The sequence below is a fragment of the Bactrocera dorsalis genome, chromosome 2, assembly GCF_023373825.1.
Source record: "Bactrocera dorsalis isolate Fly_Bdor chromosome 2, ASM2337382v1, whole genome shotgun sequence".
Taxonomy (NCBI): Eukaryota; Metazoa; Arthropoda; class Insecta; order Diptera; family Tephritidae; genus Bactrocera; species Bactrocera dorsalis.
The window spans coordinates 87388452-87504690 of NC_064304.1; the positions used below are offsets into that span (position 1 = coordinate 87388452).

Consider the following 116239-nt stretch of genomic DNA (forward strand, 5'->3'; position numbering starts at 1 on the left):
TTTGAGGCGAAGCACACAAATGCATGCAAATAATTTGTTAGTGATAAGCGTGAAATAGCGCCGGCGTCTGAGGGAATTAAAACCGAAATGCCACAAAACTCGCACTGCCATAAGGCCGCGATGGCGGACGGGCCGACCTTTTTGTGATTATTTCATCTGTTGGCAGCACGGGGTGGATGGAGCATGGGCGGGCGGATATTTGCGGCAAAAGGTCGTTCTATTGTGGCCACAACTGTTCATAAATTCAAATGCAAATCGTTGCCACACATGCAGCTCATGTACATGTGACATATATGGCATGTGGTTGTATTTGTGAGCACAAGTGGTTTTATTTAATTGTTGAGGCGTTGTTTGGAAGTCGGAAATTAAAATTCATATGCAAATCATTTGGAAATTTGTGACGTTCCCACTCCTATGTCACACACACGATCCGGCTATTAACTTTGAAATGCTTGCAATCAACCCTTTCCCATATGGTCCTTAAGATAATACTCGTGCGTTGGTATGTGTACCTGTAAAGGATTCTTTTATAGTCCAAGGAAACATTTACAGCATTCCAAATTGAAAATAAACCATTTTGTTACATTTAAATTCACATACATATGTGTGTGTAAAAATTAATTTATTTGTGTGTATATCTGTAATATTTCAGCATTAGGCATTGCAAACGCCTATTTAGCAAGCTGATGGGGGTTCGAATATGAGTTTGCGCCCGGGTCGCCTGAGATAAGAATAATGCCGAATGGTAATTAATTTCCTTTAACACTGTATGAATCTAAATGCTCCTGGAAATTGCGGAGATTCACCAATCGTCATTACGTGAAAGCTTAGAATACTGTTTAAAGGAATACAATTTTTCCCAAATTGGCCAGACTTACAACTAAAAAAATGCGGCGTTCAATCTGCTTCAGCTACAAAGATATAACATTGCATGAGTTACTTCATGAAGCCCACACACACTGAAAACGACTGAAACTTAAAAGTGAGGTTTAAGACCTGTTAGCCAACAATATTAAGCATGAAGCACCAATATTAATATTGAAGGTACCACATTTGTACAAAATTTATTAGTTTTAAGTTATAATTAACAAAATTAGTCCTTATTTCTTAAATGCAGTTGCCTACTTTCGTTGACAGACAATCAAATTAAATAGTATTTATTTATTTGTTTAAAATAAATTATTTCCTTAAAATTGCACGATTTCATACCACCAACCTTACCTTTAAATTATTAAGCGAACACATACCGGCTTATGTCGGGAACCCACAATCAACGTGGCATGCAATCCAGCTCTATGTTTTTATGGTTCACATGCATTTTAGCTAACAGTCACTTTAACTAATTGGGTCGCCCATCACGCAAAACAGCAGCGCAACAGCTAAATAAACGCTCAACCCACTATTGTGTTAACTAGGAGTTCCACCGCATTCCACGATGCAGCGGCACTAACAATTGCATCATCAGGCTCCCTACCTTGCCTACCGATTCCTTGCCACACAAACAGCGTGCTCACATTTCACTCGTCGGTCCGCTCAAGCAGACAATCGCTTGACAGGCTGTCGTTACTCTAAGTGACAATAGCTCTTCGGCTTGGTGTGTTGCTCTACTTTATTCTATATTCTCCAATTGAATGCGCTTCCCTGCTGCAGCCGTAGAACCATCCTTTGTAGCGAGCATCGCTTGCAAGCTGCAACACACTTTCTTTGTTACTGTTGCTGTTGCAGTGTCGTCTTATGCTTTTTCATTGCATAAGCCATTAAGGCTAAGTGATATTCACTTTCCTCATTTAAGCTTCTTTAACAAAACCTTTAACCACTTATATAACGGGTTTTGGATCCTTTTCTAATACCATATTGTGCTTATGGGTGCTGTTTACTTCAGTGGATTTCAAATGCATTTTTATTCATGCATAAAAAAAAAAACTAATTATCCAGACAAAATTTTTGATTCGTTTACACTTTCAAAGTTGAGGTGAATTGCGTTCCTTTATTAAGCAGAAAAAGGTACATAATTAGTTAATTTCATATTTTAAAAAGGTCTCAGGGTGGCGATATTGTTAATTTACAGTAAACTATATAGCGTTATTTGTATATTTCTTATAGTTCATATTGCAATCAACCGTATAATCTGTGCTTAGAATTACCGAATAAACGCAAAACGCTGTGGCTACACCTTATCGCGTAAAAATGCCCTTTGAAGAACCCATCATTTTTGATGAACCGACTACTATAAAGGAGTGCACCGAACTTGTTATCTAATTGTGGTTAAGCACCTCGCACACAAAACAATTTATCCAAGAAGCACAGCCGCATGAACCACGCTGTCTACGTAAGTACCATAAGATTATCTATAGCCCGATGGAGAAACAAAGTTCGGTTAAAAGGATTATGTACGTTCAGGCAGAGCGAATAAGCTAACTAAGCGAACAAAATAAAAATTGTGGCATGCTCGACCAGTGTGCAGCACATTCCACACTGGCGTGTATTTTCATTTCACACTGGAGCTGGATGCCACCTCTGTTAAGCGCTGCTTAAATATTTGCTCTGTCAGTTGAGAATTGGACGCCAGTGGCAATTTTTCATTGAACTGCAATGCACAGCTTCACCGCATTACACACTGTGTAGCACGAAAGCTCTGCTGCACAATTTCACTTAAGTATTTTTAATAACTAATTGAATTATTAGCACTGCTGCAAAACCCAACCATGGATGGTTCAAAATCTGGTTATGTCGAAACCGTCGGGCGACGACGGTGTCTGCCGCAGCAAACCCAATGCAAACAAGTATGGTAACATGGCAGAAGCTTGAGCGCTGTCGTCGTTGGTTGTGACAAGGATCAGCAAACACCCCGCTCTTAGTAAAGCAATCAGCACCTTCATCCTTCGCAGTACTTGCAGTTTCGGGCACGAATTATTGCAGACACTAGGCCTTCGTAACGTTGACTTCGTGTGGACGAAACTATTCTTCCCTTTGGGCATAGTTTGCATGCTACGAACGCTCCATTGATGCTTGTTGAGCTAATCTGAGGTTGACTATTAAACCATTTTCGATCGCCGTATGGTTTATGGTTTCTGTTTTGCCTGTACGACTGAGCCACTACTCCTGCCCTCTTACTTCCATTCGTTGCATTTACATATTACTTGTATATTTGCACCGTAATTTAAGTTGAATAGAAAACGGAACAGACCATATATAGCTTTTCACTAAATGCATATTCTAGCGATGTAATATGTGTCATTGGAATATACTTGTGATAACTATACCTGCGACCTATGTATAATATAATTAAAAATGGCTATGGGCTTACATAATTTTTAGTATACTTGCCACATAAATTGACTATCGACTAGTTTGATTATTGAGCTATATCAACCAATGTCCAGCATAACATTAACTAATTGCTCCTACAAGGCAATAAACTAAAAAAAGCCATTTTTAGCGCTGAACTTTTAATTACTTAGTAGATGAGAACTAATTTTTTATGGCTTTGAAAAGAAGATCACCTAATATTTGCTATTATGTCGGGCCACAACCATATTATCTCGTCATATAACGAGTGGAGAATAGTTTTATAACAGATCTTTTGAAAAGACGAGTTTGTCCTTGCTGCCCTTCCTATATTCTGGTTACATTAGAAATACAAAATAATCAATAGTGCAAGTTTAGAATGTTAAAGAAAGATGTTTTGTGAAGGAAAATTGAATTCTTAATCGGAATCTAAAGTTTTTCGGAATCTGAAGTATTCCTTAACTTTACCAGCCAATAGTTTCCAATTCCAAAGTGAGTAATAGCCCTGTCTGCAATGCTATTAAATTGTAATTTTCCTTTCGTATCCGCGTAAAAAAAGTAAGCCAGAGTTCAGGCGAATTATCTACTTATTTATTCATATGTATGTATATATATGTATATCATAAGTGCCCCTCTACCTGCTCTATATGCATAAACATTGCCCATATGGATATGGGAGGTATGTAAGTACCTAGTTGATTACGCACTCATGACTTTGCCACAAATCAGTGGTTAAGCGAAATCGGATGTCTTTACACATCTTAACGCCGAGTTTGAATACGTACTTTAAATTGTTGTTTGCTCCGCTTTATTGCTGTTGGCGTATGCAAAGTGGATTTATTGAGTTTAAATGCAAATTTCCCGTTCACAAAGATCTTCACAGTAATCCTGCGCTGCTAGAAGAATCTGCGTGAAGCTAGTCTCTCGCTCATCGTCACCGAATGCCATTGGAATGGGGAGCCGATTTCCAAAAGTCGCAAAGTAAGCATCTAATGCAGTCGACAGCTGCTCAAGAATGCTGCCTCACAAATTGACAAATGTTGATTCAAGTTGTTACACAAATATCTACAAATGTTTTGCATGAAGTAAATGGATGGGCGCGTGGGTGGCTACGTGTGGATTAAGTGTCGATTTGTGTACTGTGCGTTGACAATTTGTTATTTCGGGATGCGAATGGCGTTAAAGATGAAGAGAGCGTCTATTCGTAAAGGAATGATAAACAGTTCCGGTTGGAAAAACTAATTGCAGAGATTTGCTTATCTACTGATTCAGAAAAGGTTTCTGATATGTAACACATATTACTTTATTCACTGTTACTTAGACGGTTTTAAAAATATGTCGACGTTAGAAGTTATATAATACACATAGTATTTTCCAATATGTTAGCGAAAATAACCGTATCCTCTACCGCCATACCAACCGCCAAAGGGACCACCGTAACCTCCATAGCCTCCGAAACCTCCGAAGCCTCTGGGGCCTCCATAACCTCCGTATCCTGGGTTCCAATATCCAGGACCGCCGAACCCTCTACCGAAGGCGGGAAAACCAAACTGACGTTTCGTTCTTCTGACAACATCACCTTCATCCGCAGTTGTGCCACATATAACGCCCGACAAAACAATAAACAGCAACCCGAGAACGCCGAAAATTTTCATTTTTATAATATCTTGAGTTGATTCACAAACACCTGTGACTGACTGTTTCCGTAAGCCATAGCAGCTTTTATACTACAAAACCCCCTCTAACAGTGGAAGTGTGAATAATAATCCAAAAAATCTCCTTTATACCCAATGAAAATTTCATGTACGAGTATGGTAAGTATTATAAGTAATCGAAAAATTCGAAATCGAGTTTTTTATTGAATACGATTGAGAATATCATATTACAAATACATATGTGGAAAATTTTAAGCTTCTTTTAAAAATATAACCAATTTATAAGGATGAGCTTAGCTCAACTCCCATAAGTAAAGAGAAGACGTCAAGAAAAGTTTAACTGCAACCGATCTTAACTGTACTGAAGTCTTCAGGAAACCTACCCGCCTTGAATAACGAGTGCAAGGATTTAGATTTTAGAAATATGTATGTACATGATTTACCATTTTGCTTATTATTGCATTGCATATTAACGAACCCATACTCAATGCCAATATTTGATTTTTATATATTTGTATTAAGCTCCTTCCATTGGTTGCACATCGGGTATAAATTTGCATGCACTTTTTATTAGCTAAAACTTGTTAGCAAGATTTGCGTCTAGACAAGCCCGATCTTTACGATTATTGTATTCTATATTTTGTCAACAGGCCTGTGTAAAAACTGAATTCGAGAGAAAAAAAAGGTGAAATAAAATTTAAAAAACTTATCCAGTTTAAGGTATTGCAAATCGCTAATAAAACGATTTATGTAAAAGGTGTGCAACGAATTTCTCTTGCCTGTTGATGAAACCGGTTGCGCAGTAGGGGAGTTCAATTCTAATTTAGCTATTTATATACATATTATATTTACGAGTATTAAAAAAAAACTTCTTCAATATCATAAAATTGTAATTAAATATCGTCGTCGTTGCAATTGAACGGAAGGTGGTGTGAATAAAACTGAAAAACTCAATTTAATTGCTTATTTCGATATTAGGTTGCCGAAAAGAGTCCGTACTTCAAAAGTCGGAACTTATTGGCTACGCCAACTGAATTAGCAATTCGGACAACGTTATGAATACTTTCGTTTCCAGCAACCCCAGTCTGATGTCTAAAATCTAGTATTTCTTAGAATAGTCAGTTTATAGTAAAGTTACATATTAAGAATTGGCAATAAAAGGTTAAATGTAAAGAGCCCAAAGGACAAGCAGGACCTTTATTTTACTTGTTCTCATGTAGCCGGCAGTCTAAAAAGAAGAATGAAGAATATACTCAAATTCTGTAATTATGTGACACTCTGAACTAATGCCTTTCTACAAACCCGCTTACACAGAGCAAAGTCATTAGGCATTAAACAGCCTGATCCAATAAATATAGAAGTATTAAAAAATTAAATAAAATATTCACACGTCAATGCGATAACTTTTGTACTATTTTCTATTTTAATCATTTGTATCAAGTGTCGACACTAAATAAGGACATGCATGCAGGCTTGTTTTCTAGTGGAAGTTTTTTATCGACAAAGCAACATTATCTTTACCCACTTTCTTTGTCGTTTACAGCCAATTGATATAAATTAGATATCCACATACAATGGGATATCGAGTGTGACCATTTCAAATTGCCACCATTTAAGCGGAAGTGCTTTCCCACCTACGTAACTCAGTATAGTTTTCGATAGCACACTATTTGCTTTTCTTTGAATGTATGTATGCTTGTATGCTTCGCAGCAGACACGAGCGCACCTGTAAATGGTAAATGGTATGAACAATCAAACGCATGAAAATGGTGGGCGAGGGTAATCGAGTCTGACAAATGCACACATCCATATATGCAGTATTGCTTAGAGAAGAAAGCCTTTTCCTACATAAACTCCAATACACACATCCACCGTGATAAAAGCAATAAAAATTGGACATGAAAGAATATTGACAGTGCGGTGAGCAAATGAAATGAAAGTGTCCATTGTGGTGATTGTCAATGTCGATAATATAGTACATCCAAGCACACGTATGTATAGTATATATATAGTATATGAATGAGCTGTGGTCCAGTATGTGTTGAAGGGCATTGCGGCGTCATTATTTTGCGGCAAGCTCTTCTGAGGGCTTTTAGTTGTAATTCCGGCGATTTGGCAATTTTTCTTCATTTTTTTACTTTTTTATGTGAACATGATGGTTGCCGAGTAGTCGTGCTTTAACGGAAGTTTAGCAGTTGTTTACGTGTGCCAATAAATCATTCTCAATGTGAATGCATTGAAATATTCTTTATTGAAGAGTTAAGATGAAGAGAGACGTGCCACGTATTTTGGGCACATTTTTTCCTCTACATACGAGTATGAATATATGCACACATTTGTAATTGTGCCACATATACGTATACTCGTACATATATATATGAACATAAGATTGGCGTATTCTTAAAAGCAAGAATCAAATAGGAAACGAATACTTTGCTTCAATTCTTCATCTTCAACTTGACAATTTTAAATGCAAATAAATGCCACAAAACGTTCAATTGTCAAAGAAATACACCTGAGAATTACCCCACCCAGGACTACTTACGCACAACAACATGGACTTGACACTTAATGTCCCCCACCCAGGCAAAAGCATTTGACTGAGATTCGTTTTACCGCAGGGAGAAATGGCTTCAATAAAAAAGTACATTTTTTATTTCATTCCATTTGACTTTTTTCAAGGCATTTTTATGTGTATGCCCTTTTTTGTTGTAGTTCCGTTAATGTTAGTCCATAGAACACACATTTACAGTTAAGTGGTATCATGTTCACTGCTTTATGGGTTTGACAGTGTCGCCAAATTTGTATGCACCCTCACGATTTCAACATACTTCCAGGCGCTGAAGAGCATTATTCCTAATAGGCAAAACATTTAGTGAATAAAGTGAAAAAAAAATGAAATGTTAAAATACGTGGCTACGAACTGTGCTACTTGACTAGTTTGGAATTGCCAGTTTAGTTTGTTAGAACCAGATACTATAAGCATATTATTTTAGATATTTTGAAATAAATCATTTTAACTTATGTTCTGATGCACGCATAAATGCCGAGGTACTTTTGGGTTGATATTCACGAGCACTTCACTATCCACTCGCTCTGATGCTAGCTATAATTTGAGTTCCGTAGATGTGCTCGTCCTCGACATTATCAACGCGGCATGACTGTTCAGCAAAGCTCCATCGCGCAACTAAGCAGATGCCCTGTTGTTGCATTGAAACTCACACTTTGTGAAACAAGTAAGTATCAGTCAAGTAGACACAAAGTAACTTTTCAGCTCGCAGCGCGTGCCACTCAGGCAGCTCCAGTGACGGCTGGTAGAGCAAATGCTTCCGTAAGATTTACAACAAAATCCTCGTGCATACTCGTACAACTACCAACTCACTCTGATGCCAACGCAAATTTGTGTAAAACGCAAATTTGCACCACTAACAAATTTATGCGAAAATTTCTCTTATAAAAGCTGCAAAATATAAGAAAACACTTTACAAAAACTAAAAAAGTATATTTCCAAAATAAGAAATAAATTTTATACACCAAGCCCCTCCGTGAATAACAACAAGCAAATATTATGTATGGCGAGTGAGACGGTGTTATGTTTTCATAAAGTTGCTAAACTTGTGCCACACTTGCAACTCTTAAACCATATTTTCATATATTCGTACATATGTATGTACTTCCAAAATTAGAGAAATTGTCATTCAGTCGGCGTACCACAAAAGTGGATATTGATATTTTGTCCTAAAATTTTGTTATTTATGTTTTTTGTGTCGGTAGCTGTGTATCGCCTCACATTCTCACATACACACGAGCACTAAATGGGTAGTCCGTTAAATTTGCACCAATTTGCAAAGTCTCCGGAAGTGCGAAATTTGAGTAAAAAATTGAAAATTCTATTAGACTTCACACTAAATATAACATGCGGCTTTTATGTAATATTTCGTGGCTTTGCGCTTCGACGAAAAAACCGTTCAGCACGTCTAAGTAGAAGCTCATTGGCATTCAGGTCACATGATGGGGTGGCAGAGGGTCGCCCTTGACTATTTTCAAACACACAAACGTACACAAAAAGGCACATAATGGAATTTTTCAATTGTCGAAATATTAAATTCACTTAAAACATATATTCAATAAGATTTTGTGAGAAGTTCCTGAAGAAAATTGAACGATGCTAACTCTTTACTGACGAATAAGTATGTACAATGTACATACATATATATTTCGGAAAAATCGTTTTATCTAAAATATAGTCACTTTTGTGAGTTGAAAAATTCTTCATGGTTAGTTTCTTATTAGTTTTGATATAATTAATTTGTAGTCTGAAGGACTTTTGATGAATATTTACATTAGATCAGTATTTGTGATCTCCCATGATGGAAATGAAGTACCAATGACTCAAGGATATTATTTATACAAATGTTTAGAATTAATCAGTTATGTTGAATAATTGAATATAACTTAATCTATCTTAATGCCAGTTTTGAAATAAAATGTATGAGTAGAATCACTCTTATCAGCGAAGTGTGAAAATTAATTTTTTGAGAAAAACATGTGAAAATATGCAAGTACACATACATATGTATATGAATTCAAGGCGGACAATATTCTGAATCCAAACATGCTGCTAAATTAAAGCCCAGAAACATCTTTCACTACTCTTTGCTCAAAAGTGTTGAAGATAATTACTTTGTGCACTTAAAAATGGTCCAGCTGAGTCAGGCGTCAGAAGAGAACTGGCATTTGATGGATGAAGGTTTGTGTTGCAACATGTTTATTAAACTTGTTTTCGCGTACCCCGTATATGGATAGCACCTAATGATTATTCCGATGTAGAATATTACACAATTCCTGAAGACTTTTCTCTGAATTGTAAGTATTTAAATGATTTTCTTACTCTATAACATATCTATATGAAAAAATATCTAACAACCGCATTTATTCTTTTCCAGATATTGCTTTTAATTGCTGTGCAGCATCAATTTAATCATTGTTTATGACTTCCTAATGGTCTATCGAAGGACTGGCGCTCATGTGGTCCCTACAGATTTGGGCTTTATTATCACACTTAAGATATACTACTTAGTAAGTGAAAGTGAAACTGAGCGATGGAGATTTATGTACCCCAAAATGGTGTGACCAGCCCACCAAGTTAGGCCAGATAACGATAAAGTCCATAAAAAATAAGTATGCGCTTACTTATGTGTATATTTATCGAAAAGTGCTGTAATAAATCTATGTAATATCAATGCGTTAGATTCTTAATGTGTACATTTTTTATTAAGTGTTTAATGCCGCCGATACAAATGCCGCAAAAAATATTTATACTAAGCTGCTGTGTACATATATGTACATACATACACACAAGTATATGTAGATATCGATGCCACACGCATATGTGGCGCCCTGAGAAGATCCCTTCAATAAGTCAAAATCACTGCTTGTAAAACAATGTCCGTCTTAACTTATACGTAGTAAAGTGCATGTTTATACATACATACATATGTTAGCCCTAACGTCGGGGTGATGTGTGCAGTGTCCTTAAAAAACAACCAACGAAATAGTACATACATATTTCCTTTAACGGGATTCTCCGTAAGAGGGTGGATGTGGCTGTTCGTTGGTGTGGTGAATTGAGCGCCGTTACCCGCAGGACATCACATATCTTCCTCGCTTGTCTTGAGAACACAAGTAAATAATTTGTGGTCATAAATCATTTTCAGAGCGCACAAGAGTGAAATATTTGCTATTGATACTTGGCTGCCAGAAGGAAGCTGAGGAGCTGGTTCCCCTTGCGCCACACATGCAAAAGCGAAGCTACATTCTAATTACTTTAATAATTTTTAAGCTTTACATTCATATAAATTCAAAGAAGGCAAATGTGGTCTAAGAAAGTTTATAACTATGCTTTGAAGAGGGAGTCACATATGTTTTGGCAAAAGTAATAAATTAGTCAATTTGTTGGAAGGTATTATTCCAGTACATTCAGAATTTGTTTTGTATAATCCCTTCATAAATACGAACATACATACATTAAAAAATATATATACATATGTACTAAAGATGTGAACGAGACAAAGTGAAAGGATTTTAATAATTAAAAGTACATATTTATGTCAGTGCCGGATTAAAGTAGCGCGGGGCCTGTAGCAAATTCTGTCAAGGAGACCTGAGTTGCTATAGGTTCTCAAGTTTAGGGTATTAAGTAAAACAAAATTGTTACAAATAAAGTTTTCTGGATTTGTTATGGGCAAATTTAGAGACAATACTTTCAAAATCGACTTCTTTAAGGGGGTATTTTGGTTTAGAAGCCCGAATTTTAGATATTTTTTTTGACGCGATAAAAAAATTCAAAAATTATTTTAACTATCCATTTTTTTACATGCTTTTATTGATTTTCTAAGAATACAAAGCAGAAGTAATATAAGAAAAAAAATTAAATTAAAAAAACTGCAGGTCGGCGAAGTAGAGACTGATGATACAATGGCTTGTCCTGTTGTGCAGGATATAAATCCTTTCCGTGACCTAAAATGAAAATTTATGCGAAGTCCGTGAAGAGTAAAAGTGTAGTTATCGCACTACGAAACGTTAAAAAAAAAAAATCTTTCGAAAGCTCTTCGTAGTGCGATACTATAATGTATAAGAAAGCTCTGTGTAAAATTTCATGTGAATCGGTTGAGTAGAACTTGAGATATCATGCACACCGTTTCTAGAAAAGTAGTTATGAGAAAAACGAGTTTAAAGTTTGAGAAAGGCTGCGAAACGGTTTTGTCGGCGCGTCACAAAATGAGCTGTAACTCGGAAAATAATTTGAATTTCGAAAAATCCTCTTAGGGACATTTTCTTGAACGTTTATACTATAAAAATATGCAAAAAAAAATAGATTTTTTCGAATTTCTAAACCAGAATACCCCCTTAAGCAAGTTACGTTCTATATTCAACAAAATGAGATTATTAAGACGTTCTTTGCCCATCGTATTCCTTAATTCATTTTTAATACATTTCAATGTTGAAAAAGAACGATCGCCACTGCAGTTAGTTATTATGAGAGACAAAGCAATTTCTAAGTTTGGGACACACGATTTTAAAGAATTATTTAAAGTTTATAATATTGCTGTTCCAGAGGCTCCTGTTTCTTGCTATCAATAACAGTAGTCACATTTGTTTTCAGCAGCTCTGTGAACTGCACTAATTCGCCGCCTAGCCTTTACTCCAAATCATCTTCGTAAGCACTGACCATACTAGAGGATTTTTCCAAAATCTCTTCTGTTGTAAGAGATTTTAGCTGTCGAAATACTTCAAAAACACTAGTAATTTTATGATATGCTTTCATATGTTTAGTTAAAGCAGACAGTACGTTATCAATAATGACAATAAACACCTCAAATTCGAAACGTTGTCCAGGTGTTTGATTTTCAACAAAGTCGTCGAGTGTAGTAGAGCCGCAGAAATGGTCTTACTTTGTATGTATATATTTCGCTTGATTCGTCGTCTGTTGCTGGTATTCTTTACAGTAGGTCAGATCTTTGACTCTTGCCTCAATATCTGAAAAAATGGATTGCATTGCTTGGACGTAGCCATATAATGATTCATAAAGGGCGTATCCCTTTATTAAGGTCTTGATCAGACGACTGCAGCGAAGCACTAGTCGCTTGCAAGCGTTCTAGGACTTCGTTCCACGTAATTGTCATTATTCCCGTTTCTAACTTATTCATCGTTGAAAGTAGTCCGTAAGCTTTATTACGGCACTCCGCTTTTTGATCCACGTTATTGAAAATGTCTTCCAATACTTGCTTAATAGTGATAAAACCACATAAAAGTGCCTTCGTAGCATCATCTCCTGCTGACCACCTAGTGTCCGATAACCGTTTCAAAATCGGAATTTTTGAAGTAGAATCTTTAAGTGCGTTCGTAAGACGACCCCATCGATAGGTAGAAGCGGAAAAAATGTATAGAGGTTTTCAATGAAATCGAAGAAAAGTAATGCTTCTGTACAGCAGTCTGGGAATGCATTTGGATACTTATTTATATTCTTAATTCGGGCTTGTAAGCCGACGTATTTCCCACTCATGTTGCTCACATTATAATAGCTTTGCCCACGACAATCTTTGATATTAATGCCACTCTCACTCAAGAAATCTAGTAAACTTTGAGCGAGTTGTTCAGTGGTATGACCTTCCAAGTCGAAGAACTTAACAAATCATTCCACTGGTCCAGATGGCCAGAACATGACTTGAGACTCTCAAACACCTTGCTCTTAAGGCTGGACTGAACTAAAAATTTTTGCCCTCTTAAGAGGTCAGCGTTATGATATAAAATAATGTTTTTTTTTATAATAAGAAAGGTCACAAGAATATCGTTAAACAATAATTTTCAATAAAAATATTGTAAAAATGTAATAATCATACTTATTTTCTTTTGACGGCCATGAAGCATACAAAATCTAGAGATATTCGATAATGATTTTCTTTCTTTTACTCATGGAAATTGTCAGCAAAATGGTTTTTATATTTTGTGTTACTAAAACACATCCGAACTGGGTTTCTCCAATTTACGCTCATATCATGGATTTCAGTATGTCTGGAATTAGCCATTTTATGTCCATATTTCTGTTCTTGTATGTAATTTAGGCGAGCCTAAGACCCTATGTACGAAATGACGTTTAACTGACTTCAGGCGTTGCAGAGCTGATATACGATTATAAAAATACACAAAAGTCAAGTTGACAACAGTATGGTCAACAAATATTACAAAAGCAACAAATACTGAAAAGGGGAGGTGAATTGGAACGGAAATCATAGGCGAAACAGTAGCGTCGTTTGTAACAATGCCATAGCCATATTTACTTTCGCATTTGAATATGACATTTAGTTGACAGCTGTGGTCGTCGTAGACATTAACTCCGTTGACTGCTCTTGTACTTAGATCTTTGAGTGAGCATGTGTATTGCCTCGCGTGCAACCGCGTGGCATTGTTATACCATTTGACGTTTGGTTTATTAATATGTTTGGCCTGCGGTAGAATCGCCCACCCAACCAAACAGAGAAGCTCGAAACGAGTTTTAATTTTTTGCTACGTCTTTTTGTCCCCTTCCCCCTAGCTTACAAGTGCTCGTGGGAGTGAATAGTTAGGCGTGCGGAAGTGCACATGAAATGTTGAGTATTTGACAACTTTTCCACCACCACTTTTTTCATTTTTAATTTTGGCCTTTTGCGCCCTTTTGCACACTCCGTTGGTGACAGCCAGATGGGCACAGCCCTGGCTTACTCATTGCTCAATCCTGTGGTTTTTTACATCTTTTCGAGATGGTACAACAAACAAAAAAGTCAACCAAATGTCAGTCGCGTGTTAATCAAGTGTGAATAAATGGCGCAAAGATTAGAGCTGCCGACAATGGCGAAAAAACGCGAAAAAAAAGTAAACGTGCAAACCCATTAAAAGCGAAAGTAAGCAAGCCTGATATAAAAAACGTGGTCACAACGAGCGAACTCAGTGCTTAAACAAGTGGGAGTTGTTTATGGCGAAATAACAGGTGGAAAGCGCGCTTAAGTGGAAAAATATACTTTTCTCTTAAAAAAAATTTGAATAAAAAATTGCAATTTAAACGATTCTTAAAAGCAACAAGACCTTTCATTAACCTTTGCTGCCTACTTTTAGGCCCAAGACCCAACATTGCTTTGTATAAAACAATATTTAATATAAAGCATTTATTTGGAAATTAGCCGCTTTAGGTAACAAACATACTATTTCCAAATTTCATTAAGATCAACATAACAACCCTAAAAATTCTTCACCCCTTTGTCTTCACACCTAAACCAAAATATTAGACATGAAATTCATGCAAATTAAACGAAATTATGTTATCATGATGTTAATGTTTTTATTTGCCTGCTCCTTCTACCGCTGACTTTTCGACCACCACGACAACAATACGAGTATACGAACGCCTTCAAGTGTCTCACATAACTTTAAAACATCTTTTACCACGAAGGTGGGGTGAAAAGAAATCGGAAAACAAAACATTGTCCTTTTGTATCAAATCTGAATTCAACAATCTGTAAACAGCGAAACCTTGAGGCGGATGGCCACACCCCCCGCAACGGCATTGATGATGCGCCATTATCTCGTATCATCATCACACTGTTTTTGTTGTTATTTCGTACTTTAAGTATTCTCGACAATAGTCATCGGCAACGAAAGTCATGGCACAAGCTGTCAACGGCTTCAACCTATTCAAAAAATGTAGATTTTCAAAAATTTACACCGAGATGTCGAACCGCCTTCGGGCGGGGTTAGTGGGTGGAAACGTTTTATTGGCATTAAGGTTCGCTAACACATTCCCCAATCAAAAGGATAAAAATAATATATGTAATTTTCGTTAGATACATTTCACTTGTATCACTCGGTCCAAGTGGAAGGTATGTAAAAGGACCTCAAGCTGTGCTTGTATACTAACAAATAACCACCATTGGCGAGTGGCCCATTTGCTCAGGGGCTACAGTGAGGCGAATGGTTTAAAAAACATTTATTGATAAAACCATCGTATGTACTATATAAATAAAAATAATGTTGGAAAACATTATGGAATATGTATCATGCATGTGTGAATGTCAGTATACGTATGTATGCAAATATTGTGTTATAGTGCCGCTACCTGTGTAACATATTTTAGGGAGTTTTTATCATTTTTCCCATTATGTCATTCTGCATTTTAAGTTTGTCCCACTGTACCAGAGTAATACTGTTTTAAAAGGGTGAAAATTGCGCTACTTTAAGACTCTCAAGCTCGTTTACAAGTGTTTTTTTTGAATTCCTTCCTTCGGCGTGGCCTGAGTGGTCTAGCTGCACACAGTATTATCTAATCTTATTTGGCATTATTTATTCGTTAAACTTGCATTTCAGCATTTTTCCTTTATTGTCATTTATAGGCAGAGGTTTCTCAACACCATTCTTATTTTTTTTTGGTGGCAAGCAATAAAAATTCGGAACAATAGAGTTTAGCGGGCAAAATAAAATGCTAATTTGATGCTGTTTACACAACGGAAATTGCGACGGAACAATAATCTTGGCTGATTCAATTCATGGCATAAATATTTAAAAATTGAAAATGCATAAAATTGCGTTATCAATAATAATTCCGTAGTGTTGTTGTTTGGTCAACGCTGTGATTACGACATCAATCATTTTTCAACCATAAAAATTCGTCACACTTGAGTATTATGCTCCATGAGATTCGTGATGTTATACTGGAGCACTCGAAAATGTTTAATAGTCTTTCGCGATGACCTCGTGCATGTTGGGTTCGCAAACAGCTTTCGACATGTCACAAGCCACGAGAGTCAACACAGAATCAGTAGTATTCGCAGTTGGTTTGGGCATGTGGGGATGGCAGGGATGTGGACATGCTCTGTGATGGTTATGAGCATTTATTGGCAAGCAAGATTATTTATGACTTCTGCCCGCCGCCACCGCTTGCACTTGAACGCAGAGCTTTCGCCGCACATTCACAAAGGGCAAACATGCGCTAATTTCGAATGTCATTTTAAAATTGCAATATTTCAAATATTGGTTGTAGTGTAGCAATTGAAAAGAAAAGCGGATTTTGATTTATGAGATGCGAGTGAATGAATACAATTTCTCGATGAAAAGTTGCTGGCTTTGACAAGTGTCAATGCTCTAGGTTGGGACGGAACCGAACGTTAGATAGCCTTTCAATTATTCGAATTGTTAGCGCTTCTTTTAGGTCGTCTTAAATGTATTATTTTTTTCATCATGAACGGTAAGTATTTGTATGTAATTCAAGCCGTACATACATAATTTTATTGGTTCGCAAGCACTTTCGGCAAATATCATATATTGTCCCCTAAGAATATTGGTGCCTTCAGATGTGAAAAATATACGTCTTTTAATTATTTGAGCTTTAAACACTAACTTTCACCCGAGACCAGGTATAATACATATATGAAATTGTAAAAATATGCAATCCTCATATCCATAAGGAGGGGGATGATAGAAAAATATTGTGGGCAATTTTTAATGATCCCATTCAGTTTCCAAAAATGCGTAGAATACATTTTTTTTATTACAGGCATGGAAACTATGAATGTACACATAATCGAGCCAAAATAATAAATATTGCAGACGATTTTCACTAAGGATATAGATGTTGGCCTTGTCTTTTCCATTTGCTGTCTGGCCGACCAGTCACCTGGTCTTTAAAAAGAAAATAATCTTAAAGGAATCATCCACAGTACATTAGTTGGGCTCCACTGCTCTTCTCGTATTACGGAATAAGTTACAATTCAAAACTGCTGTATTCAAGAAGAGTTTGTCTGTTGCCTGCCAAAATGATTTGTTTTATATATGTATGTACATTATTTCTTAAGGGGTTAGGAGTAGTTAGAATTTTCAAAAAATATTTTTTTTTTTTTGCATTTTTGTTAAGTGTAATATCTTAAAAATATTCTCTGAAAATTTCACGTTGATCCGATAATTAGTTTTTGAGTTATTCTACAAATAACAAAGAGAGCTCAAGCACTTCACAGCGCTAGTGTGAAACTTTAAACGCGTTTTTCTCAAAACTATGTTTTTTGAATCGGTGACAACTGTAACTCGAAAACTGCTCAGTAGATTTTAATGAAATTTATACAGCTTTTAGAAGACATAATAAACTCGGGCCTGATCGAAGGATTTTTATTTTTTTCGAAAATTTCGATTTTTTAAGACCAATTAACTGTTGATTTTTTTGCAAAAATTTAGAAAAAAATTTCTGGAGACCACCATTTTGTTAATTTTGAAAAAAAGAATAAAATCCTTCGATTAGGTCCGGGATTATCTATTTATAAAACTAATTTTTTTTTGTCCGATTATTTTTAGATGGATCTCCAAGGAATTATGCTTGTCACCGCAAGTACCTTTTTTGGAACAGGGCCAACACAAACAACTATAACTTTGGAAATTAAAAATTTTTTTTTTTTGAAAATTTCGTGACTTCAAGTCAACATATCCTATAATATTACTACTTTTGTAAAATAATATGATTTAATAGCAAAAAAAAAATGCTGAAAACTCTAATTTTTTCGTGTCTCTGACTACCCCTAACCCCTTAATATACATAAAATCGATTATACAGGTTTCTGCCAATCCGGACCATATATCCATTTTCATTCTTTGTCACGGATCGGGTCAGAAACTCGTTCTTATTTATTGCGTTTGATCACATAGTCCTTTGGCAGTCGCACGTGTTGTTGTGAAATATTGGCACCAGTGGAATGAAGCACAGAAGATATAAGAATACACAATGAATTCAACGAAAAATGGTAATATAATACATTATACTAGAAATAAATTAATCTGCTGGTTATTACCTATTTTCATATGATGTCTTACTACTCTATTTACCACTCTCGCTATTTCAACGCTTAGCTAGTATATTTGTATTCAATTGAAAAAGTTAAAAACCATCAAAAAAATGTTCGTATTTGTTTAATATAGAATATAATGAATATATCTCTTTATATTATATTTATTAGAGACATCAATCTAGTTAAAATTCGCATAATGTAATATCCAAAGTTCTTCGCCAGTCTAGTTCTCCTAAGGCAAACTAGCAAAACTTACTTAATACACATCGTGAGCCCACGAATGGTAATAGAATGAGGAAACAAGATCTAAAAGGATTTCCAAAACAAAAGGAAACAAGTAAGGAGAAGCTAAGTTCGGTTGAAATCCAATATTATACGTTCAGTTAATTATGCTAAAGATGCACGGTTATTGGAAAAACACGCTGCCCCAATTTTATTAAGACAACCCTCGTACATACATACATATTTGCTAATATGCGCTATATAAAGTCAGCCGGAGGATTCAATCCAACCCCTTTTTGACATATAGAAAAAAAACTATTATCTTCGAATTTATAAATTATGTGTCACAGTCTACCCGATATTTTCGATAATAGGAACTGTGGTCCACATATTCGGCATCTGAGGGCGTGAATAGTTCTAATCGCATTTGGACAACTTTTAATCATAAGGTGGCACACCTCAAAGGCACTATTAGTGCATAGTTTTATGCAATGTATACAGGAAAGTGAAAGTGAGGAACTCAACAATTTTTACAGAGTGAATAGAAATGCCAAAAATATTTGAACTCAGGAAGTATGGTTACATAGCTTGAATGGTTTAGGAAATATGTACAGTAAACTTATGCGCGCCACGCCCACTTTTTTGAACCACACATGTCCCTCATAACTGTTATTGTTGTTGTTGTAGCCGCAGAATTCTGCCTAGTTGACAGTCCTTGGCCGGATAAAAATTCAGGTTCATTCCGGTTACTGTCGTGGGAATGTCCTCACCACTGTAATCATCTGCACCAAATTACAGTGTTTTGTATCTTAATTTGGAGGCTATTACAGCACTTTATAGGCTTTCGAGTAATGACGTTTTGTGGGCGTAGCAATGGCCCGATTCCGCCCATCTGCAAAAGAAAGCCCACATCTCACAAATAAAAGAACTTTCATACAAGAACTTGAATATAGTTATCTGAGCAACTAAACTAAACTGAAGCGTTAGTTCACGTATATACAGACGGACGGACGTCCAATTATATATGTGCATACTTTATAAGATCTTCGATGTTACCTTTTGGGTGTTACAAACATCGTGGCAAACTTGATATGCCCTGCCTAAAGTATGAAAATGAACTAATAAATAAAAAGGTAAAGAATTGAGTAAAACAAAAATTCAAAATTATATGAAAAAATAGAAATATACATATAAAACCGACTAAACAAGAAGGAAAGCAAAAATATATAAAAAAAAAAACAAATTATTACCCAGCGGCATTGCCAATAACCCACCACTTAATATGGATTAAGTGCGTACGTTGACTACATGAAATGTGACAGCTACTGAAGAGATGTATTGTCAAAGTTGTGACCATTACTAACCATTGTCTAACCTCAACTACCATCTTACAGTAATTGGTAAGCTGGCTTCTATCACGCGCTGCTATGGATACAAATATCTCCAAATGTACAAACATACATACATATGTATGTAGTATATACATATGGCTTTTAAACAATGTATGTTGCGTCGCTCCAGACGCTGATGATTGATTTTCCCGATTTTTATACACATATACTCGAACATATATGTACATACATATGTGAGGAAATAAAATTATTCAAATTGACATACGCAATACTGACATATGTATATTAATAAGATTGGAATATGCTGATGGAACAAAATGTTAAATGCAATATTTAATGGAATGTACACATTACCCATGCATTAAAAAATACAAACAAAAAATGCACAACATTTATAAAGATTTGCCCGTGATTATCCAGTGATACAAAAAATCCTTAGCCGTGGCCGACAAATAAAACTTTGAAATCAATTAACACATACTCAATTCTGAATCCGTTAAATGTGTTATTGAACAAATATTTCGTATGTATAATTAATCCTCCGTTTTCGCCTTTTTACTTATTGATCCAATCTCTTGACTTCGTTCATATTTCTCTTCTAAGAACTTGAAAACTGATTCAAAGGCAGAATAGGAAGTCCATTCATGTTTAGGATGCCCTGCCGATACACTATGCATTTCACCCTCCCCCGTATAAATTTCCGTATCGAGTGGGGCAGAACTAGATACCCAATTGCATGCAATGTCCAAAACAACGTGTTTTGCTTTTACTGGTATTTGGAAATGAGCGGAGTCTGTTAGGGCAATAGCAAACACTTTATCTTCGAAAAATTTAGTAAATCGATTTGCCTAAAATGGAAGAGCATTTGTTATTATTCGTATAACTTAATTAGTATTTTATAATTGGACTTACTAAATCCATCGCAATTGCACCACCATAACTGTGAGCTACAATGGCTACGCTCTCAGGGTTACAACCCATTACATATTTTTCCCATACATATCTAGCGTGTGCTGTTGCATGACCAAGACGTGGAATTGGATGATTTTCCCCGTTAATGTTGCGAAAATTGTCATTTGTATTTGTCACCAAAATATCATAGCCAAGAGACTGAGCGCGTTTTATATAGGGGATCTGAGTACCATGGTCAATAGAATTGTTAATTATGAGGCTATATTAGCAATATAAATAGATATATACATATTACGCATAAAGGAAAGAAGCAGCGTTACCGCAATATAAAAACTTTATTTACCTTCTGGCCCACTGTCCCGCTCTAACATAACCACTACCGTGGATTAACACAATCAATTTTTTGGGTTCTACGAGCTTTTGAGGGTTAGTAAAAATGAATGTGGCTTGCTCTTGCGGTATATCCTCCGGAACGTAAGTGCGACTTAAACCATTTTGCTCCAATAAATCATAGACTATTTCAGGAATTTGCTGCGAAAATTTATATTACTTGTTATCAAAATATTTATTATGAATTGTAAACTTACATCAGCTAATTGTTCATAATGCTCCTGATTTTTTTTGTGATCATCAGATATGCTGAATTTGAATGGCTCTTCTCCTGGCTCTCCAGTAATGTCATCAATTTTCCGCAATTGTCCATCTATCTTATTAATAAATTAAATAAATATTTATAATTGTAGAACCACTTGATACAATAAACATTACCTGCATTGAAAGCATAGCCGAATTCACGTAACTTCTTTATAGCCAGACCACTTTTTTCAGCTGAAGACATACTTTTGCACTCACCCCCGCGAAACGGTTGTGCTGACTATAAAAGTACAATATCAATTAAAGGGCTATTGTATTAAAAACGATGTGCATAGAAATAAATATACATATTATACATATATTTTGACACAATAAATCTTTTGTCTTAAGTTGTTGTATATGTATGTATTTGCGTTGAATTTTGCTAGACCTTAGTCTAGCTTGAAGGTTAGCTCTTGCATCACAATTAAAAACTTCAAGGTCAATAAAACTTACAAATTCTAATGTTTTTCCCTGATTGACTTAATTTTACAGAAGCAACGCGGCAATTGTTTGTTTACCTTTCGTATGTAGCGCCAAAATAATGCTACTTTGCAGAATCTTTTCACCAATTTTGACATTTTCTATTTAAGCCGCAGTTGCCACCTAATAGTTTTTTTTTTACCTATTCCCCATTTCCTAGCTGTCAAATTTCCAACAACCTTGGTTTATGTTTTAAAAAGCAAAACCAATAATTAAAAATAAAAAAATGTGCATTTGTTTCTTTTTGTGCTGCTTATTTTGCTCTTGCATTGCTCTCAATGAGTGAAACTACTTATTAACAACTTTTTTGTATAAATGTATCGAGTAATGTTTTTGCTTTACATAATTCTAAAGCGAAAACTTCAGGTACAGATGTCGCTGTTCGGTACCAACCAAAAGAATTACAATATTTTTAGTATTTGTGCCAAGGGTATTTCAAATCAGGTTGTTGTTATTGAAGCGGCAGAATTCTGGTATTGATACATATATTGTATATAGTTAAATTAAAACTGAATAATTTTTAAAAAAGAGGGATAGATTGACTTTATTGACAAATGTTTCTGGAAGCAACTCCGGCAGTTTGCATATGCATCCATGTAAGTGCCATGCAATTTGATGATTTCAAAAAATCGCAATGTTAAAAATACAGAATTGGTTCTAACCAGAAAGTGGTCTGAGTTATTAATACTGACAGTGCCGATAAGTGAATATATGGCACATTATAAAAATTTATTCTTATTGAAATTAAATGGCTGATAGGGGGATTTGGTATTTTGAAAGAAAAGCAACTTTTCCTCTTTCTTCCTGTCAATATGCCAAATTGTTATTTAAAGAATGCCAAACTGTACTGCACTTGGGCAAGAGAGTATCCAAAGTTAAATCTTTTGTACGTATGTATGTATTACCTATGCACAGATGTTAACACCAAAGACTAAAGAAACGAACTTAAGCAAATATAATAAATACGCACATAGTTACAATGAATTTGTATGTCTATATGTCGCAAATGAACAACCCTTGGTATGTTTAAAGTTCTGTATTGCAAATTTAACTTTATTACAACAAATATGGTGTTAATATGTATTAACTTTTAACTCGATATCGTTTAAATTACACTAAATGAGCTAAACTATCTATGCATACATATGTATGTATATACATGTATGTATGTTTTATATTGCGTCGAATACCCGAAATTTCTGGTTAATCACAGTTGAATAAATCCATTACATCTGCTACAAAGCAATACACAATCAAACCTACTGGCCACCTGAAGAACTGGACGAGGTGGAAGCCAGAGCATTACCACTGCTCGCCGCAAAGGCGCGCTGCAGATTACCGAAAAAGCCCCATAGCATACTAACAAGGCTACCAGCAAAATCAAGTAACTTGAATTCTGTGCTCTCGTTGGCGGATTCACGGTCCTCCTCGGTCTCTATTGCTGATGATTCATTCGCGGCCATGTGATCGGCCATTCCACCCATCATTGAGCCCAACAGCTGATGATGTTGCCTAGCCGCATGCACCGTTTGGTTGTGCTGGTCGCGTACCGTATTCAGAAGAATACGCACAGGTTCCAAAACCGGAATACTTTGTTTCGTGCGACTCCACATCATTCCGCCAACATGGGGTTGACTCCCGTTATACACAGATTTAGGTGACTCATGTTGTTCATTGCGACCAAAAATATCATCGGCATCCTCCAATGTGTTTTGTTTTGTTACAAGTAAGTCATCAGTGTGACTCATCGACTCCGTTGTGGAAATGTCAATTGTTCCAGTTGTATGAGTGCGTAAGAAGTCATTATTTAGATTCGTGTCCAGCTGCTCAATAAATGCACCATATAACTGGGAAATGGGTGTTGATCGCTCCGTTACACGTATAGCAGCGTTGCGTTCATGATCCACGCTATGAACTTTCTCGTAGTCAAATTCCCTGATTTCAGCACTCTTAGCACCGGCTCTGCCTTGGTGTACATAGCTGACAATATGGGTAGTTTGTGGTAGCGGAGTAGACGCCGGCAACGCTGCAATCTCCAAAATTAAGCACTGAAAGCAGAAAATGCAATATTTATTGAACTGTAGAAGTGAGAAGCCTCATAAATCGTTTCGTTAATTTAATTGAAACTTGTTAATGCAACACACGCGTAAAACCACGCAAATGGCGGGCAATTATTCGAGTGGAAACACTGAAAAGGCTCGTAGCTCATCAAAATTACGCACAAATATGTATGTTATGGCATTCATAACGACATATGCACACACATTCAACTCTTGCACTCGATGAGCGTATGTATCATTACAAAATACAATACATATATGTATGTAGATATCATCGCTAATGGGGGAACCGTGTTCAAGGCCTAGACCGGGTTATGCTGTTTCTCAAAAGAATCGGTCTTTAGTTGCTAAAATATTGGAAGTTTTCGTCTAAATTATTCTCACCAAATTCGCCAGATAATTGTCACGTTTTTAATTGCATGAGCCCACTTAATTATCTATAATGTTAAATTCAAAAATATACAATATACTGTTATGTTAGGATATTGCATCTTCAGCAGAGGAATATTTTATTATAAACATGTACGTATGTAAATTTTGCACTTACTGTCGCGAACACATACACACATGTGGTATGCCACAAGGAACCTTGTACTCCCAGCATTGTGGTCGATTCAGTTTGAAAAAAATTAAATATTTGATTTAATGCAACGTTCTTGAACTTCAACAAGAATATATTCCGCGGGATACAGTTTTGTTCCAAGCAACCAAACAGACAGCTGAGCCCGAACTAACCGCTACAGACTTAGCCAATAAATCGCAAGTATGAATTCAAATTTTCGAAGTCAAACAAACTGATCCATAAACAAATTCAGTGATTAGTATGCGCATCACATTTCAATACTTTTATGTTTCGCTGCATTACTCACATGGATTTATATCGTGGCGCACATGGAAACTTACTTGTAATTAACTGCGTTTGGACTTGCTGGAAGTTTATAGCACACGAGCACACATACATACATATAACTACTAGATACGTTTAATAATATTGACAATGTTTAGAACGCCTTGCACCGATGCCAAAGCTCTGAATTGTTTCGTGCATACCTACAACGCCACTACGCCGCCACTACACCCCCACCATACATGTGTGGCTTCAGCGATTTTTGCTGTTTGTATGCGATTTGCTTACTGTGGTGCTTCACCCTTTTATAAAAATACTTTACAAAAAATTCGATTTTTTCAGTTATCTGCAAACATCTGAAACTTACATCAAAAAATTTTCAATGAAAATTTAAAAATACGAAAAAATTGTGTCATTTCTTCTGGTTTTTAGCAAAATTTCTTGTGTAAGTAAAATTTTAATTGAAAACTATGCGAATATTTGGGAAAGTCCTGCAGACTTTGCGGGTGAGTTGACAACTAATACGCCCTCATAGTGCCACTGCCACTGTGCTGAATACATGTATATATGTATATTCCTTCTTAGCTGTCTAGGCGACAACCGAACTTCAAACCACGTCGCTACTCTTCGATCTTGTGCTCCCATAACAGTGCACGACGCACAAATCTTCATAATCGCAATTCAAAACATGGTTCTATACGATCAATGGCGGCAAAGTCAGGTAAATGGCTGCTGTATAGCTAAGGAAAGAAAAGTCTAATTTAAGTGTGTACCTAAATGTAGATTCATCAAACAAAGGAAATGATATAAGCAAGACTAGCCTAACTAACATACTGCCAGTGGCTCTGATACAGTCTAAGTCTGCGACTACTTCCACAAAAATCATGTTGATTCCGCTTAACTTGTTTGATGGTGACGATGATGCCAGCAAAAACACCATGAAAACTTTGTCTATTATTCGGGAACATGCACGACAAATTGAAGCTTTCACTGAAAATGTAATGGGCACAGCAGAATCAACACAATATGGTGTACCATTGGCAAGTAATAACGCTGGAGCATTGATGGATCAATGTTCAGGGAAAGACGATGTTACTCTATGGACACATGATGAGGAAATATCCAATTCACATGCATTACAACCTTCTGAAGAGACGATCAAGAGCAACCACATATCACTTTACGAAAAACTTGAGCGTGCCATGGCCGAACAAGAACGAAATCGTATCGAGACTCATGACTGTTACGAGGTAGCGGCCTGGAATAGTTCCAAACGTGACTTGGTTGTGTATGTACCCGAAAATTTAGAGCAGAAATTGCAACAAATGGCAATAGCATCTATGCAGTTGATATTTGAAATGGATATGAGTAATATTCGTGATGCTATCTTCAGAAGTGCGGCCTTGGAGAAAATTAACATGTTTAAGCCTCCAACACCGAAAACTTTGGAAGATCCCACAGTGAAAATAGAAGCTAATTTGGATCTAGGAAAGGATAAAATGGAAAGCACTATTCCTCTTGACTTCAATGCAATGATTCAGGGTACGGTCGAAATTGATCCATCAAAATACACACCCAGCGTTCTAGGTGAGATCAAAGTGCCGGAGTTCAATGATTGTGTCACAACCATAGCGGCTAATATATGTAGTACAGCGTTGCAGAAGGGATTTCCCGCGGATCTTAGCCGAATGGCGTATTCGACAAAGTCGCCAGCCAAAAATAAAAGCGCAAATCGAGACCCACACATCGTTTGTGTTCGTGATGGTTCCAAAGGATGCGTTTCACCAGGCAACGCCGATTATCCAAAATTCAAACCTCAAGACGCAAATACGCAACAAGCCAAAGAAAAGACGAACAAAGCTAGTATATCGTCAGAAATCTCCCTACTCTCGTCTTCGGAAATAATTGACGCTTATAACTCACGTGGTCTAATGAGTTGTAAAGCTTATGCCAGAGCGCTAATTGAAGCAACCAAACGGCGTGCTGAGATTGCTAACAAAGGCTCTGTACCATGTGATGATAAGAAATCTGTGAAAAAAGAAGCATTCAAGAAGAAAGATAAATGTGGCGACACTAAAAACAATCCTTGTACCAAACCTCTGATAGACGAATGTGGTAACGAAATAAAAAAGAATTGTCCAACTAGGAAAAAGAAAGATAAAAAGAAGGATCCTTGCAAGGGTGATGATCCTTGTAAAAAGGCGGCTAGTAAAGACGAAGGATCTTGTACCACACCTGGTGTACCGAAACCCTGTGCCGGGAAACGTAAAAAGAAGCCGACCAAGGATAAGGGGAAAAAAGACATATGTGGAAATGCAAAGAAAGGAAATAGATGTAATACCGAAACTGATGCATGCCAACAGGAGAAAAAGCGTCCAAAACCAAAGAAGAAGAAATGTGATTTAGGTGACCCATGTAAGGATCCGTGTCTTAACATCAATGAACAATCTGACAAAAACAAAAAGGAATTCTCCTCTGGAAAAGATAACAAATGTAAGATGGTAAAGAGCTTATGTGATATGAACAAATCCCAATCTTCGACTTGTGCTAGCGATAAGGCAGCGAAGAAATCTAAGAGCACCAGCGACGTAAAAAAAACTGATAGCAAATGCGAATCCTCAAAAGCGAAAAAAACCACCTCTTCCAAAAGTAAATGCAAGCCATTTAATAGTGCTAGCTCTAAAGATAGTAATAAGTCAAAATGTGGATCAGACGGAAAATCAGGTGGAAAAGCGAAAAACCTTTGCGACGTAAAGAAACCACCATCTAAACCAGCCACAAACAAAGAATGTAAACGTTATGAAGGCTTCTGCAAAAGCAAAGATTCGAAAACCTCTTGCTCATCCGATAAAGGCCCAGGTAAGAAATCAAATGCAGACAAATCAGGATCGAAATGCAAACCTATTAAAAGTCTGTGTGATGCAAAGAAATCTAAATCGGACAAAAAGCCCGATTGCAAGTCTGAAAGTAAACCGAAGAGTGCTTCAAAATGCAAACCCATTAAAAGTCTGTGCGAAGCAAAGAAATCAGCATCTTCAGACAAAAAGTCTTCCAGCAAGTCGGCTGACTGCAAGACAACAAAATCGTCGTCGCCCAAGAGTGATTCGAAAGATCATTGTCAGACGAAGAAAAAGTCAACGAAACCCAATTGTAAAACCAAACCTGGCTCTTCTGCAAAGAAGTACAGCACTTTGGCGAATAATAAGTCATTTGTGGAAATGTCCCCCATTAAACGTTACTTTAGCACAATTCCCGTATACTCAATTCCACGTGGATTCATTTCATGGAGACAGTTTAGTTCGAAGAAAAGTGGTAAAGGGAAAAAGAAAGGCAACAAGGATGACGGAATGTGCGCGCAGTATCAATCAAAACCAAAGATCAAACGCACTGATAAACTCGAACGGAGGAAACCGAAGTTAGACTGTTATAGCGATCCTGATGAGTGCCAAGAACAAGCCTGTAAGGATCCTATGAAATCCAGCTGTGCCAATATCAAAAAGGGTAAGAGAAAAAATACCAAAAAAGATATTCCAAAATATAAACTTACATTTGAATTTTTAAAATAAGGCAGAAAATGAGAATCCCTCAGCTCTCAGATTTAGAACGTGTTTGCATATGACTAATCGCTTCCCTGTCCTTCACAAAAGAAATTATGGAACGGATTCCTGTAATGAAAATCGAGCTCGATGTTACGAAGAAGATGCAAAAAATTATGAATCCGAAAAAGAGCAGGAAATTGAGGAATGTACTGATGAAGAGAATACTGATTCATATCTTATAAACAAGACAAGAAACGAAGTGATAAGAATACTGGAACCGTGTACAGTCGAACGGTGTTTAGAAGCATTACCAAAGTTTAATGAGTATGGTAAAAAAATCCACTATTTATATAGGAATTTGTTATTTCGAAGAATAATCCATCCAATAGATGTACTGATACGCACCGAAGCAGTTGCACTTTCAGGATCTGACCTCCATTACTACGAAACTGGAGGGCAATCCTATCCAGGCATGACTCTAGGTCATGATGCATCTGGAATAGTTCAAGAAGTATGCTCACTAATGTATGTTTTAGAAAATTGGTAGTGCACGAACTTCTTCTTCCTTTTTTAGGTTGGTTGCTCAATAACGAAAATTCGACCCGGCGACCGTGTTGTTGTAGAGTCGGGCTTAGCATGTGGCATTTGCGACTATTGCAAGAAAGGTTGCTACAACATCTGTAACAATTTAATATTCAATGGATTTCTACGCAAATACCAAGTTCATCCCGCTGATTTATGCCACAAAATTCCAGCCGATGTGGATATGATCGAAGCAACTCTTACGCAAACGTTAGCGCTTGGATGTCAGGCTTGTTTCAAAGCACAAGTTCTACCCACGACCAATGTCCTAATCATCGGAGCGGGTCCCACTGCCATTTCCGCGGCATTGTGCGCACGCGCAATAGGGGTGGGTAACATCTGTGTAGCGTCCACAATAAAGGAACCCCTCGAAACAATTGAGAAAACCTTTCACTTTAAATGCATGCACTATGATGCGGACATGCAGTATTGCATGATACTTGAGTGTTTGTATAGCGCGTTACATGATTGGCCGGATGCTGTTATAAACTGTGCCGTGTCAGAGAAGTCAATGAATTTATCAGTAATGGCACTGAAGCCATGTGGCATATGCATTCTAGCAGAGTGTGATGCGGAGTGTGCGTGTTTTAATGCAATGGACGTTCTTATGAAAAATCTGAAACTGATTCCGAGCTTTCGCTCAATTAATATGTAAGTCATTGCCTCATTATTCCCTCATCTGCAAAGCGTTTACGTGTCGTTTGAACTTTTGTTACCTGTTCAGGTTCCCAACTGCGCTACAGTTGATTGATGGGGGTAAAGCGCCTATTGGTCGATTAGTTGCAAATGTATTTCAGTGGAGTAAAGTTGAAGTGGCTTTTCGAAAGGCGTTACATGAATCAAATATTGGTAATAAAAAAGTTGTAATAAGATGTGCGGAGGAAGACAAAGATATATACAAGAAGGAGGATTGCAAAACTTAGACCAATAAAAATTAAAAAAAATGGTATTTATAAGTGAAATTGTATATGTGATAACTTCTGCTCTCGCTCTTTTTCTGCAATATAAAATAAAATTATGATAAAGAATTTTTATATCTATATATTTCACGGGTTCTTTTTATTCACGCGTTTCCGGTTCCTTACCTTCTGCTTGTTGTCCAAGAACGTATATATGGCAAACAGATGACGCATTGGCTAGTATGTCAATTTGCGCAGCTGTTTTCTGTGAATGCATCCCTGTAAAAAATATGTACATACATATTGTTTGCTTTTGACGCAACGTGTTTGGTAGTGTTTTGTAGAAATTTGCTTATTGTTTTAATTTTTCATAAAATCTTATAATGGGAAAGCTCGATGTTACCGTGTTACGATATTTAACCAAGGAAGATTTTCGTGTGCTCACAGCGGTTTGTTTTTCCTAATATAATAACCTACAGTTTGATTAATTTGGTATACATTTTAGATCGAAATGGGAATGAAGAATCATGAGCTCGTTCCTGGACAATTAGCTGCATCTATTGCGAATTTAAAGGCTGGCGGCGTTCATAAATTACTGAGGGAACTATGTAAGCACAAACTGGTTTCATACGAACGTGGAAAAAAATGTGAGTTAACGAGAAAAATGCTAAACAATACGCCTATTATAATAAGTTTTTCGCACAGATGATGGGTATCGCCTAACGAACACGGGGTATGACTATTTGGCTTTGAAATCTCTAACATTGCGCGGTTCTGTATCGTCATTCGGTAACCAAATAGGTGTGGGCAAGGAATCAAATATATACGTGGTTGCTGACGAAGACAATAAATCTATATGCTTAAAGCTTCATCGACTAGGTAGGACCTGTTTCAGAAATATAAAATCAAAGCGAGATTATCATGGTCGTCGACACAAAGCCTCCTGGCTATATCTATCACGTATATCGGCAACTAGGGAATTTGCTTATATGAGTGCGTTGCACGATCGTGGGTTCCCAGTGCCTAAACCAATAGACTTCAATCGACATTGCGTGTTAATGGAGCTTGTCAACGGATGGCCAATGTAAGTTATATGAGAATGAAAAGCATATGAACAAAATTTTAATTTAGGCAATTCTCTACGAAGGACACAGGTTCAAGAATTAACAGATGTTGAACAAGTTTATGATGATCTTATGAATTTAATCGTGCGCCTTGGTAATGCTGGGGTTATCCATGGAGACTTTAATGAATTCAATTTAATGCTCACAGACGATGGGACACCAATTTTAATTGACTTTCCACAAATGATGTCAACCTCACATGAAAATGCTGAATTGTAAGATATACATACATATATTTTTATACTTATTAACGATCAATTATTAATTATGATTTGTGTTATTTAGTTTCTTCGATCGGGATGTGAATTGCGTCCGCGAAATGTTCCGTAGAAAATTTGGTTACGAAAGTGCAGACTTTCCTAAATTTGCAGACTTAAAACGCGAAGACAACTTGGATGCAGAAGTACATTGCACAGGTTACGGTGTTACCAAGGAAATGGAAAGAGACATTTTACAGGTAATTTGAATAAATGCGTAAAGATAACTTTATGAATAACATAATTCTAATGATTTTGCAGGAATATGGCATGATCCCCGAGGACGCCGATGAAACAAATCTTGAAAGCGATGATTCTGAGCCGGAAGAAACACCAGCTGATAATTATCCGAAGGATACTCTTAAAGAGTATCGTCTTCAACTACAAAACGAAGTGAATTTCAGCGAAATGAAAAACACGCAGAAAACCGACGATTCGATACGACGTTATATTGAATCATGCTCGCAATACCTGGCGAACATAGATCTAGATCCACTATCCGAACTGACAAATGAGCCCTCCCAAATAATGCTCACTAACTCAGACGAAGGTAAAACCAGCAGCATTCATTCAAGCCAAAAATTAGATGAAGCTTTGAAAGATAACGGACCCAATATCGGTGTCAACGCTAATGATTCAGATGCTGCATCAATGAGTTCTAATGATTTGGAAACCGATAACGTTCCCGAACTGAACAACATGGATCCAAATTCCCGAATGTACCGTTTAAAATTGGTAGAAAAGCTTTTGAATGATACACGCAGTCAACGTTCTTACTCAACCACTGCTAGTACTATAGCGCCATCAGTTATAACTGATCGTATTAGAAAAAATATGGGCGCAAAAGAAAAACGTGAAATGCGTAAGCATTGTGTGGCGAAAGGCGAGGCCAGTGCCGTGCACAGGCATCGCAAAGAAAATAAGGATGTGGTTAAAGAGTATGCTGGATGGGACTTTTAAAGAGTTTACATTTTCTATTTCTAAATGAATGAGTGATAAATAAACAAATAATGAAATGAAAAAAACATCGCGCTTTTGATATTTGCTTCGTTGAAAAAATAATTTCCAAGTTGCTCTATTCACCAATCAAATATTTTATATACATACATATTTCAATGAACACTTTCTTTAATATGGATGTCACTTGATGTAAGTACTTTTTTCATATTTTAATGTCAGACTACGGATGTTTTTATTAGTGGAGAGCATCATCACTCATGGTATTTACTTACACCTTTGGAATCCACCTACCTACCATAAAGAAAGCGGATCCATTAAAACTGTTGCTTTCAAATCTATATAAATGGTAATTATTATATAAACAGCATAAGCATATACCTTTAGTTGTTATGTGGATTTGAGTTTTATTGCTCATCAGATGCATTTTGTAATCAGTATTGGGGCAGACTTGCTATGTTTAAAGTACTAATACAGTAATTTATTTTCCGAAAGCTTTTGGAGATGAGTTGAGGCAAATTGTTCAACATGAAGCGTTTGCAAATAAATAAAAATCAATAATACTAATACTAAAGACGCATTAAATGTAACTTAAAGATTATTTTATTTGTACAGAGCAATATATCATTCTTACGGTCAAATCTAATCAGATACATCTAGAAGTCCCTTTCGATCGAAATATGGTAGTAGTGCTTTGATTATATTTTGCACCTTTTTATTGGTATACAATCCTTTATAAAATTTTTTGGAACGCTCATTAACCTCGGTTAAGCTATTAAGGTCTGAATCGTCACTATTTTCACAGATCTGGAGCGGTTGGTTTACTATCGTAGATGTTAATGCTGGAAAGTAAGAAGATTTTAATGTATCATTTATAAAAAAAAGAGTAAAAAAATGTGCTAAACATACCGTAGAAACGTCGATCCTCCAATTGAACACAGAGCTCGTGTAAGGAAGGAATATGCCCACCATATGTTAGCTTGTGTAGTGTGCTAGTTAAAACCTCATGGTAATATTGAATTAATTCGTCCTGACGATGTAAACGCAGTTGGTTTTCAAAGGAAGTGTTAATTAGATAATGTAAATCTCCGGCTGGCGATGACCAATTACTAAATTGAAAATCAATTAAGCGTGCATCCTTAACGTGCTTTGTGCGATTATTGTCGCCATGCTCTTCAAATGAGAACATTATATTAGTGGTCCAAATGTCGCCATGAATGAGCGTGAGAAAATGCCCCTCTTTAGGATCAAAACTCCGCACAGAATACTCGAATATATAGGGCTTCAGTTTGAGTAATTTCTCTTTGTAGTAAGGCCCCAATTCCTCACAATTGTCAGCGAAATTTGCACATACCTCAACCATGCCTTCGTGGAAAGGTTGAAAGGCGCGGTTTGTACGTCTGAGAAACCCACCTTGTAAATTTGTCAAAATCTTTGGAGTGCGTTCGTTAAGCACAGCGGAAGTAGCATGAAATTTAGCCAGTTTCCTCAAGGTTAGCCGAGCTTGCGACTCATCCAGCCCGGCTATACGATCACCTACGATAAAGTCTGACGCCGACAAATCTTCAAAAATTATAACTGATCGTTCGAAATCCACATGTATTGTATCAGCAAAGAGCTTGTCGTCATCCCCTATTTCTACCAATAATGCGGTCATTTGTGGTAGAATCTGTTTATACATAAGCATTTCTCTGTTGTAAACATCGAAATCATTCATAAATCTAGCAATGACTGGATCACCCTCATAATTAGTTTTTGCGATGTAAAATCCCTGACGCGTCTCCTTGCAATTTGACTCCAGGAATTCTACTTTAAAACGCGTTAAAGTACTAATGAAACTATCACCTTTTGATGTTCCGCTAGAGTCACTAATATTTGTTACAATGAGTCCTTTGTCTTTTTTGTATTCGCGCAAAATTGTCTCGAAGTATTCCTTTGTTAACCAAGTTAAAATTGACTCAGTTGTTTCCTTCATTTTAATTAAATCAAATACAATGCGATCACTGCTAAGCTCAACCGAGTTGTAGAGACAACTAAATATTTGATGAATCTTTTATATAAGATGCGTCTTATAATTTACCTAGTTTTACAGTGAACTGATAAGAATAGAAATGGGAGCAATGAGAGCAGTAATTTTTTCACATTATGGTGGTAACGAAAGCTAGTAACTTTGAGAATTGTTCGCGGTTGTGCTTAACTTTTCCAATCTTTCAAGAGTGACAATTTTAATATATTGGGAAAATTGTAGAATATGTTGGCTCTTCATCTCTAGACTCATACAAATGTCAAGTTGAATTTTGACTAATGAACAATATTTTAAAGGGTACTTTTGATAACAATATTTATATTTTTTAGACGAAGAATGAAATTTTTTGAGCTCAACTCAATTATAACATTATTAACGATTGAAATGAAGTCCTGAGGAGGAAGTTTTTAAAATAAATTTAGAAGTTATTGCTTACTTCTTTCGATTTACACTTATTTAAACGAGTGAAGTTAGCTATTTGCATAATCCCCTAATACCCATACACCTACAAGTGTATGTACATATATGATGTATGCACTTTAGTTACAAATCTGACACTTATTTGTTTAATCATAGTAACCACTTGTATACTACATTAAAAACCTTCTGTACAAATATGTGACAGATTAACTACGAGGGCTATATATATTTCTGGCCTAATAATGAAAATAGGCATATTTATCAACGAAAATGTGTTTTTTTTCGTTGGATTTGGCTCGTCTTGGAAGACCCACACGGTCGATTTCTGTTTCGTTTCGGGCGTCACGCCACCTGTGACGATCTTATAAACGTCTTTTGAAGCACCGCGATCGTATTTTTCAGCATTTCTTTACACCAATCCACACGAGCCTTTTTTTGAGCGATTGTCAAATTGTGCGGGAACAAACCTTTTTTTACGGCCAGGTGTTCATGCAATATCGAATGTATGCTGGTGGGAGAAATGCATAGGCATGCCTCTATCTGAAGGTATGTTACATGACGGTCTTGCATTATCAGTTCACGTACGGCATCGATGTTTTCTGGCACAACGGCTGTTTTTGGACGACCTTCACGGAATTCCTCTTTGAGCGAGAGTCGGCCACGATTGAATTCGTTGTAACAGTTTTTCACAGTGCTATAGGAAGGTGCTTCATAGCCATACAAAGATTTTAGTTCATCGATGCACTCTTGTCGTGATAATCCACGTCGAAAGTTGTGAAAAATAATCGCACGAAAATGTTCACGAGTTAATTCCATTTTTTGGCCGAGATGAATTTTTTAATTCCCTGTAAATAAAACAATTCACGATTAAATGACAAAACGTTCTGAGTGATGTTATACTAAAAAATGTCAAACTTTTCAATGGAAATATCAGATGGCACACTAAGTGTTGCCCCAGTCCAGAAATATATATAGCAGCCTATGTATTTGTTAAGCTTTATTAAATCGAAATAATACAGAGATGTCTCGAAGAGCATTACAAATTGTTATTGCTGTTCCGCTGGGCACTTGCATATAGCCTTATCTTACATATATGTACATAAGTATGTACGTAGATATGAAAAGAAGTGCATGGTCAAGGAGCCAACACCCATACGTTTTGGAACGAATTGACATAATGATAGCAGTTGTTATTGTAATCATCACATAAAAAAATATTTTTTCGTACTTACTTACTTACTATTATTTATTAGATTATGTTTAATTTACAATGAAAGTCGCTGCGAAGTGCAACAAATGAAACAGCATTAGTATTAACCGATAGATGCGGTATAAAGTCAACTCGAAGTTCGAAAATATTTATATTAGATACAGGGAGGCTGAGGGAAGTATGGACCCGATTTTTGGCACAAAGAATGCTGCCATCTCAAAAATATTCTGCCAGCGTGCAATTTAAAATCCGATATATGCTGTAAAGTGAAACAATCAGATGGATTTTACTATCCATATAGTAGGCGTGGCTGTCATCCGATTTATCCCATTTTCACAGCGTATAATAGAAGTGTTTGGTTAACCTTACACACTAAGCTTAATGGAAATTGATTAAGTAAACCCTAAGATATACCTGAGATATAACCTAAAGATGGGCGGTGCTACCGTTTAGTTCGCATGGTCCTTACCTATCGACCTGCCTTGCTAAGGAACATATACATCAAGTTTCCTCAATATATGTATCTCAATTTTTACTCAAGCTTTCAGACAGTTACTTGGATTCTAACTCGTCTCGTCTAGTGTCTTCAAATGTTTGGGACCGATTGGGGAATATTTAATAAAATTATGGCGACCACCAACAACCGAAATATACATAAATCCGATCCAACATTAAAAACCAAGGAGACAGCGCTAACATATATGTATACTTTATGTTAAAATATAATACGATGTTTAAGTTGTCTGTCGAGTACAAATAAATCTTTTGTTCTGGGTATAAGAAGGCGAATTTTCAAGACCATTGCAATGATTATCATTTACTTCTGTACTCTACGTAAAGATGAGATTGGGATATGTATATATACATATGTATTAAATAATGCTAACACTTTACGACATAATAACCATATATTACCCGCAAACGCGTTAATTCCACCTTACATTCTCTGTATTTGTTCATGAATTTTGGGATTTCGCACAATTTATATTTATTATCGTAAGTATCTGTGCGCAATTTTTTGCACAGAGTATTGTGAAATAGACTTATCTTAACTACAGAACTAAGTACTCAACTTCTAATTGCCGTACTCATATTAAAGACGCTTCTAAATTAGTTGGCGCATATTTGTCCCTTAATTTAAGTTATTCTTCAATATTCTCATAGCAGAGTTAGATTACGTTTAGAGCCAGCCATAATGTTAAAGCAACGAAAAGCTGATGCTTAGCCAACAGTTTTATATAAAACAATATCTTAGACATTTATACTTTTTGGATTTATAGTTTTGACTAAAACCAATCAGGCTAAGTAAGAGCCGCAGGGCAGACCACCAATCTGATTTCAGCTGAAAGGATGTACTGAACTGGTCGTGAGAAGATCGAAGAACTCGTCTTCATTTTGGTTTCCACTTGAAGCAAGCTTCGTGCCATTTGCTGTTAACTCTGTCCGACACACATACATACATATGTACATATGCGAGTGTAAGTGTAGTAATGTTGAGCGTTGTAAACCGTGTAAAAGTTGTTTGCTCATTTGTGGTGAAATTCTGAAGTTCGATAATGAATTTTATCCCTATGTATGTATGTATGTATATTGTGCATGCATACTGACATATAGTACATATATCCATATACAAAGTTACTATTAATAATATTTGTAATTATAAATGTGAATGGTAAATTTGTTTGTTACGCTTTCACGCCGAAACCGCTTGACCGTATCATCATGAAACTTAGTACACATACAAAATGGGCTTCAAAAGGACGTAAAATACTTACATAAAACTTAAAAAAAGTATATTTTTTATGCACTGAGAAAAAATTTCTTTTTGCAGATGTTATAGTTTGTAAACAAAAGTGAAATTTTGAAAAATGAAAAAATATATTTGATGCGTTCGGAAAATTGTTGAATTTTGTTTGTTGTTAAAGAAATGATAGAAGCTGCTACCCAAACAAATCGACAAAATATTAGTGCCGAAATTCCAATTAAAAAAAAGATAAAAATCGGTTCAGTTTCCAGTTAAGCTCAGATTTGATGTTACTGCAAGCAAAGCTGAAGGGAAAACATTGCAGGAGGCAGGGGTGCATTCAGAAAAGCTATCCTTCTTTAAGGTCAACTATGCAGTCCGTTCGCGAGTGTCAAATGTCCGCAAAGCCGCGGGTAAAGCTAGTATTTCTGAAAATCGGACAAAACTGGAGTTTTCTGGTTACCACCCCCGGTACGAAGATGATTGGCGCGGTAAAGTATTCGTGTACATACTATATTTAGTTATTTGCTGTTGTTTATGATCTTTATTTTAATTATTTTAAGAGATTCATGCGATCGAAGCCACGGGTAAAGCTAGTACTCGTATAATAATAGAATTAGTATATAATTGATGTTTAAAATTGACTCGATTTGAATAGTCGTTATATAATTTGTATAAATGAATATGTTAGAATCCACACATTAGAACATAAAAAATATAAATATTACAAACCTAAATATTAAACATGATTGTATGCATTTTATTCAGTTATTCTACTAAATACTTACTGTCATAATACCGTGGGTATAAATTACGAATCGATATTGCATTTATATAGGAATATTTCTTTTATTCACATATTGATAAAATTGCGTAAATTTCCATATACATACATACATATATAAAATCTAAACACTTTTACTATTTTATTTTATTTAGTCACATCAAGTAGTCCTTTGCGATCGAAGTAAGGCAGAAATGCTATAGCGTTATCTTGTATTCTCTTATTTGTGTATAAAAGCCTACGAAATGCATCCGAACGCTCCCCAGTTCCCATCACAATGTTGAAATCGGCTTCATCAGTTTTGTCATTAATAAGGAGAGCCTGACATACCAGCGACGTAGCAACCGCTACAGAAATAAAGGAAAATGTATTTCCAATGCAAAATTCAAATATCAAAAATATGTATGTGTATGTATTTACGTACCGTAAAATCGGTGAGACTCCACTTGCACAGTAAATTCATGTAAACTAGGAATGTGTCCTTTATAATGGAGTAGACGCAAAGTTTCAGACAAAAAGCCATGATAATACTTGACAAGTTCAGCTTCTCGGTGCAGTTTAAATTCTAAAGGCAATGAAGTTTGAAAGAAATAGTGAAGGTCGAGCGCCGGCGACGTCCATGCACTGAACTGAAAATCGATCAGCAGGATATCTTTAATTATCCTTCCAGTTGCTGATCGTTCATCAATACCGTCACAATATTCATATCTTAACATTACATTATTGGTCCAAATGTCACCATGATTAAGTGTTAAAAAGTCATCCTGACAGGGATCAAATGAACGCGTTCCATATTCCATCACATGTGACTTTAACTTAAGCAATTTGTTCTTGTAATAAGATCCCAAACTCGCGCACTCTCCAGCAAAATCCGCACAAGCTTCTATAACGCCCTCGAAAAACGGTGCAAACCCACTTGTTTGACGATTAAATATCCCCCTTTGCAATTTAGTTAGAAAGCCAGGCTCACGCTCATTTAATACGGCTGCGGTGGCATGCATTTTGCCTAGTTTTTTAAGTGTCAACATGGTCTGCGCTTCATCCATCCCAACTAAACGATCGGGAGTAACAAATTTTAACACTGCAAGGTCTTCAAAAATTATAGCTGAATGCTTGTAGTCCACATGAATGGTGTCGGCAAATAGTTTATCTGTGTCACCGATTTCCTTTAGCAACTCAGTCAGTTTTGGTAAAACTTTTTCGTACATTAACATTTCCGTATTATAGACATCATATTGACTCATGATACCTGCTGTGAAGGGATCACTTTCATGTGAGGTCTTCACGATATATAAACCATGTTCGGTTTCCTTAGTGCTTAACGTGAAATCGACGCTGATTCGTGTCATCACACTGGCATAGTTGTCACCCCTTTTTGTGGCTGGTTTTATGTCCAATTTTGTGATCGAAAGTCCTTCATCCTTTTTATACTTTCGTAAAATAGGCTCGAGGTACTCCGTGGTTAACCAAAGTGGGGCTGCCTGATATTTTATGTCTTTCATTATTTAAAGAAATTAAAATTAATTTATATTCTATTGTTTGTCTTCACTCAGCAAGTTTTTCTTCAAGTCTGGAAGCTTTCTTCAATCGGACACTGGCTTTTATAACTAGCTGGCCGCACTTTACATACATATATTATCAATTATATCTGCCATCTGAGAGTGAAGAATAGAAATGTTAAATCCACATTTTTTGTTTTTTTTTTGCGTGTACTAGTCTGTGTGTGCAAATTCTGCAAAGTCATAGCAACAATTGCGAATGCCAACTTTGAAATAGCTAAGTCTCCACATACCTCTGTTCCGTTGTAATATTCGAAAAGATAAGTTTGTAATTTTTAGAGATAGCATTTTTATTACTATTATCATATACATATACATACTATGTATGCTACTATCCACACTAAATATAGGAATAAGTATAAAGTGGAGACTGATTATATTAGACTTATAATACTCTTGCAACATGTTGCTTAATGGGTGGTTCGAATGTTTTTGTACTTTCACTTGATCTATCCGTACTTTTGTATAATATCAGATAACTTAAAGTATTGATGAGAAGTGTAAAATCTGGCAGACATAATACACTACCCATAGAATAGATTAATGTTCGAAAAAGACCTGCATATCATCGACGACAATCTTATGCCATACTTACTTCTATAACACCTTGGGTATAAAGAACGAAACGATATTGTATTTATTTAGGAATAGTTCTGTTATTCACATAACGATAAAATTGCGTATATTTATATATACATTATGGTACATATATACATTCTGAAGACCTTTACTATTATATTTTATTTAGCCACATCAAGTAGTCCTTTGCGATCGAAGTAAGGCAGTAATGCTATAGCGTTATCTTGTATTCTCTTATTTGTGTATAAAAGCCTATGAAATGCATGCGAACGTTCCCCAGTTCCCATCATAATGTTGAAATCGGCTTCATCAGTTTTGTCATTAATAAGGAGAGCCTGACATGTCAGTGACGAAGCAACCGCTACAGAGAGAACAGAAAATGTATTGTCAAAGCAAAATTCAAATATCAGAAATATGTCTGTGTATATATTTACGTACCGTAAAATCGGTGAGACTCCATTTGTACAGTAAATTCATGTAAACTAGGAATGTGTCCTTTATAATGGAGTAGACGCAAAGTTTCAGACAAAAAACCATGATAATACTTGACAAGTTCATCCTCTCGGTGCAGCTTAAATTCTAAAGGCAATGAAGTTTGAAAGAAATAGTGAAGGTCGAGCGCCGGCGACGTCCATGCACTGAACTGAAAATCGATCAGCAGGATATCTTTAATTATCCTTCCAGTTGCTGATCGTTCATCAATACCGTCACAATATTCATATCTTAACATTACATTATTGGTCCACATATCACCATGGTTAAGTGTTAAAAAATCATCCTGACAGGGATCAAAGGAACGCGTTCCATATTCCATCACATGTGACTTTAACTTGAGCAATTTGTTCTTGTAATAAGATCCCAAACTCGCGCACTCTCCAGCAAAATCCGCACAAGCTTCTATAACGCCCTCGAAAAACGGTGCAAACCCACTTGTTTGACGATTAAATATCCCCCTTTGCAATTTAGTTAGAAAGCCAGGCTCACGCTCATTTAGTACGGCCGCGGTTGCATGCATTTTGGCCAGTTTTTTAAGTGTCAACAAGGTCTGCGCTTCATCCATCCCAGCTAAACGATCGGGAGTAACAAATTTTAACACTGCAAGGTCTTCAAAAATTATAGCTGAATGCTTGTAGTCCACATAAATGGTGTCGGCAAATAGTTTATCTGTGTCACCGATTTCCTTTAGCAACTCGCTCAGTTTTGGTAAGACTTTTTTGTACATTAACATTTCCGTATTATAGATATCATATTGACTCATGATACCTGCTGTGAAGGGATCACTTTCATGTGAGGTCTTCACGATATATAAACCATGTTCGGTTTCCCTAGTGCTTAACGTGAAATCGACGCTGATTCGTGTCATCACACTGGCATAGTTGTCACCCTTTTTTGTGGCTGGTTGTATGTCCAATTTTGTGATCGAAAGTCCTTCATCCTTTTTATACTTTCGTAAAATAGGCTCGAGGTACTCCGTGGTTAACCAAAGTGGGGCTGCCTGATATTTTATGTCTTTCATTATTTAAAAAAATTAAAATTAATTTATATTCTATTGTTTGTCTTCACTCAGCAAGTTTTTCTTCAAGTCTGGAAGCTTTCTTCAATCGGACACTGGCTTTTATAACTAGCTGGCCGCACTTTACATACATATATTATCAATTACGAGTATATCTGCCGTCTGAGAGTGAACTAATAGAAATGTAAAACCCATATATTTTAGCGTGTGTGTGTTTTTATGTGTGTGCCAATTCAGCAAAGTAATAACAAAAATTGCGAATGCCAACTTTGAAATAACTACATAAGTACCCACTTACCTCTGTTCCGTTGTAATATTCAAAAAGATAAGTTTGTAATATTTATAGATAGTATTTTTATTATTACTATATTAGTATATTTATATATATGTATATGTGTAAGTATGCACCTACTTAAGCAATAGGGAAGAGAATAGAGATCTCACCCATACAAATAGCAACTTATTACTCAATAGATACATAGTTCGAATATTTTTGTACTTTCACTTGATCTGTTCGTACTTCTGTACAATATCAGATAACTTAAAGTAAGTAAAGTAGAATAGATTTATGTTCGGCAAAGGCCCATATAAAATCGTCGACCCCTGCCGTCCACTGTACTAATTTAATTATATCCCAACCCATATGCTCATCGGTCATAACATTAAATTACTGAAATAAATAATAACTTGTGTCGCCATTCTATTTAACGAACAATCAGTCATGTTCAGATTATTTTGTAGTGAAATAGGAGCATCGGCTCTATTCCTTCGCTTCGTGTGCAATAATTTAATGTAGATGCCTTTTATTCCCACAAAATCTTAAATATTTATGAGTGCATACCATGTATAATATACATACATATGTATATGTATATACATACACAAGTACCTACATACATATGTATGAATGCCCTAGAGAAGCGGAAAGGGTATACTATATGCTAGCACTTTAGCAGCTAAAAAATAACGTGACAAAAATCCACACTCTAGTATTGGCAGAACTCCGATTGAATATTTACACAATAGCTGAGTGAGTATGCATATTAAAAACCGTGTTTGATCAACCCGGCAAAAAATTCGAATCAAACTACAAGCTTGTCCAAAGGGTTGATGGGCACTCTTTTCGTTATATTTGACCCCGCAAGACTTATTTTTGTTTGCAAACTTGAAAGAGCCATCTCCATCAGACTACGTTCAGAAATAAATCCTTTATTTTTCCAAAATATTCAAATATATTGTAGACTATGTACTTAAGGACCACCCTTGTAGGAGGTGTTGCAAAAACACCGTTACTTGAATGAATTTATAATTTTGCTAAAGATCACACTATTTTTTTTAGTAATAAACACTTGGCTACAAACACATTTCACAAAGATTAAATGAAATTATTGTTGTTTAAATCTGTTTTACAAGTCGTGTAAACGCTTCAATGGCATTCCATTTGCAGCTGTTGAGTAAAACATTTGGTGCGATCTGCTGAATTACAACTTTTTTCCTAATAAGGATTTTTTTCGAGTCGGCTGTAACTACAGTATGTGCTAATATATTCTAACTGGAAAGACTACGGTTACTTAAGTTTAAAAAAAAAAATTCTCCGTAAGAGCTGTAGTAAATATATTTTTTATTTCGTTTATAGTATAATCAATTTTATTTAATGTACTATGTTGAAATTGTTAGTCTGCCTGATTCACTTCCAAAAGCCCCCGTCTATGGAATACTGGTAGTAAGTTTGTAAGATTTTTCTGAACCTTCTTATTGCGGTACAAGCTGTATTTGAATTTAATTGCACGCTCATCCTCGCCTACCAAAGAATTAAAATCTGCATCAGCTGTGTCTTCATTTATCATCACCGGTTGTATGACACACGCCGAATGAAAAGCTACAAGAATGAAAGAGTCATAAGTGTGTGTGAATATTAACTATTTATGTTAAAACAATTACCGAAAAAACGTTTCTGTTCAACTTGTTGACGGAAATGGTTTAACGAAGGTACTGGGAGTGAACTATAGCTCAGTCTTTTCAGCACATCGCTGAAAATACCATGGTAATATTGGAATAGTATATCCTGTTTGTGAAGGCGCAAGGGCTCTTGCAGCGAGGTGTTGAAGAGATGGTGCAGATCTAGTGCTGGCGAGCCCCAAAATGAGTACTGAAAGTCGATAATGCGCACATCTACTGGTTCACTTGTCTTCGGGTCGTATTTGAACATAACATTGTTGATCCAGACATCGCCATGGGCCAACACATTCACTTGCCCCGGTGTGGGTGTGAAGCAACGTTTTCCGATTTCCATGTAATGCGGTGCCAGTCTTTTTAATTTATCCCCATAGAACGCAAGGTCGGGCATATTTTTCAATATAAACTCGGCACATAACAACAGGGAACCAACGAAATAGGTACTATAATTATCGGTGTAGCGGTTAAAGAAGCCGCGATCGTATTTTTCCAAGTGACCATTCTCACGCTCATTAAGCACTGCCGATGTGGCATGCAATTTAGCCAACTTCTGCAGTATTAGTTTTGTATGTGTCATATCTAGGCCTTGCAAGCGATTCGCCATGATAAAGCCCTTCTCCTTAAGATCCTCGAAAATCAGCAATTGGCGCTTGTGATCTACATGGACGGCTGTAGAAAACAACTCATCTGAATCATCGATCTCGCGAAGCAACGCAGTTAACTTAGGCAGCACTTCCTCATAAATGGACATTTCACGATTGAATATATCATAAGGAGCCATTATAGCGCTTGCAATAGGATCGCTTTCGTAAGAGGTCTTCACAATTAAACTCTTCTCGAGTCGCTGTTGGCTTCTGCTAAGTTGATATTTTGCTATGACGCGAGTCAAAACTCCACCAAAATTCTCACCCTTCCCCATAGCCGGCTGGGCGTGTATGGAGTGTAGGTGAAGACTGGGATCCTTGTGGTGAACACGTAACGCCTCCTGTACATAATTCTCTGTCAGCCACTCAGGCGAATTCAGCCTCTGAAATGCCATTTGAAATTTGTAAAGCTTTCGCATGCACACACCTTTATATACTAAATTCCAGCGTGTAAAATTTTTCCGCACAATGATAACATAATGTTGCGCTAGTATTTTAACACTTCGGGCTACAGTTGTTTAAATAAGTGTTTTAATTTGTACAAAAAATGGCTGTTAAGAGATTTAAACAATTTACTGCACGAGAATTGTTACAGTTAATTATATTTGCATTCCTTCATGTACAAGCTCGATTAACTTCGCTGGCGTAGCACGTAGTTGTAGGAGCTTGTCGTCCGCCTTTGAATGACGATGAAAGTCTTATAACACAAATAAAAGTATTACTTTTATACACAACAGTAAATTAAATAAACATATAATATTTTTAAACAAATACCTGTATCATCAAAATTGAGAGCTAAAGAATACCATTGATCTGCTAGGCTAAAATTATGTATGATCATTATGATGGCATTTAGAGGGTTAAGCCGCCATAGCCAAACATTGCAAAACAAATATATAACTTTTCTTTATAAGTTTGCGCATTGGATAACAGTACAATAATTTTTAAACCCAGACCGTCAGTCCGCCTTTGGATTAATTTGCACTAATATTTGCGCTATAAATAGAGTTTGCATTCAGCAATCTGCAGTCTTTCATACAATGAAACGTTCAATTAGTACACATCATGTTATGAGACCTTGCCAGTACTTTCTTATTGAAAAATACATAAAGTAAGAAATCTAGTAAAGGTGAAAGGGGGCCACAATCCTCTCTGTAAGGAGTGTCTCTAGTACGGCTCGGTACTTTTGAAACAGAAAAAATATAACTTTTATTTTTTTTTTAATCATTGTGTTCGTTATTTTATTTAATTCTATTCGTACCGCACGTCAGAACATTTGCTTAAAATTTCCGGCAAGGTTCTTTCATTAAATTCGCGAATTCATGAGATATGCGAGTGTGTATATATGCATAAGAACTTATTGCTTTAAATGCTAATTTACGCTTTAGAAATATTTATGTGAAATATAATTGTGTTTTACACACTTGTGACTGCTCTCGGCTTTACTTTAATGCACACGCGTCTGTGTATATCCATTTTCCTAACAAATGAATTATACTTTCCTCCACAATGTTGTAAATCAGGGCGGTCATAAAAATTGGCTAAGTCGTGTCGTCTCAGCGCGGGCAGGCAAATATGAAATATAAAAGGTTACAACTCCAGTATTTCCATCGTTATTTGAATGTACGGCCTTGAGTGGGTTAAACGATTTCTCCAGTATCTACTGTTTATTTGTTGTGTTTAAATTAGTGTGCAAAATGTCGACGTCTGACGTTAGTATAATGAATTCTTCAGAGAATTTACTAAATATATCCAAGGAGTCCTTCAGCGCTCCCTTAGTTAAAAGTAGCGAAGATCTCCAGCAGTCAGATACGCCTACTTGGCTAACAAAAGACTATTTGGAACAGTGTCTACGTAAGCATTACAAGGATAATAAGCTAAAAATCCTCAGATGGGACGTTCGTCCAGCGCTGGGAAAAGGTGAAAATTATGGTGGGGTTTTAACTCGCATTCGTGCGGAATGTCAAACACACTTGGGCGCTGTAGTCTCTGGTCACTATGTCGTGAAAACATCTTTCGAAGCTGATGAGTTTGCACGAAAAACTATGGAACCATATGATATTTTCAATCGTGAAATGTCTATCTACGAAAATGTGTTGCCACGGCTGAATGCCTTGTTGGGAGAAATAGGTGACCACGACAAAATCTTTGCTGAGACTATAGCTGTTGATCGTGAACGTTCTGCCCTCATATTCGAAGACTTGAATGTACGGGAATTTGTAATGCCAAACCGCTTCGCTGGGCTGAATATGAATTTGTCAAAGATGGTGCTGCGCAAAATAGCAAAAATGCACGCTTCTTCCACAGTATTGAACGAGCGAGAAAATGGCTGTCTTGAAACCTTTGATCGTGGTTTCTTCAATAGGCATACAGACAATTATATGCCTGGCTTTGAAGGTCTTTTGCTGGCTTGCAGTCGACGTGTTGCCCAGTGGGACAGCTATCAGTATTACGCGAACAAGTTAATGGCTTTGAAAGCTAAGTATGCCGAATTGGGAAAACAAGTATTTGATCCTATTCCAGGTCATGTGAATGTATTGGCGCATGGTGATCTCTGGACAAACAATATAATGGTTAAATACGACAAGAATACTGGCGAACCTTTAGATGTAACGATTATCGATTTTCAATATGCTGCTTGGGGATCACCGGCATTAGATTTGCACTATTTTCTCAATACTTCATTGGAGGAGGATATGCATTTGAATCATCAAGATGAGCTCATTCAATGTTATTATGAAACTTTTTCGGACACATTAAACAAATTGCAGTATCGAGTTAAAATTCCAAGCTTACACCAGTTTCATTTGCAACTTGAAGAAAAAGCATTTTACGGTGAGCTGTAATTTTCATACAATTAACTTTGTCGTTCAAATATTTAACTTAAATGTTTTCTTTACAGCATTTCACTCAACCTGCGTTATTTTAGCGGTTCAGCGAAACGAAGATACCGAAGACGCAGATTTTAAAGCGATTATGCAAAACGACCAGCGAGCTACTCGCTTCAAAGACACATGCTTTAGCAATATTTATGTTCAACATATAATAAAAACTCTTCTACCCATATATGAACGACGTGGTTTACTAGATCTAGAGCAATAGTCTAATTTGTTTTCTTGTGATACCTAATCCTTTTATTATAAAGTAAGAAAATAAAGATACATTCTACGAATAATGAAATAATTTAAGATCAATAAATATGTAAAAAAAGTTCCACACACATCCGTAGAACCGTGAAGGGAGACAAAGTTTCATGAATAAGTTTTTACAAACTCTTTCCAACGCGGTTCAACACCTATTTATTCGTTTCTTCTACTGTTGGACTTCATCAAACAACAAACAAACAAAACAACCGATTTATAGCTTCTGCTGTTATCCATAAAGCCAATGTTGGTAATATTAAGTGTTCAGATAGTTGTCTTGTATTTTCAGGGGCGATGGAAGGTTTGTACTATTCAGCAGGCTGCAGATTTGAGGACTCAGATATGTAATAATGTGTTCATTTTCAAACTTTGTCACAAGTTGGCGCATAAACAGAGAACTTACTGTTCGATGTTCAAATAAGAGGCCGCGTTTTAAGTTATCAGCAGATATGAAACATTCTTTTATTCGTCATTGTCTGATTTGTAACAAAATAACGAAAATCAATGCATGTGTTGTATTATAATTCGTCCTGCGATATCAAAATTTTTCAGATTTAGACTACAGTACATCCAAGATAATAGTTTTTCTAAATTATGTATTAATAGTCGGTAGAAAGTTTAATTATATAAAGACGAGAAGGAACAATGAACCGATTTAATTAAGTTTTGGTACCAAGGCACATTATTACTTGGAAAGGATGACCTCTCAGTTGGATTAATTTGTAAAGTCAGCCACACACACATGAGAAGTGCAATTCCATGCAGGCACCATTTGTGAAAAATTTTCATTCCATTTCATTATTTTATTTATATAATTTCGGAATTCCAACAGATTATTTAACTTTACAACAAATAAATCAAACATGAAAATCAGAATGAAAATTTTAGAATTTTTGCGTAATTATAGTCAGATTTCGGCCAGTATTAATTTTGTGATAAACGTGATAATGTTATCTATTAAAATAACTAGAAATTGGTTAAAGAGGTGCTGTGATGTGGGTTTTGGCTTGAAATTGGGTGGTGCCAATTTTCACACCTAGTCCATGCAGCTCTGCTTTACCATCTTTATTATACATAAAATTTGATCCATTCGACCTTTTCTTTAAAGTTTAAGCAATTGTAATAGTTGTGAACAAAAATTGTGTATTGTTATTAACCGATTACTCTCTGTAGCAACATGTTGCAAGAGTATAAGTTTAAACGCCGCATCACCGCATCACCTTATACAATCTATACCCGGAGCACCATTATTTATTTCTATTTATTCTACTCCATGTTTACACGTCTATAACTGTTGGACGCAATATCCAAACTAATGCATGCATAGCGTCGTTTTGTAGGTTATGTCAAGACCTTTCAAACAATGTATAGTATTGTCAGATGTAACGCTTTATACTCGTGCATAGCCGCGAATTTCAAAATACAAATAGGGGGAAGGGAGATATTTGACAACCTAATACTCGTATAAGCAAAACTAATTTTTCGTTAGTTTATACTTTGTTACCTAATTAACTATAATGGCATGGCATGAAAAAAATATATGTATATATATTTTGTATAAAATATCTCTCAAATAACTGTTGCCGTTAAAATCGTGAATAATTATTCCAGTTTACTTTGTAACTTTATTGGTCAATGTGTTAGCTATCTTAGTACATACATTTTTATACACTTGTAACCTGTTGCTATAGAATATAATAGTTTTGTTCACCTAATGTTTGTACGAATAACGTAAAACTTAGTGAGATTTAGGCTTTTATATACATAAATGATCAGGATGACGAGAAAAATTGAAATCCGGGTGACTGTCTGTCTGTCCGTCCGTCCGTGCAAGCTGTAAATTGAGATATCTTGATGAAACTTGGTGTACAAGTTCATTAGTACAACAAAAAATAAAAGTTCGTAGATGGGCGTAATCGCACCACTGCCACGCCCATAAAACGCCCTTAACCCAAAACCTATAAAGTGCCATAATTAAGCCCTAAATCAAGATATAAAACTGTAATTTGCCACAGAGGATCGCAGTGCCAATCATTTTTAAAAAGTGGGCTTGACCACGCCCTCCAATATGTTTAATGTACAATGTATGTAAAACACTAAAGCTGCAACAACCAAATTTGAATATTATAAGAACTCCTACCGACAGTGTTAAAATGGATGAAATTGGAAAATAACTCCGCTCACTCCGCATATAACGGTACATGGCATTCTTCTGATATCACAGCATTAAAATGAATGAAATTGGTCAGCAACCACGCCTACTTCCCATACAGCACAATTTTAAATTCCACTTGATTCTTTCATCCCCCCGTACACAATTCAAGAAGTAATTAGTATAACGGGATAACGTGCCTTAAGATTTTTGAACTTCTGGCTAACTTTACTCTACATAATTGGGTTTTTAGTAAGTGGCATGTTAATAGTATGTGGTATTGGGAAAAATAGTATATATAAAATTGCTTGGATTTCGAACCTCTGGTTAACGTTTTACATTTTAAAGTATTTCCCAGAAGTATGAAATGTTCGATTGCATCCGAACTTAGTTACTTGTTTTAATTGGTATACTTCTCGATTATTATACAACGAGTACACTACACTTACAGTTTTCGGTGCTCCCCAAACACGATAGCTGTAAATATTTTGTATACAAAATAAGTTTTATTTATTTTTTGATAGTTCAGTAATTTAACGTTTGTCAATAGGGTGGACTGACTTTCGTTTAGTGATTAAGACATTAAAATATGTTGTTATCCTGGTCGAAATTAGGCAACTATATTTTTTTAATAGGATATCTGCCTTGCACTTTTTATCGTATTGTGTAGTATATATGATTTCTGCAACTCAAAAATTCTCTCATATATTATATTTCTATATTTAATGCACAACATATGGATATATAATTTTCAATTGTCCAAAAAACCGCACAACTCGAACTCCTTGACAGTGCGCTGCAGAAATGCCCGATATTTGGGATTTTCAACATTTTGTCGTCTCATTTCATCGCCTTCTTCCGTTCGTGAGGTAAGATTCTCCAATTTTTCATCTCCTGTGGATTCCATGAAAATAAGTGGTGTGAGGCATGTGGCAGCGATGACACCTGGAATTAAAATATGAACAATATCGGGCATACGCTGAATTTATACTATAACTCATATGTGTACCTTGAAGGCTATTCTTAATAAGCTCTATATTTATGTCCTTCAACGTTGGTATATAACCGTCATAATGAAGCTTTTCTAATGTTTCTTTCAATATGCGATGGTATTCGCGCACGATGAATTTAAAATGTACTTTCCGCACATTCTCATTTAATGAACCAAAAAGGAAGTAATTCAAATCCACCGCCGGTGAGCCGTAGTAAGATAATTGGAAGTCTAACTGCAAAAAAGATGTCAAATCCATTTATCAAATGTACGACATACTGAATTCTCACCATGACCACATCATCGGGTTCCTTTGTGTCATTATTTATATGGAACATTAAGTTGTCAATCCACAAATCAGCCAAGTTGAAAACTTGGAAACCCTGATCATGTGACTCGTACATTTTAAGGGCATTTTGAAGCACATTTTCAGCCAATTTGAACATTTTCTCTGTGATCTCTTCATAACCCTTCCAGTGTGTCAATTCCTCAGCAATACATCTTATATTTACAGGAAAGAATGAAAGAAAGTCCTTGCGGTCTGGATTCCTGGAAATGGGGGCTTCTTTAAAAAATTCGAAGATTTCCGGTGTCTCTTTCGCAATGACCGCTGAACAGGCGTGTAACTTTGCCAGCCTTTCTATGGTCGGCAAAGTATAGTCTAGATTAAGCAAGCGGCATCTTTCAAAGTTTTCATAACCCGTTAGTTGCATATCCTCCAGCACAAGGAAGGGCTCAGGCGTTTCGGTGGTATAATAGCATGCAGGCGCAATTTTCGTTTTGTCACCAATGGAGGCCAGCAACTCCTCCACGCGTGGCAGAATTTCTTTATAGGCCAGAATTTCGCGTTTAAATAATTTACTTTTGTGCGCAACAACACCAGTATAGCCTTTTGGATGATCCTAACACAAAAATGTGTTAATTCAGCTGTGACACATATGCACAACAATCATAATAAGTTCACACTTACTTTGATTATGACCGAGAAGCGACCGGTACCGTCTTTCCGCGTCAAATTAAAAGTCACACGATGCATTTCGCTCGCAAAGCCACTGCCATTATCACCTGTCAGCAGCGCGTCTTTCACCACTATCTCCTGCACTTCTATGGTGTCGTCTTTGAAATATTCCTTCAACACATCTTGCAAGAATTCAGCATTGATCCATTCCGGTGGCTGGTAGTTTTTGGCACCTGTCCCCATTCTATTAAAAGTCCGGTAAAATTTTCATAAAATCACTTTTATAATAGTTTCAATAGTCACCTGACTGAAGTTGACTCAATTTGTAATTACTAGCGCGCTATGTCTAGATCTGTTACTGCTTATAACTTGGCGACGGTCAGAATAGTACTGTGCTTCTGAAAACCTGCCGCCTTTGATAGTGAGTGAGAGTTGTTGGCTCTCACGTGCTTCAGCAGTTAACTTTTTATTCATTTTCATTGAATATTTGCTTGTTCACACACATTTATTTTACTTACGATTGTATCTCAGTATTTTATTATAACTTCTCTATGCTGAGCGAAATTTATAAGAAATCCATGTAACAGCTGATTTTGATAGCAACAGAAAGCTCTTTTGAAATAATAGAAAATGAAAATGTAGCTTTGAAAGTCTAATGCTAATCAGAAAATGCTTTCAAAACCAATAGTGTGTGTGTCGATAAGTATCTTGTTTTGGCGCTTTGGTGTATTCATAGCAGAATAGTAGAATATATGTATGTACATAAAATAATTTCAAGCTTTTTTAATCGGCATCGGCTATGCAAAGCTTTCATATACTTATATATCCACAAATATGTACATATACATATGTACAAGCTTGTAGATAAGTTCTTATCACGTGTAAATATTTATAACATATATCGGCAAACCTTAACTATTTTAAATAAATAGCGAAAATAAATTGAACAAAACTATTATGCACCAAAATATTTTTTATCACTCATATTCCTTGCTTGAACACATGTCCTGAAAAATAGGTGTACCGGCTTTTGTTTCTCATATAATGTCTTCTATCTATTAAAAATCCAAAATACCACGTCTATACAAAAATGGTAAAATATCCAACATAGCACGCACATAGAGCGGGTTGGTATAAGCCTTGTGTCGGAATTTGTCGCCTTCGTCCCCGGGTTGTATAAGCTTTAGTAAACTGGCATCCTTATCTGAAGGCATCAGTATCAAAACCAGATGTGTAAATGTTGTACTATACCCTGTTAAAGATATACATACATATTTATATGTTAGATAAAAAATATATATCCCAACATAGCGTATATAGAGATAATAACTCTCACCCCAAAATCCATATTTCAGCATGCTAATATGTAGGTCGGAGAGTTTCGGCGGTGGTTTGACATAATGTAATACTCTTAAACATTTAAGCAGATGTGTATGATAAATTCGTATGAAGTGGTCAAATTCACAAATGCGCAAGTTGCTCTCAACGGAGCATATTATTAGTTCCCATAGATCCTGTGCCGGGCTGCCCCATTTGCATAGTTGAAAGTCTACGAAACGTATTTGATTCACCTCACCACTTGAGGTGTAATTTAACATAATATTGCTAGACCAAAAATCTCCATGATTCAGTACCTTAAACTCGGCGGGATCTGTGTTGAAACAGCCCATTGCTGCATTAACAAATTGTTCAGCATTTGGCTGAAGTTAAAAGGTAGAAAGGGGTGCTTACTAATAATTTGCCATCAACTTGCAATCGACGGTGTCTATTTTTAGTTATACTCACAATACATTCCATATATTTGTCATAATCTTCTAAGCCCCATGTCCGCATTGCTGCTTTGTAGCTTTGTATACGCGCTTGATAAGATTTCGACTTTTCATAATTGGCGGGTAGATAGCTTTTTTGGAAGTCATCTGGATATGCACCGTACTTTTCATGCCACATAACACTGGCAGCATGGAACTCAGCTAACTTCTCTAGAACACGCTTCATATGCGGCATATCGAATCCTTTGAGTCTATTAATGTTTCGAAATTTCTTTGTATTTAAATCTTCCAGGACGATAGTAATGCGACTGGATTTTTGCTCGATCCATTGACACTTGGGTGCGAATTTAATTTTTTTGCCGAGATCATGGTAAAATTGTTCCAGCTGAGGAAGAATTTGTTCATACATAAGTTTTTCCTTTGGAAAGAGATTCAGTGAATTGATAAGTGTTCCGCCTTTGTCATCGTCCAGCATTGTTTTAACAATATACGACTTCTGTTGTGTGTAACCGTCTCGAATATAGTTAGAAAATAAAAGAGGAAAGAAAGTAATATAAAAACCATATTTGTAATCATCTTAATATAATTATTAATATTTTAAAATATTCTTATTAGCAATTCGATCTGGGACGTAAAAGTGATTAAATATATGCCATCGTTATCCCAACTGTCAATATTTTCACACTTTCGTTTCTTAAGACTGTAAAAAGCCGATATTATCTTGAATTACATTTTTATTGTTGCTTTTTGTTTCAAGTTCATTTCACGTTTTTAATGGAATCGGCTTTTCTAAAATACCCTGATCTTCTGAATTTCGGTTATTAGTTATCTGACCACGAAAACACGTACCTTTTAGTTCAATGTCCATTAAAATGCGCATCATGAGCGATGTGTAATTTTCACCCGGCGGTGTAGCCGGTATAGGCGTCAATTTCAATATTTTGTGGAAATTTGAATCTTCCCGGAGCAATACTTTCTCGAAATATTTTGCATTTATCCATTTAGGAATATCAAACTGTATATTGTTATTGAATTTGTTGCTATTGTCGGGCATTATTTTATTCTCTGTTATGTGACTTTTATATTTAAACCTTTGAGAGCTCTTTCGTAACCTAATGTTGAGCGGCAACTAGATTGTACAAGCATCTAATATCTTCCGGCTAGCTTGCAGTTACCGCAGTTAGACGCAAGTAAACGCCATGTATTTACTCATACATATTTGTATACATTATTTAACTTGTCTCGCAAAACCACTGAAGTTGAGCGTGCGTCAGTTGTGTACACTTGTTGTTCATATGGCACAAATGAGCTTGCAAAAAGCTTAGAAAGTTAATTAATATTTACATAGAGAGCATAATAATAGTTATTACTCGTACTAGTTGCCTAATTGTTTCCTAATGACTTTATAATAATTTTCTCTACTATTCAGCTACGATCTGTTTTCAGTTATCGTTGGTTTAAACTTTCATTCTTTGCCTTTCAAAGGACAACTGAGTATCTACAAAATTATTTTAAAGAAATAAGTAAGGATAACAGAGTTTCCTAAGAAATTTAGCCTATGAAATCGCGCTTCTTTACTTGCAATAACTCACAGTCTACTCAGTTTCATTACGATATCTTGTACTATTAGGACTCCTTTAGCAAACTTGAATCAATAGTTTACATTTAATATATAATATAAGAATGTTCATGAGAATTAAGTAAACCACTAGCAATTATTTTATAAAATTTAATTATCTGCAATTACGATAAAATGTAAAGATATCTAAAATAGCCTCTTTAACCCTGCTTTCATAACGTACGTCTGAGAGGCGCACGACCTCTTTACATTTTGCTCTCCCTCCTACAATTTTTTTCACAACGCATGCATATTTTAATTTAACAAATAAATTATCAAAGTATAAAGTTTCATGGTATCCAATGAAAGCCCAAAAGAAACGATACATCTACCAGACGTATCATTATGACTGAAAGGGTTAAAAATAACGTTATGAAGGCAGGGTTAAAGTAAGGATTTGTGAAGTTCTTTATCCAAAAGCGCTGATCATATGTAGGGTATAATGAAGGTGTCAAATTATAAAAAATACTAGAAACCACATATATTTACTGGATCTTCGTAAATCCGATTTTTATCCATTTTCAAATATGCGGATAGTGCCAGTTCTATTGAAGACAAAAAATAGACAAGTTGGTTGTTTTCATAATGACAAGGTGAATTTATTTTTAGCATTTTTTATTTTTGTTGCTTTAATGCACTTTATATGTACAGCGTAGATGATCATACAAGTGCATGAGAAATATATGATACCATCTATGCAATGCTCGGTGAATTAAAAAGTTGCTAAACCTTCCAGTCCAACAGACCACGATTATCCAACCATGGTAAAAGCTCCGATACAGACTCAACATATTTTGGATTAGTATACATGGCAAATTTAAGTTTATCCTCGTTTTGCGTTCCATTTTTATTGGTTTCATCACCAATTTTCTCCAACATCACGACGGGCAATATTTTAGAAACGGCCAAATAGGCTAAAAAAATGAATTCATGTCTATAATTTAAACGGACACAAATAGATTTTATCTAAGTACTTTCTTACCTGTTAGACCGTGTTTCAGTAACACGGAGTGGAGATTACGAAGTTTCGGTAAAGGCCTGTGATATTGAAGAAGTTTTAAATTCTCAACCAGGTTATCGAAATAGTAACGAATCAAGTAGTCAAAATGTGCTATTTTGATGTCTGCGGCAGTAGAGGATAGTATGAAGTAATACAGATCATTAGCTGGCGAGCCGTATTTGCCCACTTGAAAGTCAATAAAACGAGTATCCGTAATTTTGCCGAACGCATTATACTTAAATAAAATGTTATTCACCCAGCAATCGCCGTGGTTGAGTACGTTGAATTCACTTGGATTATAAGTCTGATTCTGCAGCAGGCGATCCACCAAGTAGCTGTCGCTGTCAGCCTAAAAAGGAGGATTTGAATATGTAAGTATAAGTTTTTTCTAAAGACATCCTATTCAATATTATGAGTAATCTGCTTATTAGCGAAATTTTGATTTGTTGATTCTAAGAAATAGTCAAGTAGGTTTTTAGGTACATACTATAATCGTATAGCAACAATTTTCGAGAATTTAACGAGCCCAGATAGATGTCCTTAATGCAAAGTGTATATCCCGCCACTTACCAACTTTTCATAGTACGCTTGACCATTCTTCCACTTTTTCAATTGGGTTAAGAATGCGCTAGACGAGTTGAACTGCTTCAGTAGTTCTGTATTATTCCTTGAATAAATTCCAACAGTGAATTCCTCAGGAAACATTCCAAAGTGTTCCACGTAGCACGCGGATGCAGCATGAAATTCCGCCAGTTTCTGGAGCACATGCTTGGTATGTTCCAAGTCTAAACCTTTGATTCGATTGGCATTTTTATAACCTCTTGGACGTAGATCTTCCAGCAAAACATAATCGACGCCTATGTCACGATCGACTTGATACGCATTCGGAGCAAATTTAATATCACTGCCCGCTTGCTTGTAAAGCGCTTCGAATTTCGGTATAATACTGTGGTACGTTTGTTCCTCCTTCGGGAACAGTTTTAACAGATTTAATATTTTTGACATCATTTCGTTGCTATGTGGTACTTTAAGGACGAAAGTAACAGTTTTTAAGCTGCCATCTGTATGTGAAATTGTTAAAGTGTTAAAATAAAACATTTGTGTGAAGAGATTATGTGAAGAGCACAGGATCTAATATTATATGCGCATAAAAACCTGTAAGCTCTACATCCAGATGGAGACGCATCAGCAAAGATGTATAGTTGGCGGTGCTACTCGGGTCAATATCAGATCGAGCGCTGACAATTTTGCTAAAATCTTCTCCAATATGGGTGCGTGCGGCATTTTCAAAAGTTACTGCTTCCAACCACTCAGGTAGCTTGCCAACATTATTCTCGACATTTCCGTTTGGTGTGTCGTTCATTGTAATTTGGTAAACCTTAGAAGAATACATGTAAACATATGCATATTATTAATTAAACACACATTTGAGGTTATAAATTGGAAAAATAGCTTTTTGATGGTAACGTCTTTGGATCAACGAAAGACAGATGTCGCTTGAGTTTGTGGGTGGAGCTATACAGCCCTCCGTGCAAAACATCTTAGCGTGTCATCCCTAAAAATACATGAGTATACATAAACGAATAATAAAATCCCACCCTCGTACAACTTCTAATTTGGCAAAAAAAAAGCACGTAACAGATGACTAACATTGTGTGGAACGTTGTATACCCTTACTAACGCAAGTAACTTTGAACTCATTACGTATATGGTATTTTTGATATCTTATGCGTAAATAGGAAAGAACCGTTATAGGAAGATATGCCTATGAGAGTAAAATAGTTTATATATTTATAAATAAAAGCATTCGACTCTGATTTTGAGTTATTTTAAGAAAATTTCAAACATATTGAAGACAACTTCTATTATTACTACAGTATATCGAGATTGGCAACCCTGCGTTGTTAGTGAGCAATCAACTGACACGTTTCTACGGCAAAAATCCAAATGCCGTGGAAATCTACGGCATCCTACGGCAAAGAGAGAAGGGAGTAGCGTTTTTCGCTGTTCACTTACATTGCGTGCCCATAAGATTGGTCGTATCAGCTGACACGGGCCACGGGTCTACGTTTTTGGCTGTTTGCGCTATTAGTGTTTAATATTTGAAGCTGCCTTGAGGATAATATCAAGCATAAATATGGAGAAAGCGCTAAGTAAGCTATTTTTTTTTTTTTGTTTTTAAGGCGTGAATAACATTTAGTTCACTGCACAAGGCACCTACATTCATACATATGTACGTATGCATTTTTAGTTATATTCACATGCACTGTGTTATTCTATTTCAATTAAATGCTGTTTTAAATTTTAGCATTTTTTTTAATGAAAATTATTGATAACTTTCTATCCGATCCTATCACACTCTGTGTTACTGCACGTTCAGGTAATGTCGTCAGAAGTGTCGGCAATTAAGCCCATTTAATATTTTTATTTGACTTTTCACTATCTTTTAAACTTTAATTACTTTTATTAATGATTGTAGTAAATCAGAACTTATTTTATTTTTACGTTGTCCATACATGCAAACTAAACAAGTTTTACCATTTTATCAATCACAATTCACACCCCAATGGCGTTGTTGGTACTGATAATTTCTCAGCACATTTACTTTATTTTATATCAAAAGGAACATATGCACATAGCATGTTTGCTTACATTTCATTTATGGTGAAAAATAAATTAAAAGTATAGGTATAATTTGGACAAACTTGATAATTAACATTTACCTCTTGCTATAAAGATAGAGCTGTACTCGTATATTATTTGCCCAATTGCAGCGGTCGCACCCAATGTTTGCCGAAAGATTGCTGGTTCTGGTATGAAATGTGGTTGATTTGGTTAAGAAAGATTCGAATTCGCATAAGTCGAATTATATTTGTTGAAAAATGTTACTACACACCAATTGATTATTTTCTGAATTATAGCTGGTGAATAAAAATACAGCAACAAGAATCATTCATCATGCCTCCGCAACCAGCTGCACTCCCCCCTACCTGTGCCACTATCGACACTTTCTATGTATGGTATCATTATCACTATGCGATAGGCAAAGCGACCATATCACAAGAACCGTGAGTACCACTAATAATGTTTGATTGATAAGTCTGTTTTGTGAGCGCACTTGGCTGATTCGAACTGTGGCCTGCTTGCATTATAAATTTGGTATATACATATATGTATATGTATGTATGTACATTGAATGTCTGCTTATTACCGGGACATGTGATGCGATTTCTTAACGCACACACATACATATGTTTCAGAATATGTTTCGAATATAAAAAGTAGAAATCCCCTGCGGCAGCGTTGCAGGTTGTGATTCACTTTCAATTTAGAAGAACATTTTTTTAATTGGTGTTAATTGATGTGCGCCACTAGGTATGCCATTAAATCATTTAAAATATGTGGCTTGAGTTTTAAAACGATTTTTACGCTTTATTTGGGTAAACTTTCGTAGGCTATGTATAAATACGTATCTTTATATACTCAATATACATAAATGTAACAGACCAAAGAAAGGGTCGGAGATCTTTAGCGATGAGCTGAGTTGATTTAGCCATGTACGCCTGTCTATATATATGCGAGTTCCTGAGTTTTTAAGATATCCATCTTTTACACACATCCTTCTCTCACGAAAAAGCTGATAATATGTATGTCAGTACCGCCAATAGCTGCTTCGATCGGAATCAAATGCTTGTATGGGATCTGTTGTACTTGTGAAGGATATTCTAGCTTCCGTACGAAAGAAGTTAACGTTTTATCTTGCTATTTATTGAATTGGCCTCCATTAAACTGAAATAACAAATTTTACTTGAAGAAATTATTACAAATTATTTAAAAGATTTCAGTTGATAATTTCAATTACTGAAAAAAGTTCTTTGCGCAGGCGTGGAAATGAAATTTTACTGATTATATGAAAAACAACGAAGCTATCGAAATAAGTTCGCAAAAGTTACAGTCAGAATGACTTCAAAATGTCCAAAATCGCATTCGGTTCCATAAAGGAATGCAAAGTAGTAAATACAACGGTGTCTGGAATATTTTTCAAATTGCTTTCTTTTTATTTTACTATAATTTTACTTGTATTTTCACTATCCAACTCCGTTCGATTTCTTCTTGGGTAATTTAGACTACTTCGCTAATCCGGCCTAACGACGACATTGAATTGAAGCGATGAGTTGATAAACAAAACATTTAAAAATACGAGTTTGTATATTTTTTGCTCAATTAGAGCTTTTGCGCCAAAGCTTTCCCATACAAGTGCATGTTGTGTATTCTTCAGCTAACTTCAGGTACTCATGTACTTGATCTCTTTTTTACTCTTAAAACTTCGATAGCTCTTAAAAAATATTTTGGAAGAGCATCAGGAAGTATAAACTTGTGTGTTTCTCTAAAAATTAAAGCAGCGTGAACATTTCACAATATGAAGCATTCATTGAAAGTGCATATTTTGATCGTAAATGAGGTCATGGCAATGCATTTCAGCAGAGTTGCAAACTAAGCTTCTGCTAGCAGTTAGGAAGGAAGTACAAAATTATAAATTAATTATGGAAAGTTACTCTTTATTACAATTGTTATTTTGACTTGCAATGTTATACATTTATAGAAAATACGAAAATTTTTATTATGTGAGCTTAAATTAATATTCATATTCCCGTTGATATTAGTATGGAGATACAATAAGTTGATGTAGGACAGGAGTTTGCCCACTGCTGTATTTCAGAAGAACGTTTAGTGTTCCAATTGATTATTTGAATGTCATTAATGCTTAAAAAATCTATTTGTATTTACAAAATCACTCGGCGTTTCCCATTTGATACGCAAGAATTGTGGTAATTAACACTCATACTTCGAAAACACCACGATTGCTCATCCAGGGCATCAAAATTTCCAAATGTTTGCGGTACCTGGGGTTGGAGAACATCAAATTTCTGAACCGATCACCAGCATCCGTATCATTAATGAAGCTGTCTATATTAGAATCGTCATTCGATTCCAATAAAGCCACTGCCATAACACCGAAAGACGTCGATAATGCTATTGATATGTTGAAATATATACATCATAATAATATGAATAAATTAGCTTTGGCATCGCATAATTGCAATTAGCCAAATTGTTCTAAAATTACTTACCCCATATTCCATATTTTATAATTGCACAATGAATTTCTTTCAATGTCGGCAATTTTTTGGGGTACTTCAAAATAGTTAAGTTTTTCACTAAGTTTTCGTGATAGAATTTAATAAGATAGTTGAATTCTTTGACTTTTAAATCATATGCAGTAGACGATACCAAGAAGTACAGCAAGTCCTTCGCAGGAGAGCCATAATTCACCATTTGATAATCGATGAGGACCGTGTCTACAATTTTCCCTTCAGCATCGTATTTAAACATGATGTTGTTGCTCCAGCAATCGCCATGGTTCAAAACGTTAAATTCATTTGGATCATACTTCGATGTATTGAACAATAAATCGGTAATATAATCGAAAACATTCACCTGAGTGTTCAAATGATTCAAACTGATTAGAAAGTTTTGAAGTAAATAGCATCTAGTAAGTCACTTACCAAGTCGTCCATGTAATCTTCGCTACCCTTAATTGTTTTTACAGACGATAAAAATTGTGATTTAATTGTTGTACTGAAATTTTCCATAGTTTCTCGCTGGGATTCGCTGAATATACCTTTAATGAACATCTCCGGGAATATGCCTTTAGTCTCGACACGTGTGGCCGAAGCAGCATGCCACTGCGATAAACGCTCAAGCACTGCCTTTGTATGCACCAAGTTGAGTCCCTCCAATCGATTGGCGTTCTTATAACCAAGTGGTCGAAGGTCTTCCAGCAATATAACTCCGAATTCGGAAGGTGTATCGATGTTATAACAACTTGCGGAAAACATTGCATTGACTCCGGCATTTACGTACATCTGCTTGAACTCGGGTAGAACTTCATGGTACATCTTGTACTCAATTTCGAAAATGTTATGCTTGCGCATCATATCTTTAAGAATTTCGTTTTCCTGCGGCAGCTTCATCATGAGCGAAATCGAATCCGTTAAGGCATCTGCAGTTCAAAAGGCGGAGTCGAAGAGCAATAAAAGTATATAATTTAGTAAATTGTATATTTTATATTTTTCATAAATACTCATTAACCTGTTAATTCAATGTCTACATGAATACGTAGCATGACAGTGGCATAGTTTTCTCCAGCAGCCAATGCGGGCTTAGCCTCAAAATGTGTGATTTTTCGAAATTTCGGAATGGACTCGATAAGAACATTTTCAAATAGTTCTGCCGTTAACCATTTTGGAATTTCGAAACCTGTTCCCGCTTTTATTTCTGATGCTTCATTCTGATTCTGATCGATTACTGATGACATCCTAAACTCTGTATATAGTATGTATTATAACAATAAACTTTTATATTCTTGTGTAGTAAACAGCGTTTATGCAGTTCAACGGTTCACTCACGACTATTTGAAATTTTGCCAATCACTTGCCTCACTATTTGTACCGCATCAGATCGGATCGCTCGCCTCTCTCTTTGTATAGAGAGCGCATCAGCAAACATTTTAATCATTAAGTACTGATACAAATTAAAAATAATTGTGAAATATTATCTACGAAGTTTGTTGTCATAAACACCACATTGCAATTCATTGTAAGGAAATATTTAATAATTGGGTGCTTAACATTGTAAAAACACTCGTCACATTTTACATATGTACACCCGCTATATTTTTGAATTTTTCATTGCGAATTGGAATATATAATACTTGTACATATGTATTCTGTAAGTTCAGTAGTTAAGTTCGCATATGTATGTAAAGGGTGATTTTTTAAGAGCTTGATAACTTTTTAAAAAAAAAAAAACGCATAAAATTTGCAAAATCTCATCGGTTCTTTATTTGAAACGTTAGATTGGTTCATGACATTTACTTTTTGAAGATAATTTCATTTAAATGTTGACCGCGGCTGCGTCTTAGGTGGTCCATTCGGAAAGTCCAATTTTGGGCAACTTTTTCGAGCATTTCGGCCGGAATAGCCCGAATTTCTTCGGAAATGTTGTCTTCCAAAGCTGGAATAGTTGCTGGCTTATTTCTGTAGACTTTAGACTTGACGTAGCCCCACAAAAAATAGTCTAAAGGCGTTAAATCGCATGATCTTGGTGGCCAACTTACGGGTCCATTTCTTGAGATGAATTGTTGTCCGAAGTTTTCCCTCAAAATGGCCATAGAATCGCGAGCTGCATCTTGTTGAAACCACATGTCAACCAAGTTCAGTTCTTCCATTTTTGGCAACAAAAAGTTTGTTAGCATCGAACGATAGCGATCGCCATTCACCGTAACGTTGCGTCCAACAGCATCTTTGAAAAAATACGGTCCAATGATTCCACCAGCGTACAAACCACACCAAACAGTGCATTTTTCGGGATGCATGGGCAGTTCTTGAACGGCTTCTGGTTGCTCTTCACCCCAAATGCGGCAATTTTGCTTATTTACGTAGCCATTCAACCAGAAATGAGCCTCATCTCTGAACAAAACACGCGCGCGAAACACATTTCGAACCGAACACTGATTTTGGTAATAAAATTCAATGATTTGCAAGCGTTGCTCGTTAGTAAGTCTATTCATGATGAAATGTCAAAGCATACTGAGCATCTTTCTCTTTGACACCATGTCTGAAATCCCACGTGATCTGTCAAATACTAATGCATGAAAATCCTAACCTCAAAAAAATCACCCGTTACATATGTGTGTACACTCGGCGAAATAGCCCACGCACTTAATAGAGTGACTATGCATAAATAGGTATAAGGTTCATGTTATCTTAAGATAAACAGTCTTTTTTGTTTTTGAGAGTCAACCACTTACTAATTTTACTTCATGTTTAAAGCCTTTTCATATAATAAACTTATGGTTTAACGCTTGCTTTAGTGAAAAACACATTGCAAACCCTACAACTAAAATTTCTTATGGACAATAATTGGTTAATTCACAACCTGTCGTAAAGCATCGGAAAATCGTAAAATTATTAATTTTTACAATTGTTTTTGTTGAACAAATATAATTAAAGTTACACAAGTTATTTACATATTTAATATTTTGTTTGTTTTGTATTTAACAATTGAACAAATAAAAAACCAAAATAAAATTATTTATTAAAAAAAATCTTAGTATTTTGTAGAGCACCACCTCCTCCTAATAACCTCGGCTATTTGTTTAAAATAAAGATAATTTTATTTAATTTTTATTAATATCTTCATTTTACAAAGCTTTAATAATTTTTTCCATTTCTTTTAGACTTTTTGGATGCTTTTCTCTTTTCCTTTTGCCCGTATAATGCCAGCAGTTCCCAATTGGCTTGAAATCTGGACTGTTTCCTGGCCACGTAAAAGACTCAATTCCATGAACCGTTCGATTTTTTTGTGTTCGAACAGCTGTTCAATAGTTGGCAAAACAACTTCTACTAAAATTCGAATGTATCTTTCTGCATTCACAGCTCTTTTAAGATTAATAAGCTGCGCAACCCCAAACTTGGTTATAGCCCCAAAACACCATTAAATAAGGCGAATGCCTTATGGTAGATAAAATACAGCTTTCCAAAAAGTGCTCTCCTTTCCTGCGGCGCACTGTGGCATTTACATCGGGCCCAAACATTAAATTTGGATTCGTCTGAAAAAAAAACATTTCCCCAGTCTAATGCAGTCCAAGTTTTGTGTGATTTTGCCCACTCTAGCCGTAATGACAAGTGGTTTTTTGGCTGAACGTCGCGTTCGTAATCCAAGATTATTCAGAACGGTTTGCATAGAACATCAGGTTATTTATACGTACATATATTTATTTATAGTTTCGGAAAAAAATCGTATTTTTTAATAATATTGCTCACACTCCAATCACTTTTACCCATTTCACGAGCTATTTGAGGATAATTTATTTTACATGAAGCTAAGATTTCTGCTTTCATCTCTATTGCCAACACCATGTTCAACTTTACTTATTTTTGCATCTGATTCAAAAGAAAATACCGCAAGTACTGAAGTAGACACGTGCAGAGACTAACGGTTTCAGAAATTACGGTAAGCTAATGTAGTTACATAACAAAGAGGCCAAACAAGAGAAATAGTGTATTTTAAGCGAATTTTCTACTGCGTGGCTTTTTTTCTCTGAGTGTATATCTGAGATCCGAATACTTTGTGATGCCAATCAGTTTAATGCATACATATGCATGTATGTATATATTTCAATGGCATACATATACTTATGTATATACATATGTGTGTACATGAATTAAAATTCGTTAACGATATGAGTAGATAGTAAATAATCACTAAGTACCTCGTAATAAGAATATCATATCAACTTTATGACCGAAAGAAAGGTATATGCGAATATGAAGTACACGAATACTCTTATACACTTTCATATATTCATACATGCGATGGCTTACAGCCAAAGTGACAGATATACTAAAGCAAGCAAGCAACATGAAAACTAAACACATTTGCCAAAAAAACATAAATGCCACTAAATAGTGACAGTTTTATTTGTTTTATTTAGTTAACAACAAAAACAAACAAAATTCAATTAGTATAAGAGCGCAATAAAAGTATGCTTGTATAAGTTTCCGCATGGATTCCACAAATAATTACTGTTATTTCATTCTGCTTGATGGCTTGTTTCAAGTCGGTATAATTTCGAATTCCTCGTTCCAAAGCCAACAAACAAAATAATTATCTTCCTATCCTTTTATTTGATATCAGTGATTATTTAAAAACATGGAATTCCATAAACTCATTACAGAAAACTGTGTTGTGATCATTATACGAACCAAGTTTTCAATATATTCCACATTATCTTTAAACAGCTTGGCACATCCTAAAAAAATGTTGTTTAAATTTTCATATATGTATGTATGTACATGTATGCTTCATAATGCCAAAGTGCTCATTTGAAAAAAAGTCTACCATCAAACCTTCTCGATAGAAACCAAAACTATTCAACCCCTTAGAAACCGAATAAGTGGACCCCAGTGCTTATAGTTGACTTTTTGCCGAAAATATCGATCAATGTGTGAGATATAAATATAATTGAAATTCGAAGAGAATCCTTTCATGATAACAATATATCTTAATGCTAAACATGGGTTAAATCGGGTCAATACTTCTCTTAGCTCCCATATATGTACCTAACAAAAAGATTTTCGGATTTCCTGGTAACTTTATACCGCGTATCAATATGTAAAAATGAGAGAGCATATTTTACTAATAACAGTATATCTTTGGGCCTAAAATGTATAGAATTGTAGAACTTGGCTTAGCCCCTATATAACTAATTTCAGAATTTTCGAGCATCCGTCTAACCTTCCCCCATATAGATTGGTGATGGTGTGTAAAGGCACCTTAATGAAACAGAGGGAGCATTTACATAATTAGAAACGGCATGTTCATAGTACCATATGAGTTAAAATACATAAATGAAATCGATTAAAGATGATTTAGTATAATTTTTGATTTCATTGCGATTTCACTGAACGGTACATGATGGACTCAATGTCAAATACGTTGTTCTCCTCCAAAATGCTATGCATCAAAGCAATTGATATTTTCTCTATATAGCATAGTACTTTCTACTCGGCAGTGCAACCTGATTGTGACGTAATTCTTGCGGCGCTACCGCAGATTTTAATTTAAAATTCTTCATTTCCTGAAAAGCTGTCTCGTTTTTCTTTAATAAGTCTACGAACAAAGCGGCGTTTACCTAAAAGGGTATTAAATATTCAGAACTATCCTTAGCATCTTTGGTATTGACGTTTTCGTAGCCGATCGCATACTCACTTATTTGAGCGTTTCCATTTGTCATCAACATTTTCGCGATTAATTCTTTTTAGAGGATTGATAAAGAAATAAATATGTGGCCTTCGTGATAAATAACGCTTAACTAGTCAACTTTGAGAAAGCTATCAACAATTCGAAGCTTTAAATGAAATACTTAGTTTAAATTTTAAGAGCTTACAAGCGTACTCTTAGAGATAAAAGCTCATTGCCTGCTGATATATGATATACAGTACATATGTACTCGTATATGAAGATTAAGAGTGAAGTCGCTTGCCAGCGTTCTCCATACTCTGGCTACAACCACAGACGCTTGCGTTAGTTTATTTATTTAAAAATTAAATTTTTTTTAACTAGTTTTTCGGCTTCGATGATATAAAACTATAATTAGCGTAGATAATTAATTGTTGTACATATTGTACCTATGATTAGATGAAAACATTTAATCTCAAAGTGGTATCTTTCATTCGGAATATATTTAAAGCTACGTTCCTTTTTATTAATATATTCGGGCTATATAATTAAATATATGTATGTATATGGGAAAGGACGATTACAAATCGCAAAACTTTTTTAGGCACTACATATATTTAGGGGTTACTAGGAGAAACTTCTACGAAACGTGGCAGGAAAAATGGAACTGTTCGCTTGAACTTATATCTTTATTCTTCCATTTGGAAAAATATCTTTTTAAAGTGGTATATTTAAAATTTTTTCATTTTTCTCAAGGAAATAAACATTTTTAATGGTGGACTCCAAGATTTAATATAATATTTATGATCACACCTTCTTCTTCTTCTTTAGTGGTGTAGACAAATCAAGTGACGTGGTCATAGCCAAGTTAACAACAGCACCAATGCGTAAAGGACCATAAATCTTCCGCAAAACCTTTCCCTAGAATACTCCTAAGGCCGACTCATCAGACGATGTCTTTGTCCGTGCCTTCGTACCACGTATTAGGACGCAGAATAATGAGGGAATTGCGGAGTTTGATCGAGAGTTCATCGAGAGAGGACTTTACTTTTCAATTGCCTACTCCGTCCACAGTAGCACCTGTTGCCAAAAGTGTTTATTTTTGTTGGTGCTGTTACTGTTTCCAATATATACGAAATTATCTAGCACTTCAAAGTTATGACTGCCAACAGTGACGTGTGAGCCAAGTCACGAATGCGACGACTGTTTCTTGATGACAGCATGGTCAACCCTACTTCAATAAATTAACTTAAGCCTATGTATATAAACTGCCAAATGAATCAATCAAATCAATTTTCATATTTTGCTTACTGCATTAATAAAAAAACTGAGTGATTTCAAATTTAATACGATTTTAAAGCGTTTTATTTATTATACTTAAATTGTTCTCCATAAAATACCTACTTACTATACTAGGTACATAGGTGTTTCCTCGTAAAATACTATTCAATTATGAGATCTGTGTCATATAATGCATGTAATTCTTCTCTATTAGCCACGGCAAGATTTCTTTCACTTGCTGAACATATTTGGGATTATAAAACATGCGTTTTTTAAAAGTATTTCCCGCCTCATTATTGCTCATAAATGTTTCAATGTTGGAATTTTCATGGGGATCTAGTAAAGCCACTGCCAGCATCCGTTGAACACAAACAAAAGCTGTTAGGGTAAATAATAAAAATTCATGTAATAATAAATATAAACTTTTATATTTGATTCATACCCCACAAACCATACTTTTCCAGTTGAGCATTTATCTGCTCGAGTGTAGGTATTGGTCTCAGGTAATTTAACCGTTTCAAGTTTTGAATCAACTCGGTATGATAAAAATGTATGAAATTGTCAAAATTTTTCAATTTAATGTTCCATTGTGGCGAAGTCATCAAAAAGCAAAATACATCCATTGCGAAACTTCCATACTTGGGTAGCTGAAAATCAACGAAAAGCACTTCCTGAACGGTCTCTCCGTCATCCTCACTGTGTCGAAACATGATGTTGTTTATCCAAAAGTCGCCGTGGTTAAGAACATTGAAGGCTTGTGCATCGACATTGCCAAATTTTAAATATAATTCATTCATGTTTTTCATGTAATTCAACTAAGGAGACAACAAAAAATTAAATTACAAAATTATTAATGCGGACAATAGTGTTCAAAATTTCAAACGAATTGACGCAGTAGTTTTGAAGTTATGAGGGCCACTGACTTTGAAAACATGGTTGTGAGGAAAACGCTTTTAAGTTTTGAAAACTTATGTAAAACGTTGAAAAGTCAGGTATAAAACCACTCGTAACTTCGTCAGTTTTGCTCCAGTAGACTTGAATTTATGACAAAATATTCTTCAAATATTATACATTAAACAAGAGAAAATTAAAAAAAATTTAAAAACCTTAAAAGTGTGAAATTTTCGGTTTTCGTAAAACACTGAATTACTTACAATGACCTCCTTTTCAGGAAGCAGCAAATCATAGCTCTCCAAACATTGAGCAAACGGCTCATTGAATGCAGCATTCATATTTTCAATAAAGGACAAATTCTGCTGTGAGAAGTAGCTGTTTACATACTCTTCTGGGTAATCACCTCTTATTTCAACTCTCTTAGCGGAAGCTGCATGCCACTGCGCCAACTTTGCAAGCACCGCTTTAGTATGCTCTTCGTTGAGACCCTCTCGCCTTGGCGCATTTTCAAAGCCCCTTGCCTGAAGATCTTCCAGAAGAATATAATTACAAGTTAGTTCGTGAGCAAAACGATATTGTTTTGGTTTGAAATGTAATTTTATATCGAAATTTGCACATAACTCCTCTAACTCTGGCACGATGTTGTCGTACATATCCGATTCGGTGACAAATAATTCATGATAATCATCAGCTGACGATGGCGCTTTCTCTTCATTGTTTACGTTCTCATTTGCTTCATTAACCTTCAGCGGAATTTTTAGTATGAGTTGCACGCGTTGGAGGCTTGTATCTAAAAACAAAAGCACACCATAAAAGTAAATAAAATCAGAGTAAAAACTGTAATGTAAACAATTTCAGTTTGAATTGCGCTCATATGTGAAAAACTTATCTCACCTTTCAGCTTTATATCGGCACGAATTCTTATAATCGTAGTAATATAGTTTTCGCCGTCATCTAAGGCTCGAACTGCAGAAAAGTTTATAAGATCATCAAAATCTTCGAAATTCTCACGGAGAAATAATTTAAATTGTTCACATGTCACCAAAGCTGCAGTTTGTTTGCTCATCTTAGCTCACATTTACATATATTCACTTGCAATGCATGCACGACACTGACTGATCGAGATGGATTACCTACTGTCCCATACGTACCGACAATAATGCATACAGACAAAAACCAAAGCTTCGACGTTCACGAACTATTGTGCTCTGAAAGAGAAATCGTCTCAGTGACGCCTACTTATTAGAGTTAACCAGAGTTGCCACTTGAGAAAAACTTTGTGTATCGTATATCCACCAAAAATGTTTTAAATCTATTAAATTTTCTTATCATCAAAGCTTTGGGTTTCACTTCACATTTCGAAAAATATGTACATATGTACATACAAATAAACATTAGAGATCATGTAAATTTAGCTATATATTCTTAATTTTCTTCAAGCAAATCGTCACTACAAAAGATAACCAACTTGTTAACTGACATGTCGAAAAGTTTAAGTCTACATTTACCTGACATCGATCTAATTTAGTTTGTTTACTGCGCAGGTTTCATATACTTTTTGCTATACCGAAACCCCATAGTCAAACCGAAGTATTTACATGCCCCTTTATCTTTGATTCGATGAATGAAGGTGAAGAAATCCGCGAATATATCAATTTCATAATAGTACTTTCCGGTTCTATTTCAACTAGAGTTAGGTCCCTCATTTTCCACACATTGAGCTGATGATTTCCATTCATGATTATTTTTTAGTTAGTATGAATAGTAAACAAGAAACTAATTTGATCCTATCGGCCAAAACGACAACGCTGTTGGGAACATTAAATTGGGATATTTACGAATGGGATTCTTGAAAGCAATGCCTTTCACTTGAGGTATAGCTGCAAGTACTATCTAAAAATATAGTTTACAAAACTTTAGATATTAGCAAAACCTAGGAATTTAAGTGCAGTTATATATTTTCTAAATTATATGATTCAATAATAATAGGACAAAATGATACCTAACCTAACCTACACTACGAATCGAAACGTATTAAATATTAGTAGTTTCTGTTTAATTAAGTTGTATGTTTCGGTTCCTTTTTTGGCCCTTGAACATTAGTGAAAAAGCGAGTTTGTAGATAATTTAAAAAATAGTTGCGCGGTAATTCCAGCCTAACTAATATTACCATCAAAATAAAAACTCCCTCCTAATAAAACATTGCCATCAAGTTTTTACTCCATGTTTGGGATATATTAACTTTATATGTTCATATAATCGATGGCCAGAGACACAACACATGCAGAAGTCAGAGGAAACCCGATTTTCATATAATTAAATCGCTGTCATTCCTCCAGAAAGCCTCGATTTTCCATCCAAGGCAAAATCACAGCAATTTCCTTGGCATAACGGGGATTCGCATAAGCCTCGTTGATAAATACCCTATTTAGCTCTTGGTTGCATATTATGGCTTCATTTAAGTGGAACTCGCTAATGCCAAACGACAGCATCACAGCTGGCAGAATTTTTTGGATCACTTCAAAACCTGTCAAGTAAAACCGTCTTAATGATAGTTGTACATATTCGGACATACCAGTTGTAACCGCATTTACCCCACCAATAGAACTTTAATATGGCCAGATGTAGGCCCGTTAACGTTGGTAGGTCTTTGTTATACCCCAGTAACTTCAAGTTTAAGCACAACTCATCGTGATACACCTTGACGAAATAATCAAATTTGCTTATCTTATTTGCCAAGCAAGCGGATAGCAGCAGAGCGAGCAAGTCAATCGCAGGTGAGCCCCACTGACAGTTTGCAAAGTTAGTGAATAATACATCTTTTATAGTGCCAAAAGCATCGTAGCTGTAGAGAAAATTGTTTGGCCAACAATTGCCGTACAATAGAACATTGAAGTCGCTGACATCATAAGGAGCGCTTAACTGCTTCTGCTGCTCGAGGGATTTTACGAAAGACCTCTACAAACGGGAAATTATTCTAACAAGATAACTTTTTTGAACTCGGTGCACGTTAGATAGTACTCACAATCTTATCCTGGTATTCACGCATGTCGTAAAAGCGAAGTCCTTCAATAAATTTACGATTTAGTACTACATCGCGCTCAATAAGCAAAGCGCTTCCATAATTCTGATCAGAAGTGCTAGTTTGAAAACGTCTAAACTGTCTAAATAAAGCGACGTGTTGGTTGGATGCATAAACAGCAGATGCCGCATGGAAAGCAGCCAGTTTTTTCAAAGCAGATTCAATGTGCATAGCATCAAGCCCCTCAGGGCTGCTGGCATTCCGGTAACCCTTTGAAAGTGCATCTTCTAATAGAATACATCCTTTTATAGATCCTTCATTTAATTCCTGGTAAAATGATTTTACAGTTTGTGAAAATTTAACATCCTTAAAAACTTTTGCATAGAGCTGCTCAAAGGCAGGCGTCAACTCGGTATACATGTAAAATTCTCTACTTGCGTCTGAACTATTTATTTCCTCTGACGGTTGTGCCTTGAGCACGTATTGGCCTGTTCGTAATTTTCCATCTACGAAAATCTAAAATAGTACTACGAATATATAGTCTGGAGTATCTTGGTCTTACCTTCTAACTGAATTTCGATTTTAATGGACCAAGAAAAGTTACGTGGGTTCCTCCATTGACAATTGAAATTTGAAATTTTGCGAAAACCTTTTACATTTTGCTGTAGCAGACGAGTTAAAAGAGTCTCGTTTAACCAACTCGATTGTACTGTGGACATGACGAATGCTTTAAACTACATTCAATGGCACGAGCATTCAACTTTTTAACTGAAATAATTCGAATTTATTGAGAATATCAGCTTACCATCTATATCGCGATTTATAGTATCGTTCAACCTGATTAGATAAAGTATGTATTTCTCTTCAGGCTGTTTTACCGTTACCCGTAGGAAATTTTTACCTTTTACCAGAACAGTTATAGGTATCTAATTATGCTTTTGTTGCTCGTGAATACGGAATTTTGAGCTCATTTCAATCGCCAACATTTTCCATGCTTATCCTAAACTTTCCAATGCTGTGTGCATAAGTTTGAGATCATAAATTTGCCCAAATCTATTCATTTTGCTTTAGAGAACAAATAAATTCGTGAAATGATAGAAAAAGGGACAAGAAATGATTTACTAGTCCCCCATTTTTATACTCTATACTCTTTTATACTCTATATATCGTCACCTGAAATGCAAAATAACGTAACAACATTTTCAGAAATTTACAGTGGCATGAATGAAACACGGAATAAAATGGAACATGAGTGAAACAAAATTTTAATATTGGTTAAAACTGGTTTATATATGACCCCAGAACCAGAAAATGTTGAACATATTTAATATTATGTATGTAATTTGAAGTAGTGAAGCGTAATCAATAAGACACTCAATTTCGAATTTTTTGATGATACGTTATTTTGCATTTCAGGTGACGATATAGTATAAAAAATAATTAGTTCAACGAGATGTTACGAAAGGGTTTTATAAGAGCCGTTGTCAAATTTGGACGGTGGGCGCATTTACATGAAAGTTCATATCTCGAGACCAGCACAAGCGTTTTCAATCAGATTTTGTAGGTAATATTGTCCTGACACTCCTACAGTGCAGTGCGAAATTGGGCGATGCAAATCAAGCACCAATCAATGTGTTGAGATAAAACATTATTAGTGCCTCTGAGGTGTGCTATCTGATGACCAAAATTTCAAATGGATACGATCGGATGAAAGCTTGCCCAAAACCCCATATAACTTCGATTTCGCCGAACAAAAAATGTTGAACTTCTTCGCAATACATTTAAAATAAAGTCTTGCAAACACGTGAAGGTATTTCTTAAGCAATTTGCAGGAGTATGAAATGTTCGGTTACACCCGAATTAAGTCTTTCCTAATTTGAAGTGAATGAAATTTGCCGTTCAAAATTAGTCAAGCCATAGCTCAAACACACTTATGAGGAAGAACATATAAAGATGCTGAACTCCTGTTCAAAAGATAAAGTTAAAGCAATTCATCATATCGGTTTAATTTACTTCACATTTTTCTACTGCTTTTGTGTCAAATTTAATAAAATCTGCACAAAATTGCAAGTGCAATCAAGTTGTCACAGAGTGCCATTAAATCTGGGTAGAGTCAGGGTGTTTTGGCTCAATGAACGTACTCGGAGCCATTGTAGTGCTAATCTGATTAATTTGTTATGGGAGGAAAAACAGTGAAAACATACGATTGATATGAACGAATTAGACAACATAGCGCCTCAGTAGCATATTTAATTCAATATGAGCGTAATTTGTTTCATGCATAGCCTTTCGAGGCGTGTAAGTGTCAACAAATAATCGCTTTCAATTTCCACAACTCCGTATCATTCTTCACTGCTGGAAGTCCCGTCCATATTGCGACATTCCAACGCCAGAGTTCTCAAAACTGCTACAGTTTTATTTAATAATGTTTTAATAAGACTATCAAAAGTCATGTTTTCCCCACGTGCTAATCGGTGGCACGTGAACGTCCTTCACTGCGGCGCACACACGAAAGCCAAATGCGCACGATAATCCGCCCTTCTTAATTGGCAGAATGAGGGTGCACTCATCACTCACTTGCTCGCTGGCGCGTCCGAGCGTTACTATTCTACTTAGGGACTGATCGCTATTCGACATGCATACACGGATGCACAAGTGTTTGGCCCGGCGGGGTGCCCACTTTTATGCATGAAGTGTCACTAATTCCACAAAACATATTTCACGCCTTTTTAAGGCGCATACACATTCCCTTATTGCAGAGAAGATTTGAAACAAATGTTGCATTCCAATATTACGTAACAACCCTATTAAAGTTAGCAATAGAAATAACTGTAAAGGACTTATAAAATATTTTTGTAAGGAGCTTTCAAGTAATATCTGCCAATTTGGATTCAATTAAGAAAAATATGAAATGTTGATTTTTTCGTTCACGCAAATGCGTTCATATACTTAGTTCATAACTAAATATATGTATGTAAGTGTTTGAATTTGGTTATATTATATGCTTTACATATACATACATATTTATATACATATGTATATACTTTTTAACCAATGCGTGGTGCAACAAAACGTAAATTCTATGATATTTCTTTGGTTTCACTCCATTAGCTATTACTAGAGGGTTGGCTTTGGGCGCATCCCTTGTCTCGTTTGCTACACACTAACCACACACACAAGCACACATACGTCAGAATATTGCACAATCTGTTACATTTAATTTAATTATAATTTTACGCTTTGCTAATATGTCTCTCCTCGCTTTCCTCCATTAACTGTTTGCCCACGGTCAGGTGCAGAGATTCTCATCCGGCTGACTTCTTACTATTTGTGGTTAGGGTGCATTGTTTACTAACAAGTGTATAATTCCTTTTATCAATGGCAATTACGTAGTGGGATTATCAGGTATATTTTGGTTCTTTACGAACAAATAAAAAACGTTCCCTTGGCGTGTGTTGTGCGACTGTTTTCTAGTATACAAGTACTCGTATATCGCCAGATCAAATAAATTGATCATACCTATTTACTAGTACATATGTATGTACATGCTTGTATTAGGAATTTAAAATTCGTATAATATAACTATTTTGTGTTGTTTAGAAAAAATACCAATGCGGAGACTACTCATCAACTAAAAAGGCTAGAAGCCTGTTTAAAGACCTTTCGACTTACTCTATAAATTTGATGAAAAAATAAGCTCACTTTAAACAGAAATTAATATTATATTTTCGTTATCGCATTATTACTCGTATATAACGGATGGTCGAAAAAGTATTCTAATCAAACTTCAACTTATTTTTTCATATTGATAATGAACTTTAATGAACCAAATATGTGGTGTGTGTGTGACCGCAACAAATGGTGGTCCGATGGTGCAATGTCAGGGTTATATGGTGGATGCATCAAAACTTCTCCACCAAGCTCCCCCAGTTTTTGCCCAGCCATCAAAGATGTGTGCGATCTAGCGTTGTCCTAATGGAAGACCAAGCTCTTTCTGTTGATCAGTGCTGGCCGTGTTTTTTTCGATTGTTTGCTTCAATCTCATCAGTTGTTGAGAGTAAAATGTAAAATCAATCGTTCAGGATGTTCGGAACAGCCCATAGTGGATGGTTTCTTTCAAATCCCACCATTTGTTGAGCTGCACCACGCTTGGACCAGGATCTTTTTCGCACATTATTATCGTATTTAATCCACGTTTCATCCTTTGTTACCGTTCGCTTCAGAAATGGTTCGATTTCATTTCGTTTCAGCAAAGAATCGCAGATGTTAATTCGGTCCATTAAGTTTTCCACAGGCAATTCCTGTATGAATTCTTTAAAAACTTTCCTTATGCGTCACTGCAGCGCTGCCAGCGCGATTTCCAAGCATTGAAGATGTCACGCAAGGCATTCTCCGGAATAGCCTATAGAGTCGAGATGCATGCTGCTGGGATCCCCTCTGTCATCTCAAAATTAGTCTTTTGAGGCAAGGAATAAAAAAAAATCCAGGTGGGCCACATCTGGGCTGCTTATTTGACGATCCTGGTCAATCTTTTCCATAATTTGGTCGACTATTTCAACGATAGATCGACCAAATCGAGGTACACTAATTTGGGTGGCATTCTTCCCTTTTTTATACAAAAATTTCAAAATATAGCGAATTTCTACATTATTTTCACTCATTTTTGAACAGCTGTAATTTTTCTTCGCTGAGGGCCGATCCGGTTGTCTGGGTGTATTGTCTAGATTTTGTGCCATCCCACGAAAGCTTGCGCAAATTTCCATGAACAATTTATCCAATACGTCCATTTAACATCTTTAGAGTATTTTCTATCACGATCATCCTCATTTTGCGATCAAAATAATTTTTTTGATTTTCGAAATTCCTTTTTCAAACCTTCACCTACCGAACCCATTGTTGCCAAAGGTAGGCCTAAAAATAAAATATTAATGCGAATTCTCCGCCTGCATTTCCTATTGTCTTCTGAAGCTGACTTCACTTTCTGCTTGGGATCATCAGCAAGAATCAAATCGCATTTGTATGAGCGAATTATATGTATTTAACAGATATACATATGCACATGGTTCTTTTGATAATAATTAGAAGCTCGATGTACTGGGATAAATCGTTTTCCATTTATGTCTGCTAATGACGGCGACTAATGAATAGATAATAGAGTTTGGGTTGCTTCTTTTATTGCTTATGTAAAATAAAAACAATTCACATTTATTAACAGAACTATTAAGCTATTTTTCACCACACCCTTTTTCCACTTATGTTTATGAAGTTAGTCTTACAACTTAGCTTAAGCTGTGACTATAGGGCGATACGAAATCCCTTTGAAATGCCGCCGGATGAAGATGGTGGTGACCGATCGGGCCGGGATGATGATGCCCATTCATTCCCGCATAAAGATCATTCGAACGCGGTTTGTGCGTCGACATCGGGGCACCAGTCAAAAGTTCGGTCATGAACCCTATGTATGTGATTGCTAGGCGTAGAGTTTCGATGCGAGACAGTCTCTTTTCGTATGCAAATGTTGGTACTTTGCGTCGCAATTTGTCAAAGGCTTCATTTAAATTAAACATCCTTCGGCGTTCGCGAATATTTGCCGCACGTCGTTGAGCCATCGATGCCACCCGTCGACGAGTCTTTTTCGTTAGGCTTCCATTGGTAGATTCCGAATTATTGCTGCGATTGTTTGTGGATCGGTGATTACTTACCAAATTGCTTACCTGTGAGCGTTGCCAAAGAGCTGTGAAGAGCAAACATTAAAATTTCCACAAAAGCGTTATGTAACAGTTGAAGATTCTTCCCAAATTTTACACACCTAAATCGGTACAGGGAAACCCAGCGATTAATTCTTGATATGGCACAATTGGTGGCGGAGGAGGGGCTTCCTGCCCCCATAAAGGTTGAAACGGCACTTCCGGCATATAAGACGGATCGGGATGATGTTGCATTCTAAACAACTCCACGATTTCCGTAAATTTCTATCTCACGTTATAAATTAATATTAAAGAAAATCCAAACTTCACTAAATCTTATCAGACTAAATTGCTCTTGCACAGTTCTATTTGGAAGCTGAAGTTGAAATGTCGCAAAGGCAATGTTTCTTCTATTTAATATAAAAATTAACAGAGCTTCATCTGATATCCTAATATGGCAGCCATTTTTATTCAGGCAACAGTTTTCATCTTTCTGATTGGTGGAAATATACGCTTCTCTTTTAAGGGTAGAAATTAGAAAGAGCGGATGAAAAAAAAAAATTGAAACTACCTCAGTCGAAGAAATATGACACACAGATGGCGCAAAATGGTTGTTAAACAGGCTGAAAGTCAGTAAGTGAACTCGCTGATTGCTTTGAGAATTTTAGAGTTACCAGATGTCAATAGCGAATATTAATTTAAAATATTGTGATAGGAATATTTGAAATATAATTTAGAAAATGTGGACTTTGAACTTGCGAAACCATTTCGGATGGCTGAAGTTGATATAAAGTTAAGAATCGAAAGTCGTCAGAAGTTTGAAACCCCTACCGTGTTTGAAAACAATGAACAGCATTTAGTTCTAGTTAAGTTATGCTATTATTAATTAAACTATTAATAGGATATAGTCGAATAGACGAGCGCAATCCACTTTAAAAGCTCATTTTCTTTTCGCTTGTAATTCCGAACCAGTATCAACTTCGTTGAATGGTTGAAATGAAAATATTCAGATGCTTATAACACTGGTCTCCAGCATTTTTGTTATCATACTATATCTTTGTTGCTTTTATGCCTAAAAATAAGGAAAAGAACAAAAATAGCTCTTAAATATTTTTTAAGTATAAAAATTTAAATTTCAACTCAATAAAAGTACACGAAATATTTAAATAAAAATTTACCTTTTTATTAGACGATATCGTCTATTCTTTTTAGATTCATTTTTACAATAGGCATTTTAAAATAGACTTCAAATACAAATGAACAGTTTTAGAAGTAGAAGTTTGACTTATTAACCCACAAATAGAGCCCTCTCACTATTTTCAAATTCCATAATATTCTTTTATTCCTTCGAACGAGCCGCCTTACTATTCTTAAATTTATATAAATGAGAATGTAACTTGTGCATCTTTAGAGACATTCTACATCCGATGATTGAGAAATTCATAATAATGCAGATCGTCAGAATTGTCAGCCCTATCGTTTTCAATGAAACCACGTACTACTGCTTTAAAACTGTTTCAAGCTCTATTCTCCTCATTGCTAGGTAACTTCGGGAAAATCTTACAATACATCTTATTTGAGGGTATACAAATATTCCACCTTGAGAAAAGACTAACTTTTCGTCTTTGAAAGCTTTGGAGAAAAAGTCTTCAAATATTTGAAAGATTTAGAAGAATTTGATATGCCTTGACAACATTAATAAACGAGTAGCCTTGGGATCGGCAATTGCTTTCGGCCAATATTTTTGGCGGCAGTATGAATTTCTATTATCGCTCAGTCCAGATAACCGGAGCATTTAGTATACCCACCTTGCATTCCACTAAAAACAAAACACGTTGTGTTCAGATCTCTAATATATATAATATATGTATATATTGTAGGATATTCAAAGCGAGGCCAGGTCCTTCTCCACTTGGTCCTTCCACCGGAGTGGAGGTCTTCCTCTTCCTCTGCTTCCCCCGGCGGGTACTGCGTCGAATACTTTCAGAGCTGGAGTGTTTTCATCCATCCGGACAACATGACATAGCCAGCGTAGCCGCCGTCTTTTAATTCGCTGAACTATTTCAATGTCGTCGTATATGTCGTACAGCTCATCGTTCCATCGAATGCGATACTCGCCGTGGCCAACGCGCAAAGGACCATACATCTTTCGCAGAACTTTTCTCTCGAAAACTCACAACGTGGACTCATCGGTTGTTGTCATCGTCCAAGCCTCTGCACCATATAGCAGGACGGGAATTATGAGCGACTTATAGAGTTTGGCTTTTGTTCGTCGAGAGAGGACTTTACTTTTCAATTGCCTACTCAGTCCGAAGTAGCACCTGTTGGCAATAGTAATCCTGCGTTGGATTTCCAGACTAACATTGTTGGTAGTGTTAATACTGGTTCCTAAATAGACGAAATTATCTACAACTTCAAAGTTATGACTGTCAACAGTGACGTGAGAGCCAAGTCGCGTGTGCGACGACTGTTTGTTTGATGACAGGAGATATTTCGTCTTGCCCTCGTTCACTGCCAGACCCATTTGTTTTGCTTCCTTGTCCAGTCTGGAGAAAGCAAAACTAACGGCGCGGGTGTTGAGGCCGATGATATCAATATCATCGGCATACGCCAGCAGCTGTACACTCTTATAGAAGATGGTACCTACTTGATTAAGTTCTCCAGCTCGAATTATTTTCTTCAGCAGCAGGTTGAAGAAGTCGCACGATAGGGAGTCGCCTTATCTGAAACCTCGTTTGGTATCGAACAGCTCGGAGAGATCCTTCCCGATCCTGACGGAGCTTTTGGTGTTGCTCAACCTCAGTTTACAGAGCCGTATTAGTTTTGCGGGGATACAAAATTCAGACATCGTAGCATAAAGGCAGCTCCTTTTCGTGCAGTCGAAAGCAGCTTTGAAATCGACGAAGAAGTTGTGTGTGTCGATTCACTCCTTTCACGGATCTTTTCCAAGATTTGCCGCATGGTAAATATCTGTTCGGTTGTTGATTTTCCAGGTCTAAAGCCACACTGATAAGGTCCAATCAGTTTGTTGACGGTGGGCTTTAATCTTTCACACAATATGCTCGACAGAACCTTATATGCGATGTTGAGGAGGCGTATCCCACGGTAGTTGGCGCAGATTGTGGGGTCTCTTTTTTTATGGATTGGGCAGAGTACACTTAAATTCCAATCGTCGAGCATGCTTTCGCCTTCTCATGGCGTTGTGCCGTTATGAACCGTCATTCCATATTAGAGAAAACTCGCGCCTCCTTAATTGTATCGCGTGGCACATTCACAATAAGTATATGCAATGGACCCGCATGACTTGACAAGCGTTTCAACTCGCCGTGCATTTCTATAAATACATACATATGCATATATGTTCATTGAAAGCTTAACAAGGAAAAACGTTAACTTCGGTTGCACTGAAGCTGTAATAACCTTCACAAATACAAAAGAACTTCGATCTGTCAGTTGGTATGGCGGCTAAATGCCATAATTACTCGATCTGAACAATTCCTTCGGAGATTGCAAAGTTGCCTTGGTGAAAATTCTCTTCAAATGAAAGAGTTTTCCATACAAACATTTTATTCCAAATAGTTTGCAATAGTTTGTATATGTACAAACAGACGGTTGTGTGGACGGACAGACAGACATGGATAAATCGACTCAGCTCGTCACGCTGATCATTTATATATTAACTTTATTGGGTCTCCGTTATTTCCTGTCCGATGTTACAAACATGGTTACCTGCTCCAGGAATAAGAAAAGGTCCAACATACGCATAAAGCGACACTTTAAATAAATTGCTGATTTAGTGTTCGCTCTCCTGTATTTGAGTAGTGTTATAATAACCAGCACATTTACATAAGTGAGCAGAAGAATGGTAAAAGTGCAAAAGTGTAAATGCACTTACTCCGACTTGCTGCAAACGAAATGGTAAGAATGTACAGCTACAGGCCCGTAGACCTGTAAATAAGCAGAGTCACAGCTCTGCAGCCTAGTAGTTAAGACGCACGCAAACATCTTGACCCAGTAATCCCACTAATTCATGCTTCATGCGTGGTTGCCGCATTCAAAACATTATTGTTGTGGTGTCGAGTCAGAGAGGCATATAAGCAGAAATCCTTCTTACGCAGTGCACTGGTGCTGCCCTGCTTTGCTTCAAACGAAATTTCATACGCGCATAAAACTTCGACTTTCCTGCCAACATCTAAGCAAAACAGCAGCTTCATCATGCACCTGGCACAACAACAATGAAGTGAAAGTTTACGTACGAGGAGCTTGCGTTGCAGCTGATGGAATAGTGCATTAATTACAAGTTGAAAATTTGACTTGGTAAATGGAGTAGAAATAGACTTCATTACATTCTAAAAGCAATCAAATAATTTTCCATGCAAATATCTGCCATGCATAACCATGCAATATTGCTCGGCTTATGAGTATGCCGAACTCTTGGTAAACCATAATATTGATTGCTGACATTTATTGCAAAACTCATCACTTAAAACGATACATGCATGTGTGTACTTAGGCTACGTACTTCCCTCAGCCAGAGTAGATCTCCAATGAATGCTTCTCTGGTATAATTGGCATACCACTACCACTTAAGGCTTCTTTATGGGTAATTGCCATGGCAATCGAGGCAAATCTTTACCTTTGTGTGTATGTACATATGTGTAGGCGCATAACTAGAGTGAAATACTGCCTGTGAGCCTTGGTTATTTTCTTGACCTTAAATTGACAATATAACACAGTACATAGGACAATGGCAAGCGATATCGACAACACATTATCATTTACGTTCATAAGGTAGATATAAGTAACTGTATGCAGATAGATAAGAATGATTTAACGAGAGACATCAAGTAAATTGACTATGAATTCTGTGCACAAACCGTCAGAAGCCAAATACTAGACAAAGGACAAAATAGTTTAAGTTGAGTAAAATTAAACAGAACTTTTGATATGCCACGTATTTGGCAACGACCAGAACCAATAAACTTCAATAGACACTTACCCCCTTTTTTTAATCATAAATTAAATATGTTATCATCTCTTTATTCGCCGTCTTCTTCAATAGAAGCTCAAGGGATAATTTGAATTTTAAAATTAATTTTCGTAAAGCATAGAGTCTGTATACATATGTAGGTGTATCCAAAGGTCGCAAAGTTCTGGAAGAATCGAGCATTATATATTCTCGCAGTTCAATTCTAAACCGATTAAAATCAACATCATTTGGTATATTTGGTCCGCATGAGAAGAACGTAAAGACGGACTTCAAAGATTTTTCAGATCTCACTTTTAAGGTGAAGAAAACAAATAAATGAAATAATTTTTAAGAGTCAGCAATGAGCCACGTTGCCACCTTTCTTTTTTGAAGTGAAGATCAGAAAATTCTTCAATTTCTGGGCAACATGTAAATACGAGGCGATGGAAAGCTTACACAAATTTCTTGCACTTTGCCATAATACTAAAAATATTGCCATTCATAGGTATTAGGGTAACTTATACATATGTATATTTATCGATATTTATAGTGTGAAAACAACTTAAGTCACAAATTTTGTCTTAGTGCGACCAATTTTAGTTGAAAATTCGTAGATGTATATATTGGTTCTTGAAATTCATTGATTCTTGAATTACCTACTGTGACTTCAACTAAATAGAAATGGGCCAACTATCGTCTCTCGCCCTTATAATGGCATTTAGACCATCAACCGGCCACCTTAGACACCTGCTTGTATTAGCCGAACACAACCGCACTGGTTAATAAAGTTTTATGGGACAGGGACGGTTTGTGGATGCAGGGTCCACGCCCAACGTCTATTATTTTGCTTTCATTTCGTCGTTGCCTACAGCGTCTATGTTGGTATATTAACAAGAAGTTAGGCAGTGTTCAGCAAGAGGAAATCATACTCGAAGGAATGTTAGAAAAGCTGACACTTTGGCCCCCCGGTCTTTTCTTAGTTTTTATCCGTTTTATCGTTGTCATTGCGGAGGACTCACCCGGCTATAAGTAACCACACAATTGATTCAAGAGTCAATACTCGGTCGCATTTCGTTGGGTACTAAAGTTAACATCATCATGGAAACAACATATTAAATTGTACAACAACAGCAATGATACTAAACTTGCCAGAGTAAGAGCGTGATTGCGAAGCCGGATAAACACAGTTGCTGGTTGTAGTTGTTGCGGTTCACCCTTGACTCCGTGCGCAAAAGTTCGCAACTGCATGCAGATGTCAAGTTTCTATTGAATTAGACTAAGCAATTAAATTATGTGTAAACAATAAAGGACAATAACTTTTCTCTCTAAAATACTCTAAAATCTCGGTAGTATTTCTACATAGGTAAATTTAAATAACGATGGCCACATGACACATACTTAGGTACCTGAATGTATGAACTTCCATAAAACCATTGGACAGTCATATCCTCAGCTTATAAATATGTACAAATAACGGCAGTTAGTCTTAGTATTGCCGGACCATTGGTTAAGCTTTATTTTATTTTTTTGGTCCTCTCTAGTGGTCCATCAGTTGGCTTGTAGTGGGAAGAGAGTTTTAAGAAGTGAAAAGTTTGTTACATATGTATATTGGTAATAAATATTGTTGCAATACAAAGACTTCGAGAGCAAAGAGAAATACGAAAAGAAGCATAGTTTTCAAAGTCATCAAAAATTGGTATATTATTTACAGGCTTCCAACTTATTATTTTATTTTCGTAAAAGAATTATTAATCAAAAACCAACCAAATTGAACCGGCATGCATGCTGTTATCCGCACATGCGCTGCCATTATCTCCATGCCACATATCTAATGTCTTCCACTCTCTGCGCATTTCAACGTCGATTGCCATAAAATTTAGAAAAAAATCTTATTGGAAGTTTCTGGAAAGGATTGATAACATCAGCCAAATGGGGCAGTTGACCATTTGAACCCAACTCTCCTTTCTTAAACTGTTGTGTTCGAAAGGACGTTTTGGTTGTGGCATATTTAGTCTTTTGCTTGTTGGGTAAATGTACGGGCGCATTCAAGGTAGCCTGTTACATAGTTCCAAACCAAAAAGATAAATTAAATAAAAATCACTTCTCTAACTAAAATTTTATATCGGATGGAAAAGGAAATTCGCTATAATGTAATAACACGAAGCACGAACATTCATTCTTTTAATTCCGTTCGTTAAAAATAAATGCAAATCAGTACTTCGCTTGTCGAAATGATAAAATAACGGGTGATTTTTTTGAGGTTAGGATTTTCATGCATTAGTATTTGACAGATCACGTGGGATTTCAGACATGGTGTCAAAGAGAAAGATGCTCAGTATGCTTTGACATTTCATCATGAATAGACTTACTAACGAGCAACGCTTGCAAATCATTGAATTTTATTACCAAAATCAGTGTTCGGTTCGAAATGTATTTATCGACAAATTTTGTTCAGCGATGAGGCTCATTTCTGGTTGAATGGCTACGTAAATAAGCAAAATTGCCGCATTTGGGGTGAAGAGCAACCAGAAGCCGTTCAAGAACTGCCCATGCATCCCGAAAAATGCACTGTTTGGTGTGGTTTGTACGCTGGTGGAATCATTGGACCGTATTTTTTCAAAGATGCTGTTGGACGCAACGTTACGGTGAATGGCGATCGCTATCGTTCGATGCTAACAAACTTTTTGTTGCCAAAAATGGAAGAACTGAACTTGGTTGACATGTGGTTTCAACAAGATGGCGCTACATGCCACACAGCTCGCGATTCTATGGCCATTTTGAGGGAAAACTTCGGACAACAATTCATCTCAAGAAATGGACCCGTAAGTTGGCCACCAAGATCATGCGATTTAACGCCTTTAGACTATTTTTTGTGGGGCTACGTCAAGTCTAAAGTCTACAGAAATAAGCCAGCAACTATTCCAGCTTTGGAAGACAACATTTCCGAAGAAATTCGGGCTATTCCGGCCGAAATGCTCGAAAAAGTTGCCCAAAATTGGACTTTCCGAATGGACCACCTAAGACGCAGCCGCGGTCAACATTTAAATGAAATTATCTTCAAAAAGTAAATGTCATGAACCAATCTAACGTTTCAAATAAAGAACCGATGAGATTTTGCAAATTTTATGCGTTTTTTTTTTTTTTAAAAAGTTATCAAGCTCTTAAAAAATCACCCTATACATATGTTTTCAGCAATTGGTGCGGAGATAACTTAGGAATTAGCAAAGTGTACGATGCTCGCCTATTCTATGAATATTTGGAATTATATGACTGAAGTCATTTACATTTCTTTGACAAACATACATATGTATATATGTGGTATATGGAGAGGGGCAGGTACTACTGCGATGAATTAAAAGATAATGTGATTTTTAGGCTTCAGATTCATACAAGGGGAGCTAGTATTATATTGCCACAAACGCAATTATGTTACCAATTTAAAAATATGAACTTCTTCAGGCTAAAAGCATATTTCTCAATCATCAAAATCTCAAATAATCTAAATTTTATCATAGAGCATTGCTATTTTTCCATACACATGCTCATATAATTATTAACATAACATAAGCCGGCAGCTAAGTGTGCCGACAGCATATGGGGCGTATACTTAACGCACAAGTCATTGCTGAAAAGGCTTGAAAGGCTCTCATATCTCGTACCGCAAGCATATCGTTTATGTACATAATTATTTTTTATCATATGACATATTAAAGGCCGACATTTGAAGCCGCTATCTGTATGCAAATATGGTTACCCAAAAAGTGACTTAAATAATCCACGAAATGCTTACATAATATTCAGATTATCCAATATGGTACCCGCGGCACCAAAAGCAGTGAAAGCGCCTTCGCTTACAATGATTTTTTCCTTCGGCTATCTGGCGAAATTGCGCCCCAAATTGTATTATAGGCTAATTTCGGAAATTGTTGCTTTGCTCGGGGAATCAAAGAAAAATATTCATAAAAACACAATAAGGAAGCAATTGATGGCAGTGCTTGTGTTGCCACTGTTCCTGTTGAATCGCTTGATAGGGTGGTGCGGCCACAAGTACTAATACCCGTACATAAACGATATACAAGTATGTACATAGATAAGAATGTGCGGTTGGATAGAGTTTATAAACGCTAACGCGGCAGACGAATGGTTTGCTGTTTAAAGCCTAAAGCGGTATACTTAACATAAGTATGAATAGGGAATGGAAAAAGGGAGGGAATGTTTACAGAATACTCTGTAGTGCAGGGAATAGGCTATTCAAGCTGTTTATCGATATTGTCTGTTCGCCGTATGTGGTTGTAACTGAGGGTGTTTTCGTTAATTCCCTTATTTGGATACACATTTAAATAGATTTTTGAGCGTTTAAATATTACAAAATTATTTTGCGTTAATTAAATGACTTTTCGAAATATTTATCTACTGTATAACAGGCCGTGACATGGGTGGTGTTTCCCACCATTGAACAATCTTGAGGTCATTGCCACGATGTACATATGTAACACCCACAAGAAAATGCCGAAGACTCTATAAAATGTATATCTAAACGATAAGCATAACGAGCTGAGTCGATTTAGCTATGTTCGCCAAATGACATGATATAGGAGAACTAGTCCTTCAGTTTTTAAGATATTGATCTTTTTTATGGTATTTTATAAATTTTATATTATTCTATTTTGAATGCGCATTTACTTGCAAATCTAGATCCATGAACAAACTATTTGAAGACACGGAATGTAACAGCCTATATTAATATTACGGTATTTTTGCAGCAGGTGCTCATATAGATTTGTACAATATATTTTCAGTGAATACAAATTATGTAATACAATTTATGAGTGTAGCGTTCAGATGTTAATATGTTTGTTGCAAGCACGGTCATGAAGAAATATTTGAAGGGTACCAGTCAACCAAATTCCATTGGCCGAAGTTCAAGTATACGTTCCTGTCCCCGTCCTTGTACTCCGTAAGTTTCTCATTTGTTTAACGGTGTGTATAATATGCATATCAGTGGTCACTTTAGGTACGTGCTCAGAATACTAAAAATTCAAACTTCAACTCAGTACCTCCCGAAGACAAAATAGTATATTATTCTACATTGACCTACAAATTAAAATTCTACATACATAAATCGAGTTCCTTACTTTGTCGCCCTAACTTCATTTTAATGGTTAATTTGCTTAAACGCTTAAGACAAGCCTGAGTTGAGCAGTTGCCAAATTAAAAGCCATTTAAGGCCATTTATTGTAGTTATACGTATATACATACATACATTTGAATAAAAAAGTATGTACATATAGACTCCTCGAATGATTAAGCGACTGCCGACTATTGTCTGCTCACAAATAACCAAATTGGCAAACCATTTTTCATTTTGGACTTTCCAAGAAAAGCTGACTGCACGCCCAAGCAATGGAGGCAGTTTTTAATAACAGAATAACCAACTACGGTGTGGGCTTCGTTTTGAACTCAATTAATGAACTGCGCTGCTAATGAGTTTCCAGTGGTTACTTAGGAAACGCAACTGGTAAGGCATACTTACAAATATTTTTTACGAGCATAAGGACTATTTGCATAGCAAGCGAGCTTGGAAAAGACACAATAGCCGATCGATCCTTTCTTGCAATCCGAAAAAGTCACAGATTTTGCTCTATTTGGTTGTTCTTTAAAGCCTTAAAGCCTTAAAGCCTCATACTTCGTTTATTTCTGAAATTAGCGCAGATACCGACACGCAGCAACCTCCATTCCGCTTATATTCATTCACCATAAATCAAACTGCAGCCAGTTCTCTTTCACTTTAACATTGGCAAAAGTGGCATTTTTTCTTTTCGAAGTGCCACGACTCATTAACATTTCTGCTATTGCCGCTATCATTGCTATTCGCCTTTGTTGTTACAGTGATATTGTGTGGTATAAATAACGACTAGATAAACCTGTATGTACATACATATGGTATGAACTGCAAAGGGCTGTGCACGGGAGTGCGCCTGTTTCCACTCATACGCTCCATAAAACTTTAATAGCGTCGCTAAAGTTACGAAAGGAAGTAGAGATGGAATGAGTGACATTTTCAGCATCAACGGATTCAGAATTAATATTTCTTTCCTTCGATTCTAACTAATTTTGGTATGTTTTAGATCGAATTAAATAAGAGAAGCATGCGCTAGATATTATACAGCGGTGCAACCGTAGAAGGAGCAAGGGTGGACCCTTCAAACAAGAATTGTGGGATACTTATAAAAGGCATGCCAGAAACATAGCAGTTTTGTTGTGTACTGATAAGCCTGAGAAAGTGAAATTAATGAAATGTAAACATTTTACGGGCCAATTAACCGGTAAGTTGTTTTAACATAAATAGTCGAAATGGTAACCCTCAGCACATGCAAGCATTGCAGAAGACGAGTTGTTTTTTATTTGTCCAATTTCTTCCTAAGGGAAGACTTTTCCTCGTGTCTGCTGTGAAGTGACCGCCGCAACCTTTTTTTAACAACGATTTAAAAAAATTAAATTGCTTTAGATACCATAAACTGATAGAAAATAAATGAATATAACAGCCAGATATTAAATTACCCCGTTAAAAATTAATTAAATTATTCTATGTTACCTAAACTCACTCATAAACAAAGGACAATCTTTCTGGAAGTAGGTAGGTATTTCGAAATAGTGTGTCACTGTGTCATGCCAACCAATTTCGAAGAATGAATTACAGTTCCAAATCAAAAAACATTCATGGACTTATGCGACCTTTAATGAGCGCCCTCTTACCGCCTCTTGGACTTACTTACATAGTACATATGTATGAAACTACAATGATTGTGTGCTGAAATGAAGTGGTTGAAATCATTTTTTTAAGAAAAAGTTGCGACTGGAATTGGTTTGATGAGGAGTCGAGTGTGTCTTAAAGATATGTACTCAGCAAATATGGCCTGCGAAAGAAGCAGCAAAAATGCATTTAAATAGGTGGGGAGTTGAGTTCTAACAACAGTACTATATTATATACTATATACATACGAAAAACAATTGCGAACTCCCACATTTTGAAAAGGCACAGCAAACTGCAAGAGAATTTAGTCACGGCATGAGTGTGCCGAACAGAAATGCGAATACGACAAAGAGTGCAATGCAGAGATGCTTATTCGCGGGTCTTACCAACAAATGAATAAATATATCAAGTGTGTTGTCTATTTGTGAGATGTGCACATACTTTTTTAGATAATGGAAGTTCACATGGTTACGACGAATGATGCGGAAGAAGGAAAGACATTGTCCCTGAGGTTTGTCATTTGCGCGCACAAACATTTACACCTGCGATATAAGTTTTGAATTCTTCCATGGGAATTTTTCACATTCCGCCGCAGCGAAAATGCGCTCAGTCGTGAATGCGAGAATGGAAATCAATGAACCTAAAGGGCGAGCGGAGAACGACAAGTGTGGCGAAGAAGAACTGAGTGATTAAATGGCGCAAAGACACAGATATTTATGTACACCCTGCAGTCGAAGCAACTAGGTAAACTCTACTCTACAATCAGAATGAACCACAAGCCCAACTAGTCAGCTGACAGGATGTTTTCCCCCCAAGCAACATGAAATGTAATAGTAACATGCCAAAATTGGCAGGAAATAAATAATAAGAAACATTTATTTTTAAATATAATACTAAAGCAAAAATATCAAGCATATTAATTTAACAACAGATTAGCTTTAGTATTAAATCCGCATGTTCAACAATTAAAAGAAATAAAGGAATGTGCTATTAGGTTGCTGTATAGTACATACAATGTGTTTCTGGCTAGTTGTTATGAAATAAAGTTATAACTATAAGGTTGTAAGGCACGCACACATTTGCCTTTACTTCGAGTGTTCTCCTTATAAACATACATTCATTAGTAAGTATGTTAACATGTGCATACACTATGCGCTAAATATCCTCCAGCATCATATTATTGCTTAAGAGATGAAATTGAACAACAAAACTGATTTTTGCTAGGCTCTCACATATGTAACATCTTTATCTGATGTTACCGCATTGCATCGGCTTGGTACCCATCTATCTTAAGAACTTAGACTCAACGCTTCAGACGAAACTTAGTTAATTCTTCTTCTTAATTGGCATAGACACCGCTTACGCGATTATAGCCGAAGTTTTCATTAAGTGTTTTTTTTTACGTGGCGGGTCCCAAACCTAGCGCACAACCCTATGTAGGAGATGTTTCGCCTTCTCACTTTAGCTCGCCTTAAAACGGATGTTCTTAGGCTACCCAGAGGATACTTGGCCAAAGACCGGAAGTTGTGAGCTGCTTGAGCCATATGTAAAAGAATCGTTTCTGGCCACTCCCAAGTGAATGGCGATCAGAGAACTTTCCTCACTTGCGTGAACTTCTACACATGACCCCATCGTCCAAACTACTTAGTTAATTGTAGTATGAAAATAGATTAAGTCAAATGAGGACTTATTAATTTACATGCTTCAAAATAAATATAAATTCAACCCATTAGTTTTCATATCCTTTCGTCACCACTTTTCTTCTGGCGGCACTCACAATGCGCTCCTGACTAAAAGCGACCAGAACATTATCAGATATTTTAAAAGACATATGTATATACAGTTATTTTTTATTTCCGCACATTTGGTATGTTACGTAACAACGTATACTTAGAATTTTCTATTTAATTTCAAGCAAACCAAATGACCACCACCCACTACCACCCATGGCTGAATGGAGTGAATCAAATTCCAGTTGGGATTTGCACGCAACCACTGTCTTCCCTTTGTATTTGCCGCCCGTCGTGCGTGTTCGCGCTTCCAAATTCACTGGCTGCTACTGTTGGCATTGTTGCACTCTAATCTCCACTCAAGATGCCTTAAGCCACTAAAAGGGATTAAAAATTAACCTTTCTACGCTTAACTCGAGAGCGATAAATCACAGCGCAGTTGACAGCCAACTTAGTCAAGATTGCTGCGGGCAATGTTCTTATTGTCATTGTGGTGGTTCCTGCTGTTGCTCTCTTGCCAAATGTTAACTGTGTTCAAAAGCATACTCATAAATAAGCTTTTATTGTTGTGAACTCGAATATGCGCTTTACAACAACGACAATGTAGTCTTGTGTAGTGAATACAACAGGTGTTGGCTGCTCGGTCAAGGGTTTTAGAGTTACACATGTCGAAACCGAAATAAAACTGCTATGATAAACATAATGCTTACATATTTGCGAACATACATATATGTTTTATGCGTATAATAGCTTATTTTTGAAATTAATACAGATGATATGCAAATTAAAAGAAGAAAAAATAAATTGATTTGTGCGTCCTAATATACATACATAGGTTATTTACGTTAGTCTGGTAGGCTCATGAGTACTTATGAGTCACACATATATCAGTTTTGGTCCTTTACGATACCATACCAAGTTCAATTACGGGATCCACGAGGAGTTGTAATCCTCTGTGGCCTCACTATCAGTACTTCTTCCAGTCTCTCCTACCTAATATACAAAGGAGCTAAATGAAAGTCAAGAAAATGTACACTCAGGCATATACAATACAATACAAATTAGTTCAAAGATTGTGTTTAATATCTTTCAGGACCGCATTTGCGCGTTTCTCTAGGTTTCTTCCTGGCTTCGAACTATTTTCGCCTCTCAAATCCACGCATTAAATCGTTTTGCCCAACTAAGATTACATTTAAAAGATCAGTATGCATTTGATATATGGCGAAAGCATAATTAAACAAGTAACGGTTGTCGGATCCGCGTGCCCAGGGAAGTGTTATATTAAAATACATGCTCCATGCTACTTCCGGGGTGCGCGACAGGGGCGTTGCAAGTGGGTGTGCTTCACCTAGATTGTTTAGAAGTGTAGCGCCTGCACCCAGCTACTTGAGCATATGTCGAAGCACGTGCTCCAACATGCTAATGAAATCTTATGAAAAATGTAAACAAAATCATCAATGGGGCGGGAATTGAAACCTCAGCGCTGAAAGCGGTACAAGCACCATACTCGCGTCAAGTGTTGAATAGAAGAAGAAGATAAAAAGCCGGCTACACAAAACAATTCAACTTTATCCGCGCAGCCGCATAACTGAATGAGAGTAACGGTGAGATGAAATCACTGGAAATTTGGACTCTCTCCTTTTAGAAGGACGCCTATAAAAGCTCCGACGACTTTTAAACAATCTCCAGTTGACTGATTGGCGCGATTAAATGCAGTTCAGGAAAAGCGAGGTGAAAATATTAATCAGTTGAGGCCTCTGTGAAACGCAACAATTGTCATTGAATAGAGAATGTAAAGGAGTAGAAAAAAGTATCTCGAAATAAAGAAACCACAAATAAAGTTGAATTCGGTCGAACGATTATCTGCGAATCCGCGACGGAAATCCACGAAGCATTCATTCGTTCCAAACATTTGCAGCTTATGGCAATTCAACTTTATTTATAAATAATTATAATAACAAAATATGTTTTTATGTTATGGTTTAGCGATTAATTGCAATTAATTTGTGCGTCAGTGAAAGGCTATGAGAGCCAGATATTTGTGAATATGTCAAATGAATAAGTGCATACATTATGTGCAATACTTTGTGCTTTGCAAATGAAAAAAAAGTTATAACAGCTTGCCGTTAGCATTTTTTAACGAAATAAAAAATAAATCAAAATCAAAGATGAAATATTTCTTCTATGAGATGAAAATTTATTTTGTTAACGATACAGTGTGAATCCCGCAAGCGATTATACGCACATATGTATATGCTGAACTAACTACAAGGGATAGTCCAATTTCAATTTCAATTTCAATGTGTTAAATATTTGCTTACAAAACGAGGATTTCCGGAGTAATAACAGCTAACCCCACTACCGTTATCGCCTACTGCTATGGATCGTAAGTTATAAATACACTAAGTACTTTTAATTAGTTTCTGTGGCTTTCTCCTTTGAAATATTAGCACATTTTTATTTAGCGCGCTGCTTAGCTTCAGTCACATTAATTATTTGTTGCACTTAAATAATTATGTAATAAAGTTTCTGGAAGCTAATGTTATTTATTATTAGTTGAGCAAAGCACAAACCAACTATCATGTACGTTCATGGGTGACGGTTCTTGATTGTCCTCTCGCAAGAATATTATTTATATTTCAAAGGAAGGAAAAGAAAACTATTGCTCCACTTCTTTAGCAACGTTAGCAGAAAGATCTCATAAACATATACATTCTCGAATGACGCTGGAAACTGGCTTAATTATATTCATTGTCGAACAATGCAAGGTTTGAAATGTGAATAACGGGCAAATGAATCAAAAGGAGTATTAAGCAAAGGGCCAATAACTTAATTTCGGAGAACTCCTAAAAGAATAAGTAATTATACATATGACGAGCGTTCTAATGATCTTATTTAATAATAATAATACCCAACGATTACACTCCTCCCGCCCAACCGACGCGAGGGGCGCAATCCGCGAACGAGCGGAATTAGCCGAGTCATAAATGGCAAGAGAGTTTTAAGCGTTGCAATCTTAAGCTGCTCAACTACAGAAACAATAATTTCAACAGCCAAAATTAAGAATTAAATTAAAGTTTATAATATTTAAACGTTACTTGTTAAGAGTGGATAAAATATTTTTTTTTTTAACGGTAAAGAGTGAGTCTGTTAGACATCAGTAATTAATTACAGTTTTAACTTTCTGCAGTTGATGCTTCGATAATTCACGAATCTTTAGTCAGAGCACTTGATAATTTTTACTTTTAGTTCAATAACATTGGTAGTAGAGCTTTTGGTATTCGACTAAGCCACTAACCATATTAACCGGGTAGGGCATTATTTGAATAACAATATGTAGTTATAAGTGTCTGGGGAGCCGTAACTCGGTGACTATTCGATTAATCGCTCATTTTCGGCTATCCGATTAACCGTTCGCTGTCGACTATTAGAATAGTAATCGTTCAACTTCTACAAATTTTTTTTTACGTATATAAGTTTATAGAAACTTTGCAGAAAGTCAAAGGCTGCGTGGATTTCAAACAATTTTAATTTATTCAAATACACGCAGCAGAGCAACTATTCGAATAGTCGCAATATTAATCGGTTAATATTCATATTCGATTAATCGATTTTCATGGTATTTAAGAGCCCTAGTAGGTATCTACGCAATATTTCCAGTCAACAGAAGCGCCTATGAAGTCACTATAATTTTCAGCATATGATTTCCTTATACATGTAAAGCATAGATCTTCAAAAATGTTAATTTAAGTTTTTAGATAAAGCATTTACCTTAATGTGTAAGCATCCGTATTATTTCAGGAATCACATCTTTTTGCTTGCAAGAACAGATGTAACAGACATACATACATATCTTATGAGTGTATCTGCATGTAAATTGGTAGTAGTTTCAACGCTTTGATTTGCTACAATCGTATAGGCCCTGCTTAACTAAATTTTCATTCTGGCATAGGATTAAATTGTAAATTAAACGCACACATATAAGGTTTTACAAAAGGTGTAGCTGAGTGAAGAAATGTGTAACGACACCTGCCAAACGCCAAAACGTAACGAATGCAAATACCAACGAATAAATCCCAAATTAAAAGCTTTATTGCACAATAAATTTAACTTCGCAAGAAGAAGCTTAAATTAATGTAACCTCTGCAGAACATTCTTACAAGCATACATACACACATGTAGAAAACGCATACATATGACACAGCCGTTAGTTAATCCTGATGAACGTTGAGTTTTGAATACTCGTTTCAGATTTTTTGCGATTTCGGTCTCGCGACAAAAGAAAATCGTAACACTTGCACTATTGAAAGCCAGTAATTGTAGGGAAGATAACCTTAATCATAGTTAGAAAAAATTAGAAACTGCACACTTCTATATGGTAAAGTCCTTAAGTTTTTAAAAATTTAAAAGTTTGCTTCGTACGGAAATCATCATATCATAATGACATAAATTTACATGTCAACACAGCAACGCATGTGTGTCTCAGAAATAACTGTAGTTTTCCTCATTTTATCGTTACGACGCTGATGTCTAGCAATTTAAGAGTTAACTAAGGCCTTTCCAACACTCGCAGTGCTGTGCAAAATCTGTTCCTAATTAAATTGAAAATAACTTTGTACCCGTCACCATTTACCGAGTCACTTATGAAATCCATTTCTAATTTTATGTCATCATAATTATTCCCATGAGGATGTACTTGAAGCTGCACAATACATTTCGTATTATTTCTGAGAAATTGAAAAGGCTCAATTTGTGCGAAGAAGTTTTACTAAGCACATCGGCAAACACAAAGTCTTCTGAGGTGCAATCACAAGCTTTCATACAGTTATAAACGCAAAAATACCACAGAGCGGCTGTCTATCGGAGACAATAGCACAATAACAAATTCAACAACGAGATAATGAATATGTTTCCCCAAGGATACGAAAATGAAATGTTATTCTTCTGTATGTATGCATCCACAGGCATATACAGCAGCATCGATACTCTCAAAAATGAGAAGCTTGTAAGCTAAGTAACAGATTGTAAACAGATATACTCAACCAAATTTTCCCATTTACATAAGTGAGCAGACACCCTAAACGAGACGCTTATAAATACCAAAAATACTTAGGGTACAAATTGTACCTAAAATTCCTTTGGCTCCATGTGACCGTGTATAAATGTGGGCAGCGTATGGTCCTTGGCAATTGAACCTTGCACTCACAACAATTTACTTGTAGCACAACAGCTTATTCGGAGCAGTCTACTAAAGGACCTAAGACCCTTTTGGGACATATTTGAGGGATTTGCCCGCGCCAGTTATGGCGATTATGTAAAATGTTGTAAAAGTTATTTAATAAAATACTTACATAGAGCGCAACTCAAAAAGGATCATTTTGGTGACTGACAGTGGGCGATGATGAAGTTGGTTGGTTGCTTGAGCACAATAACAATAAAACTTAATTTCAGTTCAATTACTCCAAATCGCTTACTTATGCATATGTATGTATATCTAAAGATACATATGTATATGTGTACACAAGATTTAAGCTAAGCGAAATTTTGTTGTTTGGCCCCATCCATGCATTTTTATACTCTTGCAGCATGTTGCTACAGAATATAAGAGATTTGTTCACCTAACGGTACACCTCGTGCATACGTTCCTTGGTAAAAAATATAGACGAGTTCGTAGATGGGCGTAATCGGGCCACTGACACGCCCACAAAACCTCATTCATTGAAAACCTACAAAATGCCAAAGCAAAACACTAAATTAAAACATAAAACTGTAATATGGCACAGAGGATTGCAGTAGCAAGGGGCACCTGTAGGCTTAAAATTAAAAAAATTAAAAAAGGGCAGGCCGCGCCTTCTAAGTGGCTTAATGTACATATCTCCTAAACAACCAAATCCGCTTAGCGAATTCCTTTAAGAACACCCACGAGAAGTTCGAAAATTTATGAAATCGGATATAATCCCGCTCACTCTCCATATAACGGTTTTGTTAAAAACTAACTACTAAAAACGCGATACTTCAATAAATAAATGTGACACAGGAATTAAACTTTATACCCAACATGATACGGTAAGGATTTATAGGAACTATTGTCAAATTTGTACCTTCCTTAGTTATTATTGATGCATTCTCCGTCCATGAAACAGTTTTATCAGTGTGAACAAGTTCCATGTATAAGAAATTATTAAACCGTCTAATATAATATGATCTATAACAACAAAGGGAAAGAGATATATGTATGTATATACATGTGTGCGTGACGACTAGAATGTAGCTCGAAGTTTTCAAAATTAAATTCTCAAAATTATATATTTATTCGAACTCTATTAATAGTGCTATTTCCAAAGGAGTATACTTTAACAATTCTATTCATTTCGATCATTTAATTAAAAAGGCAAGACGCACGCAAATATTCGATGAAAAATCAGTTGGTAGGTCATCAGGTCTCAGGGATATACATACATATATTGCCCTGTTGATGCCAGCACATAAATGCTATGCAGCTGACATGTTTTTAATTTTATGTCGCCATTTGTTAGTTTAATTCGAGGCCTCACTCTACCCACGTGACACACTCACATCCCTACATGTAAGTTTATTCGTATATAGCACCTACGTACGTATGTACGATGCATGAGTATGGTTCATGCTACATGTTGGCGGCATTGATCATTCAGGGAAAAAGCAATTATGTCGGATTTCTTTTCAGCGGCTTTACAAATCCCTGCATGCTTGCCTCATTAAGAAGCTCTCGAATATTTGTTGATGTACCCATCTACCATACCTCATCCAGTTGTGGTATCATTAGATGGGTACTCACGTTAGTACAAACAGTTCAGTGAATGCACTATTTAAAGCAGAATCTGTGTTAGTGCATTCTTTTAATGAAGTGCGGACTCTTTGGAAGGCGCAAAAATAATATATACATACGTGCCCTGAAAAATAAACCCAGGCATAGGGTTACATACTTATGGTGGTTGCGGATAATATCCTTTGGCGGTTAGATGCACAATCGGTGTCTCAGTTGCCGGATGTAAAATAGTTGCAAAATCACACTAGATAAGAAATGATGGGTTTCATCTTCGCCATGCTGCGTTAAGCTGTCTTGATAGCTTACAACGTTGAAAATAAAAATGAAAATTTGACGTAGGCTAACCGATTCAAGACTTTGGAAGCTTAAATAATTTATGTTGTTGTTGGTTATTTTAAGTTAATATAAGAAGGCGAATAAGATTGTTGTCTTGCCCCAGTGCATAAAATGTTATTTTTCCGGTCTGGTATGTAACATTTCTTAAATATGCATTGATTTCGTTGTGAATGTGAATCATGAAAGTGATGGTCAATTGGCGGTTGTCATTACTTTTGTTGTTGTACTCTATATACTTGTATTACTACTGGCAGTGCCACTGATGGTTTGTGTCTCCGTGCTTGTGGGGAAAGAATGGCAATGTAGTGTGAATCTCTTCTGCTGTCACTCCATTTGACGTGCTATTTTATGCGCCTTTGGGTGATTGTGGGCCTGGCTGTTGTGGCAAAGCGCTCTACAGGAATAAATCAATTCTGAACATTGTCCATTGTCATTTTGGTTTTCATTATTTCATTTGATTGTTTGATTGTTTGTCTCATATTTTCGGTGTCGAATGGTCCTCAGGGTAAGCGCGCATTTGTACATAAGTGTGTACATACTTCTGTATGTATAATTACAAGTATTTTTATACTCTGGTAACATGTTGCAACAAAGTGTAATAGTTTTGTTCTACAATTTAGTACAGGATACATTAAACGTGGGGATGGCCCTGCCGTAAATGGTTTAATGTGCGTATCTTCCCAACGACGGAAGTTATACTTCAGTCTTCACTTCTTCATATACCATGAAAATGGGTAAAATCAGATAATAACCACGCTTCCTCCATATAACGGCGATGTTGAAAACTATTAATATTGCGAAAGCTCTCTGAATAAATGTTAACAAACTAAGTGAGTCTGCGACTTAAATTTTACCTAAAGCACCGCCCCTAATAAGTTCAATGGTACCGAAAATGTGAATCCCAATGTCTATAGTTGACTTTTGACCTAAAATATCGGGCAATGTCTGGGATATACAATTGTAATTTAGAGATAGTCCTCTCCTAACAATAGTAACTCAGTGTACCAAAACTGTGTTGAACCGGGTCAATACTTCCTTGAGCCTCTGTATACCTAATATAAAGATTTCTGAACTTCCTGGTGACTTTATACTGCATATATTGGCCAATATTTGGGTTATCTCAATGAAATTTATAGAACGTGTTTTACTCATACATATCATATAACTAATATCAGGACTTTCGAACATCCGGCTGACTTTATTCCATATAGTTGGTGATTGTATGCGAGATATTTCCCTGGCTCTGATTCTTGCAAGTTACAAGAGTATAAAATGTTCGGTTGCACCCGAACTTTGCCCTCTCTTACTTGTTTTTACTTGCTTGCAGTTATACACTCTATATAACTCTTGAGTGGCACTTTGCCTTTTAATACTCTCTCACCCGCTATTAAGTCAAAATTTTGGTAAGTGTTTTGAATTTTCCGATCTTTCTTTATTGGATGTTCCTGGTGCCACGTTCAGTTCTGCACTTCAAGCTTGTTCGACATGATGCAGTTGCTACCATTTCGTGTGCACTTTTATTGCTGCTACAATTTCCAACGCAGAGTAGCTGGCTGCCTGTGCTTATTTACCATATACTTATATTTATTTTTATGTTCTGAGTATTTAACTGCAGTTCTTTAAAAAGTCAGAAGTCACAACCGTCGAGCGCAATGCTTCAGTTGGAGACTTCGCTTTGCGTTACTTTTTTATGTTTTCATTGTTCCCATTTTGAAATTGGTTTTAAAAGTGCGTGTGTACGCGTGCACATTTGTTGGCCAATAACAAAATTCGTATGAAGTAAGAAGATTGCATTATTTGCGGAGGAATGTTTTTTTGTAACGGTTCAGATTCGATTTCAGTACTTTTTTGCGTTGAATTAAAAGACAACGTAACAAAGAATAAAACACTCAAAAATAAAAGCGACAAAAAAACATTTTCACTTCCCATGTAACGAACTGTTTAGGTAGCAAATGGAGCGGAAGGTTTTCCTGGGAAGTGGATTAAGCTTGGAAAATGCATGCGTCTCAACAGACAACTCTATAGATAAATAGAACTAATACAATACATTCTATCTTATTAGTCTTCTTCGTAATTGTACCCTATCAAGCTTAATGCAAAAATCACTTAGTCTTTTGTTATATCTTTATATGTATATATAAATCTTCTGACCGTGTGTTTGTATTTGAACTGCTCCTAAACGGATGGACCGATTTGAATGAAACTTTCTGTGTATGTTCAAGGAGATTCGGGAAAGGTTTAGATTTACAATTTCGTCCACTGAAAAATGTTTTTTTAAACTAATTTTTCATTTGTAATTAATTGCTAATTTTAAATGTTTGACCGATGGATCGCGCTACCATCGCAGTATCCAATATTCAAACTTTAAATTGGCGTAAACGTGCATTAAACAAAACGGTGCCAAAGTAAAAGGCGACATCTGTAGATCAAGTTTTCATATTGTGGACAGAGTTGTTCGTTCTTAAGTAATAAATTGGGTCATTCAATACATCTATGGGTAGCTATAACATTTTTTTCATACCTGCTAACTATTGGAGGGGGTATCTTGACAGGCAATTTACAATTGCAAAAGGTCTGGCATAAAAAAATAGTGGCATAACTGAAGTGTTGATAAAAAGGTCTATTAAAATTTGAGATATACAGAAATCTTTTCGAAGCATTGCACAGAGCAATGCAATATTTAAACGGGAACGATGAATACATATATGCGTACAATTTCAAACTGATCCTTCCTGAAAAATAATAAAATTGCTAAATATTAGGAATGGTAGAATAGAACTGCAATCAAATACACAATGCAATGAATTAAAACTGGCTCATTTATCATTCGATGAATAATATACCACGGGCATCCCAAAAGACTGATGCCATAACCTTGCCAGCCGATTTTTTTGTCTTTTCACGCTTGAGAACCGTTTCTTAATATGCAGTCCACTAGGCTGACAATCGATTGGACTCGATTGATTTCACTGATGCACAGCCCAAATTCAATAGTATTTTTACCCCAAAAACCAATTCTTTCTTAACGCACGAAATTCTTTATGATTCATTTTTTTGTAAACTAACACAAGTTGCTTCACCAAAAATGCGATTATTCCTTAAATAATATTTATAATCTAACTAATAGAAATCATATAGATGGTATTAGTAGTACTACCTATGTAACAGCCACAGTAAAACTTGGGCGGGTCCTCTAGTTATGGTATAAAACTAAAAATTCCTGAATTCACACATTTTAATTATATTTTATTTACATACTTGCTGGACAATTCGATTCTATTCAGTTGTTTTGTAGAACCTCTCAAAAGCGAGTGTAAGAAGATTTGAAGAATACTTCAAATTCAGTTCAAAAATGAATTAAAAAGATAACAAAAACGTGACTTTTGGCCTAAACAGAATAAACAAGAAATCCGATAAGTTTACGTACGTTTAGAGCACACTGAAGAAAATCATAAAAACAGCATATTTTACAATAACTACAACGAATAACCAGAACGTTTTTCGCTAACTTGAGCATTTCCTCTTTCTTTTAAGGCGCCTGTGAAGTGAAATTGTTGCTTGTGGCTAAAAATACGGCAGCAACAGTCAGCAACACTTTACTGAGCACTTGAGGAGCAAATCTTGGTAGCCTCAAAATCATATCCTCAACAAACAGACGGAAAACATAAGCACAGGCGAAGTACAACATAACATAAAGTGCAAAGAAAACTCCAGAAAACACTAAACATTCCAAACAAGTGGGCTGTTCTAAGAAAAGCGTTAGAAATGTGCATCAACACGCAGTCGTGGCCCGCGGTTGTCGCCTACGTCTTGCTTTGTTCCTCTCTGCTTGTATCCAGCATTCACTCGACACCTATTTCTGTGAAAGGTGGACTCGACTCCGCACCCTGTGTCCACGATAGCATCTCCGAGTTGATCAAAAAGAGCCCGGTCATACTGAAAGCTCTTGGCGCACATATCTTCACAGACGACGCCACCACCAATGAATTACTAAATGCAGCGAAATTGGGCGCTGCTGCAGATGGAGGTAGCACTGTCAATGGCGAAGTGAAAAAGCAGAATTTGCAAAATAATTTGTTCGCATCAGCAACATTTCACACAACCGTTGGCAGTCCAACGGCCGTCGCAGCAACAACCCAGCAACAGCCATCGGACATCTCCATTACTGGAGCGACTGCTACTACAGAAGCGGCTACAGCGGACTGGGCCAGAAAGTTGGACGGGGCCATTTTAATAACTTTAACACCGGAAACGATATACAAAGGCGCGTCACTTTTGAAAATGACACCCGGAGCGGAGAATGCAGCACGTGGAGGAAGTGGTGGCGGAGGTAACAACGGTCGAGGAGATGGCGGTGGCATAGGCCGTAGTAGCTATGGCCCTGGATGTGGCAGCAGCGCAACAGCCGAGTCCGCATATCAGTATGAAGGGTAAGTTGAACCAAATATGTCGACGAACATGTAAACGACGCCTTTGAGCACGACTGCCCTACTGCACGGTGGCAACTACTATGATTGCTGACAAAGCAAGTCGCTTGCTTGTTAAGGCGTGTGTAAGCGGCGTAGAAAAGTGACAATTTAATTCAAAAAGAGGTAAACAATTTACAAACTCTTCCTACTATGAGTGGCGCCGAGTTGAGCACGCGCCCTATACGAGTGCTTTTTTGTGCTAGAAATAACAAGTGCAATTAAAAAGCACTCTTATGCACGAATTTGGCCAAACAAATACCCCCAGTGGACACGCATTTTTATCGTCGCTCTTTCCCCGTTCCATACTTCAACACTTTGACATAAGTAATCGTCATTCCAGAAGTTTTTATTTGATCACACTTTTGTGCTTTCCGAAATCAAAACTTTGGAAAATACACATACATACATTGAACCACATTCCAATAGCCAATTTCTTATACTCAAAATATATCCTTCCACAATGATTTGTGTTCTGATGTAGGGGGATAATGGCAATGTAATTTCACATACGTGTATATACATAGGCGGCGGCTACTTTAACCATTTCTCAATTGTAACCATATTTAATGTCTATGCCACCAACAAAGAAACGTGGAAAATCTGAAGTGTATGTGACAGTGCACATTCGTACTTAATGACGGCTTTATAGGAATTTACCTGTTTGTATTTCCGTTCGGATCAAATGATATCCTAAAGCCAGAAGTTATTTATGCCCAGATGTTTAAACGGAGTTGGTAAAGGAAATGCAATAAAACTTCCACAAATGCAAATTACATAAATCTTCAAATTAAAATTAAATGCTTTGTCAAATATAGATTCACCAAAACTGTTTGCTACTAACTCATGTTTGAAAGCTGTTAAAAATAACCTAGTAATGCTACTTTTACTATGCCATTGCTATTTCACCTTATTTCGCGCTCAAACTGAAAGCAATAATATCAAACAATAACGATATGTTAAAACCAACAGGCAGCTAAATGCAACACTCAAGCCTTTGTCCTGCTTCGATGGCAACCTTTTGAAAAGTCTACCCACTGAATTAATTGTTTTTGGCAAATTGAGAACTGCACAGCAGCAACAACAATTACCAAGCGAATTTAATACAGCTCCACAAACTGACTTTTTGTCCATAAGCATAAATGGTTTGCATCGTTGGAGTCCACAATTTGAAAATCACATCTGGAAACATTTGGGTGAGTGTGAAAGAAAATAAATAAATTACTCATTATATTACATTAGATGGTTCGTTTTGCAAAAGTATTAATAAAAACATCAAAATCGGATAATAGAAACTTATGCACTAATTGTTAAAAAAACGCTATATCCCCTATTTGTACCCTCTTAGAAAAACACTCATCTTTTATTTCTTATATTATTTCATCATCGTTTTTAACTCAATCATATGTTCTCACAATATGCGGGCTGAATAACATTTAATGAATAGTATGGGTATTCCGTCCTGTGTATATATATTTTAACTGAAATCGATGTATATATGTAACTTCCGTCTTATTCATTTTGCTTTTGACTTGCCAAATCAGTTCGGAGCATATGCAAATATAGATTTCATAGTTCCTATATATTGCATAAATGAAAGCTTTCGAACATAAGTATATACACATAGTCATTATATTTTATGTGATTCAAAATTATCTAACATTGTAAACGTCCTGCTTGGATGCTTTCTATTGATATGTCCTTTAACCCGCTTACTTTTGGTTGATAGAGATTTCAAGTGGAATTAATCTGACGTATGGCAGACGTCTCTGATCCCATCAGGTTAAGCACGTATTAGTAACCGCATCACCACTCCCGAGGTGATTAGGATTCGTGCTATGCACATACGCATATGCACAAGTATTATGGAGAGCGAATTTTTATGCAATTGTATATAACCAAACAGCGGAAAATCTGCAAGCAAACCTGTGGTTTTTAGTGTCAATTCTCTATCGATTTTATATTCACATTCACATATACCTACACGACATCCCTTGTACTTGAACTGTCAACATTTCATGATGGGAATAATGCGAATGTTCCATTTATTGGCAACGACTCTCATGCGTATGACGGAAACAGCAGAAAACAGATAAAAACTCCAGAATGTAAAGTGGCTGAATTTGCAGAAAAATTCAAAGCTTGATATTGCAGAAACGCAAATTTCATGAAATATATTTTGCTAGGGGCTTGGAAGTATATACCATTTTTAAAGTCAGCTTTTAATGTTGCGTAGTGTACACTCGTAAGTAAGTAACTGTAAAGGGGGTTAGTTAAAAGTTAACAATTTAAAATAAAAAACCTAAAATTCACAGCCAACAAACACGTCAATATACATATGTATATCACATGTATATTAAGTATTGGCTAGTTTCCTAAAGGTAGCTTGATGGCATCGAAAATATTTACATATATTATAGAATACATTAAACAGCTTCTTCCATTTGAGGTTTGGGGTATTAAATTTCTAACATACAATCCAATTTCAACATATGAATACGTTAAAAAGATAACCTGAGGAGAACCACATATCCGGCTTATGAGGGCTAAGGGAACATTTAGGGTGTTTTCAGGCATTATCAGAAGACATAGTAGTAGTTGCACCATATTTTTTCGACCTCTTTACTGAAGTTTGAACTTAAATTAAAACTGACAGTATTTAAAGTAGCTGTATATGGCTAACTGATATAAGTATGGGGTTACATGGGTTTCCTCGAAAAAAACAGCACTTTTTCAACAGTTTTTTCTCATATAAAAAATTAAATATTTTATTAGAATATTTTATTATTACAAACATACAGTATTAACAAAGTAACTCGGAAATTTTTGGAAAAAAAATATGTTAAACTCGCCCATTGCGACGCCATTTCCGGTGACCCCTCTAAAAAAAAAGATGCGCGCGCGTGGACAGGATAACTCCTTACAGGATCATCTACGTGTTTTAGTTAAAGTCTTAACTTAAAACGTGGACGAAGAGAAAAAAACTGGAAATTAGATTTTTGGCACACATTTTACAAAAAAAAACCAAAACTGTCGTTGAAAATTTTGTGATATTTTTTTTCAAATACATAGTTGTAATTGAAAAAAAAAACACTTTGTTCAAGTATCTCAAAGACTGTATAAAATTTCATGAACATGAGTTTAGTAATTCTCGAGAAATCTTGCCAATCGACTTCAAAAGCACAGTTTCGAGAAAAACGCGTTTAAAGACGGCGCACTTAGCCTAGCTCGAGCGTACAAGTTCTCAAGAACGGGGTCATAGGAATTTCTATATTTACCTTAAATCTAGTAATTGATATGCTGAAGATGAAAAACAAACTTATAAAACTCGTTGTACTAACTTCGCATAAATAAGCTTTAGAAAAAACTAAACTTTTGTTAAATGCCTGCACCGCGAATTGAATACAAAAATAAATTTTAAAATACAAACTACCTCTCACTTATTTTCATTTCATGTTTCGTACACGATGATGGCGACTGTTATGATGATTTTGAACCACTCTCGAAACCACACGCATCACCACCTAAACACCCAACACATCCGGCGCTCCTCATGATGAACGAACGTTTCATGAACGACATACTACCTGCACCTCTGCCTGCTGTTGCTGCAACAATAACTGTTTCACATGCGACACGTAATTTATGGCACCATATCGCAACATGCCTCCACTGCAATGCTCAAAAACATACCCCTGTCACCTGAAATTGCAAAAACAACAACGAATGCAAAACATTCATACTGATAATATAATGGCGCCTGACAACGAATACAACAACTTGAAATTTTGTGACATGCTTAAACCATCGACCGCTGAAAAACGGACTGGGCTCGGACTTGTGAGTTTACCACAGGCTGGGATGATTGGAGTGATTTTACGCTTTGCAGCGTTACATGCGGCAAAGGTGTACAACAAAGGTTTCGCCGTTGTCTGCTCGATAATCCGATGGTGAATTTCAACATGCACCTAAACTTGAACGCGGCTGCTGACGCTGAGGTGGACGATGGCGAGGTTGCAGTTGACGGGCTGAGCAGTGCAGGCGTTGAAAATACCGAATCGCTAGACAATACATTAGGAGGCTTCAACAGCGCAGAATTTGATACTGCGGCAATGATGGACACAAATGGCAGCGACAATTTACAGCTGCGAAAACGGAAAACAACCCTAAAAGTTTCCGCTGAATTTGAAACTACTCCGGAGGTTGCTACAGTTGCAGAAATTGTGACATCAAAAGTGCAATCAGACCACGATATTAATGCGGTGCCCGAAGCTAATTTGCTAAAAAGACTGACTATACGAGCCACTACACCGGCAGTACCATACGACGGAAGAACATCTATAACCAATAAGATTGACCGAGTAGATTATTCTAGTGGCAAAAAGAAAGACAATATCGAAGTATTGGTGCAACAGTTCGAAACTAATCTCCGAGTAAATGAAGCCAGTTTTCTCAACAATAACCACCTGAAAGTAAATGACAAATTTGCAAATAAGTTAACCAAGGATGAAGTGAATAGAAAAACTGCAATTGAAATGCAACCGAAGAATAAAACGGAACGTCAAAATAAGCGCCGAAGGCCAATGAAAAACTATTCCACTATGTTTTGTGAAGGTTACAACATAGAACAGCGAAATTGCAACACTTTCGATTGCAGCGGTAAGTGAAAAAGTATACTCACATTTTAATTAAGCCAATCTAATGCCATTAAAGAAGAACAATGTAATGGAAGTGTCTACTACTGCGTAACGGAACTGATCTGCAGCTGATTTTAAACCCAGATTTCAGAAATGTTCGAAGAGGTCATTCTAGTACAACTCTGAGTTGAACGGAAAATGAACAGTATATGCATGTATGCAATATGTGGCTAGGTCACAGTTAACAGAATGTCCTTTCGAACTCTGATTGTTATCAGAGTAACGTTTAACAGCACTCTTTAATACCTGCTTATTGTATCTTCATAGGTAGTATTTTCCATGCACTTTCCTTCATTGCTTTGCATAGTGGACCATTGAGTTCTCATAAGCTTTGAAAAACTTTCAGCAATCTCTGGACTCAATCAGAGATTGAATAATACCTGCATATTGTATTTCCATGCGCTTTCCTCCATTGCTTTACATAGTGGACTATTCAGTACTCATAAGCTTTGAAGAAGTTTCAGCACTTTCAATCTCTGGACTCAATCAGCATGTACATATGTACTTCTGTCGTTCTGTAGTTGTGATATGTGGCACATATGTATCTCTGATATCGATATCGGTTTGATATCTGTTTCTAATTCTGCTTTCCATTGTGTTTTTGTTTACTTTGATACGAAAAGTAAAATGTTTTACAAATCATTGTTTTTGCTCATTCTAGATGACATAAACGACTTATTAAAGTTTTATAAAAAGGTCCCTATGCCGGAGGATACTGCAAGCCCCGCTACAGTTTCACTGCAATCGCCTGCCGGAACGGTTGATGGGCAAACCACATCAACAGCTACGGCGGTGGATTCAGCATCCGTGACAGTTAACTTGCTTGGCAATGCGGCTACAACAGGCGCCACATCAGCTACTAACAACGGAGATGCCTCTGATATCAAAGCTTCTGGCAGCGGTGCGACAAATGCAAATGCTGTTGGCAGCACCTTAACTATTGGCAACAGTGCACCTTCGACGACGCCAGCAAATATGGGCTACATACGTAGTTGGCGGAATCCGCTGAACTTTACGATAATGCTAACCTTGCGAGTTCGAGTAAGTACTATTAATATTTATTTACTTGATTAATTATTTTAAAAGGGGATTACATTAAAATATATGAACGTATTCATGAAGCCCTTTAAATTGCTGTAACATACATATCTTAGCGCCCATCGTAAGCCGGTGCCAAAAATGTTGGATATCATTCACAAAAATAATTTGTCAATATTAATTTGAATGTGAATACCTTATATAAGACAAAGTAAGGTTAAACTAGAATTAAACTTAAGAGAGCATTAAGCGAAGAAAAATATATTCGCTGGCTTTTTAAGTGATTTACTTGCAGCCTTCTTGTTGGCTGCCGTTTAAAAAACTCTAAGGCAGCCAAGAAGAAGGAACGTAAAGGCCACGCGTAAAAACCCAACGCCGTTATCACCTGTCACAAACACATTCATACAAATAATTGCATTGCATCGACTCTTTCTGTTGATTGTTTATTATTTCTGTTGACTTCCTGAAAATATTATTCTTATGATAAAACTTTTTTTATATACACATGCAAATATTTTTCACCATTTCACACCGTTACAACTTTCCAAATGTACCGTTTGTGATATATACACATGCATTTCTTTCAACACGCTCCGCACAGAATGACAGTAAAGCCGCAATGACAATTTTCTCCATACGCAACGCCACCCACAATATGTATTTGGAATCGTGCAAGGACGGTCTGCGATTGTATCTAGAGCGAGACGGCACCACTGAAATGCTGCCAGTGAAATTTAATTTATACGATTTTCGTTGGCATCAAGTGGCCATCAGGTGAGTTATGTATACATACCTATACGAGTATATGGATAGTCTATAAACACCTGAAAGGGATTTTGTTTTTATTTCAATGACAGTATTGTGCGAGGAGGATTGGGCTTAACACTAAGGTTCGCCTTTTGTTTTAGGTTTAAGTAAATCCCCTGTATGGTTCTGCTTCTTTAAGAACTAACCAAATAAATACAAGTACGTAGTTGATTTATCCGAATATGTGCAACAGAACATTGAGTTCTCCAAAAAGAATGCAAAACAAGCGAAACTTGACGGAATTCGAAATATGGGTTCATAAATTTTAAGGCCACTATCTAAACTTTAGAAAAATGTTTACGGTTTTTTTGGCAAACATACTTATGTTTGTATAATGCTATACGTAATGGCATATGTACAATGATAATGTGAGCATTGTCTGTCTGTTTTACAAAATTCATCATATTATTTTTACCCTCACTCATATGCGAAATAAATGAAGGTAGAGAGGGGGTATTTTCCTTTTACTATACCCAAATCAGATGTAGCAAATTCATACCTCATGATGCTTGAGCATTATGTGAATAAACAATGCATCAGTCGATTCAACAGCATACAAAAGCATTGAACAGTTCGACATACCAAATGTTTATTGAAATTGTATAAATTGTTACACGGTTAACACTGCTTCACGCCGCTTCATACCTTTATACGTATGCCATGCACACACTCTCTTCACACTGCCCATATTCACAACCGCCATTGGAGTGGATAAACACGAACGGCGAATTTTTTCTTTTTATTTCTCTGTTGTAAGGTTTGCTTCCCCGCATATAACTGTTGCACAAATTGACCTTTTGTATTGCAATGCAAGCGATTTTTTATCGTTTCAAGTTTAATTTTATTTCGCACCCTTAAAAGCACAAATACATATGCATAAACTTTCAGTCCTTTCATATAGTTTTTGTTCGACTTTAAATTACAATTATCTCTTTCGCTTTATTATTGCATGCGTACATCCTTCCCGCACTTGAAACGGACAAAACGGCAGTATACAAAATGGCGATTTCATTTCCATTTATGCCGATTGCTCCTGGACAAACAGTTTTGTTGTGTCGAAGCGCCTTTACACGCTGCCACTGGATGCCGATGTGGAAATTGGACGAGGCTTTAATGTGAGTTTTGGGACGCATTCCGCCACACAAATGGGGCGAAAATGCCACTCAAGAGTATTTTTATGGTTTTATGTAAGAAATTCATTACTCTATTTTCGCCAAAAGCTTCAACCAGTGATGTTTAGGTTTATGTTATTAATATATTACAAGTAAATCTTCTTTTATAAGAAATCATCGTTTAATTAACACATAACAAGAGTAATATTTATAATGCATTATCTTTATTGAGTGGTAAGGTAAGACCTACCTTTAGGTTTGTTTAGTGACATATGGAGTATTTTAAAATGTATCCTTATAAAATGACACATAAAAATATTCGAAAATCTTTCCAAGTCCACACTCTAGTGGAATATTCATATGCCAGATACATATTTATGATTTCTCATATTCAAGATCTCTCGGCATCAACGCCAAAAAATTGCTTCAAATTCAATTTTAATAGACTAGAAAGCAAAATTAAAGAAATCAGTATAAAATTCATTGAGGTTTAAGTATGCAATTATTGCGATGATTATTACTGAAAGCCATTTAATCATTAGAATTAAAATTTAAAAAATAAATAAATTACTATTTTTCTTATTCTCTATTTATTTTAAAACATTACACAAATCAAATAAATTACAATAAATAAAAGGGCGAGCTGCAGCAATTATTGGTGCTGCCCGATAACCAGGAACGACATCAATGCTCCAACAAACGTACATCAATAAATGAGGTTAAACGGTACATTATCGACACGTTCATCGACGATTACGGCAACTAGGATGAGCCAAGTGGATAATTGCAAGACTTGCAAACAAATCGGAGAAATGCCTATATGTAAATCGAATATGAGTACTTGGCGTATTACCGTAAGTTATGTGGAATTAAAAGTAAAATGCTCATTGCAGAAGTGAGAGTAATTAAGATTTAATATTGTGATTCATGTGTGTCCTAAGAGAAAAATAAAAGTGTTTAGTTAATAAACCGATTTGTTATAAAAGTTGAAATAATCAGATAATATAAGCCGTAAGATCAAAATACATTCATGACGATTAACCAAAAATATATAGAAGTCGATCGAAGTCTTACAACAAACTTTGACATAAAACAATAACTACTGTAACATGTTTGCTTAGCTTTAAGTATAACTAAGGATAAGAATTCTTATATACATGCATACTCAGAATGTAACAAAAAATGTACACTTGCATATACATATTTGAAATATACACATATTCATACGTATATATGTATGTACTTATATGTTTATTGACTGAAATATCTTCTGAAGTAAAAATTACCTATGTATTTACACAAGTGGTAGAACGACGCAATGCAGGAGAGGAGGGAGCAAATGTTACTCTTGACAATCTGCGAATATGTTTTAAAAATCTATCTAATTTCGTACGATCTCTAGCAGCACATCGAAAGGAAAAGTCCTAACTAAGAATTATTAACCTTAAGAGGTTAAGCAGGCTATTTCTTCTATTTCTTCAAGCAGACTTTCCATCTACCGAAAGCCTCCTACGAATTGCTTTCTTTCACATGGTACACATCTGTAGTATATTCAAAGTTTCGTAGCTCCATTTAGTTTGCTTCCTTTCCAGGCTCACTGACTGGCTGAAAAGCTTTGTCGGCCGACTTTCGCGAAACAAAAGTTGCAATTGTCAATAGTAAGCGCTATGAAAGCGAACAAAAGAAAACAAATTAGTGTACAATAATTGCCAATGCTACAATAAGTAATGAAGCTAAGTGAGCAATGAGAAATTTCGCATATGTATTTGCTTACATATATACAGTAAGTTCGTCCTATATATAAATATAACATACACATATATACATTCGTAAGCATATACAACCACATGATAATGAAAATATTTTCAAAATAAAAAATATTCGGACTGACCAGAAAATATTTTATTTCGTACATAAAGTGGCCTGGAATGACACACGTACATGTATCGTAGTACGATTAGTGAGTGGAAGTGCTCTCAATAATTTAATCAAACATTTTTCATTCTAGGTACTGTATATTTTTGTTGAGTTAGTCAATTATGGGAAGCTCAATCACTTCTTATTTCATATTCATCGACATTCCTTTATCCTTTCTTATTTAACCACTATGTACTCCTTTAGAAATCAACTGAAAATTACTTCTTGGTACAAAACCATAAATATTTCTCTCGTTGTTAACGCCTTCTATTCCTGATTTGTTTGTCTTTTTTTCTGCATTCCAGCCTCTTACATGGGGACGTTTTATGCTACATATAAAATAAATATGTATATGGTAAATTGGCATTAAGTTGGTTGAGCACTTACTTATTTGTAATGCGGACAGCTATACGAGTATAATATTTATTTGACCATCGTCAGCTTGCTCAATGAGCATTTGGACGTAAAAGAATTTAACGACAATCAACAAATGCCTCTCAGCGCGAAGCCTATGTGAGATAACAAAATGGTTATGAGAATAACTGCAAAAACGTGGCACCGCGCAACAGCATGAATTATGATGATATTTGTAGAACAAGCATCATCTTTTTCGCCTGTGTAAAACTAAGTAAAAGTACAAGATGTTCGGCTGATGGCACAAGAATTATCGTGTCACCATCGTCGTCTTTCGCAGACGCTTTGGATGTCAACGGCTTGTGTATAAATGTTCAGAGTTTAATTGAGTTGGTGGTGAAGTTCTGCGGCAACTGTTATCAGCAGCCAACCATCCGGCGCTGGTAGGCAATTATAGTGGCTGGAAGCAGTCGTTGACAGCAGGAAATTCCTCACCGTGCTAAATGTGACATTTCCTGCCGTCTTCCAGTACAGCAGGATGGAGCCCCAGGCTGCTTACATTGTATAAAACACGCAAATACTACCTGCAGAAAGACTCACAGTCGCCAACTCTATGATTTTGTTGCTAATCGCTTCAGCTGCCAGCTCTGAAGTTCTGAAACGAGAAGCGACAAAATTATTCTCCTGCTCGAAACTGCTCACAGCGTCGGAAAAGGTAAAACGGAAAACGCTCATCTGCGGCTTGTAATCGTCCAGGAAATTGTGGCACTTTGTGTCCGTACGTGAAGGAGCAGACATTAGGGAATAGATAAATAAAAATCAAAACTTATAAAAATGAGTGAAATAACATAATAATTTCTTTTCTTTAAGGTAAGAAAAAGGCATGATCAGGACATGATTCAACTATATAAGTTTGTGTCTTTAGCATATAAACAACTATTTAACCTATGTACTATATGCACTTGCATTCATAATGTCAAATTAAGACGTTTCGATTTTTCTTGTGATTCCAAAACTATTTACTTTGCATAGAAATATGTATGTATTCTGTATAGCCTGCAAAATATGTAGGTCTTCCAACTTTGGGAAATATTCTAACCTAAAGTATTTCACATACATAGCACATACACATACATAACTTCGCGGACGCCATTTTTGATGAGTAGTACAATAATGTTAATGAGAATGAGATTTGGGAAATACCGTTGTTTAAAAAACTCAAGAAGACTGCGCAATATAGTATTTTATTTTTTGCTCTAACTATGGAGTAACCAATTAGAAATTAAATTCTAGCATAGTCCAAATTTTGGATATGAGATAGAACCGCAGACAAACCCATATTCCTGAAAGTTCCTGATGAAGGAAAAGAAAACTCGCATACAACGGTATTACCATACATTTAAAAGTAAACAACTTCCTCCAACTGATAGACATATTAATTGAAAAGAAAAGGAGTTAAAACCTAGATCATTGACAACAGTACGTACATATATAATATAATCTTCCTTTAGAAGCCTTGGTAGCCAGTTTCAATTTTTATGGAAAGTGCTTTATTATGGACCTAATATTGGAACTTTTTTTTACGACAATAAGGTCTTTGCTCTGTCAGCAGCATTTTCATATAAATTAACATCTTGATCCTTTGTCAAATCACTCGAGCGTGACAGTTGTCTTACATGGCTGCGTATTAAACTCACGCGCGCACAAAACTCATTTTCAAACATTAAATTCCACATTCCAGGCCCATGCATTGGAATGCTAAGGGAGCCCAGGAGGGGCTGCCCATTCGATGGAGCCTACGACTGCAGATAGCAGTAAATACGAGGCACACAACGGCACGTACGCAGGCTGACGTTCATATCTATGTATGTGCATACATGATTATATGTTTCTACAGGAGATAACCGTATTGATGCCAGCGTTGTTCGCTTGCAGACATACATGCACACATAGATGAGTTTGTGAGTTTTAGATGCATTGTCAAGCGCCCTCGTGAGGGTAAAGTGCAACACCCAACGCAAGAATTTGTCGGAAACCTCTTTTATTCCTGCTATGTACTCATATTGTCGTAAACATTGAAACCATTTGCTGTTCTTTCGAACTGAGCTTGAGCAAAACACACTAACTTTAAACTTTAAGGTAATATGCTGCGATAATGGAAAAAGTTCTTGTGTAAGTATCGCTTTTAAACATTCAGTATTCAATTCGGAATATGGTTTTGAGTTCCCTTCACATATACATACATACTATATGTAAATAACTAAATTTCTCTGTCTATTTGTATGTCGGATATAATTATGCATGTATTTAATGTATAATGGCTTATACAAAAGTATTCATTATTAGGATATAAATACTAAAAAATAGGATATTTTTCCTTAACTCGCTAAAACTGATATTTTTTGTACTGTTAAGGTGTAATTATAATATCCTTTTCATTAAATAATATAAATAATAGTGATAAGTTTTTCTTAAAATATTAAAATGTGACAAATATTGGATTATTTTACGACAACTTTGACTTCATGTAATTTCTTTCGATGATTTTTGTTTTACCACTAAATGCACTCTCTTCTCTTTTGATTGGCATATCGAGTTATTTCTAATTGAACAAATTTAGAGTAATTTATTTTTATTTGTGATTGAAGGACTGATTCATTTCGGAGTACAATATTTTGAAACATTTTTCAAGTATTTCCCGATAAAACAAAATTGAAAATCGTTGACTTTTTTCTTTGATAGGATTTCGTCATTAGGACCTTTTTTTCATGAAGAATGCCTATATTAAATTTTGTTTTAAACTTGTTTTTGTTTAAACGTTTACTGAAACATTTCAAATGATGAAAAAAGTTTGTGGTGATCAGTGCCTATCCCGTAGTAATGTGCATGAATGGTTTAAGCGATTCCAAGAAGGTCGTGAGGACGAGAGCCATCACCGAAAAAAAGTCGTCTTCAGAAGTCAAAAATAAAGACAATGCTGATTTGGTTCGGTATTGTACACCGAGAGTTCATCCCACCTGGCCAAACGATTAATGCGGTGTTTTACCTTGGTGTTATGACTCGACCACAATGCCGTGAGGCAGGGTTCTGGCGCCTATTGCACGATAATGCGCCGTGTCATCGGTCCACGCTTGTCACTGATTTTTTGACAAAAAATTCCATATTATCCATTAATCCTGATCTGGCAACCTGTGATTTTTACCTATTTGGAAAACTTTATTTGCCCATGAATGGACACTGGTTTCAGGACATTTCAGCTATCCAAAAGGCGACGACCGAGATTCTCCAGAGCATTCCGAAAAATGACTTTAAACACTCATTTGAAAT

General features: G+C 36.1%; 15 protein-coding genes across 24 annotated transcripts; 4 read left to right on the forward strand and 11 right to left on the reverse strand.

Moving 5' to 3' along the window:
- Nucleotides 1-20131: 20131 nt before the first annotated feature.
- Nucleotides 20132-22093, reverse strand: LOC105229514 (FAM172 family protein homolog CG10038). 8 transcript variants are annotated; one of them, XM_011209846.4, is made up of 6 exons: nucleotides 21942-22093; nucleotides 21556-21661; nucleotides 21375-21490; nucleotides 21131-21318; nucleotides 20788-21046; nucleotides 20132-20723 (listed from the first exon to the last, which is right to left on the reverse strand). In XM_011209846.4, exons 1-6 carry the CDS (start codon nucleotides 21999-22001, stop codon nucleotides 20409-20411), a joined length of 1044 nt encoding a protein of 347 aa, XP_011208148.2. In that variant the 5' UTR covers nucleotides 22002-22093; the 3' UTR covers nucleotides 20132-20408. The 8 variants fall into 8 exon arrangements, with proteins under 8 accessions (XP_011208148.2, XP_029407518.2, XP_011208150.2 ...); XM_029551658.2 differs by having other exon boundaries at nucleotides 21375-21494; XM_011209848.4 differs by having other exon boundaries at nucleotides 21877-22000.
- Nucleotides 22094-22928: 835 nt separating this feature from the next.
- LOC105229515 (uncharacterized) lies at nucleotides 22929-24714 on the reverse strand. The gene is made up of 2 exons (XM_011209849.4): nucleotides 24511-24714; nucleotides 22929-23951 (listed from the first exon to the last, which is right to left on the reverse strand). The coding sequence occupies exons 1-2, from the start codon at nucleotides 24565-24567 to the stop codon at nucleotides 23163-23165; spliced, it is 846 nt and encodes a 281-aa protein (XP_011208151.2). The 5' UTR covers nucleotides 24568-24714; the 3' UTR covers nucleotides 22929-23162.
- A 436-nt stretch (nucleotides 24715-25150) lies between these two features.
- LOC105229516 (hypothetical protein) lies at nucleotides 25151-29976 on the forward strand. The gene is made up of 7 exons (XM_011209850.3): nucleotides 25151-25316; nucleotides 25396-25531; nucleotides 25594-28311; nucleotides 28382-28678; nucleotides 28739-28860; nucleotides 28924-29582; nucleotides 29656-29976. The coding sequence occupies exons 1-7, from the start codon at nucleotides 25281-25283 to the stop codon at nucleotides 29852-29854; spliced, it is 4167 nt and encodes a 1388-aa protein (XP_011208152.2). The 5' UTR covers nucleotides 25151-25280; the 3' UTR covers nucleotides 29855-29976.
- A 143-nt stretch (nucleotides 29977-30119) lies between these two features.
- Nucleotides 30120-32220, forward strand: LOC105229517 (uncharacterized). Its single transcript, XM_011209851.4, has 6 exons — nucleotides 30120-30279; nucleotides 30336-30477; nucleotides 30536-30914; nucleotides 30978-31169; nucleotides 31240-31411; nucleotides 31473-32220. The coding sequence occupies exons 1-6, from the start codon at nucleotides 30214-30216 to the stop codon at nucleotides 32169-32171; spliced, it is 1650 nt and encodes a 549-aa protein (XP_011208153.2). The 5' UTR covers nucleotides 30120-30213; the 3' UTR covers nucleotides 32172-32220.
- A 533-nt stretch (nucleotides 32221-32753) lies between these two features.
- On the reverse strand, nucleotides 32754-34207 carry LOC105229643 (uncharacterized). The gene is made up of 2 exons (XM_011210062.3): nucleotides 33078-34207; nucleotides 32754-33010 (listed from the first exon to the last, which is right to left on the reverse strand). The coding sequence occupies exons 1-2, from the start codon at nucleotides 34141-34143 to the stop codon at nucleotides 32811-32813; spliced, it is 1266 nt and encodes a 421-aa protein (XP_011208364.2). The 5' UTR covers nucleotides 34144-34207; the 3' UTR covers nucleotides 32754-32810.
- Nucleotides 34208-38392: 4185 nt separating this feature from the next.
- Nucleotides 38393-39941, reverse strand: LOC125776562 (uncharacterized). The gene is made up of 2 exons (XM_049449386.1): nucleotides 38777-39941; nucleotides 38393-38699 (listed from the first exon to the last, which is right to left on the reverse strand). The coding sequence occupies exons 1-2, from the start codon at nucleotides 39852-39854 to the stop codon at nucleotides 38500-38502; spliced, it is 1278 nt and encodes a 425-aa protein (XP_049305343.1). The 5' UTR covers nucleotides 39855-39941; the 3' UTR covers nucleotides 38393-38499.
- Nucleotides 39942-40542: 601 nt separating this feature from the next.
- LOC105229528 (uncharacterized) lies at nucleotides 40543-45049 on the reverse strand. Its single transcript, XM_011209869.4, has 4 exons — nucleotides 43945-45049; nucleotides 43679-43882; nucleotides 40929-42008; nucleotides 40543-40851 (listed from the first exon to the last, which is right to left on the reverse strand). Exons 1-4 carry the CDS (start codon nucleotides 45020-45022, stop codon nucleotides 40652-40654), a joined length of 2562 nt encoding a protein of 853 aa, XP_011208171.2. The 5' UTR covers nucleotides 45023-45049; the 3' UTR covers nucleotides 40543-40651.
- A 1122-nt stretch (nucleotides 45050-46171) lies between these two features.
- LOC105229527 (uncharacterized) lies at nucleotides 46172-47825 on the forward strand. The gene is made up of 2 exons (XM_011209867.4): nucleotides 46172-47438; nucleotides 47506-47825. Exons 1-2 carry the CDS (start codon nucleotides 46301-46303, stop codon nucleotides 47703-47705), a joined length of 1338 nt encoding a protein of 445 aa, XP_011208169.2. The 5' UTR covers nucleotides 46172-46300; the 3' UTR covers nucleotides 47706-47825.
- Nucleotides 47826-50633: 2808 nt separating this feature from the next.
- On the reverse strand, nucleotides 50634-52402 carry LOC105229526 (uncharacterized). Its single transcript, XM_011209866.4, has 5 exons — nucleotides 52151-52402; nucleotides 51860-52091; nucleotides 51180-51791; nucleotides 50908-51124; nucleotides 50634-50843 (listed from the first exon to the last, which is right to left on the reverse strand). Exons 2-5 carry the CDS (start codon nucleotides 52088-52090, stop codon nucleotides 50650-50652), a joined length of 1254 nt encoding a protein of 417 aa, XP_011208168.2. The 5' UTR covers nucleotide 52091; nucleotides 52151-52402; the 3' UTR covers nucleotides 50634-50649.
- Nucleotides 52403-52900: 498 nt separating this feature from the next.
- Nucleotides 52901-54788, reverse strand: LOC105229525 (uncharacterized). 2 transcript variants are annotated; one of them, XM_011209864.4, is made up of 4 exons: nucleotides 54466-54788; nucleotides 53633-54129; nucleotides 53184-53547; nucleotides 52901-53099 (listed from the first exon to the last, which is right to left on the reverse strand). In XM_011209864.4, exons 1-4 carry the CDS (start codon nucleotides 54668-54670, stop codon nucleotides 52906-52908), a joined length of 1260 nt encoding a protein of 419 aa, XP_011208166.2. In that variant the 5' UTR covers nucleotides 54671-54788; the 3' UTR covers nucleotides 52901-52905. The 2 variants fall into 2 exon arrangements, with proteins under 2 accessions (XP_011208166.2, XP_011208167.2); XM_011209865.4 differs by having other exon boundaries at nucleotides 53633-54112; nucleotides 54466-54607.
- Nucleotides 54789-55808: 1020 nt separating this feature from the next.
- Nucleotides 55809-62718, reverse strand: LOC105229523 (uncharacterized). The gene is made up of 8 exons (XM_029551738.2): nucleotides 62388-62718; nucleotides 61802-62298; nucleotides 61367-61733; nucleotides 61081-61268; nucleotides 57390-57612; nucleotides 56805-57295; nucleotides 56217-56583; nucleotides 55809-56148 (listed from the first exon to the last, which is right to left on the reverse strand). The coding sequence occupies exons 1-8, from the start codon at nucleotides 62611-62613 to the stop codon at nucleotides 55958-55960; spliced, it is 2550 nt and encodes an 849-aa protein (XP_029407598.2). The 5' UTR covers nucleotides 62614-62718; the 3' UTR covers nucleotides 55809-55957.
- Nucleotides 62719-68375: 5657 nt separating this feature from the next.
- On the reverse strand, nucleotides 68376-70454 carry LOC105229522 (uncharacterized). Its single transcript, XM_011209856.4, has 4 exons — nucleotides 70110-70454; nucleotides 69476-70005; nucleotides 68764-69136; nucleotides 68376-68699 (listed from the first exon to the last, which is right to left on the reverse strand). The coding sequence occupies exons 1-4, from the start codon at nucleotides 70279-70281 to the stop codon at nucleotides 68491-68493; spliced, it is 1284 nt and encodes a 427-aa protein (XP_011208158.2). The 5' UTR covers nucleotides 70282-70454; the 3' UTR covers nucleotides 68376-68490.
- A 971-nt stretch (nucleotides 70455-71425) lies between these two features.
- LOC105229520 (uncharacterized) lies at nucleotides 71426-73013 on the reverse strand. Of its 2 annotated transcripts, none has more exons than XM_011209854.4 (4): nucleotides 72800-73011; nucleotides 72241-72743; nucleotides 71810-72173; nucleotides 71426-71742 (listed from the first exon to the last, which is right to left on the reverse strand). In XM_011209854.4, exons 1-4 carry the CDS (start codon nucleotides 72954-72956, stop codon nucleotides 71543-71545), a joined length of 1224 nt encoding a protein of 407 aa, XP_011208156.2. In that variant the 5' UTR covers nucleotides 72957-73011; the 3' UTR covers nucleotides 71426-71542. The 2 variants fall into 2 exon arrangements, with proteins under 2 accessions (XP_011208156.2, XP_029407545.2); XM_029551685.2 differs by having other exon boundaries at nucleotides 71603-71742; nucleotides 71815-72173; nucleotides 72800-73013.
- A 4389-nt stretch (nucleotides 73014-77402) lies between these two features.
- On the reverse strand, nucleotides 77403-78300 carry LOC105229519 (protein Fer3). The gene is made up of 2 exons (XM_011209853.3): nucleotides 78047-78300; nucleotides 77403-77971 (listed from the first exon to the last, which is right to left on the reverse strand). Exons 1-2 carry the CDS (start codon nucleotides 78177-78179, stop codon nucleotides 77517-77519), a joined length of 588 nt encoding a protein of 195 aa, XP_011208155.2. The 5' UTR covers nucleotides 78180-78300; the 3' UTR covers nucleotides 77403-77516.
- A 14776-nt stretch (nucleotides 78301-93076) lies between these two features.
- LOC105229518 (uncharacterized) lies at nucleotides 93077-112530 on the forward strand. The gene is made up of 8 exons (XM_049449367.1): nucleotides 93077-93763; nucleotides 102056-102951; nucleotides 103960-104183; nucleotides 106843-107646; nucleotides 108346-108725; nucleotides 109324-109496; nucleotides 110521-110644; nucleotides 111279-112530. Exons 2-8 carry the CDS (start codon nucleotides 102287-102289, stop codon nucleotides 111405-111407), a joined length of 2499 nt encoding a protein of 832 aa, XP_049305324.1. The 5' UTR covers nucleotides 93077-93763; nucleotides 102056-102286; the 3' UTR covers nucleotides 111408-112530.
- Nucleotides 112531-116239: the final 3709 nt, after the last annotated feature.

What these genes read in the sequence shown, in the direction of transcription:
- LOC105229514 (XM_011209846.4), bottom strand. Translation starts at nt 22,001, where the DNA reads ATGTCAAAATTGGTGAAAAGATTCTGCAAAGTAGCATTATTTTGGCGC. An exon ending in ATTATGAACAATTAGCTGAT is followed by an intron (nt 21,319 to 21,374) that starts GTAAGTTTACAA and finishes AAATTTTCGCAG; the next exon opens with CAAATTCCTGAAATAGTCTA. An exon ending in GCGGGACAGTGGGCCAGAAG is followed by an intron (nt 21,047 to 21,130) that starts GTAAATAAAGTT and finishes TTGCTAATATAG; the next exon opens with CCTCATAATTAACAATTCTA.
- LOC105229515 (XM_011209849.4), bottom strand. Translation starts at nt 24,567, where the DNA reads ATGCTGGGAGTACAAGGTTCCTTGTGGCATACCACATGTGTGTATGTG. An exon ending in GTGTGTATGTGTTCGCGACA is followed by an intron (nt 23,952 to 24,510) that starts GTAAGTGCAAAA and finishes TTCTGCTTTCAG; the next exon opens with TGCTTAATTTTGGAGATTGC.
- LOC105229516 (XM_011209850.3), top strand. Translation starts at nt 25,281, where the DNA reads ATGCGAATATTTGGGAAAGTCCTGCAGACTTTGCGG. An exon ending in AAGTCCTGCAGACTTTGCGG is followed by an intron (nt 25,317 to 25,395) that starts GTGAGTTGACAA and finishes ATTCCTTCTTAG; the next exon opens with CTGTCTAGGCGACAACCGAA. An exon ending in CATCTGGAATAGTTCAAGAA is followed by an intron (nt 28,861 to 28,923) that starts GTATGCTCACTA and finishes TTCCTTTTTTAG; the next exon opens with GTTGGTTGCTCAATAACGAA.
- LOC105229517 (XM_011209851.4), top strand. Translation starts at nt 30,214, where the DNA reads ATGGGAAAGCTCGATGTTACCGTGTTACGATATTTAACCAAGGAAGAT. An exon ending in ATTTTCGTGTGCTCACAGCG is followed by an intron (nt 30,280 to 30,335) that starts GTTTGTTTTTCC and finishes TATACATTTTAG; the next exon opens with ATCGAAATGGGAATGAAGAA. An exon ending in CTTGTCAACGGATGGCCAAT is followed by an intron (nt 30,915 to 30,977) that starts GTAAGTTATATG and finishes TTCTCTACGAAG; the next exon opens with GACACAGGTTCAAGAATTAA.
- LOC105229643 (XM_011210062.3), bottom strand. Translation starts at nt 34,143, where the DNA reads ATGAAGGAAACAACTGAGTCAATTTTAACTTGGTTAACAAAGGAATAC. An exon ending in GGAGGATCGACGTTTCTACG is followed by an intron (nt 33,011 to 33,077) that starts GTATGTTTAGCA and finishes CTTACTTTCCAG; the next exon opens with CATTAACATCTACGATAGTA.
- LOC125776562 (XM_049449386.1), bottom strand. Translation starts at nt 39,854, where the DNA reads ATGAAAGACATAAAATATCAGGCAGCCCCACTTTGGTTAACCACGGAG. An exon ending in GGAGTCTCACCGATTTTACG is followed by an intron (nt 38,700 to 38,776) that starts GTACGTAAATAC and finishes TTATTTCTGTAG; the next exon opens with CGGTTGCTACGTCGCTGGTA.
- LOC105229528 (XM_011209869.4), bottom strand. Translation starts at nt 45,022, where the DNA reads ATGCGAAAGCTTTACAAATTTCAAATGGCATTTCAGAGGCTGAATTCG. An exon ending in TGAACAGAAACGTTTTTTCG is followed by an intron (nt 43,883 to 43,944) that starts GTAATTGTTTTA and finishes TCATTCTTGTAG; the next exon opens with CTTTTCATTCGGCGTGTGTC. An exon ending in GGAGTCTCACCGATTTTACG is followed by an intron (nt 40,852 to 40,928) that starts GTACGTAAATAT and finishes TTCTCTCTGTAG; the next exon opens with CGGTTGCTTCGTCACTGACA.
- LOC105229527 (XM_011209867.4), top strand. Translation starts at nt 46,301, where the DNA reads ATGTCGACGTCTGACGTTAGTATAATGAATTCTTCAGAGAATTTACTA. An exon ending in TGAAGAAAAAGCATTTTACG is followed by an intron (nt 47,439 to 47,505) that starts GTGAGCTGTAAT and finishes TTTTCTTTACAG; the next exon opens with CATTTCACTCAACCTGCGTT.
- LOC105229526 (XM_011209866.4), bottom strand. Translation starts at nt 52,090, where the DNA reads ATGGGGACAGGTGCCAAAAACTACCAGCCACCGGAATGGATCAATGCT. An exon ending in AACCCGATGATGTGGTCATG is followed by an intron (nt 51,125 to 51,179) that starts GTGAGAATTCAG and finishes TCTTTTTTGCAG; the next exon opens with TTAGACTTCCAATTATCTTA. An exon ending in TATTAAGAATAGCCTTCAAG is followed by an intron (nt 50,844 to 50,907) that starts GTACACATATGA and finishes TTTTAATTCCAG; the next exon opens with GTGTCATCGCTGCCACATGC.
- LOC105229525 (XM_011209864.4), bottom strand. Translation starts at nt 54,670, where the DNA reads ATGCCCGACAATAGCAACAAATTCAATAACAATATACAGTTTGATATT. An exon ending in ACAAATATATGGAATGTATT is followed by an intron (nt 53,548 to 53,632) that starts GTGAGTATAACT and finishes TTTTAACTTCAG; the next exon opens with CCAAATGCTGAACAATTTGT. An exon ending in GCTGAAATATGGATTTTGGG is followed by an intron (nt 53,100 to 53,183) that starts GTGAGAGTTATT and finishes TATCTTTAACAG; the next exon opens with GGTATAGTACAACATTTACA.
- LOC105229523 (XM_029551738.2), bottom strand. Translation starts at nt 62,613, where the DNA reads ATGTCATCAGTAATCGATCAGAATCAGAATGAAGCATCAGAAATAAAA. An exon ending in AAGATTACATGGACGACTTG is followed by an intron (nt 61,734 to 61,801) that starts GTAAGTGACTTA and finishes TTGAACACTCAG; the next exon opens with GTGAATGTTTTCGATTATAT. An exon ending in TATAAAATATGGAATATGGG is followed by an intron (nt 61,269 to 61,366) that starts GTAAGTAATTTT and finishes ACATATCAATAG; the next exon opens with CATTATCGACGTCTTTCGGT.
- LOC105229522 (XM_011209856.4), bottom strand. Translation starts at nt 70,281, where the DNA reads ATGAGCAAACAAACTGCAGCTTTGGTGACATGTGAACAATTTAAATTA. An exon ending in TGCCGATATAAAGCTGAAAG is followed by an intron (nt 70,006 to 70,109) that starts GTGAGATAAGTT and finishes TTTTGTTTTTAG; the next exon opens with ATACAAGCCTCCAACGCGTG. An exon ending in GGAAAAGTATGGTTTGTGGG is followed by an intron (nt 68,700 to 68,763) that starts GTATGAATCAAA and finishes TTACCCTAACAG; the next exon opens with CTTTTGTTTGTGTTCAACGG.
- LOC105229520 (XM_011209854.4), bottom strand. Translation starts at nt 72,956, where the DNA reads ATGTCCACAGTACAATCGAGTTGGTTAAACGAGACTCTTTTAACTCGT. An exon ending in GTGAATACCAGGATAAGATT is followed by an intron (nt 72,174 to 72,240) that starts GTGAGTACTATC and finishes TCCCGTTTGTAG; the next exon opens with AGGTCTTTCGTAAAATCCCT. An exon ending in ATTAAAGTTCTATTGGTGGG is followed by an intron (nt 71,743 to 71,809) that starts GTAAATGCGGTT and finishes TTTACTTGACAG; the next exon opens with GTTTTGAAGTGATCCAAAAA.
- LOC105229519 (XM_011209853.3), bottom strand. Translation starts at nt 78,179, where the DNA reads ATGCAACATCATCCCGATCCGTCTTATATGCCGGAAGTGCCGTTTCAA. An exon ending in GTTTCCCTGTACCGATTTAG is followed by an intron (nt 77,972 to 78,046) that starts GTGTGTAAAATT and finishes TGCTCTTCACAG; the next exon opens with CTCTTTGGCAACGCTCACAG.
- LOC105229518 (XM_049449367.1), top strand. Translation starts at nt 102,287, where the DNA reads ATGTGCATCAACACGCAGTCGTGGCCCGCGGTTGTCGCCTACGTCTTG. An exon ending in TGGCATCAAGTGGCCATCAG is followed by an intron (nt 109,497 to 110,520) that starts GTGAGTTATGTA and finishes ACAAAACGGCAG; the next exon opens with TATACAAAATGGCGATTTCA. An exon ending in AAATTGGACGAGGCTTTAAT is followed by an intron (nt 110,645 to 111,278) that starts GTGAGTTTTGGG and finishes AATAAATAAAAG; the next exon opens with GGCGAGCTGCAGCAATTATT.